This window comes from Globicephala melas, chromosome 11 (assembly GCF_963455315.2).
Source record: "Globicephala melas chromosome 11, mGloMel1.2, whole genome shotgun sequence".
In the NCBI taxonomy this organism is placed as follows: Eukaryota; Metazoa; Chordata; class Mammalia; order Artiodactyla; family Delphinidae; genus Globicephala; species Globicephala melas.
Genome location: NC_083324.2, coordinates 50,080,418 through 50,224,596, shown reverse-complemented (window position 1 = coordinate 50,224,596; position 144,179 = coordinate 50,080,418). Strand labels below are relative to the sequence as shown.

Sequence of the window (144,179 nt, the reverse complement as noted above, 5' to 3'; positions counted from 1 at the left end):
CCTCAGCCCCTGGTAAGCACTACTCTACTTTCTGTGTGTATGGACGTGACTGTTCCAGGCACGAGAGCTTGGAGCTTCCTGGTTGCTATTTTGCTGACATCACTTTTCAAGTCACTGAGCTTTTCAGGCCAATGCCCTTCTTGCGCACAAGGGGTGGGGGTGGGAGATTGGTGTGGGGAGGGAACAAGGCATGGGAAGTACAGGGTTAAGGACAGGGTGACACTGAAGAGCCTTCATGCATTTAGTTCCCATTTTTCCAAGAACAAAGTGGGGAATAGTTGCCAGCTATATATTCAACACCTTTCCTTTCCTTTAAAGATACATTTATTCCTAAATCTGGTAGCCTCACAGAAAAAATACATTTATTCTTAAATTCTGGTAGCCTCAAGGAGTAAAAGCTCAGATAATTCAAGAGCCAGATGATTTTTATTAACGGAGGAAATAAATATTTGACCACGACATTCATCAAATTCTTTTCTACTTTAGTGCCAGTGGGGAACTAGATTTGGGAGACATCTGAGCACACTCAAAACCAACTAGTAGAACCAACTGGGTTCTGTTTCAGCCAGAGACTCGCCAATTCATTTCAATATCGTCTGCATTCTGTGTCTTCCTCTTCTCCCAAGAGATATAGAAGGTTAAAAACAGGGTCTCCTCCCTGAAGTAAGAAGCTGAATTCATATATTTTTGATTTGGTACATTACTGAATATTTTAGGATCTGGTGTACTTTCAGTGAAAACAAGCCTTTCTTAAAGTAATTGAGAGATATATGAAATTCTCATTATCAGAAGAGAAATGTTGATCCCTTTGAATTATGCAGGGAAGAATAAATATCTAATTATTTTAGCCTAATCATCATTATTCCTTTTCATCTCCCAACACCCTAGTCATTTCTCATTGTTTTTTTTTCTCCCTACCCCATCAGCTCTTTTAAAAGGCCATCCTTTTGAGTTCAGCTGAGATAAAAGAGGCTTAAAGATAAGAAACAACAGAAATCCCTGCACTTCATGGGGATTACAAGTGGAGTTAACATGGCTATATAGAATGAAGCCGCAGCTTGGGGCCTGGAAATGACAAGGTTATTTATTCTCTGAAATCCTAGGCACTGGTTAGGCTGTTATTAATCACAGGGACTACAGGGCTGGGGTGGGCAAACTTCATTTGCAGATGGAAAGCTACTGGGCTGTGAGTCTCTATAGCGGTACTCTTAAAAACAATGTCTGCATTTGGAAAATTTAATTTTTTGAAAACTGTCGAAAATTAAGTATAATTGAATTCATCTCTCATTGCTCCTTCCCCACCCCCACACTCTAATGGTACATATCTTTTAACCATTTTCCTTTTTAGTTCATTTGGTGGTTCCCATTAGAATTTTAAATGCTTTTTCTGCTTCTGTTTCTTGACATATCAACTTTAGACAGCACCAGTCTACTCTCTACAACAAAATCGAGAGTTTTGGAACATTTGTACCTCATCTTCTTGAGCCATACCTAAATTTTGTCATTTATGTTATTGCTTCAGTTCTTCTGGTAATTCCCTTTATAACTGTAAATGATAAATATTCACATTCACACTTCTTGATTTATCAGCTTTAGAGAATACTTTTGAAGGGAGAATAAGTTAGTACACTTATAATTGCTTCCATTCCTTCTCTTCCCTTCACCTACTAACTTTTGCTGTTGTTGTTGGTTATTTAACTTCTATACTGTTAAGGTTCGTAGCACTTACATTTTCCTTCAATACCTGTTATATTACTTTCTGCTTTTGTCTATAGGTTAATTTTCACAATTAAGATTTCCCCCAAATAGGGGATTAAATGGATTAAAGACTTAAATGTAAGACCTGAAACCATAAAACTTCTAGGAGGAAACATTGGCAGTACACTCTTTGACATTAATTAGTCTTAGCAATATTTTTTTGGATATATCTCCTCAGGCAAGGGAAAAGAAAAGCAAAAATAAACATACAGGACTACATCAAATTGAAATGCTTTTGCAGAGTGAAGAAAAATATCAACAAAATGAAAAGGCCACCTACTGAATGGCAGAAGATATTTGCAAATGACATATCTGATAAGCAGTTAATATCCAATATATACAAAGAACTCATACAACTCAACATCAAAAAAAAAACAACCCAAACAACCTGATTAAAAAATGGGCAGAGCTCCTGAACAGACATTTTTATAAAGAAGACGTATGGATAACTAATAGGCACATGAAAAGATGCTCAACATCACTACTCATCAGGGAAATGCAAATCAAGGCCACAGAGCGATCGTCTCATGCCTGTTAGAATGGCCATCATCAAAAAGACAACAAATAGCAAGTGTTGGCGAGGATGTGGAATAAAGGGAACCCTTGTTGGTGGGAATGTAAATTGGTGCAGACACTATGGAAAACAGTATGGAAATTCCTCAAAAAATTAAAAATGTAACAGTCATATAATCTAGCAATTTCACTCCGGGTATTTATTCAAAGAACATGAAATGCTAATTAGAAATGATATATGCACCACTATGTTCACTGCAGCATTATTTACAATGGCCAAGATATGGAAGCAACTGACGTGCCTATCAATAGATGAATGGATAAAGAAGATTTGGTATATATACACAGTGGAGTATTAGCCATCAGAAAGAATGAAATCCTTGTAGTGAGGTGGATGGACCTAGAGACTGTCATACAGAGTGAAGTAAGTCAGAAAGAGAAAAACAAATACCGTATGCTAACACATATATATGGAATGTAAAAAAAAAAGTGGTTCTGACAAACCTAGGGGAAGGAGAGAAATAAAGACGCAGACATAGAGAATGGACTTGAGGACACGAGAGAGACACTTGAGGACACGAGTGAGAGAGTGGCACTAACATATATACACTACCAAATGTAAAATAGATAGCTAGTGGGAAGCAGTTGCATCGCACAGGGAGGTCAGCTCTGCGCTGTGTGACCACCTAGAGGGGTGCAGTAGGGAGGGTGGGAGGGAGATGCAAGAGGGAGGGGATATGGGGATATATGTATACGTATAGCTGATTCACTTTGTTATAAAGCAGAAACTAACACACCACTGTAAAGCAATTATACTCCAATAAAGATGTTAAAAAAAAAAAAAGGATGAAATCTTGCCATTTGTGAAAACACAGATGGACCTAGAGGGTATCATGCTAAGTGAAATGAGTCAGACAAGAGAAAGGCAAATACTGTACACCTTCACTTATATGTGGAATCTAAACAAAAAAAATGAACAAACATAACTAAACATAAACAGAGTCATATATACAGAGAATACACATGTGGTTGCCAGAGGGGAGAGTGTAGGAGGAAAGAAATAAGTGAGGGAGATTAGGAGGTATAAACTTTTAGTTACAAAATAAATGAGTCAAGGATATGAAATGTACAGTGTGGGGAATACAGTCAATAATTATGTAATCTCTTAGTATGGTAACAGATAGTAACTAGACTTATCATTACTACTTATCATGGTATGATTCCACTTAAAAGATAGATAAGTACTAGGGATATAATGTACAACGTAAGTGTAGTTTACACTGCAGTATGTTATACGTGAAAGTTGTTGAGGGTAAATCCTAAGATTTCTCATTGAATGGAAAGATTTTTTTTCTCTATTTCTTTAATTTTGTGTCTATATGAGTTGATGGATGTTCACTAAACTTACTGTGATGATAATTTAATGATGTGTGTAAGTTAAATCAATGTTCTGTACACCACAAAAATTCCTAAAGTGTCAAGACCTATTAGATTCTGGGTTTTTTTCCTTTTGTTTTTTTTTGAGTTTTCTTTGTTTTCTAGGTACCACACAGTGCTGCTACTTCTGTATCTCATGTTATCCTCTTCCTTTTACATTTTTTTTCCTGGAGTACCTCTTTGAGGAGTTTTCTTTTTAAAGATGAGTTATCTGATTCTTATGTTTTATGAGATCTGGAACGTTTGAAAAGCATTTTGTTCAATACTTGTTTAATGGTTTGGTTGGGTATATATGTCAGGGTTTAAAAATTAGAAATTTGAAAAAACAAAGTTGTGTTGTCTTTTGGCATCCAGTATTGCTGATGAGAAATTTGTTGTTAGTTTGATTTTTTTTTTCTCCAACTCTGGAAGCTTTTATAATTCCTCTTTGTTCTTGGACGTCTGAAATTCCCTGACTTGTTTCAATGTGCAGATTTTCCCTCCACTGATTTTTGTAGCCATTTGAATCCATTTGAAACTGCATTTTTTTTTTCAGTTCAAGGAAACTTTCTTCTAGCTTCGTCTTGGTATTTAGACCTATCTATTCTATTACTCAGGACAATTACTGAACTTTTTTTTTTTTCCAGTAACGTGTTTACTTTTCTGAAATTATTTTTTTTCTTTGCTTTCTTTTCCCAGATTAGATGCCTATTTTTGTTTTTGGAAGAAACAGCTTTTGTTCTGTCTGAAGATACTTATTAGAATAATTTCAAAGTTCTCTTCCTTGGTCAGCTCTAATTTCTCTGTGGTCAAATATTCTTTTTTCCATTTTGGGCTTGCTTTTTTGCGCTGTAAAATTTCCCTAAATATCTCAGGATCCTGAGCTGCTGGTTCAGTTTCATAAATGAACAGATATTGTTTTGTGCCCCATACCATGTCCTTTGGCCCCCTTTGGGTTTTAGCTGCTGTCCTGGGGGACAGGTCCCTTCCACTGCCAGTGGCCTGCCACTTCTCTCCAGAGTTCTGCCTTGGGGGTTTTGAAACCTGCTGGACAGCATGGAAATGTGGTTGGGAACTGTCTCCAGGGACATTCCTCACCCACTATCTCAATGCGGGAATCAGTTGATAAATGCTTCAGCCTCTTGTTCTTCAGGGGGACAATTCTGTGACACATTCTACATGGTTCCTAGGAGGGTCCTGGCAGGATGGATTCCTAGTTTCCTACAATAGCAACCCTCAAATTGTACATTCTTTATTGAATTTCCTCATCCCTGTCTCACTCCAGCTTCCTGGAAGCACCTCCCATATACCTACCTGTATCCATGTTCTTGTGTCAAGTTCGATTTTGTGGGCATGTAAACAAAGACCGTGATTAGTATACCCAGGAGACTGGGCTTTTCTCTGGAGCTGTGTAAATCTCTCTCTCCAATAGCCCTCTTCCCTGGATGAGAGGACTGACTTTGAGTGCTGTTATGCCAGGGGGTGTTTTTGACAAGCAGTTTCCTTGGAGGGTTCCTAGATAGAGAACAGACAATTTGCTGGGGTACTGCAGTAACCTAATAATGAGGATTTTGCCCAGGAGTGGGGGGCACATTGGTGCATTTGACTCTGGGAGGAGCTATTTATTTATTTATTCATTTATTTATTTTTCTCTTCATTGTTTGAACTGTAAGCCCAGGGTTGTCTCTGTCTTGCCCTGCTTTTCTCACAGGCTCCAGGAGCCATGCAGATTGTCTCCTTTCTTTAGAAAGTAGACACCCCAGCATTGTAAACTACTGCTTGCTACAGGTGCTCTTTAAACATGGAGAGGAGGGGATACAGGAAGAGTGTTGTTTTTCTGACCAAGCAGGTAATTAATTACCATGATGATTAGCCCAGGGCATGAGCCCTTCTTGGCATAAGTTGATAGTGTTTGAAGCTTCTCTGAAGCTCCATTTTGAAAGATATCTCTTACTCGTAATGCTGTGATGATGCTTTAAGTTGTGATTTTCTGTTTCATTTGTCCTGTCAATATCTTTTGTTTTCTATCTTCTATAACTTCCTCAAATTTTCTGGTCCGTTGATGGTCCCCTTCTTGTTACCAGCATGATTGTATGTACATTTTCCCCACTTAAATAGATCATGTAATGGGTGCACATGTACATGCTGGGTCCGTCTTCTTGAATAATATTCTCTCGTTTTAGATGATGCCACAGACATAGAGCCTCAGAATCTAGACTTGAGCTCACTTCTTGTTCTGTACCTTGTGCCCTTCTGTTTCATCATTATACTCAGAGCTCTGAGTGCGGTTAAGGCAGACTTCACATGGAAGGGTGGCCATATTTTGAAAGAAAGCACAGGGAATCAAAGGGGACTCAAAGAGGGGAAATTCTAGGGATAACAAAACAGGGTCTCTCGTATCATTGGCCTGATGGTAATGGAGAGCTTGCTTCCTATTCTTGCCACTTCTTTTAAATGAAGCCTTTATTTACAGGAGAAACACTCAATATATCTGACCTCATTGGCACTTGAAATTCAACGACCTTGGGTTGTGATAAAGTAACATTGTGGTACTGGAAGAGAATTATGAAATCAGAAATACTTCACCTTCTTCTAGTCTAATTGACTATGGAGATTCAGGCAAATCATTCTGTCTCTGAGCTGGCTTTAATTTCCTTATGTATAAAATGAGGATAGAACCAATGACTTTTAAAATTCTCTGGTTCAAAATCTAAGCAAACAGAGGGAGGCAAGTGCAACTTAGTTAATTGACAAGGTTACTGATAAAGAGCTATACGGGTATGATCCTTATAGGGTATGGCATTAAGATGTGCGTCTTGGTCCAGTAATTGTTACGGGTTATCCTGAGTGCCAGGCTAGATTCCAATTAAGGTTTAGTCTTCAACAGTGTTAACCTGTGAAAGGCACATGCACACACAGACAATTACTCCAGTGCAGACTCTCCCAGTTGAAGGCCACCAGACATTTTTTCCTGAGTAGAGATCCGTCCATTCTAGCAGTAGCTGGTTCGTTTCTCTTATGCTTATTTTCTATACTTCTACATAGTTGTGGCTTCTGAGAGAAGCTACTGCCATAATATACCTAAGCCCCAAGGGTTCATCCTTTATTATTTGCTGAAGACCCTGATCTAAGATCCTCAGGGCAGAGCCTAGTGTTTGGGGGTGGGGGATGCAGGGGAACTTCAAGTTATTAAATCCCATCCTGATGGCTGGCTTAGATCTGGCTTCTGTCTCGATTTTCCTGCACAGAGATCCTGCTTCCTATTCATCTGGTGACTTCCCAGAAATTCTATTCTGAACGGCCTAGTGTTAGTTGTATGTTTGAAAGGGGGAGCTGTGGGTCTTACTTTGAAGTATATACATTCATATTATACAGCATATGTATACCGAGTACCCTGTTTCAATCTGTTAAAGCAGTTCAGCTACTTTGTCTTGTCCTTGTTGGCTTCGTCCTCAGGAGATTGGATATGCACCATCTCTGCTTCGGGTTCTTCTGAGATGGAGAGGCTTCCAGGACCGTCAAGGCACAGCATCATGTGTGCACTGACATGGGGCCTACCTCCAAGCCCGTTTGTGCCGATGTTTATCTCAGTCACGGGCCACAGCTGGCATGCCCAGCCCTTTGTTCCACTAATTTATGCCTTCTGTTCAGTCTGCCTGACTCTCCTGCAGAGCTTTGTACCTACCCATGTTCACCAGAGGGATCCTCACTTTTGCAGACTATTTCAAGGTGTACCACTTTGCACCCAGATAATGGATATCTCCTGACCGCTCGAAAGTGTCAGGGCCGTGGCTCTCTCAAAGCCATGCTCAAAAGAGCCTCATCAGTATCTATCGGCAGTCCCATTTGGTTCTCATGCAGGGACTGCCAACAGAGAAAGAAGTTGTCACTGCCTTTCACAAATCATTAAGAGAAGGAAAACAGGAGAGCTGAAAGATTGGCATCACAATGACAGTAGGCTATTACAAACAGGTTAAGAGCCTTCTTTTCTTAAGTTTCTTACCCCCAACTGCTGTTCAAATAATCAAAAAGTGATCCTCCCTGAAACTGATTTAATTCTCAGGAGCAATGAAAAGACATTTAAAGGGCAAGCCAACTTCATAAAATGACATTAAGAGCTTTTAAAATAGTGTTTTGTTCTAAAGGGTGTTTGCAAATGTCAGCGGTAACATATTGATTATAGCCCTAGCAGGTCTTGCTCAGGGATGCCTAGCTGCCTTTGGCTTAACTAATGCTATTGAATCCTCTTGGTATGAATGATCTCCACTACCTCGCTTTGTTTGCCTAAACTTTCCCGACCCACTGGACTTTACCCACAGATGAACAAAAGGTGTATTAAATCTTTGATGTTTATAATTCTTGTGGCACTTAACTTCTCATGTAAATTGCATAGAGATAAAATCTCGAAACTGGTAGTGGAAGTTAGTTGCCCTATAAACTCCCGAGATGTCCCATAGGCTCCCGGAAAATGTTGAAATATGGTTGCTTCATCTGAGGACGTGATTGTGAGTGCCTAAACAAACGAAAAAGCCACCTTGAAAGGGGACACGTGATCCCCTTTAAATCAAGATGGGGGTCCAACCTCTTCCATATTTCCTGGGCTCTGGCCTCCATGATGAAAATATCTCTGATACTCTTTGTTTGCAGATACTTACCAGCTATTAGTGGGAGCCAAGAATATTGTGGAGAAAGTTGATATCATCATAACAAACACAATCTTGGATGAGTCCTTTAATCTCTCTGACCTGTTGTTCCCAGTTTCCAAACCATGGAGACCATAATAACTGCTTTGACTACAGGGTCATACTACGGCTCTAAGGAGATGAGAATGGTGCACTTGTGTGCTCTGGTTTACAGGGTATAAGGGCCTTGCAATAACTGGGGAGGCTGAAGCTGATAACTTCCCTTTTGATTTTTAGGAACATCCAGAATCTAGACATGAGATGTGTTCATGCCATTTAACCTAGCCAGGCGTTAGGTATGAGCACTAAATCGTGTGTGATCACTTATGTCAGCGCATGCCAACTGTAGCTATAGCAGTGGGCTGAACTCACAGTTTGCCCAAAGACCAAAGACTGCCTAATTCATCAACAGAGTAAAACTCCTAGTAAGTAATAGATATGGTTTTGGTTTACTATTTTTAAGATTTTATACAGTGTAATAAGATCTTATTCTTTTTAGGGGAGAGGGGATAGCTTATTTTTGTTATAAAGTGATAACATGCTCATGGTAAACAAATTAAAATAGTGATGAAGTGAGTAATGTGAAAATTAAAAATCTTTTCCCTGACTCCTATCTCCTTCTTCAGGGGAAATCGCTGTTAATGTGTTCTTGTATATCTCGCTAGATATTTATTGTAACAGGAATGAACATCTATTCACACTCTTCGGCACCTTTCCTTTTCCCCCCTTAAATATATATAAACATATATATATTTCATATGTGTGTGATTGATCTACTTCATATATATATATATATATATTTTTTTTTTTTTTTTTGCGGTACGCGGGCCTCTCACTGTTGTGGCCTCTCCCTTTGCGGAGCACAGACTCCGGATGCGTAGGCTCAGCGGCCATGGCTCACGGGCCCAGCCGCTCCGCGGCATGTGGGATCTTCCCAGACTGGGGCACGAACCCGTGTCCCCTGCATCGGCAGGCGGACTCTCAACCACTGCGCCACCAGGGAAGCCCCTATCTACTTCATATTTTAATGGTTACATATCACACGGATATGACATAATGTATTCAACTACTTCCCTGTTGATGTACAGTAGGTTTCTTTAAATTTCATTTGTTACTAAAAACTGTGCTGTAAATACCCTAGAACACGTAATTTACATTATTTTATAAGTTGAGTAAAAGCCATACTTCCTTTTGCTGCCAATTTTTTATTTAGAAATTTTCAAACCTACAGTAAAGTTGAAAGAAAAGCATGAAGAACCCCCAGATTTCCTTTATCTAGAGTCACTAATGGTAAACACTTTACCACTTTTGCTTTCTCTCTAAATATATATTGATATTTATACATCTTGCAGAACTATTTGAATGTAAGTTGAACACATTATGACATGTCGCCCCTAAATACTTCACCATGTATCTCCTAAGAACTAGGCCACTCTCCTATAAAGCCATAATGCCATAGACATACCCATGAAATTCAAAATAAAATCACCAATATTATATATTACCTAGTGTATAGCCCATATTCAAATTTCTACAAATTTCCTCATTTTTTTCTAAAATGTTCTTTATAGAGATTATTATTGCTGTTTATATCAGATCCAGGCAATGCATTTGATTGGCATGTTTCTTAGTCTCATTTAATCTAGGACCGTTCTCTGGATATTTCATGTTGTTGCTGTTGTGAAAATGAGTTGTTTAAGATATTTAGGCCAGTTATTTTATAGAATGTCGCACAGTCAGGACTTGTCTCTTTGTTCCCACAGGATTAGATTCAGGTTAAACGTTTGTTGTAGGAATACTGCATAGAGGACGTGGTGTATGTCTCATTGTATCCCATTAGGAGGCAGTGGGATTTCAGGTTATTGGATTACTGGTGATGATCACTTAAGACTGTTTTCTCCAGCTCACTCCATAATAGTTTGTGTCCTTTGTAACTGAGGAATCTGCGTGATCAGTTTGAGACTGTATGACTCTCTTACTCCTCCACAGCCTTTACCCACTTGTTTTGTTTTCTGTTGATGATCGCTGCCTGAATTAATTATCATGTTCTAGCTGAAAATGATGATTTTATAATTCTATCATATCTTCTTTGGTGCTGCTCATAGATTCTTGATTTTTTTCTCCCCAGGGTGTTATAATTCATCCACATGCTTAAATTGTACTCAATTTGCCAGTGGAGCCCTGTCTCTTGGCTCATTAGTCCTGGCTATTTTTCCTTGCTTTCTAGCACAAGCTGTCCCAAGATTACTTTGCACTTCCCTGGGTCTAAACCTGGAGCCACTTGCTCCTCCACAGGGCCCTGGATCTCTTTACCTGGGAGTCATTTTTTGGAACCAAGATCTGAGTGCTAGGTATGCTCATTGTCACAGTAGTATTATTGTTTCTAGGCCCAGGGTTCAGCATTCTGCATATGGCCTACTTTTGTACAGTCTGTGAACTAAGAATTATTCTAACATTTTTAAACGGTTGCAAAAGCAGAGCAAAACAAAACAAAAACAAGCAAACATACAGACAAATTTTTTTTTAAAAAAAGAGTATGAAACAGAGATCATACATTGTCCTTGAAGCCTAAAGAATTCATTATGTGTCCTTTACAGGAAAAAAAATGTTTCCCAATCACTCTTCTAGGCTTTTTCAGCATATAGAGCTAGGAAAATATATTTTGAAAATAATACTGTGTTTATACTATTACCTCCAATTCAATTCCAGCACCACAAGTTTTTCATGACTTTCTCCCATGATGGATTTGTAACTCCCTTTTTTGCAAAGAAAACGAGGTTTCCAACAAAAATTATATATTTACTTATTTGCTGTTTCCTATGATACATCCCAAGCAGTTTCAGAAATACTACATCAATACCACAGGCAGGGTACTGTGTTCAAAAGTTATTCAATTAATTCCTTTCCTCCTGTAGTTATTTGATCAGCGTGATATATACTAGGTTCCTTTGTTTTTGTTTGTATTTAATATCTCAGTAAAGCAAGTCACACAGATTTTTTGGTTTCCCAGTACATATAAGTTTTTCACACTGTACTTTAGTCTGTTAAGTGTGAAATAACATTATGTCTAAAAAAACAATGATCTGATCTTCATTTAAAAAATACCTTATCGCTAAAAAATGCTAACCATCCTATGAGCCTTCAGTGAGTCGTAATCTTTTTGCTGGTGGAGGGTCCTGCCTGGTTGTTGATGCTGCTGACTGATCAGGGCAGTGGTTGCCAAAGTTTGGGGGGGCTGTCTTATTCTTAAAATAGGACAACAGTGAAGTTTGCTGCATTGATTGACTCTTCCTTCCATGAATAATTTCTCTAGAGCATGCAATGCTGTTTGGTAACATTTTACTCACAGTAGAACTTCTTTCAAATTGGAGTCAGCTTTCTCAAACCCTGGTACTGCTTTATCAGCTAAGTTTACATAATATTCTAAATCCTTTGTTGTCATTTCAACAAGCTTCACAGCATCTTCACCATGAGAAATTCCATCTCAAGAAATGACTTTCTTAGCTCATCCATAAGAAGCAACTCCTCATCTGTTCAAGTTTTATCATGAGATTGCAACAATTCAGTCCCATCTTCAGGCTCCACATCTAATTCTAGTTCTCTTGCTATTTCCACCACATCCGCAGCTACTTCCCCCACTCACATCTTAAAACCCCTCAAAGTCATCTCCGAGGGTTGGAATCAACTTCTTCTAAACTTGTGTTAATGTTGATATTTTGACCTCTGCCCATGAATCACAAATGTTCTTAATGGCATCTAGAATGATGAATCCTTTCCAGAAGGTTTTCAGTTGACTTTGCCCAGATCCGTCAGAGTAATCACTATCTATGACAGCTATAGCTTCACGAAATATATTCTTAAATAATAACTCTTGAAAGTCAAAATGACTCCTTGATCCATGGGCTGCAGAAGGGATGTTGTATTAGCAGGCATGAAAACAACATTAATCTCTTTGTACATCTCCATCAGAACTCTTGAGTGACCAGATACATTGTCAATAAGCAGTCATATTTTGAAAGGCTAGAGGAGAAAGAGAGAGATGGGAGGAATGGCTGGTCAGTAGAGCAGTCGGAACACATACAGTTTATGGATTAAGTTCACTGTTTTACATGAGCATGGTTCAGGTAGCCCCCAAACAGCTATAATAGTATCATCAAAAATCACTGATCACAGATCACCGTAACAAATATAATAATAATGAACAAGCTTGAAATACTGCAAGAATTACCAAAATGTGACACAGAGACAACAAGTAGGAAAATGCTGTTGGAAAATAGTACAGATAGACTTACTGGACACAGCGTTGCTACAAATCTTCATTTGTAAAAAATGCAATACCTGCAAGGTACAATAAAGCAAAGTGTGATAAAACGAGGTATACCCGTATTATTTCTTATTGTGGAGGTGAAACTTTAAGGTAAATTTCCAGAAGTGGAATAACTGTGTCAAAGAGTAAATAATGAATATGCAATTTTGGCAAACGTTGTCAGTTTCCCCTCCATGAGGTTTTTTTCCATTTCTTACTGCATCAGTAATGTATGAATATGCCTTTCCCAAGATTCTCATCAACAGAGTTGTGCTTGTCAATCTTTTGAATTTTTGCCAATTTTGTGGGTGAAAAATTTTATCCCAGTTTAGTTTTGATTTGCATTCCTTTTAATTATAAGTTGCACAAATTTTCGTATGTTAAAGGACAATTTATCTCTTTCTTATGTAATAACTATTTCTGTGTTGTACTCATTTCTTTTGTTTTTTGTACTCATTTTTTAAAATCAGATTTTAGGTAGTTCTTAATTAGACCTAAATTCTTAATTAATGGCAATAAGAGGAATTCCACATCTTTAACTTTGTCACATGAGCTTATTAAGTAATAACAACATTTTGGATAATGGTTTCCTTACTAACATGTGGATAAAACAATTTCTTTTCAAGATTAATGTGAGTTTTAAAGTAATATTATATCTTAACATTCCTGGCCATGACCCCATCTATACCTTAGAAATAATGGTGTGGTTTGGGATGGTGAGAAGGGACGAGGATTATTATTTGTCTTTTAAAGGCAAGCTGCCAATTCCTGGTTGTCTTTTTGTGTGTGTGCCTTTTCACCACCCCAATTAGTATTTATAATCCAAATGAAGGTGCGTTCTCATGGCCCGAGGGGGAAGTCCCAACTAGATCACTGCCTTCCTCCAGTTTTCCACTCTTTGATTAAACTTTATGTGGAGGAGGACATCATCTCACATTTGGTGAACGTTTAGGAGGTTAACCATCACACTTATTTATGATACTTTATTCACTCTAGTTCAAATTCTGCTAATAACTTGTGTGTACAAACTTACCAGTAACCCAGTTATAATCCAATCATTTGTTCATCTAATTCAACCCATATGCCTACAAAACCAGGCACTGTGTTGGGCACTTACATTTCTACCACCAACTCCAGAACTTCATCAGCAGTTTTAAGGTAAAAACAGACAAACAAATTTTAAAAACCCAAAACAGTAATAAGCCAAAGATTAGTGATCAATTTGAGAATGATCAAGGTGGCCTTCAAGTTCCCCTCAGCTCCAATAAGCTTTACTGAGGTTTCTTCTTCACTATAAGCCCTTTACCTCTGTTTTAGGTCCTTTGAGATGTAAACTTTCTCCCAGTCTCTTCCAGTTTTACAGCCAGGACTGTCTTTCTCAAAGACCTGGGAGGCATCTCTTTGAAAGGTAATCAAGAAGACAGGGTCCCTGTTTCCTGGTATCCATGGGAAGGTAGGAGCCTAACTAGATAAGCATCAATTAACAAACACATATATCTGGAGAAAACCATAATTCGAAGAGATACATGCACCCCAGTGTTTACTGCAGCACTATTTGCAATAGCCAGGACATGGAGGCAACCTAAATGTCCATCAATGGAGGAATGGATAAAGAAGGTGTGGTACCTATATGCCATAGAATATTACTCAGCCATAAAAAAGAATAAAATAATGCCATTTGCAGCAACCTGGATGGACCTAGAGATTATCATACTGAGTGAAGTAAGTCAGACAAAGACAAATATCATATGATATCGCTTATATGTGGAATCTAAAAAAATGGTACAAATGGACCTGTTTATAAAACAGAAGTAGAGTCACAGCTGTAGAAAACAAACTTATGGTTAACAAGGGGGAAAGGGGTGGAGAGGGATAAATTGGGAGATTGGGAATGACATAAAATAGATAACTAAGAAGGACCTACTATATAGCACAGGGAACTCTTCTCAATACTCTGTAATGACCTATATGGGAAAAGAATCTAAAAAAAAAGAGTGAATATATGTATATTTACAACTGATTCACTTTGCTGTACAGCAGAAACTAATATGACATTGTAAATCAACTATACTCCAATAAAAATTAATAATAAAAAAAACACACAAAAGCATATGGTCTAATCACATTGACCAACCTCCCTTCTCAAGTCCTCCAGCACTTTTCCATTGCTTGCTCCACTGCTTAGAAACTCTGCTGCCTTTTGTTTCAGCAGAGTTGAGTCCAGTCTCTCTCCTCTTATTACGATTGTCTTGACCTCTATTACAATAGTCTTGCATAAAACCTTCCTTGCCTGTTTCACTCCCGTTGGTGCAATTTTTCTTCGACATGGCTAAAGAGGGTGAGCACTTTTACATGAACACTTAGATACTCTTTTATTTGTGAAGTGTCTGCTTAAGACTTTCCCCCATTTTTTTAATTGTAGTTTTTGCCTTTTTTTGGTTATGATCCTTAGGTGTTATTATTACCTGGATTTGCAACCTTTTTTGATATGTGTTATTTCTCTCACTGCATTGCAGAATCACTTTCACATAAATCAAGCGACCATATGTATATGGCCCAAGTCTGCACTCTATTTTGTTCTTTTCAGCTTGTTGCTTAACCATATATATGCCAAAGCCATTTAATCTTTTTTTATTTTAATTGAAGTATAGTTGATTTACGATGTTGTGTTAGTATCAATCTTAATTGTTGGAACTGTTGGGGAGGAAGAAATTTTCCTCTACCCTTCTAGATTCTTCTGGCTGGTCTAAGAATTAAACTGACATGACACAGATTAACAGGAAAAAAATCAACGTTTAATCACATGTATGTATAAGAGAGACCCAGGAAAATTGTGTAACCAAAATTGACAGAAGCCCTCACCTTACATATCCTCAGCTAAATACAAAAGAGGATGTTGAGGGTGGGGAGAGTCGGTTCTGGGAGGTGATGGGGAAAGCACAGTAAACAAGGATAAGGTGGTTATGCAGATTTAAGTCAGTGCCTTCCCCATGTATGAGAGTTTCTAGGGATTTGGTCCTCCTCTTCTTACTGGTACTTGGGGGGAGACCCCCTTACAAATGGAGATTTCCCTTATAAATGTTAATGTTTCTTACAAAAGAATAATTCCTACTTGCTTTTCAGAGTTTTCCCCATGTCTACTCTTACTTAGAAAATAACCAGCTTGAAATATATTAATATGCCAAAAAGACATATTTTGAATTGGTAAATTTTGCTTCCCAAACAGAACTTTATAGTAAGACATGATGCTTGGTAGTGTGAGTGTTCTGCATTTGTTCCTCCACTCCAAGATTGTCTTGGCTGCTCTTGGTCCTTTGCATTTCCATATAAATTTTAGAATCAGCTTGTAAATTTATGCAAACACATACATATGCTGGAATATTGATTGGGATTACATTGAATCTATAGGTTAATTTGGTGAGTTTTTACATCTTTAAATATTTTACCTTCTTATTCAAGAACATGGCATAACTATTTTTTTTTAAGATTTGATTTATCATATAAGTGTTTTAATTTTCTATGTAGAGATATTGCATGCATTTTTGCAGATTGTGTCCTAGGTATTTGATGTTTTCAGTGTCATTGAAAATAGTATTTTAAGATTTTCCTTTTTTAATTTACTGCTTTCAATTGAAGTATAGTTGATTTACAATGTAGTGTTAGTTTCAGGTGCACAACACAGTGATTCAGTTATACATACATGCTCACGCACACACACACACATATATATCCCTTTTGATTTATCTCTTTCCCCATCCCTTTCCCCTTTGGTAACCGTAAGTTTTCTATGTCTGTGAGTCTATTTTTTAAATAAGTTCACTTGTATATATTTAATTAATTAATTAATTAATTAATTAATCCTTGGCCGCGTTGGGTCTTCATTGCTGTGCGCGGGCTTCCTCTAGTTGTGGCGAGCGGGGACCACTCTTTGCTCTGGCACACGGGCTTCTCATTGCGGTGGCCTCCTCTTTTGCAGAGCATGGGCTCTAGGCACGCGGGCTTCAGTAATTGTGGCTCACAAGCTCTAGAGCTCAGGCTCAGTAGTTGTGGCACTTGGGCTTAGTTGTTCCACGGCGTGTGGGGTTCTCCTGGATCAGGGCTCGAACCTGTGTCTCCTGCATTGGCAGGCAGACTCTTAACCACTGCACCACCAGGGAAGCCCTTTTTTTTTTAGATTCCACATATAAGTGATATCATATGATATTTGTCTTTCTCTGGCTTACTTCACTTAAGATTTTCATTTTCTAATTGTCTATTACTGGTAGATAAAAATATACATTTTATGTTGACTTTGAAAACAATGACCTTGCTAAATGCACTTCCATATTTTCAAATTTATCTGTATATATTTAAACATGTGTTATGTATATAACCATGTTGTGTGAATGTGACAGTCTTATTTCTTCCTTTTCAATTCATTCACAAACACATGTATATATGTATATAATTATAATATATATATATACATATATATGTATATATTTTTTGTCTTTATTACTGTCTAGAACCTTCAGTATAATACTGAATAGGAGCAGAGAGGGCATTTTTGTCTCATTCTGGATCAGAAGGAAGACTCTAGATATTTTGCCATTAAGTGTGTTTGCTATATTTTGCAGTTTTTTTGTTGTTGTTTTTTGTTTTTTGGTAGATACCTTTTACCTTTTAACATATTAATGAAGTCCCTTCCCTTGCACTGCTGAAACCGTGCACCTCGGATTGGGACTTGAACCCATGTGCCAGGACTCGAACCCAGCCAAAACCCTGACTGGGACTCAAACCCACGTGGCTGGGACTCAAACCCGGCCAAAACTCAGATTGGGACTTGAACCCACTTGGCCGGTACTTGAACCCGGCCACAACCCACGGTCCTCAAACTGAGTTCACACACCTGGTTTCAGGACTTAGTGAAGCTCAGGTTCTTGCTGTCTCATTGCAGAAAGAATTCAGTGAGAGGCAAAGTGATAGGTAAGAGGTGGATTTATTTAGAGAGAAACACACTCCACAGACAGAGTGTGGGCCATTTCAGAAAGCGAGAACAGCCCTGGGAGAAACACACTCCACAGACAGAGCACAGGCCATCTCAGAAGGTGAGAAAAGCACAAAGGTATGGGATTGTCAGTTTTTATAGGGGTGGGTAATTTCATAGACTAATGAGTGGGAGGAGTATTCCAGCTATTTCAGGAAGGGGCAGAGATTTCCAGGAATTGGGCCACCGCCCACTTTTTGATCCTTATGGTTGCCTTAGAACTGTCATGGCGCCTGTGGGTGTGTCATTTAGCTTGCTGATGTGTTACAGTGAGCATATGCTGAGGCTCAAGGTCTGGTGGAAGTCAACTTGCCCGCCATCTTGGACCATTTGGTTCTAATCAGTTTATGTCGTGTCATTCTTTCAAAGGTTGTGCCCTGCCCCCTTCCCTCCTTTTTCATTACTAGTCTGCTGAGAGGTTTTAATAAGAACTAATCTAAGGTTTCATTCTTGGTAAGTGCTGGTCTCTTTTCAGCTTGCTTTACTCTGGTGGCATAGAACAATACTCTGACTAAAATTCTGGGTATACAGAAAGACTGTTCCTCTTTACCAGGCCTTGAACTCTACTATTTTTAAATAATGTTCTCAGTGTTTTGAGACCACTGAAAAATGTACACACTGTCTCATTTAGCTGCAACTCTCTTCTGGATGTTTTAGAATCATATTCTGTCATAAGGTAGAAATCACTGAAGGGAATTTCTAGGGGAAATGCTGAAAAGAATTTAAGATTCTTATCAACCTGGCATCTTGACTCCCTTAAATCTTAGATGCCTTGGTTATTCTCAGATCACTTCCAGAGTCTTTAAAATCCAGCTCCCCTGTTATCTGGATGTTGAGAAGTACATTCCACTGTTTTATTTAATTGATAATTATGTATGCTTCTACTATAAATATACCATTGTGTTATATACTGTGAATATTCAAAGAACAATGAATTATCCCATTCTCTAGAAAGAGAGAATCCATCTGATGGGGTGTCAGAGACATAATAACCTACATTACATGCAAATAGTATTGCAAGCAGAGATTAGAGGAGTCAGTCACTGCACTGGGAACCCTTGTTGGGAAACATTATCGAAACATTTATACTTGTTTGCCTGCTGCACAGTAGTGGCTGCCTAGCCAGATGGATGTCATGGGTTAGCAACACAAATACCCAGAGTTCTAATCTGAATTCTCACAAAAATATATTTTGCCTTCATGAACAAACTGGCCTAGTAGAATCACCTGTTCAGAGTTGGAAGGGACCTAACAGATCACACCGTTCAGTCTCCTCCCTGAAGTCCAGAAAGGCTGACTATGGCTCCCAAGTTCACATAGCTAGCAGGATGGAACAGGTCTAGGATCCAAAGTTCAGCCTTCCTAGGTCATACTGTCTAAATATTTTAGGTGTGGAGGACAATGCTTTTGGAAGCATCAAAGGGGAAAAGCGTGTGGGCTGAAGCTTCATTGCTTAGGGAATATTGATTGATGTAGAATAGAACTGCGAATTCCAGCACTTTAACGCTGGTGCCGGACTGCAAAAGAAATCAAAGTAAAATGTTTCCTCTTACTTAATTTAAAAAAGAAAACCCAAGATACAACCACGTTTTCAGATTCCAATATGGTAAACACTGTCTCTCTCCAATCCATTCTCCTTTCCAGTCACTGTGATTGATCTACATTAATAGATACATCTTACATTTTAATGAACCACTAACTAGTACACACACGTACTTTTAATTTATATGCTGAAACAAAATTTCACAGAATGATACTTAAGCTTATAGTATATGACCCAGTCTCATATAATCTATTCCATTCATTTTATTTTATTAAAAAAAATATGTCAATCAGGATCTGCTACATTGATCCAGGTTCAGATTTACCATTTAGAAAACATTGCTCTACATACTGGCCAGTTATCCTTCTAAATCATCTTATACACTCTACAGTCAGAATCTTCTAGTACACAAAGCTTTCCATGATCTGGCCCCATCTCCCAGCAGTCCTTAGGTGCACATTCCTCCAGCCTGTGTGAACTCTTTCATACAGTTTCCCATACAGCCCTTTCTTCTCATCAATTTCCACATAGTTTTCAGTATTTGATTTATGCCACCTTCTTTGGGACACCTTCCAAACCATCCAATCTGATTTTAATTTCCCTCCATGGTGAGCTTATTATACTGTAGTGGAATATTTAATGATGAGCATTCATTGAGCACATGGTATATACCAGGAACTGTGTTACTGCATAACTCTGTGGTATAAATATTAATATAACCCCTCTGGATTAGATGAGGAAACTGTGGTTTGGAAAAGGGATGTAACTTACTCAGGTAATGCTACTGGTGAGCTATAGATCAGTGGCTTGAACCCAAGCAATCTGATCCTAGAGTTCTTTCTTTTGTAAACATTAACCTGCTTGAGGAGGCAAAGGTAAAAAAAACAACATGTCATTCACTCAGTAATCTCACTCTAATCCCACAAGTTAAATTGATCTCAGTGGGTATCTTAGACTCTGGTTAGCTGTCTCAGGATTTTTTCTTCTTCCTTTTTTTTGGTTGTATTTTATGAGTTCCACACCTTTTCTGTGTATTTCTTTAGTATGTTCTTTGCACGGATGTGGGATGCATGGCCAAATGACATTAAATCCACATGATGTTGCCTTTTCCTCCTGACTTTTGCCTTGAAGAGCCTAGTATAAGCTGCTCACTGGATTTGTGGCTTTTAAAGCAGGGCTGGTCCCATCCCTGGATGTTCTCTTGATATTTGTTGCTGAAGCCTTTGTCTGCTGTAACTCAGCTCAGTCAGGGATTGGTAGTTTCTTCAATAAACTCATCAGCACAGTAGTGTCAGGTGTTGCAAAGTCCTGTGATCTTCACCATATCTTGGCCGATCTTGCTCCGGGCTCACCTCTGTCATCTGGTAAATCTCACCCTTGCAATAGAGGGAACCGCTGACTTGCTGCCACGCTACTGTCTGCTCTGTCGAGGGTCACACAGGAACTTCTTGGGCTCCCAAACCACATGGAAGCCAAGGGAGGCTCGGAGACCTAACAAGGGCCCTTTCTGCATGACTACTTTATCAACTTCTCATTTTTTCTGTTTTAGTTAGTGCTGTATGAATTCTATCTTAGATATCTTTGCCTGTTCCAGGACTGAGAAAATAGTCTCCTGTTTCTCTGTAGAAAATGTATGATTTATATCTAAGTCTATGATCCAGTCCCTTCCTCCTGCACCCCACTCCATCCGCCAAATAATTTTTCAAGCCAGAAAGGCCAGGTTTCCTCCACCACACACCCTCCTCCTCCCTACCCCAGGCACAGAGTCAAACTCTATAATCTTATCCACTGAGATAGATATGTTTACAAGAGGGAGAGAAACTTAGAAATTCCTTCCTTCTTGAAGTAAAACCTAGCTCTGATCTACTCTTTTGCAATCAACTCTTATGTCTATTTTAGATAACAAAAATTATTTTTTAACTTTATCTTTTTTTCTCTACCTCTTACAGTCTGCCTCTTGCTTAGAGAAAAGACAATGTACACAAACATTTAAAATAAAAATAAACTCATTCATATATTTGAAAAAGCACTATGTCCATTACACAGTAGTTTCCAGCAATTGTATAATGAATGAATTCTTCAGAAATGAAGGTATCTGAAGGAATGTATGAAAACCTGGTTGCACAGGCCAGAGGACTTGGTGGAAAATAAAAATGGCACGGTGGACAGAAACATATGTTGGACATGGAGGCTACAGCTGGGAGAAGTACAGCTGCATTGGAAGAAAGGAGCAAAGGAAATCAGTGCCAGGGGGATTGGAGTAGAAACAGCAAAATAATCGTTTAATACTGGAATGGAGAGATTAGCATGATTATAAGACAGAAAAAAACCCAGGGACAGGTTAGAAGAGGCCAGAAAACTTATCTCTTCTCTGAAATCAATCTAAATGAAGTTTTCATATTCTCTCCAATATCTCAAATGTTGATGATATTAAAGTTATGTTTGTGTATACCTCTAGAACAGGGGTCCCCAACCCCCAGGCGGTGGACTGGTACGGGTCCGCGGCCTGTTAGGAACTGGGCCGCACAGCAGGAGGTGAGCGGCGGGCAGCAAGTGAAGCTTCATCTGCCGCCCCCCGTTGCCCCCCATCGCTTGCCTTACCACCTGAACCATAGCTCGCATTACCGCCTGAACCATTCCACCATTCCCTTTCCCGCCCCCATCTGTGGAAAATTTGTCTTCCACGAAACTGGTCCCTGGTGCCAAAAAGGTTGGGGACCGCTGCTCTAGAAGACATTGTAGTGCTCTAGAAGACATTATATACTATAGTGCTATTTACATAGAAACAGGCTAGAATGAGTAAGGTCATGGACAATATATTTTATTATTTTTACCAAGTGAAAATTCAGCTTCCTTAATTAATTGATTCCAGAAATAATGTCCATTTATACGTGCTACACTTGTGAGATACAAAGATCAATAAGAAACTTTTAACTCACTTCAAGAAGCTTACAGTTTAATGAGTAGCCCTGGACAACAGTAAAATACTATGGCTGGAAGCCTCCACAGGCTGTTATAGCAGATTTCTAGAGGAGGGTGTGGCTGAGTTCAGTATTAAATAACAAATGTGAGTTCATGGAGATTCTCCATGCATTTGGGATACGTGGCCCTCCTCTTCTTATTATCATTCAGCACTTTGAATTCAGAAGTAGCTGTTTGTGTGGGGTTCATCGTTGGTCAAAGGTAGGCTCCTTATAGCAGGGAAGAGGGTGATGAGAAGGGAACTTGTTTTGTTGGGGAAGCAAAGAGATACTGCATTTGGAAGTGGGTATTAGGTAACTAAATTTTTTCACCAAAATGGGTCAAGGCAGATGCTGGGAAGTATATCATATGATAATTCTTTGGGCCAGGAAATGTTATGTGGTCAGTTGGTCTATCTATCTATCTATCTATCTCTCCATACATAACAGGTGTCCCAGGTCTTTGGAAGATTTTGAGTCAGTGAGAGAGTGATGTCTATAATACAAGATGTTTTCCTCTATGTGTCGATTAAAATCAGATTGAGAATGAAATGTATTTCTGCTTCTCTAGAATCATGACAACAGTATTTCCCTGTGGTTCAGAAATATTTAAAAAGAACAATGAGAAAGAATGTAATTCCCAAGCGCTTGCCTAGCAGGCGCCATGCCAGTTAAGCACTGTTCTTGTGTCACCGTGCAGCTCCCCAGTTGGCCAGATGAGAAACTTCTTAATTAGATTTCAATAGTCCTTGTTTGCCAAGGTGCATTTTTCGGGGGTATCTGGTGACTGATTGGCTAAGCATTTGTTCCAGTTTTTGCCTCTTCTCTGTAGTATTCTGCTGAGATGTGACTATCTCGTAACTTTGCAGTTTCCTCTGACAACAGGTTAAGTTGCCCCTGTCATATGCAGAACCTGATGGATGTCAAGGGAGCAGACCAAATTAATTCAACAGGTGGTAGAGACCCCTGGGGGAGGAGCAGCCTGCTCCACGTGGATATGCTAATATAGATTTCAGTGCATGATTATCACGCTGCAGTTCAGGACTAATTGAATTTACATATCCCCAGTGTCTAAGAATTGATTTCCTAAATGAGGAAATCTGGGGCATAATGACCACATGTCTGTGCATCACTGTGCATTATTTCAGGATTCAGAGGAATCTGCAGAGAGTAAATTACTTAGTCCCCTTGGATAGGTGGAATTTTCATGTTATCTTAGGAAGGCTATGCGTATTTTTTTCCCCTAATTGAATGCGATCATTCTGTGTTCTAAACATAGGATCAGAAGTGCTTTGGAGGCTGCTGGGAGGGTAAATAATTAGCTACCCTACTGCCTGGAGAAATAGCTGAGAGGTTTTTAGAGACTCACAAATGGACTGGGATATTATGCAAAATTAGTTTTGGTTAGACTCTAATTTATCTAATTTAATATAATTATTGAGAAAAGCAAAATGTGGACAGTTAGGAGCATGGAATCAAAAGCCTGGGCAAAGAAGATTGCACACAAAAGTTCTTCTAAAGAGATAATGACAATTAGGCAGGACTGGATTTATTGCTTCCTCTTAACACTGCACTTACAGAGTTTGCCCCATAATCTACCCCACTGGAACTTCAGTTGTGTCTTTATTATTCATAAAACTTTACCTTAATCAGAATCAAAGCCCTGTGAATAAAGGTAAATAATTGTGTAAAGTCATCATACTTATCTGGCTTTTCCAAATATGGCTAAATCTGATTCTGAATCTATTTTTTTGTACCTCTGGCCGCAGGGAGAAAATAACAAAAGCAGAACTCTGAAGCAAGACGATTTTATGCTGCAGGTGACATACTAGAAGAGTATGGAAGTTTTAGAGGGAAATTCCTCACCAGCCCACTTCTCCCTCAAGTCTAGGTCAGCTGACTCAAACAGCAATGTAAAGAAATATGATCAGGCATATTACAGGCTGCTGCAGGACCTTAGGTCTGTCCGAAGGTCTGTCCGAAGTCTCTCGTGACTTTCAGACTTGTTAGGGAAGTTGAGTCATAGGTCTATGTTGTAGGAACCATGAGAAGTAGGTTTTGAATGGGATTCGAGAGGATAAGGGCTGAAGTAGGAACGTTTGATTAAGTCATAAGTTAACAGAAAATGGCCCTTGAGACTAACTCACAGGAAAGCAGCTCGGGCTGGGTGGAAACCTAATGGAGTTCAGTAATTAATACTTCCATGGGGCTGCAGTCACATCAGCAATCAGCAATTGCCTCCTCTCTTATGAACCATAAAAAAAAAAATGTGTCAGAAGGACCACATGAGCTATGTCATCTGGCTGAGAAGTTGATATTCAGTAGATCTTTGTGGCATATTTTTTATCAAGGAGTTCAAACTGCCAGTTGAAACCCACTCAAGTAGTCAGGCATAGGACCTACTGCAGAAGCTAGGATACTAGTATCAGGAAAGATGGGAAGAGGTAGAAATCCTGAATAAACACCCAGGGTCCCAGAACTCATTTTTCAAATGAGGAAATTAAACATCTTGGAGTTTTTAGCGTCTTGCAGAAGTCACATAAAAAGCTAGGTAAGATTTAGAGTTTGAATCCAGCTCCATGAGACTTTAAAGCCTGGCCTCTCCCATTTTCCTTTACTGCCTTTACTAAAATGGTGAGGGTCCATCCAGACTAAAGCTCCATCATCACTGAGGGCTTTCAGAACTTGTGAGCCTCTTAAATTGGTGGCAAACTAGTTCTCCCGGAGTAGGCTACCTTCCTGTGAACCATCTTCCTCAGACCTGGATGTATCTAAAGGAGTATATTTTCATCACTCAACATCTGTAACTACCATGTGTTAATTACTTCTCAATATATATCTGCAAGTAGCAAAGTTGAAACTTCCCTATTTAAAGTGAGGAAACGGAAAGTCTAAGTGACCTGCCTAAAGTCAGCATAATGTCCTTGGTTTATAAGAGAGAGATATCAAGTATTACACCAGGTCTTAGCATTCTTTGTCCTGAAATTCTAGCAGAGTGCCTCACTGACAATTCTAACAGTAAAAATTATAATACTTATCACTTCTAGATGAGGAAAATAAGTCCCAGAGAGTATAAGCACTTGTCTAATGGTAAGAAGCCAATCAGCAATAGACACAGCATTCCAACCTAGACAGTCTAGCTCCAAAGTCAGTGCTCTAAACTCCCATACTTCCCTGCTGATGCTAATATTCAACCTGATGTTTACCAGATTTCAAGTACTTGCTCATAAGTTAACTCACTTTACCTTCCTAGTAATCATGGGAGTTAAACAGTATCATTAATCCCATTTAACTATGAGGATATAGAAGCTCTGGGAGGTTAAATAACTTGTCCAAGGTCAATCATCTGGTCTCACTGGAGTCTTCTTACTTTAAACTCTAGATCCTACCCATTAATTCACTAAGATGAGACCCTTTCTGTTGCTGGTCATCAATGGACCGTGGTGCTCTGTAAATCAGTCAGCTTCCTCTCTGAATTCTGGGGCAGTAGATTGCAAAAATAGGCAGTTTATCTCATGACTTTGCAGCTCCTCCCATCAAAGCCTGAAATGTATTTTTCCTCCTCTTCAGCCCGAACTGACTTTGTGACTTGTTTGACCAACAGAACGCAGAAAAATGATGTTGTGACCTAGGTCTCAAGAGGCTTTGCATGCTTGGTGATAGCTCTCTTGTTTCATTAGCCATGTGAACAAGTCTGAGGTAGTCTTCGGAAGGACTCCTAAGGCATCCTGCTGAAGGCATCCTAGGGCAGCTAGTAAGCAGTCATTGTGGCAGGGGATTGCAGATGCACGACAGAGCCCAACAAAGACTAGAGGAACCGTGCAGATACACCCAACCCATATCGCTGACCTGCAGAAGTGTGAGCTAAAAAAACGGTTATATTTTTAAGCTACTCAGTTTGGGGATGGCTTACTGTGCATCAACGGTTAAGTGACTCACCAGGGTGCTGAATATTGTCTCTCGACTTTTTTGGCACCCATGTGTTTGATTCCTCTTTCATCCTTCACTGTGTTTACCAAAGAATTTCTGTTCTTTCAGATGTATCCAGTAAAATTGGATCCTACTTCAAAGGTGTTCAGAGTGTCTTATTGAAACTAATTTTGGAGCAGGGGAATATCCAAGTTTTGAGTCTCTTTTTTTAAAATTTGGAATTCTGCTCAGCCAAAGGTGAGGTAGAGTCCACTTCCCCTATTTTGATTTGTCCATCATGTCAAGTTGCAGTGACACAGGGATTCTTTGAAGGCAGAGAGGCCATGATGGAAGGAAAGAGTGCCTTAAGTGTCACAGAAGAATGTGTTTGGAAGTGATATTATGAGATTATTGCCTGCTCACCCCCGTGCTGGTTGCTACCTAAAACGGACAGATAGACAGAAAGGTGATAGATAGATAGGGAAACAGTATAACTCCAGGTGTGGTACATTATACTCTAATTGCACTAGGTCATGTAGTTGTACAATCATTGGCATTCTGATTGTACTAAAATAATTTAGATTTTTATGCAACCGAATCACAGTGAAAAGGTCATGTGATGAAAACCTTCACGGTGCACTTCTATTTTTCATTTGTTTCTCTAAAAGTGGATAGTAAAAATCAATGAACACAAGTGACCTATCCTTGACTTAATAATGCCTCTGGCTTGGGTAAGAACATTCACAAATGAAGGCAAATCTCTTATGAGGTCATTTGAAAAAAATGGTAATATCTGATTTGGCTTTATCATTTACTGACTCAGCTGTTGTTTTTTTAATTCGTGCATTTATTAAATAAATATTTACTAAGTGCCTCCACTTTCCACTAAGTACTATGAAAACAAAGAGAAGTAAGATATCATGCCTACAGAAAATCACTTATAGAACGGTATAGGATACATTATTCAATATGGTGAGTACAATAAGAAAGAACCAAATATAATATTATTTGAACAAGAGATTAATTTGGCTTGTGGAAAATAGAAATACGAAGATAAAATAATACTAGATGTAACATTTTGAATTGACATTTCTTTTTGAAATCTCTGATTCATGGACCTGTTTATTCTGGCTTTGTGAAAAAAAACATCACCGTATGTTTATCTTTAGTTCAGAATATATACCATTCCGTCTAGAACACTGCCCTGAAATTGCAAGGGATCATTTCCCAGCTGGTGTTGCAACTGACTTTTCAGTAGGCCATATTCTCTGAGGCATGCTTTTTCTGGAAAATGGGGTGCATGCAATTAAATTCAATCCAATGGCATCAGGTGTTTTTCTGTTTATTTTGTTATGTTGTGGATTGGAAGCATCATTGTGTATAATACTGTGTTCATGTTATAAGGCTTTTGAATGATGTTGGCAGAAGCATATTTAGCAGGTAAAGAAACTGGAGTCCAATATAAGTGTTACTGAGAATGAGGACAAATTACCGGCTCTTCTGTGATTGAAGGGATCCAGTGTAATCCTTGCCACCAGGAGACTGGCTGATGTCAGAGTATGGTACCATGTTTGGAACTCCTAGTGGTCACTGCTGTGGATGAATTAAGAGTGACAGAGTGGCATGGACATATATACACTACCAAATGTAAAACCGATAGCTAGTGGGAAGCAGCCGCATAGCACAGGGAGATCAGCTTGGTGCTTTGTGACCACCTAGAGGGGTGGGATAGGGAGGGTGGGAGGGAGACACAAGAGGGAAGAGATATGGGGATATATGTATATGTATAACTGATTCACTTTGTTATACAGCAGAAACTAACGCACCATTGTAAAGCAGTTATACTCCAATAAAGATGTTAAAAAAAAAAAGAGTGAATCAGATACTCAACGAAAAGTGGTACACAGATCAGCACAGATCAGGGAAAAGATGACTTTTTTCTTTTTAAGCTGTCACTATGGCCACATTTTTAGAACCTCACTGGGAACCTGGGGCCAGTTGACAGCATTTGGTCAACTGAAAGACTCAGAGCAGATGTTCTTGTTAATTAAGGGCCTCTTCAGCAATGAGGTCTTGAGGCCCATTTACAAGTGGTACATTAACCTATATTTCTCCAAATCGCCTTACCAGCAGTCTTCCAAGCTTGCTTTCCAAGGAATGGACCCTGTGTTCAAAGATCTGTGTGGGTCATTACTTCAGCATACCTCCTTACATTGTAACCCTTACGTTTCTGCCTCCTAGGAATATTTCTCTTTCCTAAACTCTTTCACACCCAGTCCACCTCTGAGTGTGGTTATAATGCTGTAGCTGTCCACTTTCACCTGGTACTAGCCTGTCATGTGGAACTTCCCATAAATTAACTTATCCCTCTTAAGTCAAGTAGTTATAGATGAGTTTCTCAATCTCAGCATTATTGGTATTCTAGGTTGGCTAATTCTTTCCTGTGGGTGAGACGTTTCTGTGCATTTTAGGATGTCTAGCAGCATCCCTGAGTTTTACTCACTAGATGCTCACAGCACACCTTCCCTCAAGTTGTGACAACCAAAAATATCACCGGACGTTGCTAGATGTTCTTGGGGGACAAGATTGAAAACCACTAAGGTAGGGTGATAATGCAAAATTATTTGACTAGAACAGTCCCGTTTTAGGCTTGTTGTCCTGGCCTACTTTTTAGCTCAAATGTGTCCCTGTTTTATGATAAATTATAGTTGCTCCAGTCATAAGAGTCTCCCCATGAGATCAAAAGTGTGGGTTGAGGGAGGGGTGGCTGTGTGTCAAGGGAAGGCACGCTGTGTGTGTGAGCCATCTGCGCACGCGACTTTCTCATGCTTTGGGAACTGCTTGGGTCCAGTCCCGCACACACCTTTTCCATTTGACAAAGGTGTGCTGGTGTGTGCATCTGACTTCATGGCTCAAAGTTTTTAGGTAACATACAGTCCAGGATGTCTACCTCAGTTTGCATGGGCACATGGATAGGCATCAACCAAAGTATAACGTGAGGCAAGAGTATTTTTCAAAATAATAATTACTTTGTAAAGAACGTAGAGAATTTTTATGCATAAATCCTAAGAAATGTGCTTTTCCCATCAGGGTTGTCACAGACTCCAGACTGCACCCCCATCTACCACAGATTTCAAGCGGCCTGGATTCAGCTGAGTTGGGAGCCAAGTGGCAGGGCTGTTTGCACTGCAACTTGGACCAGCTGGAAGCTTCCGCTTGCTCTTGAACTCACTCAAAGCAGAAAATGTTTTTAATAACCTGGTAAATAGATTGGAAAAGCACAACCAAATATGGTATATATTGCCTGTAAAATCCCCAAGGACTACTTTGCCTCCTTCTTAGTGATAACAGGGAATGCTGTTCAGGACTGTTTCTTCTAAGAACGTATATGCTGGCATGCTCCAGATCACTGGATCCCCAGGAATTAAAAGCATTCTGTGTCTGTGAGGAGTTTATCTTCTTGGAACTATTGTGCAAGTGTTTCCAAGGCATTTGCTGTAGTTGCTACTTTTATCTGCCTAGTCTCACTAACATGATGAACCAGAATGATATATTCTGGGATGGTACAAAGATCATGGTCCCTGAAAGTGAACTTGTAAAACATATACAGAATATGGAAATGATTTTAAGTCTGAAGGGTAAAGTTGCATAGCTCTTTCTGCTAGATAAATGCAATGGATCCTGTTGTCTCTTCTTTTGGGGATAAGAATGAATAATTGATTAGATTAATAGCAGCATACTGGCTGCTGTAGAATACTTCTTCCAGTAAGCAGACCATATCTAGCAAACAAGCTGTAAAAGGAGTTTAACCTAATTAAACATATGCCTATTACGTGTCACCCTTAAGGAACCATCCATCTGCCGTACTAGCCAAATTGGTGAGTCAAATGGCATGATGAGAAGAATCAACATTCTGAACCTCTCAAATCTTGATCAGTGGCACATGCTTCTGAGATTTCCCGAGGGATGTCATTATATTTTGCGTTCAGTGTTTTGGTACAGAAAGGGAGTTCTAGAACCTTTCATTCACCCTCCTACCAAAATAAACCTTCCTCCGTGGATCAGATTAAACTGTGATTATGCCAGTGGCTGAAGTTATCTTGTCTAAAATATACTTGGGAACCAAGGAAATACACATGATATAGAGGAAGACCCAGCTGGGGCTACTATGAGGTAGACTCAAGTCACGATCTATTTAATACTTGACCTCTGTAAAGTCCTCCTTATTTCCTGTGAATCACAATGACATTCTAGGTCCCTAAGGATAAGCTTTGATTTAAATTGAACTTCCCACAGCATCCATGTCTGGTTAAAGCTCTTTATTCAATACCCACGAAGTCTAGCTAATGGCTATAAGGCCCTTTGGGGAAGGTGAGGAGGAAGATTCATGGTAGGAACCCATTGTGTTATCGAAGAGTCCTCCCTCAAGGATATCCAGCTTTCTCTTAGTCCAAAGAGGTCTGAATCTGGCAAGTGACTCAAGTGTAAAGGGCTCCTATCATGATGGCTCAGGTATTGCTTCTGTTAGACATAGAATTCTGGAGGTTGTAAATCTGAAGCAGAACGTCAGCTGGCTGCCCATCCTTTCCTGCTGTACAGGACACCATTATCAATTAGCAATAGCCATATATTTCTGTGATTCAGACCACTGTCATCATCACTTTACTTCTCTTTATTTTAGCTGTGCACACTTTTTTCCTCAGGCAGGTACACCTTGCTAAATGGTCATCCCGTCCCAGCATCCTCCAGTCCTACTGAAAGTCAAGCAGTCAGTTTCAAACTCAGTGTCTTTTACCAACAACTCCAAGAATATTCCATAGCAGTGCTTGTTTTCTCTCCTCCAGTTTCTTGAGTACTTGATGAAGGGAGTTTCTTCCAGTCCCTTCTTTAGGATTCTGTAGGATGCATTTAGGAGTGAGTGGAAGGTTTGTATAAAATAAACTTACTCCTGCATTTCTGTCTCCCACAGCCTTCTTGATGACAGAATGTTATTTTTGTTAAAGCTCTATGTATAAACATCTTAATACCCAAATAGTACAAAATGCTTATGACAAAAATTAGCTGTTCTTTTTTCTCACCTTCCCTACCCTTTATTCCTTCTCTTTACAGGATCAAATAATCTTTTCAGGCTGCTTAGCAAGCCACGCCAGGCCATTTGCCCCTGGAGCCACATCACCACGGCTGAAAACACCACGGGAGTGATGGCCCCGGACTATGCGCACTGCTGAGATCTGCTGGAAAGGGTAATTACTGCTTTGCTATTTGACTTTCAACTGCATATTGGCAGTCTAGGTGACTCATCTCTAACTGACCCTGGGCTTTTACATCCTACCCTAGAGATTCAGGTTCACAGGTGAGAGCTTCAGACAGACCAGGTTTAGGATATGTGTCTGCACTTCCTGTGCTAGGGGGTGGTGAAGGGAGTGTCTGTGTTTTCTGGAACTTGTAGATGGAAGGACCCTGCCTTCGACTTATCTTGAGATACTGGCTGGGAAGTAATAATGATGTATATTCACAGTAAAAGGATAACTACATTCCTTTTTTTCCCAGTTTTCCCTCTGGCTAGGTGGAAATGTGAACAATAATTAATGAGATTTGAGGGTTCTAATCCCTCTTCCTTGTGCTGATGAATTAGTATGAGCCCTGAGAAGGTATGGAGTCTATACCCCTCCAGCCCAGGTCATGCTGCAGTCTTAGACTGAGAAGGGTGCGTTTCAGCTGGTGTTTGGCAACAATTAATATTTCTTGCCTGGAAGAATTTGATAGTGACTCCAAACTTACACCTCAAGAGGAAATGGTTTCCTTTCAGTTATACACACCCTGCAAAGAAAGGTGACTGGCCAGGGTAGGTCTGGATCCATGTCCATGAACCTCCTACACAGGGTTTGAACACATTATTGGCCGTCAGTCACCAAATAAACCCAGGAAGGCAAGTGGCATCTGAATTGGCTTCATCTCCTGGCTTCTATTACACTCACCACTGAGGCACATAGAGAAACAGAAACAGCCTTAGAGAGTCTAAGGGCTGTTTGGCTTTAAACATTTTTTATTTCCTAATTGAATTAGAGTAAAAACAGTAGTTAAAATAAACCCTTGGCTGTTGTCATGAAAATCACAATAACAAATTAGCCTAAAGTAGCCAATTTTCTGTGGTTTCCAAGGATACAACCACAATTAGAATTGTCGTCTGCCAATCAATTTTTTTTTTTTAATTTTCAGGGGACATTAAAACAAAACCATGAAAGGGGAAGGGCTAGAGGGAAAGTTTTTCTTGCTAAATACATGTTAGAGGAAAAGGGGGAAGGTTTCTAAGCAGCAAAAGAAAAGATTCTTTTCAGACCAGTTTAAGAAAAATGGCTAAACCGACTCTGGTCCCACACAGAAGTGGCTTAATTGAAAACAAAAGCTCACAGGTCATGTTGCTATTTTAAAGAATCAAGGTGGCTAAGTCCTCTAACTCACAGGACAACAAAATCCTGGTCCTCTCCTGTCTGATTTTAGCTTTCATTTATTGGATGCTTTGCCAAAAATCTCTTATTACCTCCTCATAACCACCTTATGAGGATATATGCTAGACACTTGTTATCTGGCCCACCAAACATCCATTCCACCTTTTCTGGGCAATAGTTCCTGACTTCCTTTTAGCAAATTACCTTTTCCTCACTTTCTACTATCCAGTTAGACAGTACATTAAGATGCCCTAGCCATGGTAGGAATGTGAACCAAATCAGGCCGTTCATAGTTAACCCTGGGTAGATCAATCTTCAGCTGCGCTTTTAAATTACTGAAAATTGTTAGAATTTACTTGCTTTGTGGAAGTGCTCGATGAGACTGTAGTGTTCCTGCTAACTTGTCTACACTATCTTGTTTCCTGTGCTCCTTTGTTCATTTTGTAAATTATTAATATCCTTCTAACAACTGTCCATTTCTGCTTACATTAGCCAGAACCAAAAAGTAACGCCCAGTGTTGTTATTCTCATTTTAATTTGAGAAGACTGAGGTTCAATTAAATTAAATCCTTTGTCCAAGACTAGTCAGGTAATAATGGAGTCTGAATTCAAACTCACATCTGCTTCCCCTCTTCCCCCCACCATCTATTTCCTTTTATGTGAATTAATAAATTACATCCTTGGCTATACCCCCAGTCAAGGACTTTCCTTTCAACAGCGGAATCAAGGGTGCCTCCTTGGGAGAAAACTTTCATTGTTCACACTTTTCCTTTTTTGATATGTTGAGTCTTTACACATAATTGATGATTTTTCTCTGCCTGTTCTTTTCATCTGTGTGAGGGGGAGTGACAATGATTGTCTCATGCACCGGGATCCGATACGGTTTCTTTCAGACTGTGAAAGTATCTCTGTTTCTCTTCCTTTCCCTCCCCTTCTCTTTTCGCCCCTTCTCTTTTCTTTCTTTCTCATAGAGTCCTTGGCTGTGAGTATCAGAATAGAAGAAGAAATAGGAATGTTTAAAATGAAGAATATTGGAAAGAGCGTGGGCTTAAGAACCAGGCAGAGGTAGGTTTAAATTCTAGCTCCGTGAATTTCTAGCTTGTTATTGGGGGAAATCATATAGTTAGGAGAAGTTTAAATTCATTATAATTTTTTGTTGCCAATTTAGAGATCCAGGATCATAGCTGCGTTTGGAGGGAGGCAGCTCAACTGTCTAACTGTTACATCTGGTCTGCCTTCACATCACCAAGCTTCCTAGAGCTGTCACTGCCTTTCTGAATGCCCTCTGTTGCTCGGAAGAAGCCAAATGCAAAGCATAGCCTCTTCCCGGCACATGTACAATAGATCTGCCTGAGGCAGGCTGCAAGCATAAACTGTGAATACTCTTGATTTTTTGTGCCAGGTGAATCTTGGTACCCAGGCTAGAGACTCCAAGAACTCTGAGATTTGCCCCTCAGCCACTTGCCCTGTGGTACCTGGTATGCTGAGCCTGGAGTGTTAGCAAGGCCTCCTTGGCGTCCCTTCCTTCCCTCTCTATGTACTGTTCTCCTCCACAGTGGGTAAATGGCAGCTGGTAGGGATATTACCTTCTGCTTTTCTTGCTGAAGTTCATTTAAGTTTCAGGTGAGTGGCTAACAACCTTCACTGGTTCTACAGTAATATACCATAGATTGAATTTACTTCAGTGGGGTTTTGGCAGCTGTGAGTTAAAGATTTGGGTTTAGGTCACTTGCGTTGATGTTATGCCTCTTAATCCAGAGTTCTTTGTTATTGTTGAGGCTGCTTCTGGAATTAGAGAAATGAATACAGTTACATGTGTGTGAAAAAACCTAAGACATTCCTTACTGCTCAGTGAATCCTAATTTTCCTTCCTGCCCAATCCCATTCGCCTTATCCAGGATGTGAGCATCAGGATAGAAGGAAAAATACAAATACTTAAAATACTCAATGCTGAAGAGAGCATGAGTTTTGGTACCAGGCAGAGAAACGTTTAAACTCTAGCTCTACTTATTTCTAGCTTGTTTTGGGGGAAGATTACTTTCCCTTTATGAACAGCAGTGTTCTACTTTATTCTACTCTAGATGATGATAATGCATATCTTCTGATACTGTTTTTAGTGATAAATGGTATTTATTAGTGTACGTTGCACAGAGTAAGCAACTATGTAAGTCAACAGTAGATATGTAAGTCAAGCCAAAATTTGCCAGAAACCTACCCCTCCTTTACAGCTGACATATTTTAAAAAATGTAAATATATTTTTGAATAAATGATATGTTCGTGATTGCTAATTGCCCTTCTTGTAGGCTCTTTACTATATATTGCTATCATTTCTGTTTCCTTTTGCTGCTGTAACATAGTAACACAGACTTAGTGACTTAAAAACCACAAATTTATTTCTTACAGATCTGGAGGTCAACAGTCTGAAATAAACCTAATGGTGCTAAAATCAAAGTGCCAGTAGAGTTAGTTTCCTCTGGAAGCTCTGGTGAACATCCATGTCCTTGCCTTTCCCACCTTCTAGAAGCCACCTACGTTCTTTGGCTCATGGACCCTTTCTCCATGTTCAAAGCATCTCCCCTCTGACCTCTTGGTCCATCCTTACATCTTTTCTCTCTGAATATGTACCAACTGCCTCAATTCTATAAGGCCCCTTGTGATTACATTGGGCACACCCAGAGAATCCAGGATAATCTTCCCATCTCAAGATCCTTATCTGCAGAGTCTTTGAAATATTAAGGTAACATATTCACAGGTTCCTAGGATTAGGACATGGGCATCTTTGGGGGAGGGGTGGGGGGGGTATTATTCAACTTCCACAGTATGTTACCTTGTAGCAATGTGTAATCCCTCTCTTTGATAAATTTAATGTGTTTTTGCCCCAAATTTACCTTGTTTAATATTAAAGTCATGCCCCCTGCTTTCTTTTTTGGTTTGCAATTGCCCTTATACCTTGTCTACATTTTCATTTTTATCCTATCTGAATCATTTGGTTTAGGTGTCTCTTGTATATAGCACATAGAATTGTGGCTTATTCTGTAACTCCATCTAAAAATTTATTTTCTTTCATAGTCCATTAAGTCATTCTCAATATCATCTATTTTCTTTCTTGTTTTCTATAATTTAGAAATGTCCATTTGCATTTTATTTTGTAATCCTTTGGTTTATTCTTAAATCTCTATATGGATAAATGCATTCAATGTTCACCATCAGTCATCCTGTTGAAGATTTTCTAATCATCTAGCACATTCCTCAAAATAGCACATAGGTACAATATTTCCTGAGACTTTGCAAAGCCAAATTGCCTGTAGCAATTACTACTTGGCAGAATATAAAATTCTTGGCTCACTCTTTCCTTTAGCTGGAGGTGTTGCTCTAGTGTCTCTTTTATGTCTGATGGTTAACTCAGTTTTATTTCTCTAAGAATGATGTGATCTTTGTACCTCTGTGACCAAAGGATTCTTTCTTTATCTTTCATGTTTAGTACATTGAATTATTTTTGTTTTGACTTTTGGGGCATCAGTTTTCTTTAGAATATAGTATATTCTTGCAATATGTAGATTAGAATTTCCCTTTATTTTAGGAAAGTATCTTAATTTAAATTTTAAATATTTGCTCTGTACTCTTGATTTGTTTCCTTTAGGAATCTCAGGTCTGTGTGTTGCCTACTTTATATATCACTCTTCTGTCTCTTAACCATTATCCTCTTTCTTTGGTTCCTTCTCTGTTCCTGTTTCTATTCTTTTTTTTTGTTGTTGCGGTACGCGGGCCTCTCACTGCTGTGGGCTCTCCCGTTTCAGAGCAACAGGCTCCGCGGCCATGGCTCATGGGCGCAGCCGCTCCGCGGCACGTGGGATCTTCCCGGACCGGGGCACAAACCCACGTCCCCTGCATCGGCAGGCGGACCCTCAACCACTGCGCCACCAGGGAAGCCCTTGTCTTTTAATATGCTTCTTTGGGGGGTAACTTTATTTTGTCCCTTGTTTTCTTTTTAATGTAGTTGTCATTCTTAAATCCTATTTCTTTTGTTTCCATTTCTTTCCTAAGTTATTATCAGCTTCCATTTCACCTCATACTTTTGACTGGCCATCACCTCTTTTTATCTGGTCATTACTTTCCAAAGTTTTTATACTGCTGCTTTGTGATCTCCTGCTTAGAGCTGAAATTGCTCATAAAGTTAATTGTCGTTATTGTTGTTTTTCATGTTGGGTTACAATTTTTCTATACTTTATAATGAGAGGGGTTTTTTTTTTGTCTTTTTCTGTGTGTGTGGTACGCGGGCCTCTCACTGTTGTGGCCTCTCCCGTTGCGGAGCACAGGCTCTGGACTCGCAGGCTCAGCGGCCATGGCTCACGGGACCAGCCGCTCCGCGGCATGTGGGATCCTCCCGGACCGGGGCATGAACCCCTGTCCCCTGCATCGGCAGGCGGACTCCCAACCACTGCGCCACCAGGGAAGCCCTATAATGAGAGTTTTCTACAGAGAAGTTTTCCTGCTATTTTTCAGGTGGTTTCTCTTATGGTATCTTTAGATGCATGTTATAACTTAAAAAAGCTTATATAGAATTATTAAATGTGTTGAATTTTCCTTGCCTAGCTATTATATTAGAGCATCTTACCTACGTGGTTTCTTAACCAAAATTGCCTCTTTTTTTCTTTTCTCTTATGTATGGCACCTTCTGCTTTAGATCCTAGCCAAGTTTGAGGGAAGTTCCACCACCTGTCCTGATTTTGTAGATTCCTTTTACCAGCTGCTACTGCCAAGGAGTACTCCCACTCCCTTCCAGAGTTTTCTCTCTTTTAGAAGGTGGTCATTGCTGAGAATCACCTCTGGGCCTCCTGGAAACTTTCTGTGTCTTCTTTCTCCCCATATGCTCATGCCCTGTTCATTCACAGCCCAGTTCACAGCAGTTCTGAGGCAGAGTTTGGTCCTCTCTTTCAGGAGATAAATGTGTGGGACCTTCCATGACTAGGGCCCACTGCCCTACCTGTTATTCCTTTCCACTCGTAATCTAACTTTATGGCTTCTTGTGCTGGTTCATTTGCATCCAGGAGCTTTTAAACTGCCCGACACCTAACTTGGAGGTTGCAGAAATTCTCTGACTCTTAACTTCCCCATCAATGTATTTTGGAGAAAACCTAGGAAACTGAAAATTCAGCTGCCACCACACTAAATTTGTAAATATCTGTTCTCCAAATAGCACCTTGAACTTTCATTCGAGTCAATCCATTGCTCAATATTAAAGTTGTTTTATGAAAGTTTAGAACATTTAAGGGAAACATTACTTGCTCTCAGAGACAGACCTTAAGGTCTTGATGGCTGAATATAGTAGAAGTTGATTTCTTGCCCATGTAAAGTTTATTGGCATGAGGGAGTGCCAAGGCAGGGGAGCTTAGCATCAGTCATTCAGGGGCTGGACTGATAGAGCCTTTGCCATATTTATTTAACACCTGTATTCCAAGATCACGTGGAGTAGAGCGAAAAGCTGGAGGTTCTTGTAGGAGATTTTCATGGGTGAGATCTGATAGTACATATGTGGCTTCGACCCTTTCCTAGTGGCCACGTTCAGGCATACAGCCACGTCTAACTGAAAATGAGATTGAGAAATGGAATCTTGTTCTGTGCCCAGGGAGAAAAGGAAATAAATTTGGTGAAGAGCTAACTTACCTTTGCCATAAAATCTCTCTCTCTTCTCCCAGTTTACCAGCTTTGTCAGGGCAGGGCTAGAACTTTACTCGTGATTATTAAAACACAGTGGAAGGAGTTGAATTCTTGTGCTTGCTGTCTTGGGAAGTTGCCTAGATGTTCCGTGAACCATCTTGAGCTAGCCTCCTGGAGGATGAGGGACCACGTAGACCAGAAGCAAGCCATCTCAGCTGGGGCTATCTTGAGTCTGGTCAGCTGGTCAGCCCTGGAGATGACCTTGCAGCTGAACACATATGCATGATTAATGCAGATGAGACTGGAGGAACCATCCAGCTGAACCCAACCCAAATGGCTAATCCACTGGATGTCAACTAAATAAATGGTTGTTGTTTTAAGTCACTATGAATTGAGATGGTTTGTACTCAGGAAAAAATTAACCGATATAAATAGATATACAAATGTTGGTCTGTTCCTACCCTAGATGATCCTGAAGGTTTTTCTTGACTCTTGGGCTGATGAAGTATCTTCCCTGATCCTGGGCTTTCTGAATTACTCCCTCTTTCTTTTCTTTCCCAGAGAACATTCAGTATCTTAAATCCCTCTGCTTCTTCAGTCTCCAACCCCAATTTAGCTTTCAGCTTGTGTTATCTACTGTGTTTCAAATTGTGGGTTGTTTTTTTTTCTCCCTGTACATTGTCATTGACGGTTTCCAATTTATTAGAATATAGAAAAGGGATAAATGAAAACTGACTATACTGGGCCAAATAAATGCAAGACTACCTTTACTATTGCCAAGTATTTTATGCTAGAAAACAGAACAGAAAACCGAAGTAAAACGACAACAGTAACAAACTTCCCACTTCTTGGCTTTCGGTTGCATTGCAACTGTCATTCTGGCTGGATCTGTATATTTTGCCCCAGGAAGAGGTGATAGAATATGTCATATTCCAGGAAGGCAATGAGGTAAGAGATAAGAAAAAAAAATTTCTACTTGCCACATTGTACCCTTAGTATAAAATTTGGAGTCATTAGAAGAGAATGGTCTTCTTTTAATATGATTCCCCCTTCCTTGCCACCTCCAACCCCAACCAGTAGGCAGGAAGAGGTTGTGGTCAATCACTGAACTTTACACTCAAGGCTGTGCTTTTTCAGTGTGGAAGTAACTTGGTATGTTTCAGGCCCTATGAATCCATTGAAAAGGAAAAATACATTGTGTCCATCCACAAATATTTTAAATTTTGATAGTGACAAATTGTTCTCCAAGAAGTATCAAGAAGTACCTTCCTGTGTATTAGTATTAATTTCCTCATCTTATAATAGCACTGTTTTTTTCCTCAAATTTTTATTATACTAAAATATATATAACATAAAATTTGCCATTTTAAATGTACAGTTTAGTGACATTAGTTACATTTACAGTGTTATACAACTATTGCCATTATCTGTTTCCAAAACTTTTTCAACACCCCAAACAGAAACTCTATAACTATTAAACAATACTCCCCATTCTAATGTTACCCCAGCGTCCTGACAAACTGTAGCCTACTTTCTCTCTCTATGAATTTACCCATTCTAGATATTTAATATAAGTGAATCTTGCAATATTTGACCTGTGTCTGGCTTATTTAACTTAGCATAAATTTTCAGGATTCTGTGGTATTGTAGCATGTATCACAACTTCATTCCTGAATAATATTCTATTATATGCATGTACCGTCCATTCTGTTTATCTATTCATCTGTTGATGAACACCTGGGTTGTTTCACTTTTTGCCTATAGTGATTAGTGCTGCAATGAGTATTACTATACTTTTTGAATCCCTGATTTCAATTCTTTTGTGTGTACTTAAGAGTGTAATTGCTGGTGATTCTATGTTTAGCTTTTCAAGGAACTGCCAAACTGTTTTCCACAGTAGCTACATTTTACATTCCTACCAGCAAAGGATGGGCTTCCAATGTGTCCACATCCTCACTAATATTTAATTTAATTTTTAAAATTGTAGTCATCCTGGTAGGCTTGAAGTGGTATCTCATTGTGTTTTCTTTGCATTTGTCAAATTATTGATTTTTTTCAAAGAATCGGATTTTAGTTTTGTTAATTATCTCTTGTTTTTCTACTTTCTATTAATTTATTTCTAATTTTTAGTATTTCCTTCCTTCTGCTAATTTTGTGTTTAGTTTGCTCTTCTTTTTCTATAACATATGATCTATCCTGTACTATGTGCACTTGAGAATGTATATTCTGCTGTTGTTGAGGGGACTATTCTACATACGATCTGTTAGGTCTAGTGATTTATAGTATAGTGTCAGGTTTTCTATTTCTTTTTTGATTTTCAGTCTAGAACATGAACCCATTATTGAAAGCATGGTTGTTGAAGTCTCCAAATACTATTTTAGAAATGTTTATTTCTAAATTCTATTTTATTTCTGTCAATGTATGCTTCATATTTTTTGGAGCTCAGTTGTTTGGTGCATATATATGTTTATAATTGTCATATATTCTTGAAGAATAGATTGTTGAAGGCTGCAGTGATCCATTTATTAACTGACTTTACCAAACTATTTTTTGCAAAAACTGTATTCCTTGTCATTTGAGGTCACTGACGTCTCTTTACTTTCTCGTGTTTAGATAGTGTTTTGACAGAAATTTCCTTGAATATCAGGAGCTAAACAAAGAAAGAAACAAATTTCTAGTAGTCCTTATTGCCAATCTAGGGGGTGAAAAATATTATCTCATTGTTTGCATTTTATTTCCCTGGTAATTTGTGAGGTTGTATCTTCTTAAGTTTCTTAAGGCACTTTGCTAGGGATTTAGATTTCTTACTTTTACTCATTTATAGAATTTCTTCAGATGGCCTTCATATGAATTCTTTGTTACATATGTTGCAATTATTTTCTCAGACCTGCCAATTTTATCTTAATATTGTTTATGATGTCTGTATTGGAAAGAATTTTATGACTTTCATAAAATTAAACTTAAGAATATTTTCTCCTAAGACATTGCTTAATAAGGCCTTTCCTATAAATATTTTCTATAATAAATCTAATTTCTTATGCATTAGCTTATTAAATAAATATTACTTAAATAAATAAAATTTTATTAAATTATTTAATAAAATAAATATTATTTACTTACATTTTTATTCCCTTATGTCATACTCTTGATTTTATTCAAAATATGACACTTTTTAATATTTTTTCATCATTTTTTTCTGGAATTCCACTTCTATTTATACTACAGCCTGCTTATAGTGATCATGGGAATGTTATGGGTTAAGCTTATCTGTGTGATTCACCAGTGGCTTGTATTTGGAAAGAGCATGTTCTGTGTTCTTTCAGGATGTCACCACCCATCTTGGCACTTTTTTGGCCTCTCTCACACAAGTATCTACATCACTGCCCAAAAGTTTCTGTCATGAAAGTAGGAAAGATCAACTGGTATAAATTTTGTTCCACAAAAAATCACCTTGATAGTTGTTCTCAGCATACCTTCCTGCTTCTTACATCTTTTAAATCTGACTTAGAGAACCCCTAGAAATGCTCCTTTTTACAGCTGTCCTTTCCTTTGTGTTCTTTGATCTGTGGTCTTCTTTGTCAAGCTGATTCTTCCTGCATTTTACTTTCAAGGATTCTTCAACAAGTTTGATTCACTGAAGAGACTGTTTTTTACTGCTAATGTTATAATTTTGTTTTCTCTAATACAATTTTTTTATGTCTCCTCTAGGGAAGTAAGTGATATAGGCATGCGTTCTCAGACTAATATCCTAATCTAATTTCCTATGTATATTTTTATTCTTACCATATTTTTGTAATAAAATTTGAGGTTATTTGAAAGATTGCATTTAGTAGAAGATGGTAAAAAAAATACTTAAAGGAATGGAAATAGGGGCATGAGTAAGAAAAAGAAAAATCAAGAAATCAGTTTGATATCTGTAGGAATTCAGACCTTTGGCAGGCTTGGGGAACTGAATTTTTACTTACCCAGAAGTAAGTTTTCCAGGTTTGGTTTTTCGTAATCATTAGAACCTAGTGGGTAGAAAAATACTTAACCAGATTTTCCAGAAGATTCTAAATCTCCCTTGAGAATGGGAAAGTGATGGTTCTCACTGTGGTCAGAACTTCATTCTACAAGGATGGAATCACTGGCAACTGGGCATGTCAGAGAGGACTTTAGGAATCACTTCTACCTGGGTATGTACAGCAAGGTCTCCTCATTACAACCTTAACTGTGTCTGTGGGCATCTTTTGGTGTTTCCGTAACTGTCCCATGATAAGACTACCTAAACCACTTGATGTAAAACACTCTCTTCTTTACAACAGAGGATATGAAAATATGAATCTTACGTCCCTATTATTCAGAAAATTCAATTTCACGATAGAAATATAAGCTAGAAATAAACTGATAATTCAGAGTTTGACTCTTACTGGAAAAAAAAAAAAAACACTTGATGTTTTAGAGACAAATCCCAACCTTACAGATATTCTTTGTAACTACTATGGTAGACACCTTGACATCTTCTCCTGTTTTAGCTCTGAATCACACTCTGACATTTATAACATGTTTATACTCTTATTAGTCTGTGTTGATAGTTCTCTCACTATATTCTCTGGGTACCATTTGTCTCCACACTGGATTAGAAGTTCTGTAAGAGAAGGCCATGTACCAAACTTTCTTTCAAGTATTCTGGACAAGATTGTACATATGTCAGGACTGGTGAAGTGATCAATAAGTAACCCATGAATTTTCTTGCCAGTAAATGAGCAATTGATTATGTCACCTTTTGTAAATATCAAGGTAAGGTTCTCCAGCTGCTTATCTGTATTCTAGGGCTTTTGACTTGACCTATTGTGAAGGTAACTAAACTCTGATGAGCAGCAGCTGCAGAGACTGGATGATATAGAAAGAACAAGGAAAACGGCCGTGATGAACCTCAGACTTCCAGTACCCTCTTAATAAGGCATGATAAAATACAACCCTCGACCAATGAGTTAAAGACCCTTTGATCAGGAATTTTCCATTCTAATTAAAGGCCTTTAGTTATCCCCTGAATAACTCCTGGAAATTCAATTATCCTTTTATTAATTCATCTATAAAAGAGAGTGAAAGGACACGCTAATGTTTCCTTTAATAGGGTTAAAAAGAGTTAAGAGAAAAATTAGAGGCTAAATAAAACTTCTGAAATGGGAAGTAACCCAGATATAGTTCTTCACATACTCATGTTCATTTAACAATAGCTCACCAGTGCAAATCTCTGTCTGCTTTCAGGTATGGCTCATTGCTTTCAGGACTCAGTGGCTTTATGATTTATTATTTTTCCTACGTTCTAATCCACATCATATCCCTGAGTCACTTCTGAGCAAATGTCTTTTCTGTTCTGTGATTCAGTAAATCCTACCACAGAATTGGGTTTACAACAGAAACTGCTTGAAAGAAGAAATGAGTCCAAAACTTGAATTAAGTTTCCTCGGGTAAAACAAGGTTTTTTTCCTCCCTAAAGAACCTTGTTGAGCATGGGCCCACTCTTAAGGCGAGTAAGCTTGGACTTGAAAATAATTGACCAAGCTAGAAAATGAGGAACTGCCAAGAACCCAGAGGGAAATCGATCAAGGGCTATTGTGAGGTTGTGATGTGCTTACTTCTCCTGGGGGCATGGAGGGTATTTTCTGAATCATAGAGGGAGATCAGTTTTTTTTGTTCATCCCTTTCCATGCCGATCTTTAGCAGAGGCATTACTTCTTCACTCTCCCTAAGCAGAATTGATCTCTTCTTGGTCCACATTTAACCAGAACTTTGAACATCCCTTGTTTCAGCCTTCTTGAGTTGCAAGGACATGTAGCAGGAAGACTGTGGGCCTTGGAGAGAGAGACACGTGTCTTCAAGTTCTGCTTCTGCTACTAATTAACCATATAACAAAGACAAGTTATTTTCTAGACTTCATTAGTAGATTGGGGATAATAACAATGATTTCTTAGGCTTGTTGTGATTATTAAATGTGCCAGCGAAGCATCTGACACCTGATAAGCATACAGTCAATAACAGGATGGCATTTCTGCCAGAGGATGAATGAGAAAGACCTTGGGTCACAGTCTCCATCCATGTAGCCTAAAATACCTAACAGAAATGGATACCCCACTGCTGCTTGGGCCACAGTCAAACACAGGGAATGACACAGCTTCACACAACAGTCTTTGAAAAGTGTAAGCCAGAGAAAGAAGAGTGCAAAAATGCCCAAGGCTTGGAGATGTTCCTAGTAATGTTTCCACCCCATGAGCACTGCAAAGGGAAAAGTAGGTGAGTGGAACAAATTCTGAAAAACCTTGCCCATATGCTCAAAGTAAAAAGTAAATTAAAGTCAGGTGGTTGTCAGTAGGTCAATATAATGACTATCATAGCTCTGAAAGTGTTAGCTAGTGCAGTTATATGGCAGGAAAAGAACTATAAAAGTGAGAATGGTGGACATTAAGTTATTGTTATTTGCAGATGATATGATTGTATACTATTAAAACTCATGAGAATTGTCTGGAAAACTGTTAGAAATAAAAAAAGAGTTCAGAAAATTCGTTGCAAAATTTATATCAAAATTATTAGTTTTCTTATATACTAACTGTAAACAGATAATTTAATGAAGGAAATATCCCCTTTACAATACCAAGAAAAGCAGATTTTAAAAACCTAGGAACAAGAAATATTCAGGGTTTATGTGAAGGAAACTTTAAAAGTCTTTTGAGGGGCTTCCCTGTTGGCGCAGTGGTTGAGAGTCCACCTGCTGTTGCAGGGGACACGGGTTCATGCCCCAGTCTGGGAGGATCCCACATGCCTCAGAGTGGCTGGGCCCATGAGCCATGGCTGCTGAGCCTGCGTGTCCAGAGCCTGTGCTCCGCAACGGGAGAGGCCACCACAGTGAGAGGCCCATGTACCACAAAAAAAAAAAAAAGTCTTTTGAGGATTATAAAAAAACACTTAGAAAAATAGTCATAACTTATCCTTAGATAAATAGTCTCAATATTGTAAAGATATTACCTTTGAAAAGTAATCTATGGAGCCTATGCCAACCAAATTAGAATACCAATGAAATGTTTTGTGGAAAACTTTGCAAAATGAAGTTTTTTGAGCAATACATGTAAAAATTGCTATGCTGATTCTGAAAAAAGAAAGAAAAGAAAAAAATAGTTTCAGTGGAACAAAATCAGGGAATCTAGAAAATATTCATCCATATATACATGAATATGATGTATATACTAAAGATGATACTTTATTCAGTGGGAAAAGATGGCTTAGCTAAAAAATGGTTTTGTAAAAATGGAATTGACATTTGTGGAAAAAATAAACCTGGGTGGCTGCTTCAGTGCTAATATGAATATGAGGTGTTTTAATTGTATAAATGTAAAAATTAAAACCTTACAAATATTATGGTGGTAAAAATATAATATTAAAAAATTTTAAGAGCAGACATGGGTGGTAAAAAAAAGTCACTGAAATTATAAAGGGAATATTGATAAAAATGGTTACTTAAAATTAAAAGCTAGGAGAGGGTTGGTTCAAGATGGCAGAGGAGAAGGACGTGTGCTCACTCTCTCTTGCAAGAATCACTAGAATCACAGCTAACTGCTGAACAATCATTGACAGGAAGACACTGGAACTCACAAAAAAAGATACCCCACATCCAAAGACAAAGGAGAAGCCGCAATGAGATGGTAGGAGAGGTGCAATCACAATAAAATCAAATCCCATAGCTGCTGGGTGGGTGACTCACAAACTGAAGAACAATTATACCACATAAGTCCACCCACTGGAGTGAAGGTTCTGGGTCAGGCTTCCCAACCTGGGGTCTGGCAACGGGAGGAGGAATTCCCAGAGAATCAGACTTTGAAGGCTAGCGGGATTTGACTGCAGAACGTTGACAGAACTGGGGGATAGAGAGACCCCATCCTTGGAGGGCACACACAAAGTAGTGTGTGCATCAGGACCCGGGGGAAGGAGCAGTGACCCCCATAGGAGACTGAACCAGACCTACCTGCTAGTGCTGGAGGGTCTCCTGCAGAGACAGGGGGTGGCTGTGGCTCACCATGGGGACAAGGACACTGGCAGTAGAAGTTCAGGGAAGTACTCCTTGGCATGAGCCCTCCCAGAGTCCACCATTAGCCCCACCAAAGAGCATGTAGCCTCCAGTGCTGGGTCACCTCAGGCCAAACAACCAACAGGGAGGGAACTCAGCCCCAACCATCAGCAGACAAGTGGATTAAAGTTTTACTGAGCTCTGTCCACCAGAGCACACCCAGCTCTACCCGCCACCAGTCCCTTCCCATTAGGAAGCTTGCACAAGCCTCTTAGATAAACCTCATCCACCAGTGGGCAGACAGCAGAAGCAAGAAGAACTACAGTCCTGCAGGCTGTGGAATGAAAACCACATTCACAGGAAGATAGACAAAATGAAAAGGCAGAGGACTATGTGCCAGATGAAGGAACAAGATAAAACCCCAGAAAATCAACTAAATAAAGTGGAGATAGGCAACCTTCCAGAAAAAGAATTCAGAATAATGATAGTGAACATGATCCAGGACCTCAGAAAAAGAATGGGGGCAAAGATTTACAAGATGCAAGAAATGTTTAATAAAGACCTAGAAGAATTAAAGAGCAAACACCTAGAAGAATTAAAGAACAAACAAACAGAGATGAACAGTACAATAACTGAAATGAAAAATACAGCAGAAAGAATCAATAGCAGAATAACTGAGGCAGAAGAATGGATAAGTGGCCTGGAAGACAGAATGGTGGAATTCACTGCCACAAAACAAAATAAAGTAAAAAAGAATGAAGAGAAATGAAGACAGCCTAAGAGACCTCTGGGACAACATTAAATGCACCAACGTTCGCATTATAGGGGTCCCAAGAGGAGAAGAGAGAGAGAAAGAACCCAAGAAAATATTTGAAGAGATTATAGTTGAAAACTTCCCTAACATGGGGAAGGAAATAGCCACCCAAGTCCAGGAAGCACAGAGAATCCCAGGCAGGATAAACCCAAGGAGAAACACGCCAAGACACATAGTAATCAAATGGACAAGAATTAAACACAAAGAAAAATTATTAAAAGCAACAAGGGAGAAATGACAAATAACATACAAGGGCACTTGCATAATGATTTCTCAGCAGAAACTCTACAAGTCAGAAGGGAGTGGCACGATATATTTAAAGTGATTAAAGGGAAGAACCTACAACCAAGGTTACTCTACCTGGCAAGGACCTCATTCAGATTTGACAGAGAAAACAAAAGCTTTACAGACAAGCAAAAGCTAAGAGAATTCAGCACCACCAAACCAGCTCTACAATAAATGCTAAAGGAACTTCTCTAAGTGGGAAACACAAGAGAAGAAAAGGACCTACAAAAACAAACCCAAAACAATTAAGGAAATGGTAATAGGAACATACATATCTATAATTACCTTAAACGTGAATGGATTAAATGCTCCAACCAAAAGACAAGGGCTTGCTGAATGGATAAAAAAAAAAAAGACCCATTTATATGCTGTCTAAAAGAGACCTACTTAAGACCTAGGGACACATACAGACTGAAAGTGAGGGAATGGAAAAAGATATTCCATGCAAATGGAAATCAAAAGAAAGCTGGAGTAGCAATACTCATATCACATAAAATAGACTTTAAAATAAAGACTGTTACAAGAGACAAGGAAGGACACGATATAATGATCAAGGGATCAATCTAAGAAGAAGATATAAGAATTATACATATTTATGTACCCAACAGAGGAGCACCTCAATACATAAGACAAATACTAACAACTATAAAAGGGGAAATTGACAGTAACACAATAATAGTGGGGAACTTTAACACCTCACTTACAACAATGGACATATCATCAAGACAGAAAATTAATAAGGAAACACAAGCTTTAAGTGACACAATAAACCAGATAGATTTAATTGATATTTATAGGACATTCCATCTGAAAACAGCAGATTACACTTTCTTCTCAAGTGCACACGGGACATTCTCCAGGATAGAACACATCTTGGGTCACAAATCAAGCCTCAGTAAATTTAGGAAAATTGAAATCATATCAAGCATCTTTTCCAACCACAACCCTATGAGATTAGAAATCAATTACAAGGAAAAAGTAAAAAACACAAAACATGGAGGCTAAACAATACATTACTAAATAACCAAGAGATCCCTGAAGACATCAAAGAGGAAATTAAAAAATACCTAGAGACAAATGAAAATGAAAACATGAAGATCCAAAACCTGTGGGATGCAGCAAAAGCAGTTATAAGAGGAAAGTTTATAGCAATACAGTCCTACCTCAGGAAATAAGAAAAGTCTCAAATAAACAATCGAACCTTACACCTAAAGGAACTAGAGAAAGAAGAACAAACAAAACCCACAGTTAATAGAAGGAAAGATATCATGAATATCAGAGCAGAAATAAATGAAATAGAAAAAAGGAAAACAGTAGCAAAGATCAATAAAACTAAAAGCTGGTAATCTGAGAAGATAAACAAAATTGATAAACCTTTAGCCAGACTCATCAAGTAAAAGAGGGAGAGGACTCAAATCAATAAAATTAGAAATGAAAAAGGAGACATTACAATGGATACCACAGAAATACAAAGCATCACAAGAGACTACTACAAGCAATGCTATGCCAATAAAACAGACGACCTGGATGAAATGAACAAATTCTTAGAAAGGTATTACCTTCCAAGACTGAACCGGGAAGAAATAGATAATATGAACAGACCAATCACAAGTAATGAAACTGAAACTGTGATTTAAAATCTTCCAACAGACAAAAGTCCAGAACCAGATGGCTTCACAGGTAAATTCTATCAAACGTTTAGAGAAAAGTTAACAGCCATCCTTCTCAAACTCTTCCAAAAAATTGCAGAGGAAGGAACACTACTAAGCTCATTCTATGAGGCCACCATCACCCTGATACCAAAACCACACAAAGATACTAAAAGAAAAAGAGACCAGTATCACTAATGAATATAGATGCAACAATCCTCAACAAAATAGTAGCAAACAGAATCCAACAACACATTAAAAGTATCATACACCATGATCAAGTGGGATTTATCCCAGTGAGGCAAGGATTCTTCAATATATGCAAATCAATCAATGTGATACACCATATTAACAAACTGAAGAATAACAACCATATGATCATCTCAATAGATGCAGAAGAAGCTTTTGACACAATTCAATACCAATTTATGATAAAAATTTTCCAGCAAGTGGGCATAGAGGGAACCTACCTCAACATAATAAAGGCCATATACGGCAAGCCCACAGCAAACATCATTCTCAATGGTGAAAAACTGAAAGAACTTCCTCTAAGATCAGGAACAAGACAAGGATGTCCACTCTCACCACTATTATTCAACATAGTTTTGGAAGTCCTAGCCACATCAATCAGAGAAGGAAAAGAAATAAAAGGAATACAAATGGGAAAAGAAGAAGTAAAACTGTCACTGTTTGCAGATGACATGATACTATATAGAGAGAGTCCTAAAGATGTTACCAGAAAACTACTAGAGCTAATCAATGAATTTGGTAAAGTAGCAGGATACAAATTTAATGCACAGAAATCTCTTGCATTCCTATACACTAAGGATGAAAAATCAGAAAGAGAAATTAAGGAAACAATCCCATTCACCATTGCAACAAAAAGAATAAAATACCTAAGAATAAACCTACCTAAGGAGACAAAAGACCTGTACTCAAAAAACTATAAGACACTGATGAAAGAAATCAAAGATGTCACAAACAGATGGAGAGATATACGATGTTCTTGGATTGGAAGAATCAATATTGTCAAAATGACTATACTACCCAAAGCAATCTACAGATTCAATGCAATCCCTATCAAATTACCTGTGGCATTTTTTACAGAACTAGAACAAAATATCTTAAAATTTGTATGGAGACACAAAGACCCCAAATAGCGAAAGCAGTCTTGAGGGAAAAAAAACAGAGCTGTAGGAATCAGGCTCCCTGACTTCAGACTATACTACAAAGCTACAGTAAACAAGACAATATGGTAGTGGCACAAAAACAGAAATATAGATCAATGGAACAGGATAGAAAGCCCAGAGATAAACCCATGCACCTATGGTCAAATAATTTATGACAAAGGAGGCAAGGATATACAATGGAGAAAAAGACAGTCTCTTCAATAAGTGGTGCTGGGAAAACTGGACATCTACATGTAAAAGAATGAAATTAGAACACTCCATAACACCATGCACAAAAATAAACTTAAAATGGACCAAAGACCTAAATATAAGACCAGACATTATAAAACTCTTAGAGGAAAACATAGGAAGAACACTCCTTGACATAAATCACAGCAAGATCTTTTTTGACCCGCCTCCTAGAATAATGGAAATAAAAACAAAAATAAATAATTGGGACCTAATGAAACTTAAAAGCTTTTGCACAGCAAAGGAAACCATAAACAAGACAAAGAGACAACCCTCAGAATGGGAGAAAATATTTGCAAACAAATCAACGGACAAAGGATTATCTCCAAAATATATAAACAGCTCATGCAGCTCAATATAAAAAAAACAGACAACCCAATCCAAAAATGGGCAGAAGACCTAAATAGACATTTCTCCAAAGAAGACATACAGGTGGCAAGAGGCACATGAAAAGCTGCTCAACATCACTACTAGAGAAATGCAAATCAAAACTACAATGAGGGGCTTCCCTGGTGGCGCAGTAGTTGAGAGTCTGCCTGTCGATGCAGGGGACACGGATTCATGCCCCGGTCCGGGAAGATCCCACATGCCGCGGAGTGGCTGGGCCCGCGAGCCATGGCCGCTGAGCCTGCGCGTCCGGAGCCTGTGCAGCGCAACGGGAGAGGCCACAACAGTGAGAGGCCCACGTACCACCAAAAAAAAAAAAAAAAAAAAAATCAGCATAAATATAATCTATGGATTATTCGTTAAATAAAATATAATACATCCAAACAACAAAATTCTATACAGATTTCAAAAGTGTGCTACATTTGTATCTAGTATTATTAACACATTTTCAAAATATATTAATAAATGATTAAAGCAGGGTGTAGATCAGTTGCCTTGACTGATCTCATTTGTGTAGATAAACTTTGTGTGGGTGTGTGTATTTTGTGCTTGCATATTTAATTGGAAGAAGATTCAAGAAAATTTTGTAAATCCTTTTTTATGTTTCAAATGTTAGTGGGGATTGGAGGAACAAGAAACTGACTTTCAAAAAATATTTAGACTTTGTTTTTTACAGCAGTTTTAGGTTAATAGCAAAACTGAATGAAAAGTATAGAGATGTCCCATTTACCCTCTTACCCCAAGTACACACAATCTCCCCCACCATCATGATTTCACATCAGAGTGGTACATTTGTTACAACTCATGAACCAACACTGACACATTATTATCAACCAAAGTCCATAGTTTACATTAGGGTTCACGCTCAGTGTTGGATGTTATATGGATTTTATACAAGTATATAATGACATGTATCCATAATTACAGTGTCATAGAGCATAGTTTCACTGCCATAAAGTCCCCCGTACTCCACCTATTCATCCCTCCCTGTCCCTAAACCCCTGGCAATCACAGATCGTTTTACTGTCTCCAAAGTTTTACCTTTTCCAGCATGTCTTATGGTTAGAATCCTACAATATGTACTCTCCTGAGGTGGTTTTCTTTCTGTTTAAATCGTTTGTTCATTGTAAAATCATGTACTTCATTTTCTTATTTTTGAGTTTTAAGAGTTCTTTGAATATTTTGGATCACAGTCCTTTATCAGTATGACTTTTGCAAATGTTTTCTCTCAGTCTGTGGCTGGTCTTATTCTTTTGACAGTATCTTTCACAGAGCTTAAGTTTTAATGAAGGTCAGTTTATCAATTCTTTTTTCATAGCTCAAGCCTTTGGTGCTATATCTAAAAAGTCATCACCAAACCCAAGGTCATCTAGATTCTCTCTTACATAATCTAGGAGTTTCATAGTTTTGCACTTTACACTTAAGTTCATTTTGAGTTAATTTTTGTGAAGAGTCTAAGGTCTGTGACAAATTCCTTCCTTTTCTTTTTTTTTATTGCATACGGATATCAAGTTGTTCCAGTACCATTTGTTGGAGAGACTATCTTTTCTCCAGTTAATTACCTTTGCTCTTTTGTCAAAGATCAGTTTACTATATCCATGTTTATTGATTTTGGGGCTCTCTGTTTTGTTCCATTGATATATTTGTCCATTCTTTCACCAATACCACACTGTCTTTATTGCTATAACTTTAGAGTATGTCTTGAAGTCAGGTAGTCAGTCCTCTGATTTTTTTATTCTCTTAATTTTTAAATTTTTTTTAGTACTTTTTAAAAATGTTATTTATTTATTTTGTTGTTGAGGTATAATTGTTTTACAATGTTGTGTTAGTTTCTACTGCACAGTGGAGTTCCCTGTGCTGTATAGCAGGTTATTACCTATTTATTTTATACATATTAGTGTATATATGTCAATCCCAATCTCCCAATTCATCCCACCACCACCACCAGCCCACCGCTTTCCCCACCTTGGTGTCTATATGTTTGTTCTCTATATCTGTGTCTCCATTTCTGCCTTGCAAACCGGTTCATCTGTACCATTTTTCTAGATTCCACATATATGCGTTAATATACAATATTTGTTTTTCTCTTTCTGACTTCATTCTGTATGACGGTCTCTAAGTCCATCCACGTCTCTACAAATGACCCAAGTTTGTTCCTTTTTATGGCTAATAGTCCATTCTATATATGTACCACATCTTTATCCATTTGTCTATCGATGGGCATTTAGGTTGCTTCCATGACCTGCCTATTGTAAATAGTGCCGCAGTGCAGTCCTCTGACTTCGTTTTACTTCTTCAATATTGTGTTGGCTATTTTGTTACTTTACTAGGGCTGCCATAGCAAAATACCACAGACTGGGTGGCTGAGAATGCAGATATTTATTATCTCATAGTTCTGGACCCTGGAAATCCAAGATCAAGGCGCCAGCAGGGTTGCTTTCCTTTGAGACCTCTTGCCTTGGCTTGCAAATGGCTGCCATTTTGTTGCGTCTTCTTGTGGTCTTTCATCTGTAAATGCACAGCCCTAGTGTCTCTCCAGATGCCATAATCTCCTCTTGTGAGGACACCAGTCAGATTGGTTTAGGGCCAACTCTAAAGACTTCATTTTCACTTAATTACCTCTTTAATGGTGCTTAGAAGAAATTTGGACCCACTGAGAGACTCCAAGGATGTGTGTGCACAGAGGAGAGACCATATGAGGATGCAGCAAACATGTGGCCCCATGTAAGTTAAAGAGTGCAGTCTCAGAATAAACCAATCCTGCCAGCACCTTGATCTTGGACTTTCAGCCTCCTGAACTGTAGAAAATAAATATCTGTTGTTTAAGCCACCCAGTCTGTAGTATTTTGTTATGGCAGCCAGAGCAAATTAATATACCTTATATCCTGCAAACTTGCTATAATTGCTTATTAGTTCTGGAGGATTTTTTTTCTTTTGGTCAATTCTTTTGAATTTTCTACTTTTGTTTTGAATGTTTTATGATTTACACAAATTAAAATATATATATGTATTTTTTTAAAGTAAATAATAATAGACATCATTTTTCTTCCCTGAATGGGATGTGGATCTCCTCCATAGTACGTGCATGTTAAGGGTAGCATATAGTTAGATCCTAGTACAGTTCATGGAATGACACATAACATGCTCCCAATATGTGTTTAATGAAAACATTAGAGTTCAGATAGACTGCTTGCTCCCAGTGTTCTGAGAAGTTTTTTGGAAAATGACCCTTAAGGAGATAAGAAAGATTTGCTGAAATATGCAGAAAACAAATGGTGAGAGAATGGAAGCTATTGCATAACGGGCTGTCTTTTGCCAGCTGATCCTGGAGAGGAAACCCTCCCATGAGCTCTGTTCCACAGATGAAGACTACATTTTACAGAGCATAAAAAATGGAGATTGCACTTTATGACCTTTTCAAGTGTACTGTTCTAACCCTCTGCTTCTCCAGTCTTCCATTGTGTTCTTGACAAGGAGACATAAGCTGAGGAGAGCCTGTGCTTAAGAGGTTTCCCTTGCTGTTAAAGATAAAAGGAAACACATCTGGCACATAGAGAGGGAAGGTAATGGTAGAGGTTTGACTCACTGTATGCATTTTCTTTTTCCTATCTCGGTAAATTGTTTCTTCTAGAGCTAGATTGTTTGTATCCTTGTGCTCTCAAAGGTTAATGGTTAATTGGGAAGTAGTCCAGAGTTTGACACACAGTTGGTGCTTAAAATTATGAATCGGTGTGTGAATGAATCACCTAATACAGGAACAATGCCTATTACGTTTGGGCTATTTTTTTTTTAAGCTTTATTCTTTTAAAGACATCTATCTAGATTTGTCACCTCTAGGGCTGATGAAGCAGAGATCTCATAGTTTGTCACAGATGACTAAAATAAATGTCTGCCTTAATAAAATGAGAAATTATTTATATGACTAAAAATAATCTGGAAGCCACAAAATCATTTCCTGGTGAAGAAAGATCTTATGAATTATTGTCAATGTGAAGCATTTTTACTGTATAATCCCTTCCCTGCTTTTTGAGAGAGTAAGAGAGTGAAAAGAATATGGCAGATTTAATGGCCTTTTTAATCTACTAGACTGAAAAATGGTGTTTTCTGAAATATAATTCCATGGATTTTGAAGTTAAAGCACATTAAAAAGGAACTGTGGTTGAAAGTTTTCTCGGGAAAGCAAATTGTACCTACAGAAAGGCAATACACACTGCAGTGCTCTGAAAATAAAACCATTCACTCACCCAGCCTCAGGCACCTAAGTATGTCTTCTGTGTAAAAACCCAGCTCCAACCAAATACTTGAAGACTTTAAGACCTTTTCTTTACAATCCATCCTCTTTTCCATTAATGCAAAGTAAATCTATATGTGAAATCTCTTCTCAGCAGAACTGAGTACCAATGAGGCACAAGCATCTGTGCTAGATATTTTTTGTGGAGATGCAGAGAAAAATCAAGATACGATGAGGCCTCATCACTCCAAGAAACTTACAATGTAGTTGGAGAGTCAATGCTTCTAACATCTTTCTAATAAAAGGTACCAGGGGAAGAACCTCCTCCCCAGGGGTCTGTGAGATTCTCTGGTAGAATGCAGTGAGAAAATATTACATTTCTGTTGGTATTTGTTTTTATCTAATTTTTAACATTTCTATTTTTGTGTTTATTTAAAAATTCATGTGTTATATTAACATACTAGCAAATGTTGGTAATTTGTAATAGGCATGAATTGGGGTATGGACTTATTTTGTGGGGCTTTTGTCTTACTGATAGAGACACATGTTAAGGTCATTCTGGAGACCACTGGACATAACTGGCACTGTGCCTTATGAACTATTCTTCTACAAAATCATCAGTCCATAGCAAAGGGCCTGGGACAGTGTAGCATTCTAGAAGGTGTATAGATAGAGGGCCCATATTTAGGGAAAGAGGTTGTCCATGTTTGTTTCCAGGTGTCAGATAAACCATGACAAAATGTGGTGCTAATAGAGTACTTGCAATCAAAATTCCATCTGGTAACAGCAGAATTACATGCAAAGCAAAACAGAGACATTATCTTTCTTGTTATATAACCTGGCAACCAGAAGTTTCTTTTCCCCTCTTATTTATTCAGTTTTTTTTTCAAAATTATAGAAAGCTACTGGTGGGTAAATGGTATTTTGCTTTGGACTTTTGTGACCTTAATGCCAATTATATGATTCTGAACGCAAAAGTTAATGAGATATATGCTTGCAAAAAAGAGTGGGAATTTTAGATACCAACATAAGTGCTCCACTGCTCATCCATGAAATATTGTCAAAGAAATAGCTTTAGCAGCAGCTTTTTTGCTGGGAATACCATACAACATTTACAAATCTGTTATCAGCAATGCAAAGGGAATAAAAAAGCAAAAATCACCTTGATCTAATTTAAAATAATTTATGAAAGTGTATTTTTCTACTTCTCCATGTGGCTTAATTCCCGCACCTCTTATTTATTCTCTCTAGGTATTAGTGTCCTCTTCTGTAAAACACAATTTGGTTGAGCCGAACTCTAAGTTCCTTTGCTCTGAAGTGCTGTGGTTTACGACAACATGTTTAAATATTTGTTTCAGATATGTAGGGAATATTCTTGGCAGTATTTCAGCTTATATCTACTAAATATTTCATTAAACATATCTCTTTACCAAGTTTTTAATATCTCCAAATATTTGTAGGGTTACACCATCATCCTCCAGCTCCTGGCACCATTTGGCTAACATTTTTACTTCCTTTCATATTTTTCATAAGTCAGTTATGCCTCAATAAATCTTTTTATTCATTCAACCAAAGCTTAATCAATTTATATCTCAATAAATATATGTTGACAACCAACACTGAGGCTGATCCATGCCTTCTGCAACTTACATACACACAGAGAAGGCTCAGTCGTTCCCTTCTTCAGGCTCTCTTACTATTTTCTTCATATAACTTATATAGCAAATGCTTATCACTTAATTTTATTGTTAAATGTATAGGTGTTTCTCTCCTTAAAAGGGAAGGTCTGCTTCATTTATCTTGTGGCAGTGGCTAGCATAGTGTCATAGCAGGTACTAGATGGATACTTGTTAAATTGAATCTTCGTCTTCCATAACTACACAACAATGATGACATAACTCTGATTGACTCATAACATTGCTGTTAATTCTCAGAGCTCAATGCAATTATCTTCAGAATACAAACCTGACAAATGCAGGGAAATGAGATAACTTTACAGTTACTTTCAGTGGTAAATATTAGACATACTCTCTAATCCCCCCCAAGTTATTGCTATTTTTCAAGGGTTAAATTTAAATTAATAAAGACAACCACAAATAATCCACCTCTGATGATTATAGTTCACTAAGTTTTATTATTTGGAAAGGTTACCACTTGGAAATTGATCATTTGACATTTCTCAGGGACTAAGTCAGCTGCTGACTATGTCTTAGAAGGAGTCCCTTAAATAGAGTAACAAAAACTGAAGTGGGGAAAAACCACATTTATGTTAATGAATCAACACTGTCAATTCTTACTGAGGATCTCCAACTTTAACCTTAAATGAGGTAAAGAAAGTTGAGAAGAAAAAGAAAGATAGGGGACTTCCTTGGTGGTCCAGTGGGTAGGACTCTGCGCTCCCAATGCAGGGGGCCCAGGTTCGATCTCTGGTTGAGGAACTAGATCCCACATGCATGCCACAACGGATACCCGGCACAGCCAAACAAACAAATAAATAAATAAATATTTTTTTAAAAGAAGAAAAAGAAGAAAAGTGACGATAGGGAAGGAAAAGTGGTGGTAGGAAGAAGCCAGGACTGTGAAAGGTCATAAAGTTATAAAAAGAGAACGTGGGGAACATCTGGTCTACCCCCACAATTTATACATATTAAAGATGGCCAGTCCTGTTTCAGTTCCCCTTCTCCCAATCCCAAGCTCGGGGTCCATCAATGTGTACTGTCCATCTGCAGAGTTCAGAGCTCAAGTCTCCATCCAGAACAGCCAAGAGAACTGGCAAAAGGCCGTTCTGAAATTTGGAATGAATGAGGCTCCCTGTCAGGGGGTGGCCCAGGTGACCAGCCAAAGGGGTGGTGGAACACAGATAAGAGATTGGCCAAGGCAGGCTGCACCTGGATGATGCTGGCTGCATCTTCTATTCCAGGAGCTGGAATAAAACTCAGCACCCATTCTGGCAGTAGACATTTTTTTCCCGCAGGCTGGTTCCATCTAACCTAGAGACAGGGTGGTGGTGGGTTTTAGCATTATTCCTTTCTAGAAGCAAAATCAAGCCTGGCTTCCTTTCTTCCAAGTTTCCCCTTTGAGGTCCTGTCACCTCTGCTTTTAAGTCCTTTGACCTGGTAATGGTCAAAAACATTTTCTTTCTCAGAAAAGAAAGAAAAATGCAAACAAAATTACCTTTTAAAGGACTCAATATTCATGACACACAAAGTCTGAAGGAGGAAGATTGTTTGGAAGCTCACTTTGCATCTTCTTATTTTCTCAGCTTAACATAAAAGGCAAATTATTCCCCATTCTCTCTCCCATGGAACTCAGCTGCTTTAAAGGAGTTTTGGACTAATGAAATACCAAAGATATTTTTAAAAGATTTAAGATAGAGCATATATAGAGAAAAATGCATAACATGTAAACAAACAGATTAATGATTTATTATGTCTCAAACACCCATGTATCATGACAGGTCAAGACATGGGACATATTTGTAGCCCAGAAGCCCTCTCAATGCCCTTTATAATCATCCATTTATTCTCTAAATTGCCTCTTTCAAAATTGGCAAATGCCCCCAGAAGAAAGGCAGACTCCACAACTGAAACTGTAATTCCCCACTAGCATATGAAAGTATTTTTAAGTTGATGTTTTTGGTCCAGGTCTTAAGTTGTCTGCAATGGGAAAGTCATTCCAAGTGATCTATCTAACGTTCCACTATTGAAATGGAGCCTGTACGAGTCTCTCCTTTTGGTATTTATTCTTTTTGTGTCTCACAGTGATTCTTCCTCTCAAAGATAATCAAGGTGTCTCTCTGACAGCTTTTCTGCTCAATCAGTATCAATAACGCACATTTTTATTTACGATAGGGCTTTCTGTTACCTGGAGAAAAGAAAATTAATGTCCAAAGAGATGTGGTAAAATGTCTATTTTTAGAGGAACTCGTATTTCGTGATTACTGTGGACCTCCTGACACTGTAAAATTCAATCAGAATTTGAAAAATTAGATTAAAGTTACTGAGATAATTTAATGGTTATTTTCCTTCTAGCCCCAACTCCAGCTCTGTGGAAACGTCTGAAAGTATAGTTAGTTAGGCATATCCAGATTTTTTTGTATTCCAATTCCTATTTGAGATAGAAATTCACAGAGGGGTTAGGGCAGGATGAAAGATAAAAGGATTTAGGTTATGTGGGGTTCTCCTGAATAAGGCTCTAATGAGTGACTCTGTTTATTTCATGAAAGAGATAAAAATGAATGCTTCTTATTGGAATTGCCTCCATTACTAAACACAGGCAGTTTGCAAAACTGGAAATTTTTTCTGAGAAGGCTGCTGAAGCTCTGTGGAGCTTCTATAGGAAAAGCTTCCCTAAAAATTTAATAATGAGCCTCAGATAATTGTTGATACCCCTCTAGCTTCTTCCTGAAATCTTCCTGAAAGGAGAAGAGAAAATGAGTTCCAGTCCTACTAAGGAATTTTCCTTTGCAATTTTGAGGAGAAGAGACATGGACAAGAGAAGGTATTAAAAAGAGCCTTTACAATTTCAGTACACACAGTATTTGTCCATTTTGGCATCGGGCATCTTTTTTTGTGTGTGAGGTGGGGCATTTCCACCTGACCTAGAGGCAGGGTGGTGATGGACTCCAGCATCACCCCTTTGTAGATGCACAATCAAGCCTCACTTTCTTTTTTCCAAATTTCTCCCTTAGCATCCCACCACCTCTGCTTTTAGGTCTTTGACCCTAAAAGAGAATGTCACCTTCTTTCTCACAATAAAAATGTGAGTAAAATTACCTTTTAAGGGTAATATATACAATATAAGAAGTCTGGAGAAAGAGGGGTGGTAGAGGGGACTACAACATGGAGATTCAGTGACTGGTTCACTCCCAACGGCCCAAGACACTGTGGTGACGGGGGACAACCAGAGACTGGGTTGAGGAAGGGCATGGAAGAGGGTCTGGGGATGGACATGGCCACCAGTCCAGAAAAGCATGTGCCCACAAACCAGCTGAATCACATGCACAACTTAAAGCTAAAAGACCCTGGGACCTCCCTGGTGGTCCAGTGGTTAAGACTCTGAGTTTTCACTGCAGGGGGCCCGGGTTCAGTCCCTGGTCAGGGAACTAAGATCCCACATGCCGTGAAGCAACAGTCCATGAGAGTCCATTACTATTTTCTTCACCAACAGTGTCTACTTTTAAACATTTACCTTTTACCAACCTAACCTTGATGAAAGTCATAAATATTTGAAAAGCATTTTTAGGATTGGACGGGATATAATCAGGGACATGTACATAAATCACTACCTGATTACAGGGAAGAACTGTTTAATGGCCACTCTCTTCATGCTTATGATATTTTGTTCACTACAACCTAAAAATTGAATTAGAGGAGAGGGCTATTGGATTGATCCAAGATGAGGTCCCTTTGAGTATATGTAAGAAAAGAAAAAGAGAGGGAGAGGTTGAGAGAGAAAGAAATAGTGAGGGAGAACAGGGATGTCAGTAATAATACCGTAGATTAAAAGATTTATTCTGAAGTACATGCTGCAGAGAAAACAAAACTGCTCTGACCCCAGTTTAACTTACTCTCTCCCCGGGGAAAGCTGATGTGACTACAATATAAAATGGGATGTGATAATTGTTTCAAGAGGTACATACGTGGTATTTTGGGAACACGATAGAGGGAGAATTAATGTTGTGCTTATGAGGTAACAAGAGAGGGGCAGGCAATAGTGGATAGAATTTAAAGTGATCTTTGGGTTTTTTGTTTTGTTTTGTTTTGTTTTTTGCGGTACGCGGGCCTCTCAGCGTTGTGGCCTCTCCCACTGCGGAGCACAGGCTCTGGACGCGCAGGCTCAGAGGCCATGGCTCACGGGCCCAGCCGCTCCGCGGCATGTGGGATCTTCCCGGACTGGGGCATGAACCTGTGTCCCCTGCACGGCAGGCGGACTCTCAACCACTGCGCCACCAGGGAAGCCCACCTTTGGGGTTTTGATGGTAGTCCCAGGACCACTCTCAAGTTGAAGTCAGCCACAAATGTGTTCACTTAATCATTCCTTCTCCAAATACTTACTGAGCATCTACTGAGCCAGATGCTATTCTAGATCTCTGGGCAGATTATAATAGACAAAAAAGCCCATTTCCATGGAGCTTACATTATAGTAGGGAAAAACAGACAATAAACAAGGCAAAAAAATTAAAATATATTGGTGGTGTGAAGTGCTAAGGAGAAAAAAGGATAAAGCCAGGAAAGAGGATTGGGTGTTGGTGGTGGGTGATGTGGGTATGTCACTGAATAGATCATTGTGGGTCCTCATGTGTCAGGTGAACAGAGCCTGCACCTCAGAAACATTGGTTCTCAGACCAGAGCAGTTGCCTGGTCTTGATCACAGCACCAACCTGAAGGAGAGTCGTTTAATCATAGAGAATGCCACCAGGTGCTCTATGAGTTAACAGACACTATTTTGAAAGGTTGTCAAATATTCTCTGAATCTCTAACCAATTGAAATGGGGGACCCCTAAGTGCAGCCGTGAGATTCTTATAACAGAGCTATAGACTATTAAAGATGAAAGAAGTGCTACCCATGACCTGACGCAACCTTCTCATTTCAGAGTAGTGTGTGAGGTTAAGCAGCTTGTTCAAGGGCACACAGAGACTTGGTGGCAGGCCTGATGCTGGAGTCTAGATTGGCTGCTCCTGGTCCCCTTCTGCTTCCATTTAACCAACTTTTCACTTTGCTTCAGGCAGACCACAGGCCTCAGAGAGAGGGAGCGTGACCTTGAAGAAATAGGACTGGATGGAAAGTCAGACGAAGAACATTTAGTAAAGGGCCACTTTGTATTGGGTGCAATTCCAGGATTTCCACTTTTATTGTCTTACTTACAACCACTTAAGCAAGGTTTTATGACTCTATGCCTTCTGATTTTTTTTTTAAGAATGAAAATATGACATATATTAATTGCAGACTCCTGGGTACTCATCCTTAATTCCATATCCCTCTTATTTTTCTGGAAAAATCCACCATCTTGTACCTGATATTTTTTTAGCCCTTGCATGACTTCATATTATTACACTTCATAAGTATACTTTAAAGCAATAATGTTATTTCTGAATTTTCAAAATTTTATAATAATTTCACTAAATGTAGGGTTCTGCAATATATTTTGCACTCGCAAAACATTTTGGACATTTATCCAAATAAATACATGAATTCTATTTCATTCATTTTTCCCTTTTAAATAGACCTTTATTTTTTAAAGCCCTCTCAGGTTCACAGAAAAATTGAGCAGAAAGTACAGAGGGTTCCTCTACACCCGCTGCCCCCACACGTGCACAGCCTCCCAGAATATCAATTCCAGTGCCAGGGTGGTACATTTCTTACAACTGATGAACCAATATAAGTATATTATTGTTATATGAAGTCCATAGTTTACTTTAGATTCTCCCTTTGTGTTGTTGGTTCTGTGGGTTTTGACAAATGCATAATGTCATGTATCTACCATGACAATATCATACAGATAGTTTCACTGCCATAAAAATCCTATTCATCCCTCCTTCTCTCCCCACCAAACTCCTAGCAACCACTGATCTTTTCACTGTCTCCATAGTTTTGCCTTTTCCAGAATGTCATCTAGTTGGAATCAGACAGTATGTAGCTTTTTCAGATTGGCTTCTTTCACTTAGTAATATGAATTTAAGGTGTCTCTGTGTCTTTTCATGGCTTGACAGCTCATTTCTTTTTAGCACTGAATAATATTCCATTGTCTGGATGTACTACAGTTTATTTATCCATTCACTTACTGAAGGACATCTTGGTTGTTTCCAAGTTTTGGCAATTATGAATAAAGCTGAGATAAACATCCATGTGCAGATTTTTGTGTAGACATACGTTTTCCACATCTTTGGGTAAATACCAAGGAGCATGATTGCTGGATTGTATTGTAAGAGTATGTTTAGTTTCATAAGAAACTGCCAAATTGTCTTCCAAAGTGGCTGCACTATATTTCATTTATTTTAATCATGGTTTGAAATTCTATTATTTGAATATTTCAAAATCTATTTAACTGTTCTCCCAGTGATAGACAATTAGGTGGTCTCTAGGCTAATTTTGTATTCTTGTATATATTTTCTTTAGCACATTGTGAAATTTTCTATGTTATGAACCTAGATGTGGAATTTCTGGGTTACAGATAGTATACATCTCCAACTACTTAACTGTGTATTTTCAAAGACATTTTGTCAATTTACGTGTCCTCTATCAATATATATCTCTATCATAATATACTGGGCCAGCACTTGGTATTGTCAGACCTAAGAAGTTTTTCATTCAACCTGAGAGCTATGAACTAGAAATTCAGTGTTCTTTCAACTTGTATTTGTCTGATTATGGAGGCTTGAGGATATTCTTATGTATATTGGCCATTTGATTTTTGTCTTCTGTGAATTGCATATTCATATGCTTTGACCATGTTAAGGCTGAGATTGTTTATATTTTTCTTACTCATCTGTAGGAGTTCTTTATATATTCTGGATAATAACAATAATGACTAACCTCTATTGAGCTTTGTTTCTGGTGTTTCTGAGTATTTTGGATATATTAATACAGTAATTGTCTCAATAACCTTATGAGGTAGGTAGTATCTCCGTTTTGCAGATGAGGAAATTCAGGTATTGAAGAATTAAGTTACTTGCTTAAGATCACACAGCTCTCAGTTATAAATCTGTAATTTTTAACCAGTTCGGCTGGCTCCAGAAAAGCTTATACTAGAATACACCTTTGTCTTTTATGTGGCTAGCCAGAGTGGATGACTTTCCATTTCACTTGCTTACTGGTGTTTTATATAATTAAAATATTTTTATTGAGATTAATTGCAATACCCTATAAAATTTACGATTATTTTCTATGTTTTGTGAAATGAATCTTACAGGATGTCAAGATCATAAAGATATTGTCCTATATTGCCTTCTAAAATAAGTTTTAAATTTCAAATTATGGAATTTGGTGTCCCTGGAATTTGCTGCTATGTAACATGTGAAGTAGCTATTTTATTTTACTTTTTTTTCCATGTGGATATGGAAATATGTTAGCAAAATATACCAAGGAGTTTATTCTTTCTCCACATTTTTTAAAGTCAGCTCTCGTTTATCTAGTCACCTCGGGTCTGCTTCTGGACTTCCTTTTTTATATATAAATTTATTTATTTTATTTATTTTTATTTTTGGCTGTGTTGGATCTTCATTGCTGTGCATGGGCTTTCTCTAGTTGCAGTGAGCGGGGACTACTCTTCATTGCAGTGCGTGGGCTCCTCACTGCAGGGCTCTAGGCACGCGGGCTTCAATAGATGTGGCACGCGGGCTCAGTAGTTGTGGCTTGCGGGCTGTAGAGTACAGGCTCAGTAGTTCTGGTGCATGGGCTTAGTTGCTCCGCGGCATCTTCCCGGACCAGGGCTCGAAGCTGTGTCCCCTGCATTGGCAGGTGGATTCTTAACCACTGTGCCACCAGGGAAGCCCTTCTTCTGAACTTTCTATCCTATTTACTGATCAGTTCATTTATTCTTGTGCTTTTCTCTTTCTTGCTGAGATAATAAATTGTCTCCCCTCCCCCGTTATCCTTCTTCTAAAATATCTTTGTTATTCTTGGTCCTTTTTTCTGTATGAACTTTAGGTTGAGCTTATTAAATTTCATGAAAACCCCTGTGTGATTCTGAATGGAGTTATACTGGGATTATATCAATATATTAAGGTTTGAAATTTTTATGTTTTCAGCCTATTATGTCTTTCCATCCATGAGAATAGTACATTTACTCTTTTATTCAGGTTTGCTCTTACGATATGTAATTATCTCTGAATTTCTATGTGTTCACACAAAGAAATATATTCAACCTTTGATTTTATCTTCTCTAATTTTTAAAAAATTTTTCAGAAAGATCTGCTCTTTATTAATATTCTCTTCTATTCTATAGAAGCACCTCATTTCTTTTTAAAGCTTTTGAATTAAAATATTAACTCATTTGTTTTCACTGTCTTTTGTTTTTGAGTAAATGCATTAAAAGCTAAATACCTACCCCAGTATAAGCAACCCTATTATACATCCTACAGATTTTGTTATGTAATAACTTCAGTGCTATATAGTTCTAAATATTTTGTAGTTTTTATTATTATTTCCTGTTTAACCCAGGGCTTACTTAGATGGGTTATTTTAAAATTTCCAACATATTATTTCCTAATTTTTGTCAGCTATTTTTGGTTATTTTTTCTCTTTTAGCTTTATTGTAGTTAGAAAATGTGGCCAGCATGCTGTCAGTTTTTCACAAATTTTTGACACTCCTTTTGTGGCTTAGTACATGGTTAATATTTATAAATGTTGCTTATATACTTGAAAACTATGTGTGTGTTACTTCCTGGTGGGAGAAGGAAGGCTGATATTGAACAATGTTACTTTTGTTTGAATTCCCTATATTTTTCCTAATATTTTGTTTGTTTAAGCTATCAGTTTCTCAGAGATGTATGTTAAAATATCCTAATATGATTGTTGAATAGTGCATTGATCATTATAAACCTCTCAGTTTATGCTTTCTATGCTTTTTGAAGCCTGAAGCGGTTAGGAATCCATGACTCATTTTCTCCATGGGTTGTTTCTGTATTACGTAGTGTCTTTCTTCTTGTACGCTAGCCTTTGTGCTTAATACTGATATTTCAGAAGGTTTACTTAGTATGATGTATCTTCTCTATTATTGTACTTGAACTCTTGTCTGTGGATTTCTTATAAATGTTTCTCCAGAACCTAGTGTATCCCTTGCTTTAGTACTCCCCCGTCTATTGGTTTATTGTTTCTAAAGTTTATTTGGTTTTATTTGTTTAGCAATTTGAGAATCTCTGACTTATTAGATGATTGTGATTCATCTATATTGATTATAATCACAGATATATTGGGGCTTATATTATTATACCAGATGTTTGCTTCTTTAATTCTCTAGCTCCAGATTCTTTTGTATTAATTTTTTTTGTTTGTTTAAATTTTTCTCCATCAATGTGGAATATATATATGTGTGTGTGTATGTGTGTGCATTTTTAGTTGTTAACTTTAACTTACAAATTTTAAATACATAACTTCTTTTTTTCTAACAAGTATTAGTTCTTTTTTTGAACCTCAGAGGACTTTAACATGCTTTAATTATCTATTATAACACCACCCTCATGTTCTTAAAGCTATAGAATTTTTTTAAATTGTAGTATAGTTGATTTACAGTGTTGTGTTAATTTCTTCTATCCAGCAAAGTTATACGTATATATTCTTTTTCATATTCTTTTCCATATGGTTTATCACAGGATATTGAATATAGTTCCCTGTTAAAGCTATAGGATTTTTAATTTATATTCTCTTAAGCACAGAACCTTATTAATTTTAAGCAGTCAATATTTAGTGACTCTACCTATTTTATCAGTTGTGGGGATATTTTTAATAACATATTTATTGAGATATAATTCACAAAACATATATTTACTCAAAGTGCACACACAACTCGATGGTTTTCATACATTCACAGAGTTGTGCAATCATCATCACAATCAATTTTAGAATACTTTCATCAATTATCCCAAATAAATTTTACACCAGTTAGCAGTCACTCCTCATTTCTCTTGTCCTTCGGCCACCAGTAATCTATGTGTGTTGTAGTTCTATAGATTTGCCTTTTCTGACATTTCCTGTAAATGGAATCATACAATATTTGGTCCTTTGTGACTGACTTCTTTCACTTAGCATAATGTTTTCAGGGATCATTCATGCTGTCATGGTATCGGTACTTTATTCCTTTTTATTACCAGATAATATTCCATTGTATGGGTATACCATATTTAATGTATAGGTTTATCAGCTGATGGACATTTGGGTTGTTTCCACTTTTAGGCCATTATAAACAATGCTGCTGTGAATGTTCATCTAGATGTTTTTGTGTGAACATGTTTTATTTCTCTTAGGTATATACTTAGGAGTGGAATTGACGGATCATATGGTGGCTGTGTTTAACATTTTGAGGAATTGCCACTGTTTTGGAAAGCACCTGCAACATGTTACATTCACACAAGCAATGTATCAGTGTTCCAATTTCTCCACATCCTTGCCAGCATTCATTATTATCTGTATGCTTGTCAGGTGAAGTGGTATTTTATAGCAGTCATGATTTGCATTTCCTGATGGTTATTGATGTTGATCATCTTTTCATGTGCCTATTGGCCATTTTTGTATCTCCTTGTAGAAATGTCTGTTTAGCTCCTTTCTCATTTTTTAATTTGTCTTTTTATTTTGCGGTTGTAATTTTTCTTTATATATTCTAGTTATAAATCTTGTATCACATGTAATTTGAAAATATTTTCCGCCATTCTATAGTCTTTTCACTTTTTTGATGGTATCCTTTGAAACAAAAATATTAACTTTGATGAAATCCAGTTTATCCATTTTTTCCTTTTTTGCTTGAGTTTTTGGTTTCATATATCATATGCCTTTGCATTGTTGCCTTCCAACAATGACCCCAGTTGTTTACTTCGTATATCCATGCCATTTGCAATGACTTGCTGTTCCTACCTTCAAGAGGTAAAGCTTCTTTCATCATGTCACGAATCTGATCTTGCACTGTAACTTGCATTGAACACAAGAATGGAGTAGAAGCGATGATGTGCCATTCCCAGCCTAGGCTTGACTCTCTTGGGGCCCTTGCAATCACCATATGAGTAATCCTAGGCTATCTTGCTGGAAGAGGACAGACTGGTGACCCTTCACCTGACCAACAGCCAGCCACTCACTAGGCATGTGAGCGAGGCCACTCTAGACCAACTGCCCCCTGATAAGCACAGACACATGAGTGAGCCCAGCCGAGATCAACTCAATTTGGCCCAGACCAAAAGAACCACCCAGCTTACCCAGAGATTCATGAGCTAAAAATGTCCCTATTGTTTTAAATCACTAAGCTTGGAGTGGTTTATTACGCAGAAACAGCTAAATGCCACAGAATTTAAACTACTGTGTTATGAGAAAGGATAGTTAAAACACTTGCTCTGAGTAGTAGCCCATGTAGGTCACATTTTCAAAGAAAAATACAGCATTGTTGTTATACAATTCGAGGTAAATGTGCTGGCCTGAATTTTCATTCCCTTTTGCTCTAAAGGAACTGCAGTCTGCGTTTCAAGGTCATCGTGGTCAAATTATCAAAGCCAAGAATGCCTTAATAATATTTGCAAGTACTAATATAGTTTTATTTAATTATATGAATTCATATCAGGAACAATGAAACACTTGCAAATGTCACCATTCTTAAGCTAATTATTTGCACTTTAAAATAAGTAACTTCCTGGTTTTAAAAATATTACTTGTATTAAAAAAGAAGATGCAAAAAAAAAAAAAGTGTAAAGAAGAAACTTTAACAAAAGAGCCTATAATCCCATCAATCCAGAAAGAATTGTATGACATTTAAGCTAACTTAGAGTTTCCCTAAATAGTTTTCCAAATTCAGACAGGGTCCAACTGGCCTCCTGCAGATAGAAATATACTCTATATGTAAATGAGAAAACTTCTGAATATGGTCTGAAAATATAGATATGTGTTACACACACACACAATTACCTTATCACAGGGGTTTCTTGCACACTATTTTTTTCTTTTTGAGGGAGAGGGGTGTTTGTATAGGAAATCAGAATGGAAAGCATCGGCAGTAAAAATAAGAGTTATATTGTCTTCTGATTGTCTGTGATTTGAATGCCAAATATAATTTTCTAAATTATTCTTAGAGTAATCAGAATGTTCGGAATTTTTGTCAAAAGCAGATCCACACATGCTAGAATCAAATAATACCAAAACCAATGTTATTTTTTGAGTGCTTAGTATATGTTAGTTCTCTACATTTGTTATTTCCTGTTTCCTTCTAAATAACACTCTTGAGATGGCTATTATTATTACCTTTATCTTAAAGGAAATAGAGCTTTGGGAGGTTGAAACACCTGTCAAAGTCCTATCATTGGTTAATATTGGAGTTGGGATTTGATCCATCACTAGCCTTTTTCTGGCAGGTGCTCTGCTACAGAGAGCATCCAAGGTTCTAAGATTCTGCAGGGGTGTCATTGTTGAACTTTGTGTGACACCTTTATAACAAAGAATATGGGGCTGGTGCATAATATTCCTTATCAATCTTAGTATGGAAGGACTTCTGCTTCTGTGCCTAATACATCTATTAAATACATTTAATCATAACCATAGACCTAAAATTTGGTATTCCTGTAAAATATGTTTTGATGCCTCCTTTTAATAATAGTAGGAGAATCATATTTCTATAGCCTAAGACACAGGCTGTGGTAGTGAAAATAATACTGAATATGCAGTTTCCTAAACCTAGTTTTAACTAATTCCTAGCAGTGCCGTGAGATATGGGCACACATGTTTATCAGCTTTCATGGCGGTTAGATCAAACGTATAGATGTACCTCTTAGAAGCCCAAAAGTCGATTTTCAGGCATGGTGTCATCTAAACCAGAAGTCAAACCAGTTGACCAAAACTTACAAAATTGCTTGGTTTAGCATTTAACATGGAACCATTTGATGTTAAACCAAAAAAAAAAGGAAGGAAGGATGAAAGAAAGAAATAAAAGAACAGAAATTAATTGAGTTACTTGAACACACTTGAAATTCCAGGCAATTTTATTTAAATATCTGTATGTCCAGGTTCTCTTGAAAAGCAGAATATCAAGCAACACAGAAGCCCACAATCCACTTGGCAGAAATAGGCTTGGAAAGAGGCCGGTCCCCTAGACTGGACATATGATCTCTATTTGGCCACGTCTTCTCTATCATTTCCTTTTATCTCCCAGGCCCTAAGACTAAGTGTGGAATGTCATGTATTGCCATATGTGTGTGTCTGTGTGTGTGCATGCATGTGTAACACCTCTCTTTTCATTGCACACCTCATGATTTGAGGCCTAAATCCTCAAGTATTCATAATGAAGAAGGAAGGAGCTATTTCACTGTCTCAGAGTTCGTACTTTCTCCTTTCCTTGGAATTATTAATTCCCATTATTATTCAGAGAGGTGATTAGTCTTTTTTTCTGCCCACCACCAACCCAGACCTGCTAGAATAAGAATTACAAATGTTGCTTTCAGGACTAGTTCTAGGCTTCATAAGAGAAGCACTGTGCTTTCTAATAAAAATCCTCATTCAAAAAAAAAAAAAAAATCCTCATTCAATTAAAAAAAAATCCAATTTTTTCTCCTAATTGATCTGATCTGTGTTACAAGCCCACATCCCACTGGAGCATAGGGAGTACTCTATTTTTACTCTAATCCAGTGAGTTTAATCTTATGCAATGGTTTAAATATGTGAATGTTCGTACTTTCAGAATTAAAATCCTTTCCACCTCTCTGCTCTAAGGGGCGGCCTTTGGGCAGGTAGGTGAGGGATATGGACGAAAAAGATCTGCACTTTTTATTCTAGCTCTTCTGATCTCATCAGCAGTGTTCCTTGTCTTCCTGCTCCTCTAGGTTTTGGTCCCACTAAGTACCTTCCCAGTTTAGGTTTCCAGATGGTGTTGTGCTTGAACCACTTTGTACCAGCTTATGAGAGCCGATTGTGTACATCTCTTCCCAACTCCATGTTTTGTCATTTTGGTTTATCACTTTGGTAGCTTTCATGGGCCATAGTAGGAGTGTTTATACCCTAGAAATTGGAAAATGTTACAAGTCAGAGCTGTTTCTCTCAGAGAGCTGGTTGTTAAATACTTACCAACATACGGCTATCTCCAGATGAGTCCCCCTTCCATCTTGTATGGTCCCTTCCCACCTTGACTGGGTTGTGTAACTTGGTTACACTGACTGGTTGTATAACTTGATTCATGCAATTTAACATTAGCAAGTGTGATGCTAGCAAATTCTTAATAAGCCCTGCACCATGGGGCTAGTCCTCTTGATATACTTCTTTTTAGAATCTTGTGAGCACCATGAAGTAAAAAAGTCCAAATTGTATGGAGAAGCCACTTGGAAGAGAACTGAGGAACAAGCTGGGCTAGAATGAGCCTCAGACACATATGACCCCATTCAGTAATCCCAGCCAGCTCCCATCTATTTAGGCCACTTCTGCAGAGGTCCTAGACAACACACCTCAGAGATGAGATGTCTCCAGGGCACCCTTCCTGAATTCCTAACCCACAGAAATTGTGAGCAAATAAGCCATTAAGTTTTGGTGTGGTTACTTATATAGCAATACAGCCCTTGAAATAGTTATTTTCTTCTAGTTTCTCAGCTTGTTGCCTTGTATCTCTTCCTAGCTGATTCAGTCTCGACACCTGTTTTACTCATACTACCATACATAACGTCTCTGAGAGTCTTCCATGACTTTCATTCGGTAGCCTTTGTAGGTAGTTTACCCCATTTCTCCTTATCTGGCTTACTGGCACTCAATTTTGGGGTCAACCCATGTTTAACAAAACCAAGAGCATCTCAGAGAAGCTAACCTCTGAGATTTTGAGATCTGATCACTCTTACCTCCAGGTTTCCTTGGTTGCCTACATCCAGGTTGATGTGGGACAGACTATCAGATAACCTCCTTCTAAGATCCCCAAAGTGATTTGGATCAAAGTTTCCTGTCTGTACTTCCCTTAACTTTCCCAGGGCACTATTTAATTTCTGGGCTGAGGTTTGAAGAATACCATTTAATGACAAAATGTGTGGGAAAAGATTAGGAAAGCTATTCTTTTCCAAATTAAAATGTTATCACAGTACCTTCCCCCCTTTTTATGAATCTAACTGAGGCTGATCATCTAAATTGTCAGGCAGTTATACTAAGGGGTGTGTTCTACAGTATCTTGCCTTTGACATGTAGCTGACCTTCTGCTGACTTGATGAGTAACTTAGTAACCAGACATTTGGATCCATTAACTCACTTTGATGTTAAGAAGAAGATTTTAACTAATTCCATGGATAAAAATCAGTTTAGACATGGATTTTATGGCACTATATTAAATGTAACATTATGAATTTAAAATGTTGGACATAATTCCTTTGTTGTGAATATTCAAATATAACCAATCTTTTCCCATTCTTTGGGTTCATAATTTATAAGTATACTAAGAAGAGAAAAGTTTGAAAAGAAATACAAGGAAGTCAATTTTTAACAAAACTTGAGAGTCTTAGAAACCTTTGAAACAAATTTTTAAAAAAAATTTTAGCCTTTTAGGTGGAGTTTTAGTGATATCTCACTGTGGTTTTCATAATAAAGTGAGTATTTTCATATGTTTACTGGCAATTCAGATATCCTTCTTTGTGAAGTTTCTATTTACATCTTTGGCTCATTTTTTTCTACTTAACTGCCTTTTTGAACTGATTTATAAAATTCTTTATACATTTTAGATGAGTCTTTTGTGAGACAGATGCACTCAAATATTTTCTCTCCATCTGCAGCCTACCTTTTTCCTCTCTTAATGGGTTGGTACCTGGTGATGAAATTGAACTACATTAATCTTAATAAAATCTGATGTATCAATTTTTATAATTTGCAGATCTTTGCTTTCTTTAAAAACTCTTTGCCTATTCCAAAGGCACAAAGATATTCTCCTATGGTTTCTCCTAAAATTATTTTATTTCTTGACCTTTCAAATTTAAATCTGCAATCCATCTGGAGTAACCTTTGTTTGTGGAATGAAGTAAGGATGAAAACACATTTTTTTTTTTCAACAAGAATATCCAGGTCATGCAATACCATTTATTGGAAAAGACCATACTTATCCCACTTCATCTCAGTGTCACCTTTGTCATAAATCAGTTGATGGTAGAAGTATGGTTTTCTGGATTCTGTTCTTTTCCAGAGCCCATTTATATACCCTTAAGCTGATACCACATTGTCATAATTACTATAACTATATAATGGGTCTGGATAGTGTGCTTCATTATTTTTGAAATTTATGTATTTTTTAACTAACAGAGCTGAACAGTATTTCAGATATGGGCAATTGACTGTTTCCTTAATGAATTGCTTATTTATTTCTTTTAAAAATTTTCTATTATGGTATTTATATTTCTTACTAGTTTGTAAAAGCTTTTGATTTAATAACCATATTATTCTTTTGGTTACCAAATATGTTACAGATTATGCACAGTTTGTGGTTTTTCTTTTACTGTGGCTTGTGTTTTTGACATATGATGGTCTCCAATTTTTATGTTGTAAGATCAATATATATTTTCCTTTTGTCTTATGTGTAGAAACATATTTTATATTTGGAAAAGCCTTTTCTTCTATGAAATAAGGTAACATCTTGTCTAGTTTTTATGGCTTTTTTGTTCACATTTAACTTTTAATCTATCTGGAAATTGTTTTATATACCATGTAAGGTGGAGAGAGAAATTCAGTATCTTTTTTCCAAATAAGGAAATATTTAATCTCATAGCTATTAATAAATAATAATTTCCCTCACTTATCATTTAACCAAAGTTAGATGCCAAATTCAGAAATATACATCTGTGTGTTTTAAGTTTTCAATAAGAATTTTAATATACTTTTTAAGAGAAGAAGGAAAATGTCTCATTAAAGAGTTAAGGTAGAGAAGACCTTCAAGATGGCAGAGGAGTAAGACATGGAGATCACCTTCCTCCCCACAAATACATCAGAAATATATCTACATGTGGAAGAACACCTACTGAACTCTGACAGAAGACCTCAGACTTCCCAAAAGGCAAGAAACTCCCCACGTACATGGGTAGGGCAAAAGAAAAAACAGAGACAAAAGAATAGGGACGGGACCTGCACCACTGGGAGGGAGCTGTGAAGGAGGAAATGTTTCCACACACTAGGAAGCCCCTTCACTGGCAGAGACAGGGGTAGCGGGGGGAAGCTTCGGAGCCGCGGAGGAGAGCGCAGCAACAGGGATGCAGAGGGCAAAGCGGAGAGATTCCCACACAGAGGATTGGTGCCGACTAGCACTCACCAGCCCCAGAGCCTTGTCGGCTCACCCGCCGGGACGGATGGGGCTGGGAGCTAAGGCTTGGGCTTCAGAGGTCCAATCCCAGGGAAAGGACTGGGGTTGGCTGCATGAACACAGCCTGAAGAGGGCTAGTGCACCACAGCTAGCTGGGACGGAGTCTGGGAAAAAGTCTGGAACTCCCTAAGAGGCAAGAGACCATTGTTTCGGGGTGTGCGAGGAGAGGGGATTCAGAGCACCACGTAAAGGAGCTCCAGAGACAGGGCGCGAGCCGCTGCTATCAGCGCAGACACGAGGGACGGGCATGAAACTCTAAGTCTGCTGCTCCAGCCATCAAGAAGCCTGTGTGCAAGCACAGGTCACTAAACACATCTCCCCTCCCAGGAGGTTGTGCAGCCCGCCACTGCCAGGGTCCCGTGATCCAGGGACAGCTTCCCCAGGAGAACGCACGGCGCCTCAGGCTGGTGCAACGTCACGGCGGCCTCTGCCGCTGCAGGGTTGCCCCGCATTCCACACCCCTCCCTCCTCCCGGCCTGAGTGAGCCAGAGCCCCCTAATCAGCTGCTCCTTTAACCCCGTCCTGTCTGGGTGGGAACAGATGCCCTCAGGCGACCTACATGCAGAGGTGGGGCCAAAGCCAAAGCTGAACTACAGGAGATGTGTGAACAAAGAATAGAAAGGGAAATCTCTCCCAGCAGCCTAAGGAGCAGTGTATTAAATCTCCACAATCAACTTGATGGACCCTGCATCTGTGGAATACCTGAACAGACAACGAATCATCCAAAATTAAGGTGGTGGACTTTGCGAGCAACTGTAGACTTGGGGTTTGCTTTCTTCATCTAATTTGTTTCTGGTTTTATGTTTATCTTAGTTCAGTATTTAGAGTTTATTATCATTAGTGGACTTGTTTATTGATTTGGTTGCTCTTTTCCTTCTTTTATTTTATATATAGATATATATATTTTTTTCCTTTTTCTCTTTTGTGAGTGTGTATGTGTATGCTTCCTTGTGTGATTCTGTCTGTATAGCTTTGCTTTTACGGTTTGTCCTAGGGTTCTGTCTCTCCATTTTTTGGTTGTTTTTTTTTTTAGTATAGTTTTTAGCGCTTGTTATTATTGGTAGATCTGTTTATTGGTTTGGTTGCTCTCATCTTTCTTTCTTTTTTTAATGACTTTTAATTTTTTTATTTTTAATTAATTTTTTTTATTTTAATAACTTTTATTATTTTTTTCTTTATTTATTTTATTTTTCTTAACTTTTCTTCTGAGCCGTGTGGTGGACAGGGTCTTGGTGCTCCTGCCGGGTGTCAGGCTTGTGCCTCTGAGGTTGGAGAGTCAAGTTCAGGAAATTGGTCCACCAGATATCTCCGAGCTCCATGTAATATCAAATGGTAAGAGCTCTTGCAGAGATCTCCATCTCAATGCTAAGACACAGCTCCACTCAATGACCAGCAAGCTACTGTGTTGGACACCCTATGCCAAACAACTAGCAAGACAGGAACACAACCCCACCCACTAGCAGAGAGGCTGCCTAAAATCATAAGTTCACAGACATCCCAAAACCCACCATCGGATGCGGTCCTGCCCACCAGAAGGACAAGATCCAGCTTCATCCACCTTAACACAGGCACCAGTCCCCACAACCAGGAAGCCTACACTACCCACTGAACCAACCATACCTACTGAGAGCAGACACCAAAACCAATGGGAACTACGAAACTTCAGCCTGAGAAAAGGAGACCCCAAGCACAGTAAGTGAACCAAAATGAGAAGGCAGAGAAACACACAGAAGATGAAGGAGCAAGGTAAAAACCCACCAGACCAAACAACTGAAGAGGAAATAGGCAGTCTACCTGAAAAAGAATTAAGAGTAATGATAATAAAGGTGATGCAAAATCTTGGAAATAAAATGGAGAAAATACAAGAAACGTTTAACAAGGACCAAGATGAACTAAAGAGCAAACAAACAATGATGAACAACAAAATAAATGAAATTAAAAATTCTCTAGAAGGAATCCATAGCAGAATAACTGAGGTAGAAGAACAGTAAGTGACTTGGAAGATAAATTAGTGGAAATAACTACCACAGAGCAGAATATAGATAAAAGAATGAAAAGAATTGAGGACAGTCTCAGAGACCTCTGGGACAACATTAAATGCACCAACATTCAAATTATAGGAGTTGCAAAAGAAGAAGAGAAAAAGAAAGGAACTAAGAAAATATTTGAAGAGATTATAGTTGAAAACTTCCCTAATATGGGAAAGGAAATAGTTAATCAAGTCCAGGAAGCACAGAGAGTCCCATACAGGAAATATCCAACGAGAAACACACCAAGACACATATTAATCAAACTATCAAAAATTAAATACAAAGAAAAAATATTAAAAGCAGCAAGGGAAAAACAACAAATAACATACAAGGGGATCCCCATAAGGTTAACAGCTGATCTTTCAGCAGAAACTCTGCAAGCCAGATGGAAGTGGCAGGACATATTTAAAGTGATGAAAGGGAAAAACCTACAACCAAGATTACTCTACCCAGCAGTGATCTCATTCAGATTGGATGGGGAAATTGAAACCTTTACAGACAAGCAAAAGCTAAGAGAATTCAGCAACACCAAACCAGCTCTACAACAAATGCTAAGGGAACTTCTCTAGGCAGGAAACACAAGAGAAGGAAAAGACCTACAATAACAAACCCAAAACAATTCAGAAAATGGTAATAGGAACATACATATCGATAATTACCTTAAATGTAATGGATTAAATGCTCCAACCAAAAGAAATAGACTGGCTGAATGGATACAAAAACAAGACCCATATATATGCTGTCTACAAGAGACTCGCTTCAGACCTAGGGACACATACAGACTGAAAGTGAGGGGATGGAAAAAGATATTCCATGCAAATGGAAATCAAAAGAAAGCTGCAGTAGCAATTCTCATATCAGAAAAAATAGACTTTAAAATAAAGACTATTACAAGAGACAAAGAAGGACACTACATAATGATCAAGGGATCAATCCAAAAAGAAGATATAACAACTGTAAATCTTTATGCACCCACAAAGGAGCACCTCAATACATAAGGCAAATGCTAACAGCCATAAAGGCGAAATTGACAGTAACACAATCATAGTAGGGGATTTTAACACCCCACATTCACCAATGGACAGATCATCCAAAATGAAAATAAATAAGGAAAAACAAGTTTTAAATGATACATTAAAAAAGATGGACTTAATTGATATTTATAGGACATTCCATACAAAAACAACAGAATACACTTTCTTCTCAACTGCTCATGGAACATTCTGCAGGATAGATAATATCTTGGGTCACAATTCAAGCACTGGTAAATTTAAGAAAATTGAAATCATATCAAGTATCTTTTCCGACCACAATGCTATGAGTCTAGATATCAATTACAGGAAAAAAATCTGTAAAAAATACAAACACGTGGAGGTTAAACAATACACTACTAAATAACCAAGAGATCACTGAAGAAATCAAAGAGGAAACAAATTAATAGCTAGACACAAATGACAATGAAAACATGACGACCCAAAACCCATGGGATGCAGGAAAAGCAGTTCTAAGAGGGAACTTTATAGCAATACAATCCTACCTCAAGAAAGAAGAAACATCTCAAATAACCTAACCTTCCACCGAAAGCAATTTGAGAAAGAAGAACAAATAAACCGCAAAGTTACCAGGAGGAAAGATATCATAAAGATCAGATCAGAAATAAGTGAAAAGGAAATGAAGGAAACAGTAGATCAATTAAAGTAAAAGCTGGTTTGTTGAGAAGATGAAATTCATAAACACTTAGCCAGAGTCATCAAGAAAAATGGGAGAAGACTCAAATCAACAGAATTAGAAATGAAAAAGGAGAAGTAACAACTGACACTGCAGAAATACAAAGGTCCACGAGAAATTACTACAAGCAACTATATACCAATAAAATGGACAATCTGGAAGAAATGGACAAATTCTTAGAAAGGCACAAACTTCTGAGACTGAACCAGGAAGAAATAGAAAATAAAAACAGACCAATCACAAGCACTGAAATGGAGTAAAACTCTTTCAACAAACAAAAGCCCAGGACCAGATGGCTTCACAGACGAATTCTATCAAACATTTAGAGAGGGGCTAACACCTATCCTTCTCAAACTCTTCCAAAATATAGCAGAGGGAAGAACACTCCCAAACTCATTCTACGAGGCCACAATCAGCCTGATACCAAAACCAGACAAAGATGTCACAAAAAAGAAAACTACCGGCCAATATCACTGGTGAACATAGATACAAAAATCCTCAACAAAATACTAGCAAACACAATCCAACAGCACATTTAAAGCATGATACACCATAATCAAGTGGTGTTTTTCCCAGAATGCAAGGATTGTTCAGTGTATGCAAATCAATCAATGTGATAAACCATATTAACAAATAGATGGAGAAAAAACATATGATCATCTCAATAGATGCAGAAGAAGCTTTCAACAAAATTCAGCACCCATTTATGGTAATAACCCTCCAGAAAGTAGGCATAGAGGGAACTTAACCTCAAAATAATAAAGGTTGTATATGACAAACCCACAGCAAACATCATTCTCAGTGGTGAAAAACTGAAACCATTTCCTGTACGATCAGGCGCAAGACAAGGTTGTCCACTCTCACCACTGTTATTCAACACAGATTTGGAAGTTTTAACCACAGCAATCAGAGATAAAAAAGAAATAAAAGAATACAAATCAGAAAAGGAAAAGTAAAGCTGTCACTGTTTGTAGATGACATGATACGATACATAGAGAATCCTAAAGAGGCTACCAGAAAACTACTAGAGCTAATCAATGAATTTGGTAAAGTAGCTGGATACAAAATTAATGCACAGAAATCTGTTACATTCCTATACACTAATGATGAAAAATCTGAAAGAGAAATTAAGGAAACACTCCCATTTACCTTTGCAACAAAATACCTAGGAATAAACGTACCTAAGGAGACAAAAGACCTGTACGCAGAAAACTATAAGACACTGATGAAACAGATGGAGAGATCTACCATGTTCTTTGATTGGAAGAATCAACATTGTGAAAATGACTATACTACCCTAAGCAATGTACAGATTTAATGCAATTCCTATCAAATGGCATTTTTCACATAACTGGGACAAAAAAATTCACACTTTGTATGGGAACAAAAAGACCCTGAATAGCCAAAGCAATCTTGAGAAAGAAAAACGGATCTGGAGGAATCAGGCTCCTGGACTTCAGACTATACTACAAAGCTACAGTAGTCAAGACAGTATGGTACTGGCACAAAAACAGAAATATAGATTAATGGAACAGGATAGAAAGCCCAGAGATAAACCCACACACATATGGTCACCTTATTTAGAAAAAGGAGGCAAGAATATACAATGGAGAAAAGACAGTCTCTTCATCAAGTGGTGCTGGGAAAACTGGACAGCTACATGTAAAAGAATGAAATTAGGACCCTCCCTAACACCATACACAAAAATAAACTCAAAATGGATTAAAGACCTAAAAGTAACGCCAGACACTATAAAACTCTTAGAGGAAAACATAGGGAGAACACTTTATGACATAAATCACAGCAAGATCCTTTTTGACCCACCTCCTAGAGAAATGGAAATAAAAACAAAAATAAAGAAATGGGACCTAATGAATCTTACAAGCTTTTGCACAGTAAAGGAAAACGTAAACAAGACAAATAGACAACCCTCAGAATGGGAGAAAATATTTGCAAATGAAGCAACTGACAAAGGATTAATCTCCAAAATATACAAGCAGCTCATGCAGCTCAGTATTCAAAAAACAAACAACCCAATCCAAAAATGGGCAGAAGAGCTAAATAGACATTTCTCCAAAGGAGATATACAGATTTCCAAGAAACACGTGAAAGGATGCTCATCACTAATCATTAGAGAAATGCAAATTCAAACTACAGTGAGGTATCACTTTACACCAGTCAGAATGGCCATCATCAAAAATTCTGTAAACAATAAATGTTGGAGGGGGTGTGGAGAAAAGGGAACTCTCTTGCACTGTTGGTGGGAATGTAAATTGATACAGTCACTGTGGAGAGCAATATGGAGGTTCCTTAAAAAACTAAAAATAGGACTACCATATGACCCAGCAATCCCTCTACTGGGCATATACCCTGAGAAGACCATAATTCAAAAAGAGTTGTGGGGGCTTCCCTGGTGGCGCAGTGGTTGAGAGTCTGCCTGCCGATACAGGGGACACGGGTTTGTGCCCCGGTCTGGGAGGATCCCACATGCCGCGGAGTGGCTAGGCCCGTGAGCCATGGCCGCTGAGCCTGTGCGTTCGGAGCCTGTGCCCCGCAGCGGGAGAGGCCATACAGTGAGAGGCCCGCGTACTGCAAAAAAAAAAAGAAGAAAAAAAAGAAAAAGAGTTGTGTACCACAATGTTCATTGCAGCACTATTTACAATAGGCAGGACATGGAAGCAACCTAAATGTCCATTGACAGATGAATGGATACAGAAGATGTGGGACATATATACAATGGAATATTACTCAACCATAAAAGGAAACGAAATTGAGTTATTTTTAGCAAGGTGGATGGACCTACTGTCTGTCATACAGAGTGAAGTAAGTCAGAAAGAAAAACAAGTACCATATGCTAACACATATATATGGAATGTGAAGAAAGAAAAATTGTTCTGAAGAAACTACGGGCAGGACAGGAATAAAGACGCGGAAGTTGAGAATGGACTTGAGGACACAGGGAGGGGGAAGGGTAAGATGGGACAAAGTGAGAGAGTGGCATGGACATATACACACCACCAAATGTAAAATAGGTAGCTAGTAGGAAGCAGCCACATAGCACAGGGAGATCAGCTTGATGCTTTGTGATCACCTAGAGGGGTGGGATAGGGAGGATGGGAGGGAGATTCAAGAGGGAGGAAATATGGGGATATATGTATATGTATAGCTGATTCACTTTTTTTTTTTTTTTACGGTATGTGGGCCTCTCACTGTTGTGGCGTCTCCCATTGCAGGGCACATGCTCCGGCCGCACAGGCTCAGCGGCCATGGCTCACGGGCCTAGCTGTTCTGCGGCATGTGAGATCTTCCCAGACTGGGGCCCGAACCCGTGTCCCCTGCATCAGCAGGCAGACTCTCAACCACTGCGCCACCAGGGAAGCCCTGATTCACTTTTTTGTAAAGCAAAAACTAACACATCATTGTAAAGCAATTGTACTTCAATAAAGATGTTAAAAAGAATAAGAGTATAGATGGAAAAAAAGTAGTTTTGGGAGAGTAGACAAAAGACTGTGTGTCCAAGGTCATGAATACTGTAATAGCAGAGAGCAGAAGCAGCTTCTTAAAAGCCTGGATAGGAACCAAACAACTAGAGAAGTGCTTCTTAAACCTTCAGGTGCATATGCATCTTTGGGGGACTTGGTTAAATGTAGATTCTGATTCAGTAGTTGTTTAGAGGGGCCGTCGTTTCTGCATCTCGAACATGTCCCAGGTGAGAAGGAATCTGTAGACTGACTTTTTGTTTTTTTTAACATTTTTATTGGAGTATAATTGCTTTACAATTGTATGTTAGTTTCTGCTGTATAACAAAGTGAATCAGCTATACAGATACATATATCCCCATATCCCCTCCCTCATGTGTCTCTCTCCCACCCTCCCTATCCCACCCTTCTAGTTGGACACAGAGCACCCTGCTGATCTCCCTGTGCTATGCAGCTGCTTCCCACTAGCTATTTATTTTACATTTGTTAGTGTATATATGTCAGTGTCACTCTCTCACTTCATCCCAGCTTACCCTTCCCTCTCCCCGTGTCCTCAAGTCCATTCTCTACATCTGCATCTCTATTCCTGTGTAGACTGACTTTTGAGTTGTATGAGAGACTACATATCTGGGTCTTCCTGCTTTCTCCCACTTCCTTCTGTTCTGTGGTGAGATCTGTTTCTGGAACCTGGCTTATGCTCATGAATTCAATTCATTACATCCTCCTGGTAGACTTTCCCTGTTTACCTGTAATTACTCTGCATTTGCCCTCATCTTATTTGTTTTGCCCATAAATGATAGACACTTGGGTCCTTCCTGACCCAGGTGAAACTATTTTGTCCTCCTGAGCAGGTTTTGTACCATACCCTGGCCCTTTCACCTGCTCCATTCCATGTTGCCAGTACTTTTCAGTGAAACCAGACATCACTTACTTACTGTTTCCAATAACATTGTGTTGCACTTAGTGGAAAGCCTGACATCTAATTCTGCATTTTTAAAAAGTTATGGGTTTTTTCCCTTTCAGTGAAAACCTGTATATTATGTTGAATTAGAGAATGCCAAGTTTCTTGGAAATTTTTTAAAAAGTTAGATACTCTCATAGAAGTAAACAACATCACTGCTTCTTTGGAAACTAGCTTCCTAGCCTTCATAATATAGTTAAGGTTGTTACTGTACAAGCTTTTCCTAACAGTTTAGTTATCTGTCAGTAAAACTTACTTTAAAAAAATCCATTGTGTTAATATGCTGTTTAGCAAAGAAATATGGATTTCATTGCATTTGAATGTCTTTTGAAATTAATAGAGGTATTGATATGCATCATCAACTCTTTTGACATTTGTGTTTTGTTCTTTATTGAAAAACAAAATGAAAATAATAACTGTCTGATATTTTAACTCACTAGTAATTATTGTTTTTATTTTTTGCATGAAACAGAGAACTAGTTTTGGCACCAAATTGCTTTCTCAGAGAGAATATTTGACTGTTAAACAATTCAGGCTAGATACCCAGCCATTTAGCCAAAAATAAAATATCTGGTTCAATCTGGTAACCTTCGTTTCCACTGGGCAAGGATAGATTTTGTTTAGGAGACCCAGTGAGGGAGTGGCTGAATAGAATAAACCAGATATTTTTTTCCTAATTCCAATCACTACCTCTGATTGGAATTGGAGTTGAGACCTGAAGAATGAAATGCCACCAGCCTACTGATACGAGTTGGAAGATGCAGGGTAATCACTGTTAGGACCAGTTAAAAAGTAACTAACGAAAGGACATGGCAATTGTCCCAGTTAGTCTCTTCTGAATCATTTCATGAACATGATGAATTACATAGATATTGAATACATAAGCAAGGTTGAATGAATGAGCATTTTTTTTCTGACTATGAAGTCCTGCCTGAGCTAGAGTCAGAAGTCCAGCTGAATGCACCCTTTGGGTAGTGTTGGAGTTGCTGATAAATGGTTTCATATTAAATGCAAGTCTACCACTGCTGTCGTCCAGCCCACTTCCTCAGCAGAAGTTCTGCTGGGTAGTCAGTTCCTCCTTTATCAGTAAGCCAGCTACATAACTTTGTGGGGGCCAGTGCAAAATGAAATCACAGGGCTCCTCCTTTAAAAATCATTAAGAATAACAAGACAGGGATAGCAGAGCATTAAACCATTAAACCACTAATTATTAGAGAAATGCAAATCAAAACTATAATAAGGTTCCACCTCACACTGGTCAGAATGGCCATGATTAAAATGTCTACAATTAACAAATGCTGGAGAGGGTGTGGCGAAAAGGGAACCCTCCTACACAGTTGGTGGGAATATAAGTTGGTACAAGAGTTATGGAGAACAGTATGGAGGTTCCTCAGAAAGCTAAAAATAGAATTACCATATGATTCAGCAATCCCACTTCTGGGAATATCCCCGGACAAAACTGTATTTCAAAAAGATACGGGTACCCCTATGTTCATAGCCGCACTGTTCACAATAGCCAAAACATGGAAACAACCTAAATGTCCATCAACAGATGAATAGATAAAGAAGATGTGGTACATATATATATAATGGAATACTACTCAGCCATAAAAAAGACTGAAATAATGCTATTTGCAGCAACATGGAGGCAACTAGAAATTATCATAGTAAGTGAAGAGTCACAAAGAGAAAGACAGATACCATATGATATCACTTATATGTGGAATCTAAAATATGGCACAAATGAACAGATTTACAAAACAGAAACTGACTCAACCACATAGACTTGTAGTTGCCTAGGGGGAGGGGGGAGGGAGAGGGTGGGACTGGGAGTTTGGGGTTGGTAGATGCAAACTATTACATTTAGAATGGATAAACAACAAGGTTCTAATGTATAGCACAGGGAACTATATTCAATGTCTTATGATAAACCATAGTGGAAAAGAATATAAAAAATATATATACATGTGTATAACTGAGTCACTTTGCGGTACAGCAGAGGTGGGCACAACATTGTAAATCAACTATACTTCAGTTAAAAAATTATTGCCTAAAAGAACCAAAACAAAATAAAACAAGACAGTGATAACAGAGCATTAAACCATGTGTGGGGCTCTTCTGACCAGGGCACAGGTTGCAAGTCCATGAAGCCATCAGTCCTATTATGGATCCTGTTTTTAGTATAAACTATATGAAACTGATTTCAATTTTCTAATAATCAGCAAAGGAGCCTCAAGATGGATGGCTTAATTTATACAGCTTTTTTTTTTTTCTTTTTGGGTTGAGATTTGATAATTCCTGGTTTCTCTAATGGGACTGGAGATGACTTTTCTCAGGACTGTACTTGAATCTCTAATTAGGTACTTCTTTTGAAGCAAACACTTTCCAAATAATTGCAAAACTTCAAGCCTTTTTGCTTCTATCTGTGAGGATATTTTGGCTTTTTCATAACACTTTTTACATAATTTTTTGCATTTTTCTGGGTCCTGAGATACCTTGGGGGCTCTGAGATAGCTTGACCTTGGGAATCTCATAAATACACACTGATTAGAAAAGATTTCCAGTAATTCTTCTCTTCCTACTTTCAAGGAGAATTCCTCCTCTTTGACATAGAGACTAAAGTTTCTCCAGTCTTTTTCTGAAATACACACATTGAGCTCAGTGCGATATTTGCTTCTAACTGGTACCATTCAGTGTTACATGGCAGTACCCCTCCAATTATTACTGTACATTAATTTTGATTAGACAGGAGGTTGCTCTGTGAGTCTTGACTTTCTGCCAGTGCAATCAAATGTGAGCTGTGGGAATGGTAAACAAATGTTACTTTCAAAACCCTAGTGAGGAATGTATTACTTATAACTTATTTTAAAAGTGAGTTGTTTCAGTTAAGTGATTACAAATGTCTTTAGTGGAAATAGGTTCTGAAATGGGCATCTAGTTAAGATTCTGCTCCTTCCTGGTCCATGAACAATGCAATTTCAAAATCTCATCTTTCGACAGCTCCATTGTTATGAACTGAATTATGTTCCCCTCAAAATTCCTGTGTTGAAGCCTAACCCTCAATGTGACTGTATTTGGAGACAGGGCCTTTAAGGAGGTAATTAAGGTAAGTGAGGTCATGAGGCTGAGACCCTAATTCAGTAGCCCACAGGACCAGTGTCCTTATAAGAAGAGGAAGATAGACCAGAGATCGCTGTCTCTCCTCAGGCACACCCAGAGGAAAGGCCAAGTGAGTACACAGTGAGAAGGCAACTGTCCTCAAGCCAGGAAGAGAGCCCTCACCAGAAACCAACCCTGAGGGCACCTTGATCTTGGACTTCTCCCCTGTAGAACTGTGAAAAAATTAATTTATGTTGTTTAAGTCACCTAGTCTGTGGAATTTCATTGTGGCAGTCCTAGCAGATGAGTACTCATTTTCCACATTTTATTAATTTTACAATGATTCCTCTTTTTAGAATCAACTGTTATAAAAACTTAGGTGCAAGAGCAAATGCAAATGGAAAAAAAAAAGACTGAGTGTATTGGTTTGTTCTTAAGATTCGGCTTGCACTAACGTACAGCATGCTGGATTGAGGATTGCCACCCACCATGTATACTGAGTTAGCTGTGATTTATAGTCAGGATGTATATAGTATAGTCAGGCTGAATTCCCCTAATATTTACTAATACCATTCTTTAACTGATTTTCAAACTGGAATGATAGTTTTTTGACTTATTTGTTCATATAACCAGCCGTCCTCTCAAGAGGAAACATACCTGAATACACTTAAAGCCCTTTTAAAACCAGAAGTATATATTCTGTTTGTTTTAGTATCTGCAATACTTTTTCTAACACCTGGCATACAGGAGCTTTCTAATATATATTTGAATAATGAAGTGAGTAAATGAATAAATGATTCTCCAATTAAATCTTCTGGAGACATTTCAATGTTACCTCTTTGAAACAGATTGCAACAGTGCAATGAGGTATGTTGAGTTTCAATAATTTGGTGAAACCACTGTGACATACATTATAGCTCTTGCTATGGGTCCTACTATACTCAATGCCTATGCTGAAACAGCCATGACTATAAAAGCCCTGAAAATTAGCTTTCCAAAAACTGGGTAATTTATATATTTCATTCATGTTCAAATAATACATTTTTTATTATTTGATTAATACCGACCTCATGTCAAACAATTCACTCTACCAAGCAAAGTCCCTCTCAGTCAAGTTCCCCTGTTCCCCCCAAAAGATTTATAGGATTCTTGCGGTTCCTGACATAAATGTCAATTCTAAGGTCTTCTCTCTCTGTCTTTCTCTCTGTCTCTGTCTTTCTGTCTCTCCCTTCATTTTACACAGAAAACTCTCAAGATGTTGTCAAAGGGAACAGTTAAGTTTCATGTAGCCAGAGCAGTATTGCTATTTAACTGCAAATTATTTTAGTACTACTGCTAAATCAGTAGTACTAAAATAATACTCCCTTTATTATTAAAGAGAATCAGACTCCCTTCTCTTTTTATTATGTTATTGTAATGTACAGTTAAACTTTTCATTTCTTCTTTGCTCCAGTGGAATAAATGCTTAGGCTTCTGTAGGGCTTCCCTCCATACTATTAAGATGTACTCTCTTTAGTTTTATTTCAAAATGAGAGATATGGTCTTCAGTCCTTGACAAGGGAGAAGTTGACTGTAGGATTGGAGGGTGTTAAATGTTTTCGTCTACCTGGAATCTCTTTCTCTGAATACTGAACATTGCAGATGTAGAATACTTCTATCATCATTGAAAGTTTCATTGGGCAGCACTGTTTTAGAGCTTTGATTTCCTAGAGAAGATATCCTTTAATGAATGTTATTGTAGATAATATTAATTTTCATGGTATTCCTTGCCCCTCCGTTGTGTGTCTCGTGATGGAGTACCTTGCATATAGTCATACTCCTTACAAGAGGATTATATATACCTTTGCTCCATAGCCAGCAAGTTTGGCCATATGACTTGCTTTGCCCAGTGAACTATGAACATAAGCAATGTGTGTAACGTCTAACAGGAAACTTTAATAGCCAGTGTTTACTTCACCATGAGGTCTTTTCCTTCAGTCATTAGCCAAGCAGTGTTTGAAAATGGGGCTGCTTCTGGGTCCTTGAGTGAAGGTTACATGGAGCAGAGCTGAACAGATTCATAATCGATATTTAATGTGGAGGAAAAATAACCTTTTAATGTCTCAACTCACTATTTTTAGTATCATTTATTATTATACCCACTTGACTCAAGCTGACTGATAGAAATATGGACTCTTCTTTCAACACTTTAAAGATGAAACTAGGGACACCAAGTGATTTTCATCAGCGATATTCTGTGTAGGACAGGGCTGGAAGCCAATGTAACAGGGACAGACCGTACAGACGATGCTGTTGACAACAGGTTCACATATTATACAAAGAACAAAAGTTTTGCCCCTGGGTGAATTGGTTAAGCCATGTGACAGGACAAGAGCTGACATTTTTGGAGTTTATTCTATTATCAAGTGCCCAAAACCTAAGTGATTTTTATCCCTAGGGTGTGAATAGCCCTCAGATGAAGAGCCCTCTGTGTCAAAAGACGTGCTTTCTGCAGTCAAGTGACTCTTTTCATTTACTGTAATAGCCTCTCTGGTGTCTGCATGAGGGAGGTTTTCCTTTTATTCTAGAGTATTTTTTTTTCCATTTCAATACTATCTTTACACTTGGCAGTTAGATCAGTGGAGTAATAATAAATATGAGTCACAGTTAGGAGTTGAGGAGTTGGAGATAAAATAGGCAATAAGTTAACAACTTGCCCAGCCTAAGGAAGAGATGTAGGAGGAAAAGGAAGCTCAGGTTCTCAACTTGATAATTTATTTTACTATTTTACTTTTATCCTTGGATTCTTTTTTTAGCCTTCTGTAAATTTTATTTTTTTTAATTTTTAAATTAATTTTTATTGGAATTAGTTGATTTAAAATGTGGTGTTACTTTTCAGGTGTACAGCAAAGTGAATCAGTTATACATATACATATCTCCACTCTCCTTTACATTCTGTTCCCATATAGGTCATTACAGAGTATTGAGTAGAGTTCCCTGTGCTATACAGTAGGTTCTTATTACTTACCGATTTTATGTATAGTAGTGTGAATATGTCAGTCCCAATCTTACAATTTATTCCTCCCCCTCTTTCCCCCTTGGTAACCATAAGTTTGTTTTCTACATCTGTGACTCTATTTCTCTTTTGTAAATAGGTTTATTTGTACCATTCTTTTAGATTCCACATATAAGTGATATATGATATTTGTCTTTCTCTGTCTGACTTACTTCACTCAGTATGACAATCTCTAGGTCCATCCATGTCACTGCAAACACCATTATTTTGTTCTTTTTTATGGCTGAGAAATATTTCATTGTATATATGTAACACGTCTTCTTTATCCATTCATCTGTCGATGGACATTTAGGTTGCTTCCATGTCCTGGCTATTGTAAGTAGTGTTGCAATGAACATTGGGGTGCATGTATCTTTTCAAATTATGGTTTTCTCCAGATATATGCCCAGGAGTGGGATTGCTGGGTCATATGGTAGCTCTATTTTTCGTTTTCTAAGGAACCTCAATACTGTTCTCCATATATGCACCTAAAAACAGAGCCCCAAGTACATGAAGCAAACCCTGACAGAACTGAAGAAAGAAAAAGTGAATTCAACAATAGTAGTTGGAGATTTCAGCACTCCACTTTCAATAATAGAACATCTAGGCAGAAGAGCAACAGGGAAATAGAAGACTTGAACAACACTATAAACAAACTAGACCTAACAGACCTCTGTACAACACTCCACACAGCAACAGTAGAATACACATGCTTCTGTGTAAGAGAACATGAAGTCAGTGGCTCATTCATTCTAATGCATATGAAACTTTATGCAGGCTAGTCCGTATCCTAGGCCATAAAAGAAAAAGAAGCCTAAAGAAACTTAAAACATTGTTAAGTAAAAGAATTATATAAAGTATTGTCTCTGACCACAATGAAATTAAATTAGAAATCAATTAATAGGCACATTTGAGATTTGAACCCAGATGACCTAGTGAGAAAAACACTGCATATGTTATTTTTACGGTCAACAGGCCTAATTCATGTCTAGTATTGTGCTCTGGGGCCGAACAATATTGATGGAAGAGAAATACCCACTGACATTTGAATACCTCTTCAAGTGTATATATACATATATTACAGTTTTTAATTGGCTTGACTGATCAGCTCAGATCGTCATAAGGTGTGCATTTAAGACATGGAGAAGAATTTCCTCAGTTCTGGGTTTTCACTAGTTTTAAACGGATTCTGACTACTTCTACTTAATGTAGATCACTAGCTGTAAGAACTGGATGCCAGATACTCTTCTAATAGAGGCAGAAGGTACAAAACTCATTCAAGACAGCTGGTTAGAGTTAGCAAAGTTGTAAGCTAAGGGAAAGAGAGAGAGAGGAGAGAGAAAGAGAAATAAAGCTCTTATCATGATTAAAACAGTATTAGAGTAATCATGACTGAAGTAAATTATTTTGGATTAGGGTCATAAATATAATGGGGTTGAACACCTTTGGAGGTGGGGATTTCCTTTTTTCCCAAAGGAAAGTAATGAGACTCAGTGACTGTCATATTGTGCAGCAGATTTGTTTTATCTACATGAGTGGTAACTGAACTGGATTCATCAGTTTACAGCACTTTTCCGTACACTTTTCTCATTATCGTTAATGAGAGAGCACACAGAGTTTGAGGGAAGATTTGTTCGTCAGCTTGTACTTGTGGTCTTATCCTCTTGATCCTCTTAATATTACCTTGTACAGTTAAAAGAATTCAAATTAGAAGTAAAGGAAATTGAATTTCTTGAGTGACTTTTTAAATGATGAAGTGTCCCTAAGTTTTGTGGCTCAATCTTTTTAGTCTAAGAAAAATCCCATATCCTCTCTTAGCGTTCTTTCATCTGTGATGTTCCCCCAGAATATCGTTAGAGAAGATTTTCACTGGTTTCTCCAAACTAAAGAATCCAGTTCCACCTTGTCGTATTTCTTGGCACACTGAAGCCAAGGAATTAAGTAATGTCCTTCAAGTTTGTGAAGTAAACATTTCTCCTTCCTCTCCTACACTCTTGATGCTATTAAAAATTATATAAAGTAAAATTTCACTTTAAGATAGAAATGGGAAATATAGCTACTAAAGAATAATAGATCTTGAGGCAGTTTATTCATATATTTTTATTGTTTTATTTATAGCACATGGAATCTGATCCGGCTAACTTTGTCTCTTCATCATTCCCTGGATTTTCCCCGTGTTTTTCATTCCCACTCCGTAAATAATTATGATAGTTAATACTAACTGAATGGCAGTCATGTGTCTGTCATATTTTTACATATATTTCGAATCATTTCTAGATCCTGCCATTTGTGGAAGATTTGGTTATAGAGGAATCAGAAAGAACTTTGAATCAAAAGTACTAAGCTAACACTAAAAAGATTATTTTATCTATTTTATCACTCAGTGATTTAATTTAATTATTAAAAAGTTCACTGGGGCTTCCCTGGTGGCGCAGTGGTTGAGAGTCCGCCTGCCGATGCAGGGGACACGGGTTCGTGCCCCGGTCCAGGAGGATCCCACATGCCGTGGAGCGGCTGGGCCCGTGAGCCATGGCCGCTGAGCCTGCGCGTCCGGAGCCTGTGCTCCACAACGGGAGAGGCCACAACAGTGAGAGGCCTGCATACCAAAAAAAAAAAAAAAAAAGTTCACTGGTTCTTTGTGTTCTCTTCTTATAGATAATCTAGATCCTGCATTTGGTAATTTGTCTGTTTTCTGGTTATTGGATTTTAGTGGGGGCAGAGAAGAGTTGAATCACAATCTATTGAGATAGAATGGTCAAAGGTTCAGCTGTTCTTCTTTCTTAATGATTAATTCATTCATCCAACTCTTACGTAGTGTTTCTTTTACACTCTGTATTCTAGATCAGGAACAAATAAACAATTATGAACAACTATAAATGTATGAGATAGCATAATTTATAGAGAAGCATGAATTTGTGTAGAAAGAGTGGCATCTGGGGAAGTCTAACCCAGGAGTTAATGGGGAGAAATCGGATGCCTTCCTTCAGAAGGTGACTTTGGACACAGAATGGATGAATGGTGACTAAACATTTCAAGAGATGGGGAAAGATTAAGATGTTCAAAGTCACAGAGTTAAGGTCTTACAGGAATTTTGAACTGGCTTGAGTACTTTTGTGTAACACGTTATGAGATATATGATGAGATACATAAAGATAGTTTTACCCCAAGCTGAGGAGTTGGAGTTTTATTGTGAGACTCAGGATTCCAACCAGGATAATGATAGGGTCAATTCAAACTTTGAAAAATAAGCATTGTACCAGTGAAGAGCAAAGCGTGGGCAACTGCAGAATCATGGTAAGAATTTTGAGGATCTTAACTAAAGAATTGGCAATGTAGGGCCTCCCTGGTGGCGCAGTGGTTGGGAGTCCGCCTGCCGATGCAGGGGACGCGGGTTCGTGCCCCGGGTCGGGAAGATCCCACATGCCGTGGAGTGGCTGGGCCCGTGAGCCGTGGCCGCTGGGCCTGCGCGTCCGGAGCCTGTGCTCCGCGACGGGAGAGGCCATGACAGTGAGAGGCCAGCGTACTGCAAAAAAAAAAAAAAAAAAGATTTGGCAATGTAGAATAGAAAATAGCAGTATCTCTAAGGTGTTACAGAGGAATAATGCACAGGACCACATAAATGATTAGATATGAGGTGAAGAAGGAGGGGGAGAGCAAGACAGTGTGGTAGACACTGGCTAGATGCTCGCCAAGCCTGTTCCTCTTCCTTTCCACAGAGTTAATTGATGTTTTTAATTATCTTGCAGCAGGATGGAGCCTCATGAAAAATTCTTGCCAGTGGACTATAAACCAAAGTGATGTGTGGGTAAGGGAGTTAAAGAGGGCATGCTTTATCCATGCTGTCTTTGATTTCCCAGTTAGTGGGCTGGATGATGTCAGGATGACCTTGGAGCCACATTTAGAAACAGTAGACCCAATAGATCAAAGTAGCCTGCATTCCCAAACGAATGAATGGAGCAGAGACCCCACTGCTCTATATTGGCTCTAATATCAATGAGAAATGGCCTAGGAGGGTGCATGTGTGTGTTTGTGTGTGTTGAACCTCAGAATTTTGACTTGTATTATTTTTATAGCAGCATAATGTAATTACCCTAATACAGCTGTCATTCAGATTTATGGGTTGAGAATATAAGTGATTCAATAATATCTTTCACCAAACTCTGGAACACAGTGGGATGAGTTTTTTGGGGTGGGAGATGACTTAAGATTTTTTAAAATTTTATTGACGTATAGTTGATTTGCAGTGTTATGTTAATTTCTGCTGTACAGCAAAGTGATTCAGTTATACATATATATATATTCTTTTCCATTATGGTTTATCACAGGATAGTGAATATAGTTCCCTGTGCTATACAGTAGGACCTTGTTGTTTGTCCATCCTATATATACTAGTATGCATCTGCTAATCCCAAACTCACCATTCTTCCCTCACCACACCCCTTCCCCTTGACAACCACAAGTCTGTTCTCTATGGAGATGACTTTAGATTTAATCAACTAATTTTGATATGACTGTGGTTCATTAAAAAGTAGATGCCAGTTGGGAATTTGGGTATGATTCTGGAACTCAGAGAAAAAGATAAACCTGGAAACAGTTATAGGAGTTACTGGCATACATTAAAATTAAAGCTATGAGAGTGAATGATAATACCCAAGAGTTCGTGTGCTAAGAGCTCGAGAAATTGTCCAGCACCAATACCTTAGGAACATGAACACTGAAGAAATGGAAAGAAGAAAAAGAACCTGTAACGACACTGGGGGGAGGCAACAAAATAGTTGGGGGAAAATCCAGGAGAATGGATTGTCTCATACGGTAAAGGAGGATAGAGCTGCTTACAGTCAATAAAATCAGTATTTGCAGAAAGGTCAAGGACTAATCAGTCCGTCAGATTTTACTTCTAGGAGGTCATGTGTGTGTGTTATGACCTTATGCCCTATTTGTTCAGGGCAGTCCAAGTTGATGATTAATTTTTAATAATTTCCTTTTTTATTCTCATCCTGGGTTGAATGATAAGATATAGTCACATTAGTCATAAACACAGTTGATAAGAATAGTTTCAGTGGTGATCAAATCTTTGCTGTAGGTTGAGAAGTTCATGGGTCAGAGAGTGAAGAGGAAAGGTTTCTTTTCATAAGTTTAACTGTGAAGGGAAAGACAGAACTGAGGTAGTTGGGTGAGGAATCAGTAGAGGGATTTTTGTTGTTTTGTTTTCAAGTTAGGAGAAGCCTGAGCATCTTTTGTGCTGAGGGGAAAGAAAACGGTAAATAGGGAGACATTTTAGCTTTCTTGGTAATAAAGGAGAGTTCCTAGAATAGGTTCTGAATGAGGCAAGATGGACTAAAATGTCAGTTCTTCATCTGCTTTATTAGCCATCGGTTCTTTCTTTTGTGACTCAGCATCACCACTTGCCTATTTTAGGCCTGCATCGTGAGTGACATCTCCTGAAAAATGGGGCCAGTATTTTAGCAAAGGCAGCTGCATTTGTGGTCCTGCAAGTAAGTCACATCTTCTTTAGCTTCAACATGTGTTCAAATGCTTTGTCAGTATTTTTACCTGATAATCCCTATAATCAAATCATGGATTATAAAGCTAACACATTTTATTTAATATCTGAGGTATAAACGGGAGCCTGCTTATTAACCAATACATCTTTTCTCTTCTCCCTTGGGAATCGTCATCACTATTCAGTCTTTCACTATATATTAATGCCCATTAGAAGTCTACCATCCACAATATAGAAGTAAATATTCATTTATCTGTGTTATGCTACTAAATAATCAGTGTTAACTATACACATATGAGGAAGATGTAAGATTTAAAACTGGTAAGATAAAGTCAGACTACCCATAATTAGGATTCTTATCCACTTAGGAGAATGAGGAAATGCAGCCTTCAGTATCATTGAATCATGCATTTCCAATAGGATATGTTGTTTAGCAGAGAACTTCATTGCAACAAGAACCATCTTTTTAAAAACAGAAATCCTTCTGTTATGGAAAAAAAATGAAACGACTTTAAAACAAATTAGATTTATTTTTAAGTTTAAAAAAACAATGCTGCTTGCATTGGTGACAGGCTTAAAGGCCAGCAGGCACTAACTCAATGGTTCATGTATAATAGCAAGCCAGGAACCTTGGCTGGAATGTGGAAGTTGGAATCTCATTATAAGAAGGAACTTACTGCTGTTGAAGATCTGTTCCACTAGAGTTAATGTTTGGCCCAAGAGAAGCCATTTTTCAGAGGGATGTCAGTCGTAATTGTGATTTTTCCCAAATATTAACATTGTATATAAATGACCATGTCTCATTCCCACTGTAAAACTACTGTATTAAAAATGTTTTCGTTTAAGAACAGTGTGACTCATCTACTTCAACAGTCAAACAATACTTGCATTAGACTTTGCTGAAATTTTTTCCCCCAGGTCTCTGGAAATTTAGACCTGTTGGAGAGTACTTATGTATTTCCTCATGAAGATGACTGAAACCTGGAGAAAGGAGAGATAACCTTAGCAAAACTAACGTTACATAGTGTCAATGAAAAAATCAGTCAATCTAAGAAAGAATTGGAAAGTTTTATTCAAGCCAAATTTGAGGATTATAACCTGGAAAGAGCATCTCAGAAAGCTCTGAGAACTCTTCTGCCGGTTAGAAATCAAGGCACAGTTATAAAAGTTTTTTGAGACACAGGGCTGTACATCAAATGATGTATTATTGACAGTTTACATAATCCAGATCTAAGCATCATCCTGGTGGGTCATGTGACCCCTTACAAGCTATAGAAGGAATGTTATCTCTTAAGGAGTTGTCTTGTTGATGCTGGGAGAATGTTGTTCTTTATGGTTGAGCAGGTATTCCTGTTGATGGGGGAGGTTTGGTCCATGCATAATGCAGATACACAATGCACGGTTGGGGGAGAGGGGAGGCCAAAGGGGAGAGAAGAATTTTTATGTTTAAATTTGTCTTGTCTTGCCATAAAACATGAATTTTATTTCATAGTAGTATTGAATGGGGAGGAAAAGATTGACTTAAGTGGACAGAAATATGCAAGTTAATATATGGGGGGTGGGCAGTCCTGACTGCGCCGAAATGAGGGAAGTCTAGAGAAAGAAGACGAGAAGCATGCAGGTCAGCCTACACAGGAGGATGTGGGTGTGGAGTGCCATATGCAAGGAGAGGAGAGTGGGTCACTGTGTTTAGTATCAGGCTTTATTGTCGGTGGATTGGTGGGTAACAACCTTATGAATCCTTTGTTTCTATAATCTGCACTTAAGCTAGATTTGATATGTTTCTGCTCCTAAGAGCCAGATTACTATTCAAATTAAATTTGTCTTCTTCCAGTCTTGTCCATCTCATTGAATGAATCTACTGAATTCCAAGAGACCTGGAAATCATTCCTAATTTCTCTCTTCCATTTTCTTTTATAGCCAGTCAACACCCAAGTCAGGTAAATCCCATTTCCTAGAGGTATTTAAATCCATAAACTTCTTTTTTTTTTTTTAAGATATTTTCTTTTTTTACAAAAATTTATTTATTTATTATTTGTTTGTTTTGGGCTGTGTTGGGTCCTCATTGCTCCGTGTGGGTTTTCTCTAGTTGTGGCTCACGGGCTCTAGAGCATGGGCTCTAGAGCGCAGTCTCAGTAGTTGTGGCGCACGGGCTTAGTTGTTCCGTGGCATGTGAAATCTCCCTGGACCAGGGCTCAAACCTGTGTCTCCTGCATTGGCAGACCGATTCTTAATCACTACACCACCAGGGAAGTCCCAATCCATAAACTTCTTACCTTCTCCATTGCTACCGCTCTAATCTCTACGCTGTTATCTCTAAACTGGACTTCTGTAACTACCTCTTCACGTTTATTTTTTCTTCTACAAAACACTCTGTAGATAGCATTTACTCTCCGCACAACAGCCAGAGAATATTTGAACAATGCATATCTAATCATGTCAGCTCCCTTCTTATAGGCCTTTAATTGTTTCCCATTTTCTTTACAATGTTTTCTAACACTCTTAACTACGTGACCTTTTCCTTTCTGTCTGGTGTCTCTCTTTGGAACATTTCCCCCTTCTCTATGCAATCCTTTCAGCCAGCCAATTTATAATCCCCCTTTTGGCCTCAACTTAAATGCCTCTCTCATAAGGGAAGTTTTCCCTGATGTCACTCAAACTAGGTAAGAACCTGATCTTTTATATTCTTATAACACCCTTAACCACTGTGCCACCAGGGAAGCCCCTAAATAGCATATTCATTCTTGGTAAAACTGAGGGTTTATGTGTTAGTATTTGTGTGTGAATATTAAGAATGGTTTTGCTGACAGAAATACAGATCAATGGAACAGGAGAGAAAGCCCAGAGATAAACCCATGCCCCTATGGTCAACTAATCTATGACAAAGGAGGCAAGGATACACAATGGAGAAAAGACAGTCTCTTCAATAAGTGGTGCTGGGAAAACTGGACAGCTACATGTAAAAGAATGAAATTAGACACTCCCTAACACCATACACAAAAATAAACTCAAAATGGATTAAAGACCTAAATGTAAGACTGAATGCTATAAAACTCTTAGAGGAAAACATAAGCAGAACACTCTATGACATAAGTCACAGCAGGATCTTTTTTGATCCACCTCCTAGAGAAATGGAAATAAAAACAAAAATAAACAGGACCTAATGAAACTTAAAAGCTTTTGCATAGGAAAGGAAACCATAAACAAGACAAAAAGACAACCCTCAGAATGGAAGAAAATATTTGCAAATGAATCAATGGACAAAGGATTAATCCCCAACATATACAAACAGCTCATGCAGCTCAATATCAAAAAAACAAACAACCCAATCAAAAAATGGGTGAAGACCTAAATAGACATTTCTCCAAAGGAGACATACAGATGGCCAAGGGGCACATGAAAAGATGCTCAACATTACTAATTATTAGAGAAATACAAATCAAAACTACAATGAGGTATCATGTCACACTGGTCAGAATGGCCATCATCAAAAAATCTACAAACAATAAATGTTGGAGAGGGTGTGGAGAAAAAGAAACCCTCTTGCACTGTTGGTGGGAATGTAAATTGATACAGCCACTATGGAGAACAGTATGGAGGTTCCTTAAAAAGCTAAAAATATAATTACCATATGACCCAGCAATCCCACTACTGGGCATATACCCAGAGAAAACCATAATTCAAAAAGGCGCTTACACCCCAATGTTTATAGCGGCACCATTTACAATAGCCAGGTCATGAAAGCAACCTAAGTGTCTATTGACAGATGAATGGATAAAGAAGATGTGGTACATATACACAATGGAATATTACTCAGCCATAAAAAGGAACAAAATTGGGTCATTTGAAGAGATGTGGGTCGACCTAGAGACGTCATACAGAGTAAGTCAGAAAGAGGAAAACAAATATACTAACATATATATATGGAATCCAGAAAAATGGTACAGATGAACCAGTATGTGTGGCAGAAATAGAGTCACAGATGTAGAGAACAAATGTATGGACACCAAGGGAGGAAAGGGGGAGTGGGATGAATTGGGAGATTGGGATTGACATATATACACTAATATGTATAAAATAGATAACTAATGAGAACCTGCTGTATAGCACAGGGAACTCCACTTTGCTGTACAGTAGAAACTAACACAGCATTGTAAAACAACCATACCTCAATTAAAAAGAAAAAAAGAAACATTTCCTGTAATTATCAATTCCATTAATAAATCCAGAAATAAAACATGAAAAAGAAAAAAAAGAATGGTTTCACTGGATTTTCCCAGGGTTTTGTCTCTGGATATAAAGATATTTTACAAGAGAAAGGCTGGGAGAGCACCTCTTTAAAGGCAGCAACTTTCTAGATGTTAGAAGACTTTCTCAATGCCATAAAAGACAGTTGGTTATAGGCAGGGCTTCCTACTCCTAGCTCAGTAATTTTTTTCTATGGCAGCATCCTGACTCTGTTGGTTCTGTCATATAAAATACGGCCTCACACAGATGCTGTAGATAAATGGGATACCAATTCTCTAAGCCAAACGGGTGACAGTTTTAAGAACCATGGTACAGTGTAAAAAGTATTTTAGCAAATTGGCCTGTTAAAACGGAAAAGATCATGGGCTTGAAGTCTACGACAAATTGGGCTCACATCTTGCATTGGCCGTGCTCCTTCCTGTTATATTTCTCTGTTTTGGGAACTGGGGTACAAGGGGTGTTTCTCATTCTTCTTAGTTCATAGCACATAATTATTATTTGCCTAGTCAAGTTTACTCTCTTATTTTATTTTATTTACTTTTTTCCCCTTCATTCCTGATCCCCAGTCTGACTATGAGCATCAACTCTTATGTGTCTGACACGTGTCTGTTAATATGCATTCATGTCTTGAGTAAGAAGAGTATTATTCTGTGTTTGTTTCAACAGTATGTATTGGTTTTTCTCTTTCTGGCTTACTTCACTCTGTATGGCAGACTCTAGATCCATCCACCTCACTACAAATAACTCAATTTCGTTTCTTTTTATGGCTGAGTAATATTCCATTGTATATATGTGCCACATCTTCTTTATCCATTCATCTGTTGATGGACACTTAGGTTGCTTCCGTGTCCTGGCTATTGTAAACAGAGCTGCAGCACAGGGAGATCAGCTTGGTGCTGTGTGACCACCTAGAGGGGTGGGATATGGAGGGTGGGAGGGAGGAAGATGCAAGAGGGAGGAGATATGGGGATATATGTATATGTATAGCTGATTCACTTTGTTATAAAGCAGAAACTAACACACCGTTGTAAAGCAATTATACTCCAATAAAGACGTTAAAAAAATTATGTATCGGTATTGTGCTATAAATCACCTCTGTTTCTTTGTAAAAACTTCAACTATATTTAAGATCTATTCATCTTACTGTTTGTCTAGTCTTTATTTCCAACTACTGGTTTTCTGTAACATAAAATTACCACATTTTATTTTTCCATTCCTTAACTGATGGCAACTAGGGGGCTTCCAGTGTTCTGCTATGAAAAATTAAGACTATTATATTAAACATCCATCTAAATGCATTCTTACAAACTGAGTTATTTGTAGTGAGTGGATGGACCTAGAGACTGTCATACAGAGTGAAGTAAGTAAGAAAGAGAAAGACAAATACCATATGCTAACACATATATATGGAATCTAAAAAACAATTGGTTCTGAAGAACCAGGGGCAGGACAGGAATAAAGACGCAGATGTAGAGAATGGACTTGAGGACACGGGGAGGGGGAAGGGTAAGCTGGGACGAAGTGAGAGAGTGACATGGACATATATACACTACCAAATGTAAAATAGATAGCTAGTGGGAAGCAGCCACATAGCACAGGGAGATCAGCTCGGTGCTTTGTGACCACCTAGAGGGGTGGGATAGGGAGGGTCAGAGGGAGAAGCAAGAGGGAAGAGATATGGGGATATATGTATACATATAGGTGATTCACTTTGTTATACAGCAATAACTAACACAACATTGTAAAGCAATTATACTCCAGTAAAGATGTTAAAAAAATGCATTCTTATAGATCTCTGAGAGTATTTATTTAGAATATATGTCCAGGTGAGAAATATCTGGGTTAGTACATATGCACACTTAAAGTCATTTGATTCTTCCAGAATTATTTTCAGAATAGCTATGCTTCTTCACATTACTGCCAATAAATAGTACACAAGAGTTCTGTTTACACCTTTGCTATGTCTGAATATTAGCTACCTTTTTCCTCTTTCATAAACTCACAGGTCTAATATCATATCTGGGGTTTTTTTTCTCATTTTTTATCGAGGTATAACTTGCCGACAATATGAAGTGCAGATTTCAAACGTACATTCAAAGAGTTTGACAAATGAATTAATCTGTGTAACCACCAACCCAGTCAAGACATCCAGCATTTCCATCCTTGCAGAAGTTTTCTTGATTCTCTCTTACTTGTGTTTTTATGTGAATTTTCATTGTTTTTAATGAATTTCTGTATCTTTTCACACATTATTATAATATTTCTTGATGGTTACAGTTTCTATGTTAACTAATATTGTATTTTCTATCTTGTTTTCTAGTTGAGTTTTGTTGGAGTGGAGAATATTTATTCTATGTTGATTACATCTGGCAGTAGTAATGAATTCTTCTATTAGTTTAGATACTGTGTTTATTCTGTTGAGATTTTTATGTAGGAGATCAAATCATCAGCTAATAATGAGAGTTTTATCCCTTCCTTTCCAAATTTGACACTTCTGCCATGTTTTCAGATTTGTAGCACTGACTCAGACATCTAATATTATGGTAAACAACAGCAGTGTGTAAGGTCGCTTTTGTTTTGTTATCTTAAATGGAAACGTATCCAGAATTTCTCTACTAAGTATTTTGCTTGATGTAGGGTGGGGTTTTTAATCACTATTAAGTTAAAGATGTTCATTTATATTACTAGCTCTCTGATAGTTTGTTTATACGTGTTTAGATTGTTAGGTCCTGTAATTATCTCTTTTGTTCTGGGTCTCGATTTTGGATACGAATGGGTGAACAAGGAATCGGTGTTATGAAAACTCACTGAATCATTGGAAGCATGTGGAATATGGGAAAGATGGGAATAGGGTAGCCCATTTTGGGTAAGGTTAAAGGAGTGACATCAGTTTCAGACAAAGAAGCCTCCAGTGGTACATTCTGAAGAAGAGGCATGTGATTCTGGTCAGGAGCACAAGTGGGTTCAGGATTGGCTTGGATAAGGTGGGTAGGGTTAGGTGGTCTGTACATAGAGTACATTATTTTCTCTATCAGAACAACAGATTGAATTGATAGCAGAGGTGCCTTACTGTGTTATATAAGATGATAGGATGTTATATATAGTTGTTGGGTGTGCAAATAATAACATAAAGAACATGACTGATGACATAAATCACATTTGAAACAGAAAATGGAATAAGAGGTGATTTTTTTTTACCTAGTATAGAGTATGATCATACACCAAATTTAGAAGACATGAACTGATTGATTTCTCAAGTTTTGGGAGTCAACATCAGAGTGATATTCATGAAGTTAGGAGGACTTGCATCACGTATGTCATTGGTCCCAGGTAGTTACACAGGAGCAGGGGGAGGATGTAAGAATCAATTTAATAAAATATACTCACTTTTTACGATAATCTGCTAATATGTTCCCCTCCCCATAACAGCCTCAGTTTTGGCTGATCACGGGAAAAAGAACACATAACAACGGAGCGTTAGGGACTTGCTCCAAATTCCACGATGAGCACAAAATTCCTCCATCCCCTTAGCCTACACACAGTAGAGGAGACTTGTTGGTAAAGGTCAAGGCCACAGGTGAAGTCGATCCATGCTTCATGGGTGTGTGACCCGTGAACACTTGGTTTAATGCTCTGCTGTCACCACCTTGACATTCTTAATTATTTTTGAACAAGGGGCTTTGCATTTTCACTTTGCACTGGGTGCTGAAAATTGTGTAGCTGGTCCTGGCTGTAGCATAACAGATGCACATCCCTTTGTGTCTAGGGGTGTTGGAAGCTCTGGGGACTTATTTGATCATTCTTTTTTGCATACTCTTCATTGAAGATCAGGCTTTTGGGTTCTTCCTATTCTCATGATTTGGGGTGATAATATTAGAGGCCAGGGACCCTCCCCCATGATAGAGAAATTTGATAGGAAGGGAAGAGAAGCTCAGGAAGAGGGATAGGGCAACCTAGGCTTACAATTTATCAGGAATTGAGAACCTATTGGAAATAATAAGGTGAGACCATATGGCCCAGCCAAGATAGTCTCTGAGCATTCATAAGAAAACAAAGAAATTCGTCCAAATGTTTACTATTACTCAGTCTTTAGACCCAAACTCCAGTATAGATCTGGCAGAGCACAAGTGGAAGCTCTTTTCAACCACTCCCCTCGCTAAATTCAGACACTTTGCAGAACCTACACATTTCTCAGCAACAAGAGAAAATTTGCAATATAGTTTTATTTATAACTCATTCAAGAAGGTAGCCCAATCAGCGTTTTGCAGTCTGAACAAAGAGAGGAACACTCCGGGAGGTAACTTAATTAGGCATCTTGAGGGAAGAAAGAAAGCATGTTCTTGAATCTTTCCTCCAGAGGAAGAAATATCCTATTCAAGTATACATAAATTTTAAAAGCTTCGGTTGTCATCAGTAATACAAGTTTGATAGGTGACTGCATTTCTTGCCTCTCCCCAGTCTAATAGCTATAGTCCAAAAGTTGGAGCAAGTTTCCCCAAGGGCTAAAACTGTTAGGATCGCCAAACAAGAATGTCCGCTGTGAAACCAGTGAACTCAGGCAGTTCACAGCTTTCATTCTCCCTTTCCATAAACGGCACTTCATTGCTCCTCCATAGGCTGGGGGGAAATGGGTTTATTGCATTCATTTCAAGAAATATTCCTGCACCTCTTTTGTGGGCCTCCCTACGATTTCAGTTATATTTCATCTTCTAAGAAGTTTGCTAAATGCAGCTTCAAGCAGCTCACTCAGGTAGGTGTGCTTGAACCATTATCATCCATTTTTCAATAAAGCTGTGGGTGAAAGTGTCATTGATTCTTTTTCATCAGGAGAGAATATTAGCTTTTTATCGTCATCATATTATCTCTCTGCTTGACTGATAAAACTGCCATGCTGAAGGAAAGGTCAGGAATTATCGAGTGGGTGTTCATTTCATTCATCTCTCACCCCCCTCTTTCAACAAATGTATTGGGAATGTAACAGAAAATTTGTGTTTATGAAATGAGACTAGAGGAGAGAGATAAATGGGTGAAGTTCTCATGGATTAATGACTTCATTTTGTTGCCTAGAAATATGTGAGCTTTAAAGGGTCTTCATTTATAACTTATACTCACCCCTTATTTCATTTTCTTATTTTGATAGAAAGAATTCTCAAATGACATTCTGCTGAGCAGTAAGGCTTCTTTGATGGGTTAACCATTCCTGGACATGGGGGTGGGGGGACAGGAGAGGACAGATGGTTCTCGTGGCAGGAAGAAGATGACAGCACTCTCATTATTCAATGTAGCCAAAGAAGTTATAATTAGCGTGAGTTACTTCTAATTATATTTCATTTTCCATGTCGCTGTGATGAGAGTCAAAGGATGAAGAGAATCAAAACAGAAAAGATTTGTGAGGCCACTGGTGGGTAATTCCAAGGAAACCAAACTGTAAACATAGGTAGTAAAATGAATGGGCCAGCTCAGGGGGCCTCTTCCCTTCCCATTCCACTTTTGGTGATTTTTTTCTGCCCTATATTCTTCAGATGCTCTGATGAGGTTGGTAGTTTAGGTTTTTTTCCTTCACTCTGTTGCTACTGGCTAACTCTAGAACAGCAATCTCACTGAACCCCTGGGGGAAAGCGTGACTTTAGTCAGTGAGATCTAGTTTGGGTTTTTTGTTTGTTTGTTTGTTTGTTTTTGTGGTACGCGGGCCTCTCACTGATGTGGCCTCTCCTGTTGCAGAGCACAGGCTCCGGACGCGCAGGCCTAGCGGCCATGGCTCACGGGCCTAACCGCTCCGCGGCATGTGGGATCTTCCCGGACCGGGGCACGAACCCGTGTCCCCTGCATCGGCAGGCGGACTCTCAACCACTGCGCCACCAGGGAAGCCCTAGTTTGGGTTTTTTTGTTTTGTTTTTTTGGGTTTTTTGCCCGCATTGCGTGGCATGCAGAGCTTCCCCAGCCAGGAATTGAACCCTCACCCCCTGCAGTGGAAGCATGGAGTCTTAACCACTGGACCATGCCAGGGAAGTCCAGTGAGATCTAGTTTGAATCCCAAATTGGCCATTTAATAATTGCATGACATCAGGCAAACAATTCTCTTCATCTTGTTGTTCTTGAAAAAAAAAAAAAAGGAGTGGGGGTGAGAGGTGATTATACTATGAAGTTTCACTTTGTCTCTGTTTTCTATCCCTCCCACCCAATTGGTCAGTAAGACTTTTCCAGTTATATCCAGTCAATATCTTCTGAGTCTACGATCTGCTCATTTTTTCATGCCATTACTTTACACCAGACCCTCACTGTATATTACGTGGACTATTGAAATGGCCTTTGAGTTGGTTTCCCCTCCTCTAATCTCACACTCCTTTCCCACTTATTTTTCACCTGTTCAAGACTATATTCTTCCCAGTTGCATATTTGATTCAATTCCTAGCCCCTCAATATGCTGTCAACGTTATAGTAAAGTCGACATGGCTTTTCATGATATGTAAACTTTTTCACAATCTGGCTGTTGCCTACAACTCTAACTTTTCCGCCCTGTCTCTCCATTTAATGAACCTTGTTGAGCTAACTATTTAATTTCTTTGTCCATGCATATCCCTAGGCCTAAAAAGTCTCTCCACATGCCATTTCCTTACTCCTCGTGGGGACTTACTATTTATCTTTGAAACTCAGCTTAAATATATTCTTCCTCTCCCTCATTCTTTTGAATAATCTTTATACTTTAAACATATTTCTATTGTTATTTATGCCTATTATACTAAGTCACATTGGTTTTATATGTGCTAGGTTGTTAGGACATGAATTAATGTGTTAATGAAGTCACAAGCATTTATAATTACCTAAACTTTCAGGATCACAGTTCACGTTAGATGCCCAATAAATGTTAGGCTCTCTTGTACTTTCCCCTTTTCTTCTTTCTTAATGTCAGTGTTTTACTTACACACACACACACACACACACACACACACACACACGATGTTGTGGAAAAGCCTAAAAGACATCCTTGAGAAATGCTTGCTTTAGGGAAAACCAAGTGAATAATAATTTCCGTAGGAAATAGCAGCACACCAGGTGCAAGAAAGCCCCCAAAGGTGCAGTGAATGATGTGGAGCAATTCGCTTAGATTACCTTCTCATTGGTATGAATCTTGGTAGGAAAAAAAATCTGTCTCCTATTTTCCAGCCCTGCGTTTTACTCAGCTCCTGCAGGTTCACTGAAAGTACCTTTCTGTAAGCTACTGTCTCTCTCTGGGAGTTTCTCCCTTTCTTCAGCCAACTGTCTCCAATTTGAGCCATAAATTAAGGCTCCCTTCCTCTGGGAAGCAGCCCTAACTTGCTGAGGCTGGTTTCATTACCTCTTCTCTGTGTTGTCCTATCCCCTGAGCTTTCTACCTTCCACTCTGTCTTGTAATCATCTGTTTATACGTTATTCTTCCCCATCTGGTTGTGAGCTTCCTGAAGACAGGGTTAGTGGTTCATTGGTCCCTAAGTCCCCATGACCTGTACAATGCAGACATTCAGTAAATATTTGAATGAATTAGTGAGTCACAGAAGGAGGTCTTTGCCTGTCATTGTTTTTTCTATGTTCCCCTTTCCAGAGTGTATCCCTCTAGGTGGCAGTGACTGTTCTTTGTATTCTGTGTATGCAGCAGCGCTTTGCATGTTATGCAGACTGAGTGGAGGCAAAAGCCCTAAAAGCCAGGAGTACCTACCCTACCTCTTCCCATCCAAGAGAAGTGGGGGATGTAAAAAAATCAATTTGGAAAGACTCAGAGATACAAGCCTACACTTTTTTTTTAAAATTTTATTTATTTATTTGTGGCTGCATTGGGCCTTCGTTGCTGTGCACAGGCTTTCTCTGGTTGCGGCGAGCGGGGGCTACTCGTGGGCTTCTCATTGCGGTGGCTTCTCTTGTTGCAGAGCACAGGCTCTAGGAGCGCAGGCTCAGTAGCTGTGGCACACGGGCTTAGGTGCGCCGCGGCATGTAGGATCTTCTCGGACCAGGGCTCGAACCCGTGTCCCCTGCATCGGCAGGCGGATTCTTAACCACTGTGCCAGCAGGGAAGCCCCAAGCCTACTTGGGGCTTCTTGATCTTGACGTCCACTTGCAAACATTTGCGATGTCTTTCTCTTTTTGGCCTCTCATTAAACCTGCAGAAATTATGGGAAAGTTAAACAGCTCTTGGCTGGCACTTAACTTTTTCCTCTTTGAAATCTGCAAGTTCTCGTTATTTCTTGCCCTCACGTGGGTCAGAGTTCCCTTCTCTGCTGGAAACAGCCTGTCCACTGATGCCCCAGCACACCCCCACTCCTGCCTTTCTGCTTGCAGTTTTAGAATGCTGTAACACTTAGGGAAACTTCTTCTGATTAAAAAGTTTTAAAATGAGTCAAGATGGCAGGTTAAAAATAACGGAAATGCTCCTGCTGTCCCAGTTTATTAAACGATGTCCTGGCAGTTAAAACCTCCAGGCAGTGCCTCCGGCGAACTGAGTCCAGCACCTCATCATTATCCTCCAGAAATCCTTGGGTCGATTGAATCTGCAACCATTAGCTAGAATGGAAAGGTTTTGACCTGTCATTTAAACAAGAAGAGTCAACCAAGCCAAGTTCTTAATTACAGGGAAGATTTTTAGTGTTATAAGACTAAATGGCCTCTCTAATTTGTAAAGGAATAATAGGGGAGTATCTTACAGCTTCCTTGACTATCCACCTTTCATTTGCATCACTGACAGTCTGGATTAGGTGTCCTTCCCATGCATTCTGAAAACACTTCCATGATCTCTGTATCACAGCTCTCACTGATGTGACATGTACCTCAGAGTGGTAGCTAGGAAGGCAGCACCTGGAGTTGAATTGCTCAAGAGTGGATGTCAGCCCTGCCCCTTATTAGCTGTGCCATCTTGGGCAAGTTACTTTACCACTCTGTGCTTCAGTTTAGTTGGAACAGGGGGATGTTTAGCTATTTTTGTGGTTGTAGAGTAACCTTGACTCTGCCTTGTTTTAGACATGGTCCCAGCATGGCCTTGTCTTATTACTCTTTATATGGCATGACCACAGTTTATGCCTGGCTGCGGAATTATGGCCCAGGGTTCTTTTGAACTGCTAATTCCATAGGAAGTTAAAAGTCCCCTCTCTCTACTCCTCCAGTGACTTCATTCACATGGTCACCTCAGGGAGCCTCCAGTACTCTCATTCCTATCCACCCCAACCAACCAATAGCAACTCATGTGCCCCACCTTCTCATTCTGACCACTATTACGTCAGTTTAGAAATTTGACACTTCTTTTCTCTTTAATGAAAATATATTTGAAACAGTGTTTCTATATCTTCCTGTTTGTCGCTACAACATCCTTAATTTATCTGAACATTGATAACATAATAAAACTTCTAAATATAAATATGATTATGACACCATCTTGTTTAACAATGTTCCCTCCAGCACTGAGGAAATTCAGCTATTCTTGGATTGGCTTATGAGACCTTCCTGATATAGTCCTTGCCAGTCTGCATTGGAAATACAACTCAACCCATGCCCTCAGGCAGCTCCCTTTTGTAGGATACAGAGATCAGTCCTCTTCCCATGTTTGAGCTTCTTCTAATTATATCCATTAGACCAGGAACATCTCATTGGCTGAAAGTGAAACTGAGCAGGACCCTGCAGGGCCTTCCCAGGGACAGAAGTCCCCCTGGTCCAAGCCCCCCACACCTTGTTTGTAAAAGAGCTTTAGCCTCCTAGGCCTTCCTCGAGTTCCAAAGAGCAAATTTAATCAGACAAATGAAAAAAAAATGCAGAAACAAAGGAAAACAGTCAAGCAAGACAAAATAGTTTAGCCATGAAACAAAGTCAAAGACCTTTAGTTACTTATCAAGTGGTACAGATAGTATCCTGAGCCATGGAGTTGTTTGCAGATACTAAAACCCCTACCAGGTGGAAGAAGTTAACTACATGCTGACCACCAGCACGTAGACCCCAGACAGGTTGGAACCAGAAGGTTGATGATTGAGATTCCCCGAATATCACCCTGTTACATCACCACCAATCAATCAGAGAATTGTGCACGAGCTGATCACACACCCTGTGACCCTCTCCCTCACATTATCTTTAAAAACTCTTCCCTGAAAGCCATCAGGGAATTGGGTCTTTTGAGCATGAGCTTCCCGGTTTCCTTGCTTAGTGTCTTGCCATAAACTCTGTACTTTCCTTCACAACAACCAGGTGTCAGTAGATTGGCTTTGCTGCACATTGGGAGAGCAGACCCAAGTTTGGTTCTGTTACAAAAGAAAGCTTTGGGCTTCCCTGGTTGCGCAGTGGTTGAGAGTCTGCCTGCCGATGCAGGGGACACAGGTTCGTGCCCCGGTCCGGGAAGATCCCACATGCTGCGGAGTGGCTGGGCCCGTGAGCCATGGACGCTGAGCCTGCGCGTCTAGAGCCTGTGCTCCGCAACGGGAGAGGCCACAACAGTGAGAGGCCCTCGTACCGCAAAAAAAAAAAAAAAAAAAAAAAAAAGAAAGCTTTGATGAAAACATAGATGGATGGAAAGGTTAATGATGAAATTTACACTTGGGGACAGAGTATGAGGGGGGAAGGAAATAGGAAATGGGAAAATTCGGTGGAGAATTGGAAGATGGAGAAGAAAAACAAAAAAAGTGGATTTGCGAAAGGAAGAAAGATAAAAAGACCAGGGAAAGTAAGAAAAAATAAAATCAAATCCCTGTATTGTGTCCCAGGTGTGAGTTCTTTGACCGTCCTGTTGTTGCAGGTGGGCATTTTCATATTCCCACCAGATGATGCGAAGACTTGGCAGCAGGCAGACTTTGGGAATGATGGCTGTGTCTGCTACAGGGTTTGGGACATGCTTTCTTGACAACCAAACTTTTTAATATAATTAGATTGATCTTTCCTATCACTTGCCATGTAAATTACTTGTAGTAATTTACACTGAAAAATTAAAAAGAAGGAAGTTTTGTATTATGCTATGAAATTCAACCAGAGGGTATTTTCTGTTGGGTGGCTGGCTTACAAAAATTATCCCCAAATGATTCAAATGCAGTGTGGCACTGCAGGTCCAGAAGAGGCTTTGACAGAGCAATATTTTTCCTTACCGTCTCAAAAACCTTTTGGTACACTAAAAAAAAAGTGAAAGCAGAAACATAGATTGGGTCATAACTGCTAAACGTGTGTTAATCCCTTGACCATTTTGACACTCTATCAGATTCTATGAAACGTGTTCAAAACACACTTCTGGGAAAGAGGAACATAATACCATCCAGATTTCCAAACCTGTGATGTGTTACCAGATAGAGAAATAATTGAACTCTCTAAAAAACGTGTTTCTGATACTTAGTTTTGCATTCACACTGGAAATAACAAGTGTGATGTAACTAAACGTGTAGGATTTGATGCATGTTTCAGTTATAATTACCATCAGTAATCCAATTAACATTGCGAACTAGAAAAATTCATTAAAATTCGTGCAGTACAATCTTCTCTCACTGAAAATTATACTTCTTGGGAAGATGCTTTTATCCTGATTATCAAATTTTGGTGAAATAAATAAAATTGGTGAATAGATGTTGCCATACCTGCAAGAGTCTGCTGTGGAAAAGTTCCATTCCATTAATTTCATCACTTATTGTCTGAACACTTGTTTGTGCAAGATGTAGTCAGGTTTTGAGGGGGGGTACAGATCTCTTATGAGGAATTTATTAACTGTCACAGAGATAAGAAAACTTATAAATAGCCGTGGTTGGGTAAACAACAGGACACAAGAGACACACAGATGACACTGTGGAGCTTCAGAAGATGTAGATTAAGACAGTCTCTTCAATAAGTAGTGCTGGGAAAACTGGACAGCTACATGTAAAAGAATGAAATTAGAACACTCCCTAACACCATACACAAAAATAAACTCAAAATGGATTAAAGACCTAAATGTAAGACTGGGCAGTATAAAACTCTTAGAGGAAAACATAGGAAGAACACTCTGACATAAATCACAGCAAGATCTTTTTTGACCCACCTCCTAGAGTAATGAAAATAAAAACAAAAATAAACAAATGGGACCTAATGAAATTTAAAAGCTTTTGCACAGCAAAGGAAACTATAAACGAGATGAAAAGACAACCCTCAAAATGGGAGAAAATGTTTGCAAATGAAGCAACGAACAAGGGATTAATCTCCAGAATATACAAATGGCTCATGCGGCTCTATATTAAAGAAACAAACAATCCAATCAAAAAATGGGTGAAGACCTAAATAGACATTTCTCCAAAGAAGACATACAGATGGCCGAGAGACACATGAAAAGATGCTCAACATCACTAATCATTAGAGAAATACAAATCAAAACTACAATGAGGTATCACCTAGCACCAGTCAGAATGGCCATCATCAAAAATCTACAAACAATAAATGCTGGAGAGGGTGTGGAGAAAAGGGAACCCTCCTACACTGTCGGTGGGAATGTAAATTGATACAGCCACTATGGAGAACAGTATAGAGGTTCCGTAAAAATCTAAAAATAGAATTACCATATGACCTAGCAATCCCACTACTGGGCATATACCCAAAGAAAACCATAATTCAAAAAGACACATGCACCCCAATGTTCATAGCAGCACTATTTACAATAGCCAGGTCATGGAAGCCACCTAGATGCCCATCGACAGACGAATGCATAAAGATGTGGTACAGGGACTTCCCTGGTAGTCCAGTGGTTGGGAATCTGCCTGCCAATGCAGGGGACATGAGTTTGAGCCCTGGTCTGGGAGGATCCCACATGCCGCAGAGCAACTAAGCCCATGCGCCACAACTGCTGAGCCTGTGCTCTGGAGCCTGGGAGCCACAACTGCTGAGCCCACATGCCACAACTGCTGAAGCCCGCGTGCCTAGAGCCCATACTCGACAACGAGAGAAGCCACTGCTATGAGAAGCCTGCGCACTGCAACAAAGAGTAGCCCCCACTCGCTGCAACTAGAGAAAGCCCATGCACAGTAATGAAGACCCAATGCAGCCAAAAAAAAAAGATAAATAAATTAATTAATTAAAAAAAAAGAAGATGTGGTACGTATATACAATGGAATACTACTCAGCCATAAAAAAATGAAATTGGGTCATTTGTAGAGATGTGGATGGGCCTAGAGACTGTCATACAGAGTGAAGTTAGTCAGAAAGAGAAAAACAAATATTGTATTAACATATATATATAGAATCTATAAAATTGGTACAGATGAACCAGTTTGCAAGGCAGAAATAGAGACACAGACATAGAGAACAAACGTATGGACACCAAGCGGGGGAAGGGGGAGTGGGATGAATTGGGATATTGGGATTGACATATATACACTAATATGTATAAAACAGATAACTAATGAGAACCTGCTGTATAGCACAGGGAACTCTACTCAGTGCTCTGTGGTGACCTAAATGGGAAGGAAATCCAAAAAAGAGGGGATATATGTATACATAGAGCTGATTCACTTCTCTGTACAGCAGAAACTAGCACAATATTGTAAAGCAACTATACCCCAATTAAAAAATAGAAAGAAGAAGATGTAGATCCTGTTCCTTTGGTGTCAGAGATAGGAAGAGGCTGTGCAGAGGCAGTGGCACTGAGCTGAGACCTGAAAGAGAGTAGAGTATAGGATGTTTGAGGGGAAGGGTAGAGGGTGGACAAAACCACCACTTTGGAATCATTTCCAGGTATCTGCTCTTTGATGACTTTGCTCATCTTGACTGCTGGCAGGGAATCACTCTGACATTTAAAACTGCACTCCTTGAAAAAAAGCTCACAAATTAAGACAAAACTAACACTACACAACTCACAGCATGGCTGGTAAATTGAAAGTTTAGATACAACAGCATCGTAGAAGAAGGATTGGTAGAACATAGGGATAGTGTGAGTTGGAAATGGCTGGTTGGAGATAAAAGATGCCAGGTTGGTCCAAGATAGTTCTAAGGATATGAGTAATAATACTTCACACCCTCAGCAAGTGTGAGAGAGTGCCCACCATGTATCATGGCAATTCTAAAAGCCTGGGAAATGAAAATGATGCGATATAGTTCTTATTATTGAGAAGGAAAGAAGCTTTGCCTCATCTGAGCCACACTTGTCTGTTTACATACTAGATACTTCCTGTGAATTGATTTCCATTTACCAGCCATGCTGTGAGTTGAGTATAATGTTAGTTTTGTCCAACAGCGAGTACGCAGGTGCGGCCCACTGTTACAGTAACGTAGTAACTGTGGTAGGTTGGTTCATTCAAGATGCCATGTTACACATTCCCTTCGGGAAAGAGACAGACGTGACTAATAATTCCGATGTTAGCTAACAAGACCCACAATTATGACCACGGGGGTCTTTATCCAAATCTCAGCTTAAATGGTGATTTTCTCAAGTCATCAGGAGTGGAGGCAGGCCTCTGATTCCAGGGCCCCTGCTAAGGTAATGTGATCCTGGAGCCAGCTGCTGGCTCAGAGGTTTCCTGTTTCTCCTGCTTCCTGGTATGGCTAAGGCAGCAGCTGCTTTGGAAGATCAGCCCTGCACAATTGCTCTGGGAGGATCAAGAGGGTCAGCTCAGACCTGGTCTCCAGGTTTTGAATACTATCTGCTTAAAATCATGACATTGGTTTCTATTATCTGCAACTGTACTGTGATTGGTGAATACAGTAATAAATATAATTCACCATATGAATGTGTCATGAAAGAAAAGAACATTAGTATTACCTACATAAATGCTAAAAAAGCATTTTCTCAAAAAAATGTCTATGTGTGAGCAATAATCAGGTAGTGAAAATAAAATAAATACAAATTATGCACTTAGTCAAGTATATAAACAGTGCTTTTGTATACACTTAACAAAAATGATTTATATGAAGAAATTTTAAAATTCTGCTAAACACACACACACATACACACTTGTACCTATAATAGTTAAATAGAGAACCATTGTATTTGCAGAAGACTTGTCATTATTTATTAATTTTAGTACTTAAAAGTTCTCCTGAATTTTCTAATTGTCTGTACTAGTATATTTTAAAGTTGGATTTCTACCTTGCTTCTTATACCAAAATAACTTTCAGTTTGACACATTTTAACCTCAAAACAAACCACAAAAATGCTAACATTAAGCATGACTGAATTGACATTATCTTGAAGTAGACGAAGTATTCTATGTAAGATTCAGATTTCATAAGATTTAAATTAAAATAATAATAAAAGTAACTCCATAAAATCTCTGAACTTTGCATGTTAAAAAATCACAAAATCAAAACATAAATGAGAAACTAGAGAATAAATATTTGCAACATTTATTTCACTGACTCTATAACAGTACTATAAAAATGTAGTACAATTAATAAATGAGAAAGTATCTTAAATGATTTTCAACTAAATAAATTTAAAAAATAAATAAATGAAAATATGCTAAAACATACTCCTAACTAAAGACATTGAAATGAAATTAAAATTGGGATAAACTTTCTAATTTATTCAACTGGGAAAATTTTTGAATTTGATAATATTGATACTGAAAAGATGAGGAATTATTACTTCTCTTCAGAGGAAATTAAAAAGCTTAGTGCTTAGATTCAGCAATTCCAATCTCTTTATTTATACCTGGAAAAGTTGGCCAAGTTACTGGAACTAGAATGTTCACCACAGCTTTGTTTATGATATAACAAATAACAGAAGAGAAGGAATGGTCAAATAAAATATAGTTTAAACCTAAATAAATATTATAATAGACTATTTTATAACCATTAAAAAGTATAGGAAGTCTAGGAAGAGGATATAGATAATATATGCTTTGTGGAAAGATCTCTAACATATATTATTAAGTGCAATAAACAAAGATGTACATTATTTTTTGCATAAATATGAACAATTATCTATATATTCACAAACAAGTATACATTGGTGCATGCACAAAAAAAATTGTCTTGAAGGAATTACATGAGCTTGTTATCATGGTGACTTTGGACTAGGGGACTTGTAATGTGCAGAAGGACACTTTGCTTCACTACTTGTATTTTTCTACATTATTTGAATTTTCCAAACTTGACCATGACATGTTTTAATTAGAAAATTTACCTACACAGATTATTTAAAACGTGAGATTGTAGGCATTTTTGCCTTTTTTATTTTATACACAGCTTAGAGTCTAGTTAGTGGGTATAGTGGATCAGATGTATCTAACCGTTCTTGAGGACTTATAGGTGACTATGAATTCTCTTCCTATTCTATACCACAGTGACGTGAATCACGGGAGACTGATGCCACCCCTCCATATGTGAAGCTTCAGAGACTCAGAAATGTCACCAGGACTTGGCTGATGTCACACACAAGGTAGGAAGTGGAGAAAGGATTTCAACACACACGTTGTCTCCTCATGTTGTGCACATTCCACACAGATTTCACTTCCTACTGACCATAACAAAAATATATTTCCTTCACACAATACATTTCTAATGTTAAAAGTTATTTTAATTTCAAGTATGAATGAATGCTTCATTTTTGCCCATGAATAAAAATGGAAGATAATATGCTGAGATGACACTGCATCAGTAAAAAATGATAATCTATTATCATAGCATGTGTAGGTGTGATATCTTCTCACTAATGACTTGCTATGCATAAGCACCAGGAGATGAACTTGACATTTGATACTGATACAACCTTAAAGAGAAGACCTTGTATTGTTCTTAAGGAACACTATTATACCTTCCTTAAAGTTTGAAGAGCTTTATTTTCCAAAAATGGAAGTATAGAATTGGTCCTAGTCAGAATGGAGCAGTCGACAGCCCTCTGACTTTATATTCTGTTCTTCCCTCTGCAAGACCCTTTCCTACCTCTTTATTTCTTAGGCCATGTGTCTCTTTTTCCATCAGTTCTCTCCACTTCTATAGCCTCAGAGTCTCTTAAAGGGGCAGTGGCCCGACACAGGGCTGTAGTGATTCGCAACTCCTGTCTGTGGGATTAAAGTGATGCTTTAATTTGAACCTATATCTGAATTCTGTCATAGGCGTCATTGGTATTTTAAAACATTCTTTCATCTCCCATAAAAGAACTTCAGGAAAAGGGTGAGGGGTTCTTGTTTGGAACTGGAACCAAGGCATCTGAGCAGGCTGAGGGCTTGAGACACCAGAGGCTGCTTTGGTCTAGTGAGCAGTTGTTTCCATTTCGGTGTTCTTGTAGCCCCAGCAGGGATGCTGGAGGATTAAGCTGGGCTTGATTGAAAGGCTACAGAAGAGAATGGAGACTAGGTATTTCTTGCCCTACTTGTCTCTGTTCTCCTCAGTCTCATATTTATCTTCTTGCCACAGTATCATCTCAAATGTCACCTCTTCCAAGATGCCCTTGCCTCACCTGGCAGAAGCAGAAGAGGAACGAGGAACCAGTCTCTGTAAATGCCATTTCAGTGACCTTCCTAACATAAGGCTTTTCCTATACTCTGTTGCTCAAAAGCCTCTTGCAGCACCTCCTATATCTGGGCTTGAATCCTCAGCCTGACAATTCAAACACTCTCCAGTTAGGCCTCCCTTGTCCTTTTAGTGCCTGTTCCTCTGGTACCTGCTCCCATCCTCGGCCCTCAAACTCCGTGCTGGATCCCCTAACACCTGAGTGCGTGGAAAAGCCTCCTTCGCTCATGTAACTCACACATCCCTCAGGGCACCTTCCTTTTCCGTTCCTTAAATTAATTACATTAAAATGATTTTATAGGTTTATATTATGAGTCATCAGCCACCATTTAATGGTAATATATAATCTCTCCCCATGGGGTGCTCTAGTCCAACTTCTCTATGGTGGTTTACAGCGCATTCATCACTAGACCATGTCCTGTGGTTACCTGCATAAACATCATTTCTCCTCTAACTTACTGCAAGTTTCTGTTTATGTCTGAATCCCCGCTCCTGAGGGCCTCGCACATGGCTAAAGAAAACCTTTGTTCATCAGAAATGACTGAGGAGCTATAGGAGCTCTTTGTGTTTACTGAGGACCGTACTGAGGGCTTCTGCATACAGAAAGCATTCATATAGGACCCAGATTTTCTGAGATTTTTCTCAATTTCAAAAATGATGTCTCATTGTCACATCATATGTCTTGACTTCTGGGTGCAAAATATAGTGACATCAGTGTATTAACATTTCTCTTTATGTGAAACATGATGCTCAACGTGGGCGTATCATTTCTACTTTGAACTCATAACAACATTTACTCTATGTTTTCTTAAATTGTTCTTGATCTGTAGTTGCTCCAACTCACATGCAAGTAAACACACAAATACACAAAAACACAGTTTTGATGTCAGTGTTGTAGTATCTGTGCAAGAGGCTGAAATTAGTCCAGCCTTTCCCATGACTATCTCAAAGGGCCTTTTCTGCCATCACTCCTCAAGAGCAGATCTGCAGTTCTTTCTTTAATACATGCCTCATGTACCTGGGACATACCTTTCCAACCACTGGCATACAACTCTCAGAACCAGGACAAGAAAGAAGGCCAAGGTGACTAGAGTTAATAATAACAGCTTCATTTAAAGGTTTTCTAAAGTCAAACATCTGAGCATCCTCCAAAACCCAAGATGTGATGGAGAGAATTTTTTTTCCCTCCCAAATCTCAAAACTGTGAACTTGATCGAGGTTAACACATCCCACAAATCAATGCCTTAAAACCAGATATCTTCTGCTAAGTATGAAAGTGGGTGCATTTCAGTGTTCATCTTTCCCTCTTCCAAATCCCCTTCCCTTCATCCTTCCTGTCATACAGTCCCTGCTGTTCCCCTGATCCCCCACTGCAAGCTCGCTCTTTACAGGACTGCAGCACTGAAGCAGCACAGTTTTAAAGCAGAATTTAGGACCTGGCACAGAGGAAGGGATCCAGCAAACTCTGCAGAGAGAATCTAATTAGGTAGATGGGATTTGAGGAGCTGGAGTTTTTCTAGGACACCTGGCTCACCCTTCTGTGTAATGGAAGTTGTCAGTGGCCCTTTGCTGGCAGCTGAGGCATCAGGACGTGGGTGTCACTTCTCATCTGAATTAAATGCTGCCTCCAGCATGACATTTCAGGCAAACAGGAACTGCTCAGTGCTCAGGCACTGGGACCTTTACCTGAGGTTCTTTTTAACTAAGAGCCACTGTGATTTTTGCAGAGGGAGAGAGCTGTCAGCTCAGGATAAGGGAGAACTTCCTAAAACTCAGAACTGCCTCAGACAGACAGACCGTTTGGTTGAGTAGTGGGATATCCACTACTGGCCAAATTCAGCAGAGAGGTGGCTTGCTGGATAGATGAAAGGAGGGTCCACCTCAGAGCCATAGGACTTACTAAGTTACAGCTTTCAGCCTCAGTCTCACACCCATAAAATGGTGGATATTATATTCATTCATTCACATATTCCAAAAATATTTATTTATTGGAAATCCACTGTATGCCAGGCATTCTTCTAGGGATGGGAATAGAATGATTAACAAAAGAGGCGAAGCGCTTCTCCTCATGGAGTGTGCGTATTAATGAAGAAAGGCAGAAAGCCAGCCTAACTGGCCGTCATGTGGTACTATTGGTATAAGGGGAGAGAGAATGATGGTGGGAATGCTGCCAAACCCGCAGAATTAAATAAAATTGAATGATTTTTTAAATTTTCATTTTATATTGGAGTATGGTTGATTAACAGTGTTGTGTTAGTTTCAGGTGTACAGCAGAGTGATTCCGTCATGCATATACATGTATCTATTCTTTTTCAAATTCTTTTCCCATTTAGGTTATTACAGAATATTGAACAGTGTTCCCTATGGTATACAGTAGGTCCTTGTTGGTTAAAAACTGAATGATATTAATGAAAATAAATGAGATAATAATGACTAATATTTATTAAGCATGTCTGGGTTCCTGGCACTATGCAAAGCACCATACCTTAAATAAACCACCTATTGATAAGAACTAATAGTCTCACTTTACAGGCACTGCAGCTGAGACTTTGAATAGCTGTGTAACTTGTCAAGTAAACCTAGATAGTTAGTGGTGAAGCTGGTAATGGAATTCAGGTATGAGCACCGGGCTTATAGGAGGTACCTACTTAATTACGTTTCTGTTGATGAAATTTGTTAATATTCATATGCTATTGAGCTATTATGAAGGTTATATGAAGTTAAAATTTTATATGTTTAACAAATATTGCCTGTGGTGTAAAGCTAGAGGCTATGGTGCTTGCAAGGAAACATAGGACACTGTCTTTGCCTTGCTCTAGCTTTCTGTCTAGTTTGGGGAGTTCTGCCTCAGGAAAAAATAGCTTAAAGCAGCACGTGACTCCGGCATATAATAGTTCTAGACAGCAGAAGTCTATTGGCAGTAGGAGATAAAAGGAGGAAGGTAGCGATGGGGTTTCTTGTGGTCAGGAAAGATATCTGGGTTTGGGTGAGGTCTTGAGAATGATACATATGCAAAGGAGTGGTGGGAAGGAGAGATTAAAACAGATGGGATGGCTCCTTTGAAAAAATTAATGAAGCTTTAGAAGAAAAAAAAACAAACTGGAAACAGCCCAAATGTCCATCAACAGGACAATGGCTAAACAAATGGTAGTATATTTGCCCAGTGGGATATTATTCAGTGATAAAAATGAATAAACTACTGACACGCAACAACATTGATGAATCTCCAGTGCATTATGATGAGTAAAAGAAGCCAGACACAAAGGGGTATGCACTGTATGAGTCCATCTGCATGAAATTCAAAATGAGGCAAGCTAATCTATGGGGACACAAGTTAGCAAAGTGATTCACTCTTGAGCTGTGGAGGGGATTAATTGGAAATGGGAATTAAAGAACGTTTTGGGATAATGGAAGTGCTCTACATCTTGAACTGGGTGATAGCGACATAGGTGTATGCATGTATAAATGTCATTGAGTTTCACATCTCAGATGGTGCATTTTACTGTACATAAATTAAATCTTAATAAATCAAACACAATAGAGGAAAAACAAAAGATGAGAGTGGGAATACTCTAGAGAGCAGAGATTGGCTCATTTCACCAAGACAGAGATCTACAAAAAGCGTTTTGGAAAAAAAAAATGTTTGGAGTCAGTTTCCAGAAGGCTATGAGTAAAAAAAGTACAGGAATTATGATTTATTCTATGAACAATAAATATCCTCTGGAGGTTTTGAGTAGGAAGCTAATAAATGATTTTGTTAAAACGTAAATTTCTAGGTCGCACCTAGAAACACCCAACAAAGGTGTTGGTTGGGGCCTGGAAATTTTCATCTCTTAGCAGTTCCTAGGTGATGCTGATACTTCAGATCTGGAGACCACATGTTAAGGACTCTAACTTTAGTCTGCTTCTCAGTCACCTATGGGGTGCAGGTTGAAAGAAAGCCTAAGAGAGAGCAAGTTGTTGAGGATTTGTAAATGGTGGAGTTAGAGGCTCCGGAGACAATGAGCCTGGAGCCAAGTTGTGTTTTGAAAGAAGCCATATGGAGGCTACAAGAGAGGAGGGCTGGGCCAGAGGGAAGCCATCCAAGGAGTAGACTTCCGTTGTAATTTAGGAGAGGGATGAGCAGAGTCTAAACCAGAGTGATATCCAAGGGGAAGGATAGGAAGAGATTAATTCACAGTGATTCAGGAGTTAGAATTAGACGATCTGGGATTGCATATTAGGAATAAAGGTGAGAGGGGAGTCTTAGATGTCTCAGAATTTCTAATTTGGTAATAAGGTGAGTGATAGTGTCATTTGGATCGTGAAACAGGGTAAGGGAATTATAAGAAGCTTAGTCAGGATGTGTGTGAGTACCACAAAGGGGTGGTGTCATGGGCAGCTCCAAGTTCCTGCACAAGGACCAGAGATCCACCGGAACTGATAGCAATGATACCTGGAGGCTTATGACCTCAAGCTGAGAATGATTCCGCCAGAACTGAGACCAAATAGGAAGGTCAGGGAGGAAGGTTTTAAAAGTGGGGTTGATTTTATTTTCAAAGTACATAGTTTTCTGTAAGGATTTTTAGAAAATTTTGGAAGTTAAGTAAATAAATAATAGCAAGGTCTGGGGCAGCTAGAAAAAAGTGATAAATAGGCAACTGTGTCAGCGGCAGCTAAAAATTCACAAGGATAAAATAACAGAGTCATGAATAAGTCAGAAGCACACACACGTACGTACATATGAGATAAAAACAGAGAAGAAAGAAAGCCTGGGTTCTTTAAATAGTCTTAGCTTATATCTCAGATAAATAGTAGCAGGTTTAAATATAAATATGAATACATGTATGTGTAAATAGATTAAAAACCTGAAAAGAAATATGTTAATACATGAACAGTGAATCCGGGTGTTAGGTTTATGGGCTATAGTTATTTTCTCATATAAACCTGGATTTTCTCAATTTTCTACGATCAACATGCTATACTTTTAAAATGTGAGAAAAAGTTATTTAATTTTTTTTTTAATTTGTATTTGAATAATGGAAGAGGAAAAGCATGATAGAATTCTCTAGAGAAAGGATTAGAGTTTGGCTTTCTGGTTCTCTTCTCTCTGCATCCCAAGACAGATCTTGGCAGTCCCACAAAGAAACGTCTGGATCTCTCATTGCTCAGTGATTGGCAGGCCGTAACCCCCTGAATGCTGCAACCTCACAGGCAATTTGATCCATTCTCCCTGGGAAGCCTCGGGCTAGGAGGCAATATTTAGAGTAACACAACATTGAAATCAATCTGAAATACCAAGAAAAATGGTTAGTGATGCATAACCGCCTCAGCCACTGCTCAACCCACCTGCAGCTGCTGGGAGACCAGGACAGAGAGTGGGTCTCTGGCAGATTCCCTCGGGAGCTGTGGGCCTGCCTCACCAGCCTCCCTGACCCTCACCCCAGGACTCCTGGCAACAAATGGCCCAGGGCAACACTCATGGAAGCCCTTAATAAACATAGAAAATTTAAACAAGAAGCAAAACATATACCATTGCTCCTTACTAAGAAGTAAAACAGGTCTGACTTTAAGATCCACTCCTTATATGAGACAGAACATTCATGGGAAAAGGAAAGAAAATATAGATTTTGCTCCATTTCCCACTGATCTTGTGTTTTTCTTTTCATCCATCCCTTTGCTTGTCAGTTTGTTCTCATTCTGTGGCTCTGTGATCTCAGAAATGCAAACATTGGGGTTCAAAGTTATAGGGAATGCCTTCCCTTAGTGATTCATGTTTTCTGCCTTCCTTCTCTTCGGAAAGACTCAAGTTAGCCTGACTCTTGGGAACCACAGGTCAATTGCTACCTACAAATATGCACATACTAATCCTCTCCTTTCCTCTCTGTCTTCCATAATCTCTCAAAAATGACCCACAGAACATTTCTAAACCTTTACTCATCTGCATTGAATAATTCTCACTAAGGTCAACACAGAAATCACTTTCAGCCTCTATTTAAACTCTTGTTTCTTTTCTTTTTTTTTTGCGGTAGGCGGGCCTCTCACTGTTGTGGCCTCTCCCGTTGCAGAGCACAGGCTCCGGACGCGCAGGCCCAGTGGCCATGGCCTACCGGCCCAGCCGCTCTGCGGCATGTGGGATCCTCCCGGACCGGGGCACGAACCCCGTGTCCCCTGCATCGGCAGGCAGACTCTCAACCACTGCGCCACCAGGGAAGCCCTAAACTCTTGTTTCTTTATATTGCACATTTCATAGAGAGCATGCAGTGGCCCACTTCTATCTTTCCTTCAACACTATCATCATAGCTGTGAAGTGGCCGTGATCACACAACAATGGGAAATTGATGAGGGAAGTTTCTTGTCTGTTGCTCTACAAATATAACATCTTTCTAAATCTCTTTGGGGCTCAAGATTGGTTTTTTTATCATAACAGGTTCTCTGTCATTGGGTAACCTTGAAGGGGAGGGTGTTATTACCAGAAGGAAAAGAGAGCTATTATATGTAGCCTTTGGTAGTGGAGGAACACTGCTCTTCCAAATCACAGAGCAACAGGAAGGGAGCCCAGGGAATAAACGTTACTTAACCTCTCCTTCGTCCTCCATCTAATCTCTAAGTAGTACTGCCCACTGGCCTAAACCAGGATCTGGATGGATTGCACTGCATGTTTGTACTCACACACATGAAAGTGTAGATCTATCTATATAATTTTATTTTTGTAAATATGATTATATTATATATTTTTCTGCAACTTGCTTTCTCCTCTTAATAGTATATATAAGCAAAATATCCAAGATCTCCACTGAAACGAAATGGGACTGGAGCAGTAAATACTGATAATCAGTTTGTGAGCAAAGGTTTATTTCTATAATATTACAAGAGTCAACCATTAGATCATTCCCTCTGTTAGGGCTATGCTTTGTCCAGTGTTATAAAATCAGATACATAAATGAAGGTTTTAAAGTATCTTAAATCACAAGAAAGTTGCAAAATATAGTTATTCTGCAACAAACACCATTTTCCCAGGTGAAATAAAGAAAGGGGAACTTTTCTGTCTAAAAAGGTCATTAGTTAATTCCATAAGCACTTTACTGAAAACAAGGAAAAATATGTATTTCTGAGCTGACTTACATAACTAAGCAATTTCTGAAGAGGCTGTTGGAGGAGATCATGGAGAGGAGAAGACCACTGGTTGACCCAAGAGGGGACTTGGGTCATCAGAGGGTCCTCACCCCTCCCTCCATCCTTGGAAGGTATATTCGGCCCACCCCAGTTCTTGTGGTTTTTTGAGGACACAGCCTTGAGAGAGTTACTTGTTGTTGACTGAACCCCATACTCCTCTTGGGGCTGCCCAAGCCCAGCCTCCTAAGTGAGTTCCTATGCTTGTTAAAAATGCCGCCTACTTAGCTGGAGTGGCCTCTTTCTTAGGTCCCTCCCTACCCTCTGTGTATGGGGCTGGTTTCAGATTCCACCCTGGGAATTCCTGAGTTTTCGAACCAGTGAGGCTACTTGAGGTGGTCAAGGAAGTTACCTTGATTTAACCAAGAGTAATTTGAAAACGGGTCATGATTTTAAATGTTTTGTGGGGAGAGTGAGGAATCACATTCTAAATATTTTATATCTTTTCTTATGTTCCACCTCAATATCTTATCTTAATATCACAGTGGTTTTTTTTTGTTTCTGTTTTTTGTTTTTCTGGGGTTTTTTTGGCGATGCCATCTTAGTTCCCCTACCAAGGATTGAACCTGGGCCCTTGGCAATGAAACAGCTGAGTCCTAACCACTGGACTGCCAGGGAATTTCCAGTATCACCATAGTTTAAATGACTGGAGATTATTCCATATCAGCTCTACACCATAAATTGATTCATCACTAACATACAGAAGGGGATTTACACTAGTTCCAGTTTCTAAACTGTATCAAACATCCTTTTAAAAATTACACTGTATCAATATAGAAATATACAGAGAAAAATGCATAAAAATGTATATGAAGTTTAGTATATTATTATTAACTAAATAGTCCAAGGAATAGAATATGGAGAATCGGAAAGCTGTCCTCACATTCCCTCCCAAACATTCCTCTCTCTCTTCTCCAAAGTTTACAAGTACCATGGTTTCTAATACTGCATATTAGTTTTTCTATTTTTAAATTCCCATAAGTAGAATGATCCTGTAAGTAATCTTTTAAGTTTGTGTTATGTGGCTCATAACGTTGGATTCATGTATCTTTTAACATGTACTTGTGGTTTTAACATTTTTATTGTTGTATAGTGTTCCATTGATTTATCGTTTAGAATGAGTGTATATTTGGTTACTAGTTTGTGGCTATTATAATTAATAACACTATAAGTATTCTTACATGCACTAGTGTATTTCCGCTAGACATTGCCAGATTATATGTCATGTTCAAATTTAGTTGATAATGCCACCATGTTTTCCAAAATGTTTGAAGCAAATTCTCAGTATTGAAAAGGATGCTGTTGGTCCACGTTCTCATCAAACTTAAATTATCAAAACTTTTATTTTTAGACATTTTGGTGAAAGTGAAGTGATATCTCATTATTGATTTATTTTCCACTTTACTGATACTAATATAAGTTCATATAGTTACTGCCCATTTGGTGAAGTACCTTTTTAAATTTCTTGTAAATTTTTATTAGATTGTCTTATTGATTGTAATTGATTTTAAGTTAAGCTTTTTTACTGACTTGAAAGTATTCCTTATATATCTTGAAAGGAGCCCTTTTTTGTGTATGTATACTGCAAATATATTTTTTCACTTTGTGGCTTACTTTTTTTTTTTTTTGGCCGTGCCACGCAGCTTGTGGGATCTTAGTTCTCTAACCAGGGCTTGAACCCAGGCCACAGCAGTTAAAGCACTAAGCCCTAACCGCTGGACCCCCAGGGAATTCCTGTGGCTTATTTTTTAATTGTTTTACTGGAATAACATGATGAACAAAAGTTGACAGATAAAGGTAGTCCAATTTTTCTCTGTGGTTGGACTTTTTTAGGTTCATTTAAAACTCTGTTCACATACAAGGTTATGAATATATTGTTCTGTATTATATTCCCCCAAATTTAGTTTTTACTTTTTACATTTAGAGCTAAAATCCACTGGAAATTTATTATTTGTGAGTTATGAAATAGGGACCAAGACTTTTTCTAGCCACATGGATTTTCCAAGCACCATTATTGAAAACTGTCCTTTCCTCCATTGTTCTTGAATACTGCCACTGTCAAAAATCAAGTGGTCATATACTGGGCATATACCCTGAGAAAACCATAATTCAAAAAGATGCATGTACCCCAATGTTCATTGCAGCACTATTTACAATGGCCAGGACATGGAAGCAACCTGAATGTCCATTGACAGATGAATGGATAAAGAAGATGTGGTACATAAATACAATGGAATATTACTCAGCCATAAAAAAGGAATGAAATCGAGTCATTTGTAGTGATGTGGATGGACCTAGAGTCTGTAATACAGGGTGAAGTAAGTCAGAAAGAGAAAAACAAATACCGTATATTAACACATATACATGGAATCTAGAAAAATGGTACTGATGAACCTAGTGGCAGGGCAGGAATAGAGACCAGATGTAGAGAATGGAACTGTGGACACAGGGGTGGGAAGGGGAGGCTGGGATGAATTGAGAGAGTCGTATTGACATATATACACTACCATGTATAAAATAGATAGCTAGTGGGAAGCTGCTGTATAGCACAGGGAGCTCAGCTCGGTGCTTTATGATGACCTAGAGGGGTGGGATGGGGAGGGTGGGAGGGAGGCTCAAGAGAGAGGGGATATGTATATACATATAGCTGATTCACTTTGTTGTACAGCAGAAACTAACACAACATTGTAAAGCAATTATAATCCAATAAAGATGTAAAAAAAAAAATCAAATGGTCATATACATGTAAGTCTATTTCTGTACTGTCATTCTGTTCACAGGGTCTATTTTCCTACCTGCTGCTAATAATACAATGTCTTTAATTACTGTAAGTGTATAAGACATCTTGCATATACTTTCACTTTCTTTTTTGTTCACTTGTCCAATAGACCAAAAATGAATAAAAATGGTGTGGGTGGGTATGAAAACCTTTTTTTTCTCTGATATTAAAAGAAATATTTTATACAATGTCCATTACATCTAAAGTTTCTCTTCATAATTGTCATTTTTTAAATATACTTTATCAGTTTACTTCTATTTCTAGCTTCCTAAGAGCTTTCTATCATAAATGGATGTTGACTTTTGTAACACTTTTTCTGCATCTCTTGAGTAGTCATATAATATTTTTCATTTATTTTGCTAATATAGAAACTTACCTTGACATATTTTTGGATGCTAAACCAAACTTTCATCCCTGAAATATTTTTAAAGTGGTCATGATGTATCCCCAGATAAGATATAAATATGGATAAGGATATAGATATAAGTTAATATACAATTTTTTTGGCTACCAGTAGCTAATGTTTTTAGTATTCTTTGAATCTGTGTTTACAAAAGAAAATTTTCCTTTTCATTAATGCCTTTGAAAGCTTTGGTAATCAAGTTCATGAAGACCTCATACAAATATCTGAAAAATATTTCTTACTTGTCTCTCTACTGGAAGTGCATCCATTAGATTGGTTTTTGCTTCTTCCTTATATATTTAGTAAAATTAACTAGTGAAATCACCAGTACCAGGCATATTTTGTGGGAAGCTTTTTTTTTTTAATCACAGATTAATTTTCTTTACTAATCAGAAGACTATTATATTTTTCATCAGCTTTTATATTCACTTTAATAAATTGCACTTTTCCATGAATTAGTTCATTTCATCTAATCTTTACTCATTATTTTGTGCTCTTCTTATCTTCTTGAACATATCATGCTGATCTGTAATAGTTGTTTTATTAGTGCTTATATTGTGCTTCTATACTCTCAGTCATTTCTGGGTCTGTTTCTACTGACTGAAGTTTTGCCCTAGGTATGGGCATATATTGCTGCTTTTTTGTGCCCAGTAGTTTGTTACTGAGTTCTGGCCATTCTAAATTTCATATTTTTGGGGGTGTTGGAATTCACTGTATTCCTTTAAATACTGTTGAACTTTGTTCTGGGGCAGTATATTCATTTCCAGACTTCTTTCAAGCTTTGTTATGGTGAGTCCAGCCTTTATCCTAGGGCTAATTTAAGCCCACTATTAATCAGTTATCTTCTGAAGACACTACCCAATGCCATGTATCGTGATATTTTTCCACTCATAGTATATTTGTCACAACTAAGGAATCAAAGTTGGTATATTACTGTTAAGTAAACTCCACACTTCATTTGAGTTTCGCAAGTTTTCTACTCAGTATCCATCTGCTGTTCCAGGATCCCATTCAGGAGACCACACTGTACTTAGTCATTATATTTCCTTGGGCTCCTCTAGACTAGTGACAGCTTTTGATCACTATGACAGTTTTGAAGACTACTAGTTATTTTATATTTATATTTTTAGAATATTCCTTATTTTGGGTTTGTCTGATGGTTTTCTCAAGGTGGAATAGGGGTTCTGGGCTTTGGGGAGGGGGATAACTGAGTTAGAGAGCCATTCTCATCACATCACATCAAGAGTACATCCTACTGACCTGACTTACCAATGATGATGTTAACTTTGATCAAATGACCAAGGAGATGCTTGCCATGTTTCTCCACTGTAAAGTTACTTTTCCACCCCTTTCCACCCTGTGCTTTTTTGAAGCAAGTCACAAAGCCCAGCCCACAGTTAAGGACAAAAGGAGTACATTAAGATGGAGGGGGTAGTACATACATAAAGTATTTGGAAGTTTGATTTTAGGATTGTTTCTCTTCCTTTCACCATATATAGTGATTTTTAAAAATTTTATTTTATTGAAGTATAGTTGATTTACAATGTTGTGTTAACTTCTGCTGTACAGTAAAGTGATTCAGTTATAGGTATATCTATATTCTTTTTCATATTATTTTCCATTATGGTTTGTTATAGGATATTGAATATAGTTCCCTGTGCTATACAGTAGGACTGTGTTGTTTATCCATCCTTTATATACTATTTTGCATCTGCTAATTCCATACTCCCAATCCATCCCTCCCCCACTCCCCCTCCCACTTGCCAGCCACAAGTCTGTTCTCTATGTCTGTGAGTCTATTTCTGTTTTGTAGATATGTCCATTGGGGTCATATTTTAGATTCCACATATAAGCGATATCATATGGTATTTGTCTTTCTCTGTCTAACTTACTGCACTTAGTATGATCATCTCCAGCTCCATCCATGTTGCTGCAAATGGCATTATTTCATTCTTTTTTATGGCTGCATAGTATTCCATTGTATATATATAGAGATATATAGATATGTAGTGATTTTAGACATGCCTCTGATTATTTGCCATATAAATTTTCTTGGGTTTTATTCTGCTTTGATTATGATGTTTTGCTTCGTTGTGTGTTTTGTAATTTTGTATTGCAAGTGCATTGTCAAAGGGATTTCATCTGTGGTGATTATGCATAGCCTGGCATATAAGACACTACTTAGGCTCCACTTCAGAGTCTCTCAGCCTAAACCGCCTGTTATTCTCACTGTTACTATGGTCATCATCTCTCCCTGGGCTCCTACTGACCTCGTGTAGACACAACCCACATCACTTTGCCTCATGATCACACCCGTTGCCTTTTGCCTCTTGCCCAGGGCTTCCCTTTTGATGTCAGGGTTTGGAACCTTAAAAACCTGGCTCAGCAAGCGCTGGGACGTTGGGATCGTTAATGCCTCATGGGGCACATGTTTGACAAATGAAATATCGAAACCAGGAAATGGAGCCATCCCCTTGCTTCTTCTGGAAAGATTGGCGAGATGTAGTTATCTCGTTCCTTACAGGACAGTCCCCGAGGCATCAAGAAAGCAATCACACTTCTCAGGGGCTGACCCCACAGCCCATCCTCAGATTGGCAGCTTTGCTTTGCTCCCAGCCTGACTCCCTTTTCTCTCACTGACCCTAAAACAATAGTAGCCTATAGGTCCTTTGCCACACGCTCTGCTTTCTAAGGAATCCAGGCTAAGGTAACTGCCTTTGCCTGACCCTCCTGAAGTATTACCAACCTAGAACCACCTTTTGTCTAAATGTATTACCTTGGGTTTCTTGGACTATGCAGACATTGCAAATTTCAAACTTAAACCCTTATGAGCAGAGAATTATGTTTATAAATTCTTAGAGTATTTTTTCTTTTCCCTTTTTCAGAATTCACAGCAAAATAGATTTTTTTCCTTTCCTTTATGTCTGAGGTGCCATTAAAAAAATCCTAGTCTATCATATACCACAGGACGATGAGGCATTTTTAGCATCCCAGGCTTATATGGGGATATTAGTATTTGCCTGTCCTTTTCTCCTAACCATATCTGGATGTTAAAACTCTAATTCTCAGTTATTAGGATTTCAGTTACCCCCAAAATAGCGGAAACCTCAGTGCCTACTCTTGTCTGATTTCAGATTCTTCTTCACTTTAGGTCCCTCGATATTTCCCTTATAGAGTCCTGCTATGCATTCTTTAGAGTTCATCCAATTTTTTCTAGGTGTTTTTATTGGTAGTACTTATATGATATATTGTCTTCCCTATTCCCAAGAACAGAAACCCTGAATATTTGCAATTCTGCCAAGCTTGGAGATCTGTTTTATAAATGCATATCAGCTTGGAAGCAGAAATTCAAGAGGAGAGTTTGCTACAAGCAAACACATGCCTGAGAAATAACATGGAAATAGAGAAGACAGGAAACATAGATACAGACTAAAATAGTATGCATTGCCGTCCAACAACAGTTAGTGTAGGACAGTCATCTCTACATATTTCAGTAAGCCTGAGGGTCATACCAGACCTAAATTGTAACTCATGTTAATAATGTTGACATCAAGGAAATGCAGCGTTTAAAAAAAATATTCACTGTACTGAGGATGGTAACACTATGTAAGGTATATTTAAAAGAATTTCTTCCTGAAATAATTTTAAATGTTACGTTACTTAAAAGAGTGGATAATAATAAGATTAAATTATAATCATTCCCAATTATTGAGCTTCTAATAGGTGTCTGGTACTGGGCGCTGTTTTTTTACCTAATTCTTAACGCATTATCTTAATTCTCACAATAAACCTGCAAGATAACTATTATAAAGGCTTGCTTTGTCATAAGTACGTTAAAGTTACACAATTAGTGAATGGCCAAGACAGAATTACAATTTCTCTGCTATTTCTGTTTTACTGTATTCTTATTCTTTCCCATTCAGGAAAACCTCTTATTCTATAGACATGTTCTAAGAATGTCCCAGATGGCTGAGTCATTATCTATCACGCTTCCTTGCCCAGGAGACCCCCTGACAATTCAGGAAGAGGCAGCCTATACTCAGTGTATCTCTTGACCTCTGTTTATGACTGGTCTCAAGCAGCTTCCCAGGATGGTCAGAGCCTCTACCTGGAGAGGCAGTGATGGAAGTATTTTGCACACATGCCAAATTTGTGGCATTGAAACCAGTGGGGAGACGAATAAGGGGGCCTGGGTAGTGAGTCAAAAATGACAAAAATAGCAACAAACAGGAGGGACAAGTTTTCAAAGATGATAATTCTGTCTGGACAGTTGACAAAGAACAAATGCTCCCTTGCTCCCTGTGGAAATTATCATTTTAAAAAACAGACTGGGGAGCTTTAGATAATTATTTAGTTCTTTTAAATATTTATGAGTTCCAGTGTGCTACATACACTTTAAAAGACAGTTGACAACTGCAGCATATATCATCCTGTTCCCTCTGCGAGCTAAAAATAGTTTTACTTTTTCACGTAAAAACAATACTTTCAGTTTTGGTGTCCACGAAATAAAAGACCGTAAAAATACTAATTTACAGGCATGACAGCAAAGAATTTTCTAAGAAATTCTACTTGTAAACTTTCAGGTGAGTCATCTGGTCTGTCTCTTCTGCCTGGGAGAAAGAATGCAGAGGGATCCCATGATTAGTAGCCGGGACAGGGGATGAGGTTTTGAGGGCCTGAGGTTGAGGCAGCCAGTCTCTACCCATGGGGCCCTGGAAGCTTGAGGAACCAGCCCGGCCATTGCCTGGAGGAGTAAACTTAGATTTGCTTCAGAAATGAGAACCAAGCTTGGGATCAAAAAGGCAAAACATTGGCAGGAACAGGAGAAAAAGAATAGAAAGAAAATAGACTGCCAAGATGCAAGTTTTTTTGGGTTTTTTTTGCTGTATGCGGGCCTCTCACTGTTGTGGCCTCTCCCGTTGCGGAGCACAGGCTCCGGACGCGCAGGCTTAGCGGCCATGGCTCACGGGCCTAGCCGCTCCGCGGCACGCGGGATCCTCCCGGACCAGGGCACGAACCCGTGTCCCCTGCATCAGCAGGCGGACTCCCAACCACTGCGCCACCAGGGAAGCCCAAGATGCAAGTTTTGACCATTGTTTCCAATTGGGCTAATGTTTCCACTCCTTTCCTAGGGGGCAGATGCAGGTGTGTAGATGAGTGAGTCTGGCTGATTTAATGGGGCAACTGGACACCTCCCACTCTTTTCTGTGTCTTCCTGGGGTAGAAAGTGTTCATGAATGCTGTCAGTGCCCCATCCACATCCGCTTCGCCAGCAGGAACCCCCTCTCTGTAACTACTGAGACCGCCAACTGTTAGCATCCCACGAGCGCTCCTTTCTCTAAAGTATTACCTTTGCTCTAAAAGGTGCTACCTTACTTTATAAGATACTTCCTCCTTGAGTCAGAACTTGATCAGTGATTGACTGACGTAGGGTGCAAAATGCCAGCCCCTTTGCCTCCATGTGAGCCTGACTCTGCAGTAGTTTGTACTCCAGAGCGCCCAACGGGATCAGGCTGAAGTGCATCTTCCATGGAGACCACATCCTACCCCTGCCCCATTGTGCTACCTTTACTTCTTCACATATTTTACCTAAGTGCACCCTCTCCATAGGTCTTTTGATGAGAGTCACCGTCTCAGGCCCTTCTAGGGCATCCCACTAAGCCAGAAGGATAAGGAGGGCAGTTGTTCTGCCAGCCAAATGGGGAAACCGAATCTGTAACAAGGGAAGTGACACTCCTCACACCATACTGTACAAAGTGCAATCTATTATTTGACTTTTTGCGCAGGAATTATTGGGTGACCCGGAATACAGCAGGAGCTTAGTAAACTGTACCACCTTCCGTGTGTAAAATGCCCTTCTCCTCCTGAACACTCTACTCAGGCTTTAGGACTCAGTTCTCATGTCACTGTCTTGGCAGGTGCTTCCTGCTGGTCCTGACTCCGTCCCGAGCCTGCACTGATCCAGTTTCTTCTCCACTTGAGCTTCCATGGTGGTTTGCATTGCTCTCTGTCATTGACATATCATCATGTACCATGAGGTGAGCGCTAATGTTTGTTGAATGCCCCGTAAATGCCCTAGCTTGCTTCAGACAAAGGGGATGAGGCAAGGCAATGTTCTATACCTGAGGTCGTGTTTCTGAGGGTGGCTGTTTCTTTGCACTTTCTCCTTTGGTGCTCCTCCTGGGCACCAAACTCCCCATCCACCCTTATTTCACACTGTCTGAGGATGGCAGGAATGCCCAGGGTCAACAGCCATTGCATTAGGTCTGTCTGGAAGTGGTGTCTCCAAAGGTCTGTCTCATAGGTGGGTGTAGTGATAGAAGGACACTGGCATTATCCTGGGAATCAGTGTCTCCTTGAACAAGACTAAAGAGGAAGGTAGTTCATCTTCATGAACATCAAGCATCTTTGCTGAATTATGTGCTGAGTCACACCAGCACACAAGCAAGGATGTTATCCCATCGTGGAGCTGGCTGTAAAATTGCTCGGGTGCCATGTTGTCTTGGTAACACACCACAGAGAAGCTTCCAGGCCTAAGAAGGCCTGAGTCAGGGGTAGGTCTGCTACAGCTGGGCTAGACGAGCACACTGCAGAGGTAGAGCCAGCTCCTGCAGATTCCAGGGCAGGGAGCTCTGGAGCCGAACGCACAATAACCAGCACACTCCCTTGAGTCCCACTGTGCCCAGGGAGGTCTACACATATTGCAAGACACATGCGAAAGCACATGCAGTGGTGTGTACACATGCAAGAGCGGGAAGCCCTGCCTGCAAGTCCGAGTTGAGACCTCGGGACTACTCAGTACAGCCCCTAGGGGAAGGGACACCATAAAGCTGGCTTTAGGGAGCTTCCTTGACCCATAGGCTGGAGGCCCTGAACCTGTAGCTGCTTCTCCTCCTCACACCAAGGCCTGGAGTCTCAGGCTAAGAAGCCCTCATCCCAAGGTAGCTTGAGTTTTAGGAACACGCCCAAAGTCTAGTGGATGGACCAAAAGTGATGAGGAGGCCCCTGGTCACCCCAAAAACACCTCCTCAGACAAAGAATAGGGCTTGTTTGTGGGATGGTGCAGACAAACCTGTGAGAAGCCCAAACACACAGAGAGAGGTCAGCCCAAGCATGAGGAAGTGTTCATCCTCAGCCTCAGTCAGCCGGTGGCTGTCACAGTCCTCCTGCGACTGGCCAAAACCCAGGGACAAGAAGAAGAGTTTGATGAGTGTATGAAAAGCATCTATTATCTGCTAAATTCTTCATTAAGGGAAGTAGTGGTGATACAAAGATGAATGAGACAAAATCTCTTCCTTCCGATGGCCGCACCACAGCTGCAGGTGATCAGATCACAGGCAGATTAGGATGTATTGCATGATATTTAAGTCCCTGCAAGAGGAATCTCAAATATGTCTGGAGCACAGAGGCCTGACTCTATTTCTCAGGTTTATAGAGTTAGAACTAAAGTCAGTCCGAAGCTGGTCCTCGCCCTCCTGTGGAGATGTGTGTGTGGCTTCCTTAGTGCTGAGGCTGCAACAGGATTCAGACTTTCTGACCCCCAGCACAGAGGTGTTTTCTCTACATCACACTTTTTTGTTTTTCCATCAACAGTAAAGGCAGTAATTTTGGTTTCAGAGTCTAAATGAAAGCACTGGGGTTGACCTTTTGGGAAGCTACTATAGACCAAATACTTTTTCCCCAAAGCATCATTTTTCACAACCCTAATTAGAGTTATTTTATAGCAGCCTAATGCCAAAGCACAGATTCCTAATACACTTTTCCTTTATGATCTAGTAATAAACATCTGATGCTTAGTTAAGTTGACAATCTAGTTCCTTCTCTCAAGAGAGAAAACAATAACATTGCATCTGAAGAGCCGGCTCTCTGGTTTGAGAAAAGCTGATTTTTCATATTAGGCGGATGAAAAGCTGAATAACGGAATAAAACCCCAGCTCCTTTTTTTGGAAGCTGGGGGGCTGCCCAATGGAAATGTGCTGTGGTGTTATCTTCTGCCCCAAATCGCTCTTGGAGAAAGAAAGGTTACAGATTTAAAGCAAATCATAGGGACTTCCCTGGAGGTCCAGTGGTTAAGACTTCACCTTCCACTGCAGTAGCTGCGGGTTTGATCCCTGGCCGGGAACTAAGATCCCACATGCCTCGCGACCAAAAAAAAAAAAAAAAACCAAAACATAGAACAGAAGTAATATCGTAACAAATTCAAAATTCAAATGGTCCACATCAAAAAAAAAAACACCTTTAAAATAAAAAAAGCAAATCATAGTTATGGCTGACTTCACTTGGAGAGTTGCCCAGGTCAGTGTTTTTTACCCAAAACAAGAAATTATCTGCTGTATCCTTGATGCACTGACCTATTCCTGAGAGAGAGCTCAGGACTAGAAAAGGAGTCACATTATGACTAAAGCAAGAATAAGAACAATATTTAAAACTGATAAGAACAATTCAGCCAAATGGAAGCTGCCTAACACTTTGACACTCACTATCATCATTCAAAGGGTATCCTTTACTTATGTTAATTTAGAAAAATAAACACCGCTTCACGTTGCTCCATATTGTCAAAGCAAATACACAGTAGGAAGCATAATCCATTTACCTCCCTGCATGTTCTTACTACTGAACCAAGCCATTTGGAGAAATTGTTTAGCTCAGCTCAGGGTGACTTTATCAATTGCTGATTCTAACCCTAATACCAACATTTATTAAGCTTCTACACTGGGCCAAGAACTGTGAATGCGAGGAAAGGGGTAACACTCCATTTCTCGGGGTCTTGCAATGTAACCAGAAATTTTTATGATATTTTATATTTATAGAGAGTATTTTATGTTTATCCATCCACTCAACAAATATTTATTAAGCACCTAATTTCTAAAAGCTGGGGATCAATACTGAAACTGAAAGAGACAGTTACTGCCCTATTTCTAATGCAGGAAGTCTGATAAACAAAATAGTTAAATATGTGGTGTGCTAGAAGCTAATAAGTAATAGGAAGAAGGATAAAGGAGTCAAAGAAGGATCCAGAGTACTAAGGATGTGGCTGGGAGTTTTATTCCATATTGAGTGGTCTTAGGAAGACCTCTTTGTTAAAAGACATACGAGAAATCAGAAGAAAAAGAGAAAGTCATGTGACTGTGAGGGAAAAGGTATTGTAGGCAGAGAAAACAAGTGAACAGAAAATGAGGGGAGAGTGTTCTTGATCCAGGAGTCTTGGACCAGCAAGGAAGTGGGTGTGGCTAGAGGGGGATGATGGGAAAAAGGGTGGGCAAGAGTTTATAGAGGCAAAGCTGCCAGATCAAGCTGGGCCTTGCAGCATCATTAAGATCTAGAAAAAGGGTACAGATGAACCAGTTTGCAAGGCAGAAATGGAGACACAGATGTAGAGAACAAACGTATGGACACCAAGGGGTAAAATGGAGGGGGGGAATTGGGATGAATTGGGAGATTGGGATTGACATATATACACTAATGTGTATAAAATAAATAACTAATAAGAACCTGCTGTATAAATAATAAATAAAATTAAATTAAGAAAAAGATCTTGGCCATGACTCTGAAGGCTCTGGGAATTATAGGAGGGGGTTCAGCAGAAGAGTGACATGATCTGGCTTAAATCTGAGAAAGAATGCTCTGGATACTTTTGAAGAATAAATGGTAGGGTGACAGATAAGTAGAGAAACCAGATTAAAAACAAACAAACAAAGAAACAAAAAACAAACTATTGCAGTAATCCAGGCAAGAGACGCTGGTGGCTAGGACCAGTGTGATAACAAGGGGAGAGGCTAGATTTTGGATGTATTTTTAAGATGGAGACAGAGGATTTATTGATGGATTTGCTATAGGGATTGGCTTCTAGGTGTGGGTATGAATACCATAACTCCCTCACGTCCTGGCCACAATAATTATACAATGTTTTTGAAGTGATTAAGCTTCCCTTGCTCACTGTAGTAGCTGATGGCACCCTTTATGGGTTTCCTTTCCCTTCATTTCCTCATCTCCCTACCAGTGTTACCTTCACGTCCTAAGTAAATTTTTGCACAATAGTGGTCTCAGTAATTGTTTCTAGAAGAACCTAAAACTAAGACAGCAAATACAATTTAAATGGAGATTAGACCGTCTCTGTTGCCCTTTTATATTAATAGAAGTTCTGTTTTTCGCTGGTGATTGCAGCGTTGACCTGTGTGGTGGTGGAGAATGTGCCAGCTCTAATTTTTAATTTGCATTTCCTGTCACCCAGAAGATGAACGCAGGTCTTGCCTTTCCTGCACACCTTCAGGAAAAGTCACTGATTTGTGTCCCTTTTGTCATCTCATTTCAACAGCAAGGGCTCAGGTCACTGGGCCTGATGGGGGCACAGCTACTGCTAGCAAGGGGCAGTGATAGGCAGTGATACAACTTCACTTTCCTCTTTATTCAGTAGGGAGTACACTAGAGTAAGCAAGGCAACTCTTACCAATTTTTTTTTTTTTTTTTTTTTAGCTGTATGCGGGCCTCTCACCGCTGTCCAATTTTAATTTAAATTAAAGAGCATTTGTGTCTCTGGCCAAGCTCTTGTAGCCATTCTCTCCGAGTTAATAATGGTGGGTTGGGCAAAAGGGGCTCTGATGTTCTGTGCTCCCCTCTTCTCTGGGTAAAGACCTTCCGTGGTCATTACTGATAATCTCATCTCTCGTAGATGGATCCTAATATCACTATGAAATGCCTCCATAAGAGAAACACCCTCACAGAGAATGCAGTGAGAGGGTTTCCAAGACCTTAACTACTTAAAGAGGTTTTAAGTAGTTCCATCTTCGGTGGTTAAATAGGCACATGACTGAGAAATAAAGTTTTGAGGAAGGGAATTCACGTTTCTTAAGCACCTACCATAAATCATGTGAAGATTCAGATTCTTTCTTATATTTTGTATTACACAATTGCCCTTAAAATTTACAGATGAACAAATAGATCTCAAAGAGATTAAGTGACTTGCCCAGCACAACAAGTGGTGGGGCCAATATCTGAATAGAACCTGCTCTGATTTCAAAGCCATGATTTCGTAACAACATCATCCTGCTCAAAAGTAGATGGTAAAGAGAAGCAATATCTCAACATGAATTTGTTTCTACTTTCCCAAAAGTGAAGAGATGCTGAGACAAGGTCACAGGGGACTTTGAGCCACATGAGAAGGGATGGAGAGTTTTTGTTTTTCTCAGACTCAGAATGCATTCAGGGAAAGGAACGAGTGTCCTAAAAATTAACTCCAATTAAAGGAGACAACAGAGACCGTCCCTCTGGCAGGGAGCTAAGAGTGACACAGGCAGAAGACATGTGTGACCAGAATCCAAGGAGGATGATGCTATCGGACCTGTTGTCCCCAGACAGCAAGAGGTTTCACAGTTTTCTGGACACAGGAGCCATTCCCTGTAGTCCTGGGCATGCAGCCCAGAGGGAGGCTGGTTGGAAAAGACTGTGGCAAACCAGGGAATCTGCTTAACCTCTATACTACTTTACGTAGCATAAAAAACTATTGCAAAATTTTGGAGCCTCAAACAACCAGCGTTTATTTAGCTCAGTATTCTGTGGATCAGCTGGGTGGTTTTCCAGGACTAGGTTGGCTTGAGTGATCTTTACTGGGATCCCTCAGGCATTTGTCATCACCCGGCAGGTGAGCTAGTGGTTGCATAGGATAGCTTCACTCATATATCTGGCAGTTGGTCAGCTTCTGTCCAAGTTGACAGAGGTGACTGCAGCCTATGTCATTCTTTATTCAGCAGGTTAGTCCAGGATACTTCCCCTGATGAGAGAACTAAGGTACCAGGAGCAGCAAGAGAGGGCAAGTCTCAATGGACAAGTCCCCCCTCCCCCGCAAAGATAACATCTTGAAAAACTATAATACAATATCACAACCAGGATAACAACTTTGACACGATCAAGACAGGACTTCATTACCACAAGGATCACTCTTATTGCCCTTTTGGAGCCACATCTTACTGCTCTCCTGCCCCCACTTCTTCCTTAACTCGTGACAATCATTGGTTTGTTTTCCATTTCTATCATTTTGTCATTTCAAGAATGTTATATAAATGGAATCACAGAGTTTAAAACTGTGCTTGAGATTCATCCAGGTTGTTGCATGTAGCAATAGATAGTTCCTTTTTACTGTTGGGTAGTATTCGTGATATTGCATTTTAACTATTTACCTGCTGAAAGACCTCTAGGTTGCTTCCAGATTTGGCGTATTTTGAATAATGCTGCTGTAAACTTTTGTGCACAGGTTTTATGTGGACATAGTTTTCATCTCTCTGGGATATTTGCTAACATAGTTCTCATTTCTCTGGGATATTTGCTAAGGAGTGTAATTGCCAAGTCATATGATATTTGCATGTTTAATTTTTAAAGAATATTTCAAAATGTCTTCCAGCATCAGTGTACCATTTTACATTCCACCCAACAATGGATAAGTGATCCAGTTTCCCCACATCCTCAACAGCATTTAGTGTTGTCTGAGAGGTCTGTAGTGATATGTTATTTTGGTATTAATTTGCATTTTCCTAATGGTTAATGGTGCTGAACGTCCTTTCATGGGCTTATTTTCCATTTGCATATCTTCTTTGGTGAAATGTCTCTGTATGTCTTTTTATATATATATATATATATATATATATATATATATATTTATTTATTTATTTATTTATTTTTACTTATTTATTTTTGGCTGCGTAGGGTCTTCATTGCTGAGCACGGGCTTTCTCTAGTTGCCACGAGTGGGGGCTACTCTTCGTTGCAGTTCGTGGACTTTTCGTTGCGGTGGCTTCTCTTGTTGTGGAGCATGGGCTCTAGCACGTGGGCTTCAGTAGTTGTGGCACGTGGGCTCAGTAGTTGTGGCGCGGCATGTGGGATCTTCCCGGACCAGGGCTTGAACCCGTGTCCCCTGCATTGGCAGGCAGATTCTTAACCACTGAGCCACCACGGAAGTCCCTCTCTTCATGTCTTTTGTCAATATTCTATTTGGATTTTTTTAAACCTGTTGAGTTTTGAGAGTTCTTTATGTAGTCTATATACTAGTCATTGTCAGTTACATGGTTTGCAAATGTATTCTCCCAGTATGAAGCTTATCTTTTCATCTTCTTCACAGGGTCTTTTATAGAGCAAAAGTTTTTAATTTTGATGATGTCAAGTTTATCAACTTAAAAGAATACCTAGATGGGTGGGATTGGGGGGGTAGGGTGGGAGGGAGGTCCAAGAGGGAGGGCATATACGTATACATATAGTTGTTTCACTTCACTGTACAGCAGAAACTAACACAACGTTGTAAAACAATTACGCTCCAATAAAAAGTTTTTTAAAATATCATTCTTTTGGTATAATGTATAAGAACTCTTTACCAAGGGCTAAGTTTTGAAGATTCTATTTTATGTTTCTTTCTGGATTGTTTCCTACTAAAAGTGTGGTTTTATGTTTACATGTATGATATATTTTGAGTTAATTTTTGTATCAGTTGTGGGATTTGGGTCAAGGTTTTATTTTGGGTCTGTGGATATCCAGTTGCATCATTTGTTGAAGAGATTATCCTTCCTACACTGAATTAATTTTGCACCTCTTTTTTAGAAAAGCTGTTGGCTGTACTTGTGTTGGGCTATTTCTGAGTTCCCTATTTTATTGCATTGATATATGTGTCTATCTCTCTGCCAATACCACAGTCTTTATTACTGTAGCTATGTTATATAATAAGTCTGGAAGCCAGGTAGATTTATTCCTCTATTTTTATTATTCTTTTCAGAATTGTTTTAATTATTCTGTTTCTTTTGCCTTTCCATATATATTTAAAAACAATATTTATTTTTCTATAAAAAAATCTTGCTGCAATTTTTATTGTAATTTTGTTGACTATAAGAATTTGTAGAAAATTAACATCTTTGTTGAGTCTTTGAATCTATAAACACTGTATGATTCTTCATTTGTTTAGAACTTCTTTGATCAGCATTTTATAGTTTTAAGCATACAAGTACATGTTTTGTTAGATTTACACTGAAGTAATTCATTTTCTGAGCAATTATAAATTGTATCGTGTTTTTAATTTGAGTCCAATTGTTCATTGCTAATATATAGAAATATAATTTATTTCTGAATATTTATCTTCTACCCTGTGACCTTGCTGAACTCACTGAACTCACTTATTAGTTCTAGAAGACTTTTTTGTGGGTAGATTTTTGGGAGTTTTCTACGTAGATAATCATGTTATATGCAGATAAGTACAGTTTTATTCCTTTCTTTCTCCTTTGCCTTTCGTTTCCTTTTCTTGCGTTATTACACTGGCTAAAACGTCTAAAACTAGGTTGTATAAATGTGGTGAGAGCAGACATTCTTGTCTTGTTCCCAGTTTTAAAGGGAAAACAATCAGTCTTTCACCATTAAACATATTATATTATTCATACATGTTCCTTATCAAGTTGAGAACATTCTCCTCTATTCCTCATTTTCTGAGAGTTTTTATTATGAATTAGTGTTAATCTTTCATCAGGTAGATGCTTTTTCTATATCAACTTACAGGATCATGTGATTTTTCTTCTTTAGTGTATTAATACGGTGATTACATTGAATGAATTTTGAAACAGTCTTATCGCCAAAATTCACCTCACACAGTAATGGTGTGCAATCCTTTTTATGTATTTCTGAATTCTGCTTGCTAATATTTGGTTAAAGATTTCTGTCTACATTTCTGAGGGGAACTGGTCTATAGATTCTTTTTTATAAACTTTTGTTTGATTTTGGAGGCAGAGTAATACTAGTTTTCCTGTAAACAGTAGTCACAGAAGCACTTTTAAAATCTCTGCTTATATCAGGTTTCTACTGTCTCAGGAGTCACAGTCACAAGACCAGTCCTAAATGGTGGAGAACTGACTCCACTACGTGACGGCAGAAGTATGTAGATGCAGGAAGGGGAGGAATTAGAGGAATTAGCAGCCACTTTTATAACCTCTCTTATCTATCCAAACCTCTCTGATAGATAAGAGAGGAGGAGATGAGAGTTGTGCAGCAGAAGAGAAAGAGAGAGAGGTAGAGAGAGGGAAAGAGTGGGAGAGAGGAGGAGGGAGAGAGAAAAGAGGTATCAACAAAGTTGTTAGGAAGAACAAAAGAAAAACTATCATCGATAACACAATTGTCAAGAAAAAATAATTCCAGTCAGTTAAAGCTGCATATTGCACAAGTGGGTAACAAGAAAGTGCGTAACCAGCCATTAAAGATGTGGAATACAGAATTTTGTGTAGGGGGTAAGAAGAACATGGGCATAGGGATACGGCATGGCCAAGGTACCCCTTATGGTCTTTCCCAGTTTCTTATCCCCTAGTATGATGAAAATGTTTCACTGTTTCTAATGTTGCAGAATGAATGGAACAGTAGCTAATTTTGTGTACTTCTAGAATGGATTATGATGTTTTTTAAGTTTCTGAGATCTAATTTTTTTTTCCACTTACAGAACGTCCAAGTTCTCCCACGTTATGTCTGTCAGTGACTGGGAGTAATTAGAGATAAAGTTTGAGATTCCTTGTAACTTTCTTCCTAAAAGCAAACCTCAAACTGTTCTGTTTCCTGTTGATTCATCCATTTTCCAAAGCAGTATTTTCTCAGTTCAGTGGGCAGCATGAACATTTCCACAGAAGCTGGGAAGGTTCACTTCAAATGAGAAGTGACCAACCTCACCACCATGATATAGCCCAGACTGTCATGTCCAGGGGCATCTTGACACCAGAAACCTCCAGCAAGTGATTATAAAGTGCTTCATTCTGCTTCTGGGTTTCAAAATACCATGTGTTAAGTGACATCTTTGTGTTAAATAGTATGCTATGTACTCTAGATAAAATGTCTCACCTACTTTGATGTAAGTATTCTAATCACCATTTCACAGGGAAGGGAACATATTTAGAGGAGTTAATGGCTATCAGAAGGCACATTAACACTGACATAATTAGGAATAAACCTGAGTTCTCTCTGGTTCAAAGGTCAAGCCACTTCAGCACAATGTCATATTGTCTCCCCCTATGAATCTCAAATGGCAACAACAGAAAGTCCAGGATTCTAGGGCTGAGGGACTTGATTACACAGTTTTGAAACTTTAAGCCTTAAAGTAAAATTTATGATAGTGAAGTTGAACATCAAAAATATAAAGAGGGGCTTCCCTGGTGTCACAGTGGTTAAGAGTCCGCCTGCTGATGCAGGGGACACGGGTTCGTGCCCTGGCCCGGGAAGATCCCACATGCCGTGGAGCAGCTAGGCCCATGAGCCATGGCTTCTGAGCCTGTGCTCCGGAGCCTATGCTCCTCAACGGGAGAGGCCACAACAGTGAGAGGCCCGCGTACCACCAAAAAAAAAAAAAAAAAAAAAAAAAAAAAAAATATATATATATATATATATATATATGAAGAGGTTGGAAAGGCTGCATACGTCCAAGGATGCTCAAACATAGCATTTTAGTGATAGAAGTTTGAGAAACTTTATCAGAGTTTTCAGCAGTCTTAGACACCTCTAAATGCTGCAATGCATTCTTATTCTGAGCTTAAATTAATTAATACTGACATACTGCTCCAAGATACAAGAGTCAGAGTAACTTTACAAATAAAAATCCTCATCTTGTTTCTCTTGACGACTTACTTGTCCTGTTCAGGCCAATATTAGAGCAAATACATCTTTCTGTAGCATCTCGAGTAATGGCAAATCTTTCATCCAACCAATAAACGCTAACATATTTGAAATTAATAACTACAGAATGTCTGAAGCTTAGTTCTTTCTGAAAATAGATATTACAACTCTTAACAATTCTCCTGCAGTTATGAGGACATCAAAATTGTGAGAAAGGAATCATTAAATCAACAAATCATAAATTACTGCAGACCAATTGCGATTATCTGCATATATGTGGGATTTGAGAACTGTCCCTTCTTTCAAAGACCCATTGACAGTGGGGTTCCTATGGCAGGGGTGCTTTGGAAAGAGACAGAAAAGAAAATGAACTCCCAAGATTGGGAGATGAAAAGGACCCTAGAGATTATGTTTATCCATTGATTGCTTCATTTATTGGCATGCTCAGTCATGGTAGGCATCATAGCACAGTGGATTCCTGCAGACAGTTTTCATATCTAACTCTTCCACTTCCTGTTTATATTGCTCATCCTTTCTGAGCTTGAGTTTTCTCATCTGCAAAATGAATTTTCTTATAGAATGATTCTCTTATCATTATGAGATAATCTTCTTTATCCCTGGTTGTATTCCTTGTCTTAAAGTCTACTTTGTTTGATATCAATATAGCTACATCTGCTTCCTTTTATGCTTAAAGTTTGCATGTATATCAGTTTCCATGCTTTTATTTTCAGTCAGTCTATGCCTTTATATTTGAAGTGTGTCTTGTAAACAGCATATAGTTGAGTCTTTTTATTCATTCTGAAAATGTTTGTATTGAATTGAATGTTCAGACTATTTATATTTAATGTAATTATTGTATGGTTGGAGTTAAATCTACCATCATGTCCTTTGCATTCTATTAGCCGTTCTTTTTTTTTCTTTTCTTTTTTCTGCTCCATTGTTGTCTTCCTTTGGGTTAACTAAGTATTTATTTGCTTACTTACTTTTTTAGAAATTATTCTATCTCCTTTACTTTTTTTTAGGCCAAATAGGGTTTTTAAAAATTTTTGTTTTTATTTTTTTGAGATGTTTATCTCAGTGGTTAGGATGTAACTTATGATAGCCATTTCTTAATCATAAAATTTTCACACAACATAATGAATAATCTACTATTGCTGACATCATGTTCAATCCAAATGGATGGAACATTGTTTTTGCCCGAAAAGGCACTGAGAATTTAATGGGGGAGTATAATATATAGCCTACCTAAAATGACATATGTCAAAATGGAAATATATACCAGTATGTTCAAGAAAGCATTGAAACACAGGGTATGTCGGGTTTGGAGAGGAAAGATGAGAAAGAGATTTTTCCGGTGACATATTGAGAAGGATGGTTTATTTGCAAGTGTTCACATACAGAGAGGGAAAAGTCACGTTAGCAAACTCTGATTATTATAACTGGATTAAAATGTGACATATATGTGCATGTGTGAAGAAGATGGGGCATGAAAATGGCACATTACAGATCACGTGGTATTCTAAGATCAATCTAGGGAATCTGTACTTCATTTTAGTGGTGATGAGGGAGGAGTTCCTGGAGGATTTTAAATCGTTTGGGTGAGATGACCTGATGTATATTTACAAAAATCACACTGGTGATTGTGTAATGGATGTTGACTGGAGGGAGAGAAGCAGAAAAGCCACACTCTCTTTTGTACATAAAGAAAATGAGAC

General features: G+C 38.7%; 1 long non-coding RNA gene across 1 annotated transcript; it reads left to right on the top strand.

The window, feature by feature from the left end:
- The first annotated feature begins 31,206 nt into the window (after window positions 1–31,206).
- LOC132598122 (uncharacterized) lies at window positions 31,207–131,896 on the top strand. The gene is made up of 3 exons (XR_009565851.1): window positions 31,207–31,356; window positions 114,352–114,446; window positions 131,772–131,896. It is a non-coding gene; the product is annotated as an uncharacterized lncRNA (long non-coding RNA).
- The last annotated feature ends 12,283 nt before the right edge of the window (window positions 131,897–144,179 follow it).